This window comes from Mixophyes fleayi, chromosome 4, assembly GCF_038048845.1.
Source record: "Mixophyes fleayi isolate aMixFle1 chromosome 4, aMixFle1.hap1, whole genome shotgun sequence".
Taxonomy (NCBI): domain Eukaryota; kingdom Metazoa; phylum Chordata; class Amphibia; order Anura; family Limnodynastidae; genus Mixophyes; species Mixophyes fleayi.
In genome coordinates this window covers 202909401-203053579 of record NC_134405.1, presented here as the reverse complement: position 1 = coordinate 203053579, position 144179 = coordinate 202909401, and the positions used below count along the sequence as shown (strand labels likewise).

Here is a 144179-nt window from a genome sequence, read left to right as displayed (position 1 = left end):
TCCGGCCCTGGTTGCAGCATTTAAGAGATCTAAATAACACTCCTCTATCTAGCTTGAGAGTGGTAATTGGATAGAGTATCTTTGAAAGGGTATGAAGATTATTGTGGAGTTTAATAAGTTTGCCTTAAGAGGTGAGTTTTCAAGCAACACTTGAAGGTGGAGCTGAGATATTTTGAGAAAAGGGAAGAAATGTACAGTACTGTGCAAAAGTTTTAGGCAGGTATGGAAAAAATGCTGCAAAGCAAGAATGCTTTCAAAAATAGAAGTGTTAATAATTTATTTGTATCAATTACCTAGCTGAAATATGTTGCCCGTATTTAAATCTTTAAGTTATTAAGTTATCAATGAGTTGGATGTAACTGTCAACATTTTAAAAATAATTAGCAGTTATTACTAAATGTCCCTGGTCCTTCCTTTTAGGATCTCCACTGGAGGCTCTTGATAAATATGCAGAAAAGCTATCCACACAAATACTGAATGCAGCCAGATCCTAGTGGCTAAGAAATGGAACAAGTCAGAACCCCCATCTAGACAATATCTCATCAATAAAATATGGTTCCTCGTATCAATGGAAAAAATTGCAGTATACCTAAATCCCACAAATTCTCCTATTATAAGTATGGGGATGAAACCCTCTCTGGAACTTTAGAGGTGGTAGTTAATTTGAGTACTTTTCATTGAGGAAAAGGCTATTCTCCCTCCTAGAAAGCAGGGAACACCCCGGTAAATGCCTCATTTATATAATCCTATCCCACAAGATGAAATTTTATTTCTGTAGTTCAGTGCGAAACTAGGCATTTCTGCTCCTAATTCACCCTCATCAAAGAACACTGTTGATCTTCTAAACTCATCCAATTGACCAATGCAAACTTGTGCATCAGCACAGACGTAAAAATGTTAGGCCACATATGTAGGTTGTGACATCACAACAGCCACCAGACATTTGTCCTCCAAGCTATGGTCCTATCAGACCTTCCACTTTAAGTATTTCAGCCTAGTGGTATATTATCTCCATGTGCAGGTACAGAACAGCATTAGGGTAAATAAATGACCATTTAAAATGCAGACTTTTGTCCCTAGAACTTTAATGGTGTCAGACTTTGCACAAAGTACGTATAATTTTTTATTTGTAAGGTTTGATATTTACAGGGAATGTCTAACTGGTGCATAATACAGCCTGCCCCCCTTTGCAGCATATAGGTGAGGTTGCAGTTCTCATCAGCACAGCTCTATAGAGCTCTATAAAAGAGACTGGATGGATCAAGTCATCCAGTGACGTGATCATTCTGATTTAGGTAAAGATGTTTCTTATTTGCCACATGTGTTGGCAAGTTATTTGGAAGGAGGAGGATTCCAAAAGTGGACAACCCTTTAAATTTAACTTGGGCTTGGTACAAGGCATGCACCTTGAAGCTCTTAGCTGAGCATGCTCCAATCTCCTATACCCCTGTGCTTATTCCAATAGCCTTACTGGACTTGGAACAAGGGGGAAAGGGAAAAATATATTTTTGGCACCGTCGGGCTGACCTAGCTTACCGTGTTCCGTTATATATATATATATAAATAGTGTGTGTGTAAAAAAAAATATATGTATGTAAAAAAAAACGTGATTATATATATATATATAATCACTTTTTTTTTACATATATATATATATTATTATTATTATTATCGTTTATTTGTTAGGCGCCACAAGGTATCCGCAGCGCCGTACATGGTACAAACAGTAGACTATACAGGGTAAAACAATACAGAACAGTAAACACAAAGTACCAGAACTTCAGAAACTCCAGGCAGGCAAATACTGTAAAGACGGAGCGGAAGAACAGGTCTGGAGACAGGAGGGGAGAGGGGCCCTGCTCATACGAGCTTACATCCTAAGGCAGGGTAGACAAAATCAGGCACAAGAGGGAGCCAGTGAAGCAAAGGGGAGAGAAAAAGGAGCCAGTGAGAAACAGAAGAGGTGAGAGGTTAAGTGGATGGTAGGTAGGCCTTAAGGAACAGGTGAGTTTTAAGTGCCCGCTTGAAGGAGCACAGATTGGGTGAGAGACGGATGGAGCGAGGGAGGTCGTTCCAGTGAAGGGGGGCAGCTCGGGAGAAGTCTTGTATTCTAGAGTGGGAAGAAGTATTCAGAGTGGAGGAGAGGCGGCGATCATTGCCTGAGCGCAGGGAGCGGGCGGGAGTGTGGATGGAGAGGAGGTTAGAGATATAAGGGGCAGTAGACTGGGAGAGAGCCTTGTAGGTGGTGGTGAAGAGTTTGAAAAGGATTCTGTAGGGGAAGGGGAGCCAGTGTAAGGCAAGACAGAGAGGGGAGGCAGAGGAGGAGCGGCGTGTGAGGAAGATGAGTCTCGCAGCCGCATTAAGTATAAAACGGAGGGGGGCGAGGTGGGAGCAGGGGAGGTCAGTAAGGAGGAGATTGCAGTAGTCGAGGCGGGAGATGATGAGAGCATGGATGACAGTTTTGGTGGCATCTTGAGAGAGGAAAGGACGGATGCGGGCAATGTTACAGAGTTGGAAGCGTCAGGCTTGGGCAAGGGATTGAATGTGGGGGGCAAAAGAGAGAGAGGAGTCAAGAGTGACTCCTAGGCAGCGGAGTTGGGTGACAGAGGAGATAGTGGAGTTGTTAACAGTTATAGAGAGGTCATGGTGGGAAGGGCGTCTGGGTGGGGGAAAGACAATGAGTTCAGTTTTGGAGATGTTAATTTCAAGAAAGCGTGAAGACATCCAGGAGGAGATTGCTGAGAGGCAGTCAGTTACACGAGAGAGGAGGGAGGGGGAAAGATCAGGAGAAGAGAAGTGGAGTTGGATATCATCAGCATATAGGTGATACTGAAGACCGAACGAAGAGATGAGAGCTCCAAGGGAGGAAGTATAGAGCGAAAAGAGTAGAGGGCCGAGAACAGAGCCCTGAGGGACTCCAACAGGGAGAGGGGAGGGGGTGGAGGAAGAACCAGACGTGGATACAGAGAAGGAGCGGTTAGCAAGGTATGAGGTGAACCAGGCATGAACAGAGCCAGAGAGGCAGAGAGAGAGAAGAGTATGCAGCAGGAGGGGGTGGTCCACGGTGTCGAAGGCCGCGGAGAGGTCGAGGAGGATGAGTATGGAGTAGTGACCCTTGGATTTGGCTGATAGGAGATCATTAGTAACTTTAGCCAGGGCTGTTTCGGTGGAGTGGAGGGGGCGGTAGCCGGATTGGAGAGGGTCAAGGAGGGAGTTGTCAGAGAGGTGTCTGGTGAGGCGGCTGCAGACAATCCGCTCAAGTAATTTGGAGGCATAAGGGAGAAGAGAGATAGGGCGGTAGTTAGGAAGAGAGGTGGGGTCAAGATTGGGTTTCTTGAGGATAGGCGAGATAAGAGCGTGTTTGAATCAGGATGGGACAACGCCAGAGGAGAGTGATAGGTTGAAGAGGTCAACAAGGTAAGAGCAGGCAGTCGGAGAGAGAGAGCGAAGGAGGTGGGAGGGGATGGGATCCAGAGGACAGGTAGAGGGTGGAGAGGAAAGAATAAGGGAGCGAACTTCTTCACCTGAAGTGGGGATGAAGGATGACCACAGCTGGTTAATGGCGGGAGGTGACATGGTGAGGGGGGCGGGAGGGCAGTGGGAGGAGGAGATGTTCCGTCTGATGGCTTCAATTTTGGAAGAGAAAAAGGAGGCAAAGTCAGAGGCAGAGAGGGAGGGTGGGACAGTGGGAGGGGGGGTAGAGGAGTGAGTTGAATGTGGCAAAGAGGCGGCGGGGATTAGAGGACTGAGAAGAGATAAGGGACTTAAAGAAGGATTGTTTAGCGAGGGACAGGGCAGAGCAGAAAGAGGAGAGGATGAATTTGAAGTGAAGGAAGTCAGCCAGGGAGCGAGATTTCCTCCAGAGGCGTTCAGCTGTGCGGGAGCACTTTTGGAGGGAGCTGGTGAGTTTGGAGTGCAATGGTTGGGGAATAAGGCGACGACGGCGGATAGAAGAGGCCGGGGCAACGGTGTCCAGGGCGGTAGCGCGAGATAGGTTGTAGAGAGAGGACGCCTGATCAGGGCAGGCCAGAGAGAGAAGGGGTGATAGCAGAGTATCCAGAGAGGAGGAGAAGGAGTTGGGGTCGATGGCGTCGAGGTTGCGCCTGGTGAGGGTGGCTATAGGCGGGGTGGGAGCAGGGGCGGAGGATAGAGTGAAGGAGAGGAGATGGTGGTCAGAGAGTGGGAAGGGAGAGTTGGAGAAGTCAGAGAGATCACAGAGGTGAGAGAAGACGAGGTCGAGGGAGTGACCAAGACAGTGGGTGGGGGAGGAGGTCCACTGTGTGAGGCCAAGGGAGGAGGAAAGAGTGAGAAGTTTTATGGTGGCGGGGTCAGAACGGTTGTCAATAGGGATGTTAAAGTCACCCAGTATGATGGAGGGCAGGTCAGAGGAAAGATAGTGGGGGAACCAGGCGGCGAAGTTGTCAAGAAAAAGAGAGGTAGGGCCAGGGGGACGGTAGATGACGGAGATGCGGAGGTGGATGGGGGAGAAGAGCCGAATGGAGTGGACTTCAAAGGAGGAGAAGGAGAGGGAAGGTAAATTGGGTATGACCCGAAAAGGGGAAGTTAGGAGATAGGAGGAGGCCCACTCCCCCACCTGGCCGCTCGTCTGGCCTGGTGGAGTGGGTGAAAGAGAGGCCGCCATAGGAGAGAGCGGCAGGGGAGGCAGTGTCAGAAGAAGTGAGCCAGGTTTCGGTTAAGGCAAGAAGATTAAGAGAGTTAGAGATGAAGAGGTCATGAATGGAGGACAGTTTGTTGCGGACAGACCTGGAGTTCCAGAGGGCACACGAAAAAGGGAGAGATGGAGAAGCGGAGATATGGATCAGATTGTCAGGGTTGGCGGAGTGAGGGGGGGTTGAGAGATGGTACTGAGAGATTTGGGCCCTTGGTGGGGGCAGGGGGAGAGGATGGGTATAGGAAAGGAGCGAGGCGGCATGATGAGAGGTAGGAGAGTAAGAGAACGGCCGGGGAGGTGGAAGGGAGGAGCACAGTCGGGAGGGCGGTGGTAGGGAGCCGAGGTGGAACAAAGCAAATTAGAGGCAGGGACAAAGCAGTGTAACCAATGTAGACAATGTAAATGGAGAGCAGTTGCAAAGCAATAAAACAATGTAAAGTAGAGGAGAATGAAATCACAATCTAAGCAATGTAGACAATGTACAGTGGGGAACAATACAATAAAGGTGGAGTAAATAAAATAAATAGATTAAATTAAACAGTATGGTGGTATGGTGAAATGAATGAAGTCACGATCTTAGCAATGAAGACCGTGTGCAGTGGGGAACAATAAAATAAAATAAGAGGTGGAATAAATAAGATAAATAGATTATAAATAAAATAAAATAAATAAATAAAATAAATAGATAAATTAAATAAATGGATAGATGGTATGGTGGAATTGAGCACAAGAAAAGGCAGTGAGGGCTGCAGGTACCGGGAGAGTTCAGGAGAGGTCCAGGTATTCACAGGAGCAGTTCAAGGGGACCAGCGTTCAGGAGCAGGAGGGTCCAGGAGTAGTTCGTGAAAGACCAGCGTTCAGGAGCAGGAGGGTCCAGGCAAAACGGATCGGAGATCAGTCCACAGGAGCAGCAGTGGGTGAATGGATGCACCAAGCAGAAAGGAGAGATCCAAGTCAGGGAGGAGCACGTGGAGGACGGTCAGCGACAGGCAGGCCATGCGGGGTCCGGACAAGGAGAGCAGGCCAGGCGGTAACAGGAGGCTGAGGTGGTAGCAGCGGGGAAGCGTCAAGCAGGAAACTGCGGGCACCAGGGATGCATCAGGAGCCAGGGGCAGGCGACAGGAAGCTTGATCGGAGCTTGGTCAGAGACAGCAGGAAACAGGAAGCAGCTGAGAGGTAGGCCCAAGCCGCGGCCTAGAGTGGGTGAAAGTGGTAGCGGCGGCCGGGAGTCAGGACGAGAGGCAAAGCGGCAAAACCCAAGATCCAGGAAGGAGCGGTGGAAGCAGCTGGGCTGGAGCCGGACGGTGAGCCAGGTAGGAGCAGCGGGCCGGAGCCGGGGGCTCGATTTGGAGGCACCGCGGGAGGCAGCCGTTCTGAGAATCGCCAACCTCGCTGGAGCAGGCTGGAGGCAGGAGTGAGTGGAGGTAAGTGAGGCGGGTGGAGGAGGGAATGACAACGGAGAGGCGCCGGTCGCGGGATTAAGGAGCCAGGTGTAAGACCCCAGGGAGAGCATGCGCGGCACGTCCGTCCTCCTCCACAGCCGGAAGTGACACTCCACAGCCGGAAGTGACACTATCATATATATATATATATATATATATATATATATAGGGGCCCCCTTAACTTACCCTAAGTCCGATCCTCTTCTTTTTTCCGCGCCGCTGAGTCTCTTCTGCCCTCTTCCGTGCTGTGGTTGCAGCATTCACTGTGAGCACAGCACGGAAGAGGGGACCAGGGAGGGCGCCGGATCACCGCTGATGTGACCGCAAGGCCCGTCCGAATTTTTGGATTCGGACGGGCCCCCCTTGCCTGCAGGGCCCCCGGGCACCTACCCATCGTGCCCAATGGAAGAGACGGCCCTGTTGTACATAAATGTGAGAAATAGTTCAATCCTTACCATTGCGATAAGGATTGAAAACTACTTTTCACATTATGTGAATATTGATAAATGTGCCCCTTAGAGAGGTGAAACAGGAAAAGTACTGGCTGATCCTAGCAAAGTAAGGGAACGTTCATACTCTTACATTCTATGCCGAAGTGGAAGTAGCCACAGATAGGACTGTTGCGGTACTTTTCCCTGGTGCAATATCAACGTTGATAATGATCATCATCAGCATGGAACTTGCTGTAGTAAAAGATAATAATTTTGCTTTTGTTTTGTTTGGTACCAACCCAAGTGCAGCCAGCCTGGCACTATGGCAGGAACCCCCGCAGCTTGGGATCTCCCCTGCCATAATGTCACACCAGCAATTCGCTGATCATTAGGGGGATTGGACTGGCAAAAAAATGCCCCCATCCTCCCCCTTAGGGTTAGCCAGCTTCATGCTGAAAGCACTAGGGTTCTTCCCACACCCCTGGTGTAGTGGGTGTGGGGTAATATTAAATAAACGTATAAATTTATTTTGTCCCTTGTGCACTAGATGTACCAGCATGCCCAAATGGCACTTGGGGAACCACAATTGCAGCATGCCCTGGCACCCAGGGCCCACTAGGACCTGTAGTGCACCAAAAGAAAAATGTAACTAAAACATACACACACAAGTTTAAAAATAATTTTATTTGAAATAAAGCTCACTGCTTTCACCTATATTGATGGTTGCTGCAGTAAGAAATAAAATAATGTCTGCCAGGACTAGATAACCTTCATATAAATAAAGGACACTAAGGGACATATTGCCAGAAACAGAAGAATAGTAAGTCCTGAACATTCACATACTGAACTTGTAATCTTTTTATATGTTTATTGTTTTGTTACAAATTTTCTAAGAATAAGGTGGTTATCTCATTCTTTTTTTGCTGGTTGGCGCTCCTTTGTTTCCTTTACGTGTATAAGTGGCATACTGCCACCCACATGTAACAACTGAGATTTCTTTTTACAGGATGAGATTTTTAAATGAGGTAAATGAGTGGAAAGGGCTCATTTAGAGGGAGTTCCCTGTTTTGCTGGAGGGAGCCTTTTATCCCTAAGAAATGACTTCGATTTTCTACCACCTCTCAGTTTGTGGAGAATGGGTCTTGTACTATATGTTTAACCGGACATAGTTTGAAACTTTCAATTGCACTTTTGTGGAAGTCAATGTGAATGGACATTCCACCTGGCAGTCACTGATAAGATAAATGTGATATAATACCCCATTCATACTGCACCAAAATCCCGGGTTTTTGCCGGGGCGAGCTCAAACGACCCGGGTCTTGGTGCAGTATGAATGGTCTAAAATCCCGGGTCTAAAAACCCGGGTCTTCAACCCGGGATTTATCGAGGGGTAATTCCCGGGTCGGACCCGGGTTGCCTGCACTATGAATGGTGCAACCCGGGTTTTTCAACCCGGGTTGCACAGAAAACAAGCTGATTGGCTGTCTGCCTGTCTTTTTGGACAACAAACTGGACAAGGTCACCTAATGGACAATGTGGCAGAAATTACTAAAATATGTATATCTTAAAAGAAAAAGAAATAAGAAAATATTGAGCTTTATAGAAGCTTTTGTTAGTTTATAGGCCTATACAGATGTCAGGTTTCTGATTAAACCAACCCAAAATATTTGTATAAATATAACAAAAATATTTCTATTGGATGCATTTTTTTTACCAATTAAAACTTGTTAGGACAGAAAATTAAATATGTTACCATTTTTCAGCAAATGAAAACTGCTCTGGTGATGACTCCCACAAATTGCCAGGGCACAGACTTGTGCAGTATGAATGGGGTCAACCCGGGAAATTCCCGGGTCCGAGGTGCAGTATGAATGGTGTTTCTGAGCTGGGACGCTCCGAGCCCCGGCAAAAACCCAGCTTCAAGCCCCGGGAAAAACCCGGGATATTGCCGGGGCGGCAGTATGAAAGCGGTATTAGTAAGGTATTAGCATGGTAAGTTTATTCACATTTCTGCACTTAAGGAAGGAGGTTACTGGGAAAACCTATGTCCTAAGCTGCTGTTTGTAAATAAATTTGAGTTTAATTAGTCTATGCTGAACTTTGCCAGTGCTCTTGTTTTTCAGTGGCTGTTTTTGCACGTCTGTGAAAAAGCATATTTCTAGACACGCTTCAATCAATGTATTAAAAACATTCACACACAGAAAAGTGACACATTCTACCGCTTGTCCATGTCCTGTGGCTGTCATTGTGGCACTGGAGAATCTTATATATTGTCATTTTCTTATCAAGGTTGACTTCTAAAATAAAAGCCATATTGCTGTCAAAAACGGTAATGAGTCTTATTTTTACTTTGCCCTATATATCAGGATTATCACTGGCAATAAAGATGTTATACCAAAGCTGGGGGAAACGCAGGATTTGTAGAGGGGGGTTTCCACACCTCACCGCCAGTGGGTGTGTCCAGCGTGCATGGGGGCGTGGCTATAATTTTAGATGCTCTCCAACTCTTCCTATCCCCATAATAAACATGGGCAATGCTGCGTGCACTACTGTTAGGTGCATGCAGCTCTCTCTTTTCAAACAGAGCCGTGTGAAGCGGGGGCAGGGTCCAGCCACCTCAATTATACAGTGTCCTAGGCTTGGAGTGGGTTTCCAGGTACTAGGAAACACGCCTCGATTTACCTATGCGAAGGTAAGTCCGAGCCAACAAAGGATTCCCCATGGGGCAGCCAATTTATATTTGTGTGTACCTCTGTAATACCTAGTCTGTTAATGCCATCTATGACTGGCATATCAGATAGAGAAACTTAAAAAAAATGAATGCAATATATTGGTAGACACAACGTTCATATTATATCTGCCTTAATGTTTTATATCTAAAAGTTTTGTTTCTTTAAAAAGGAAGCTTTTATTTGAAAAAAATTTTTGTTTAAAAAGTGGACCAGGAAGCTCAAACTGAACATCCAGTTCCACATATGCCCCAGGGCCCCATGCATGTATAGTATATTTGCTCACTCTTCCGGAAGACTCCCGAATTCCAGATAGGTCTTCCAGACTTCCGGGAGATTAGGACATTCTCCTGCATGCTGCCTAATTTCTAGTGAAGTGGGCAGGCCGGGAGCCTCCATAATGCGATACGTGGTTAATTGCGCCTTTTTCCCCCCACCCCCATGGCAAAATGATGCTTACGCGTCATTATGACCTGCCCCCCTTCATCCACACACTTCACCTTCCCACCAGGATCTCCTACAGGAAGAGATTAAAAAGAGTAAAAATTTGGTAAATATGATGTAGAGCTGAACATGGGCATCCAGAGTGATGAGTAATATATTAACGGATATAAGCAGTGGTGGGATTCAGCCGGTTCTCGTAGTTTCACCACAACCGATACCTAATTTTAGGCTCGGATTGGCGAATCGGTGACTACAGGCTGAGTCCACCATCTTTGTTGGTGGGGGGAGCAGGCCCTTTAAAAAAAAATAAAAAAAATACTCAACTGTCCGCGGCGTCGGCACTCCTCCTCCCTGCTCCGGCCGCAGTGAATGTGTGGGGTGACGTCATCATGCCCGACATTCAGTGAGGAGCGGCGCAGAGAGGAGTTGGCAGCAAGCAAGAAGAGAAGAAAAGAAAGAAGCCAACAGAAAAGGTAAGTGAAGGAACGGAAGCAAGGGGGGGGGGGGCAAAGGCAGCATGGCAGAGTGTGAAGGGGAGCAAAAGCAGCATGGCAGAGTGTTGTGAGGGGCAAAGACAGCATAACAGAGTGTGAAGGGGGGCAAAGGCAACATGGTCGAGTGTGAAGGGGGGCAAAGGAAGCATGGTCGAGTGTGAAGGGGGCAAAGGAAGCATGGCAGAGTGTGAAGGAGCAAAAGCAGCATGGCAAAGTGTGATGAAGATTACTGTGGCATAATATGAACTAGAGATGAGCGGGCTCGGATTGCGCTAATCCGAGCCCACCCGAACAGTGCGGATCCGACGGGATCCGAGCACTGTTCGGGTGTTTCCGGCGCCCAAAAAAATGGAAGTGAGGCTCTGACGTCCAAGTCTCACGTCGGATCTCGTGAGACTCGGATTGCATAAATTCCCCGCTCGCGGCCGGCATCTTCAGGTGGGCTCAGATCATTGAAGAGGGAGGTTGTAGTTTTAGTGATGCTGTGTCCTGTCACTCTGTCCTGCTTAATATCTAGTAGTTACTTGGTCCTGTGCTCTGTCCTGCTGATCAGTCCAGTGGTTCTTTTTTCCAGTGCTCTGTCCTGCTGAGTCCAGTGGTGCTGTGTCCTGTGCTCTGTTCTGCTAAGGCCAATGTTGTTTTAAAATTATTTGAAAATTATAAAAAAATAAAAAAAAAATTATACAAAAATAATTTAAAAAAAATTCTAAAAGAAGTATACAAAACTAATTAAAAAAAATAAAAAAAAAGTATAAAAAAAGTATAAAAAAATTTCTACTGCAATATATAAAAATATGTTCACTGTTCCTGCAGTCAAGAAATATTAGTACTGCAATATATAAAAATACATTCACGGTTCCTGCAGTCAAGAAATATTAGTACTGCAATATAAAAATACGTTCACTGTTCCTGCTGTCAAGAAATATTAGTACTGCAATATATAAAAATACGTTCACTGTTCCTGCAGTCCAGAAATATTAGTACCAGAGATTAAACTATAATGGAGTACAAAAATTTGGAGGATAAAGTAGGGAAAGATCAAGAACCACTTCCTTCTAATGCTGAAGCTGCTGCCACTAGTCATGACATAGACGATGAAATGCCATCAACGTCGTCTGCCAAGGGCGATGCCCAATCTCCTAGTAGAGGGCATGTAAAATCCAAAAAGCCAAAGTTAACTAAAATTAGCAAAAAAATAAAATTGAAATCATCTGAGGAGAAACGTAAACTTGCCAATATGTCATTTACGACACGGAGTGGCAAGGAACGGCTTAGGCCCTGGCCCGCGTTCATGACTAGTGGTTAAGCTTCACCCAAGGATCTAAGCCCTCCTCCTCCCCCCCTCTAAAAAATTTAAGAGAGTTAAGCTGTCATCAACAACACAGCAAACAACTCTGCCTTCTAAAGAGATGTCATCACAAATCCCCAAGGCGAGTCCAAGGGTGTTGGTGGTTGCGAAGCCTGACCTTCCCATCACTGTACGGGAAGAGGTGGCTCCTTCCACCATTTGCAGCATGCCCTCTGCATATACTGGAAGGATCACCCACAGTCCAGTTACAGATTTGGCTAATGAAGGTGTCAATGTTGTACACCGGGAGGAGGATATTGATGTAGCTGTCGCTGAGGAGCAACTTGACGAGGAGGATGCTGATGTGGTTATCTTAAATGAGGCACCAGGGGGGGAAACAGTTGTTGTCCATGGGATGAAAAAGCCCATCGTCATGCCTGGCCAGAAGACCAAAAAATCCACCTCTTCGGTCTGGAGTTATTTTTATCCCAATCCGGACAACAAATGGCCATATGTACCTTATGTAAAGCTCAAATAAGCAGGGGTAAGGATCTTGGCCACCTAGGGACATCCTCCCTCATACATCACCTGAAGAACCTTCATAATTCAGTGTTTAGTTCAGGACCTGTGGCTAGGACCGTCAGCAGTCCAGGGACACCTAAATCCCTTGGTCCTGTTGTATCAACACCAGCACCACCCTCCTCGTCAATTTCCTCCCCGATCTTGATCAGAGGTAGTCCTGCAGTCCAGAAATATTAGTACCAGAGATTAAACTACGTTGACTGTTCCTGCAGTCCAGAAATATTAGTACCAGAGATTAAACTACGTTGACTGTTCCTGCAGTCCAGAAATATAAGTACCAGAGATTAAACTACGTTCACTCTTCCTGCAGTCCAGAAATATTAGTACCAGAGATTAAACTACGTTCACTGTTCCTGCAGTCCAGAAATATTAGTACCAGAGATTAACCTACGTTCACTGTTCCTGATTGGTTTGTTAAAGTGCGAATGTACTATTTCAACAACATCAGGGTGGGTGGGAGGGCCCAAGGACAATTCCATCTTGCACCTCTAGCAAACTCTTGCAAACTGCCATCCTGTCTGCCACTGCAGTGCCACTCCTAGATGGGCCACGTGTTTGTGCCGCCCACTTGTGTCGCTTAGCTTAGACATCCAGCTACCTCGGTGCAACCTTTTGGACTAAAAACAATATTGTGAGGTGTGAGGTGTTCAGAATAGACTGGAAATTAGTGGAAATGAATGTTATTGAGGTTAATAATAGTGTAGGAGTGAAAAAAAAATCAAAAAATATGGATTTTAGCACTTTTTATGCTTTTTTAAAAAAAAATCAGAACCCAAAACCCAAAATCAGAACCAAAACCTTTAGTGGGGTGTTTTGGCAAAACCAATCAGAACCCAAAACCCAAAACACGAAAAGTGGCCGGTGCACACCCCTAATATGAACTGGGGGCATTACTGTGGCTTAATTTGAAATGGGGGCACTACTGTGTGGCATAACATGACTCATTATTATGATTATCTCGATATTAGCAGCATAAAATAAGAAATATTTGATACACACACGCACACCTGCTTTTGACTAGATAATTGCCTCTTGATATTGATATCTTTTTGTATACTTAAAACGGTCATTAGGGCAGAGAACCGGTTGTTAATTTATTTGAATCCCGCCACTGGATATAAGCAATGTTTATTGCGGTGGCAGCTGATAATTATTTATGACTTATTATTATTAAACAAATTGGATTATAAAATAAAATGTAGTAGGTGCATTTCACATGCTTTGAATAAGCTCTTGAATGTTTCCTCATTAAAGTTAATGATGTGTAATAACTTTTCACCACCTTTTGGAGGTGCAAACCTCCAGAGGTGTTTTAGGGAATTTATCACCAATGCACACATGATAACTTCACAGGTTTTAGATATTAAATTGGACTTTATGCTCCAGCCTATACATTTGTATAGGGAAAAAAATGGTGAAATGTGTGAATTGAATCCTGCAAGGGAAAAACACACATTAGCATTTCCACAGGCAAAAATGGCTAATTGAATTGACCCCCCAAGAAAGATAAGTTGTAGGGGTCAAAAATAAAAGGTCAAATGCTTAATACTCTTGTGATTCAGCTGGGCGGAAACACTAACAAAGAAAACAAAGTAACTGCATAGTACTGTATCAGCACTGGTCCTGCTGTCAGTGATATGTGTGGGATAATTTCTATATAAATGCCTATTAGCAGAATAAGACATGACGGTAATGAAAGGCTAAATGCACACAGTGAATCTAAAGTAGGCTTCCAATTGAGGGACATGTCATGGTGTATTTCTCACAATGCTCCATTTAATTAGCATGACTTGCAATAAGGTGACGATTGCCTTTTAAAACATGTCTTGTTAATTACACAGGAGAAATAAATTCATACACTGTGCATAACAATAACCAGTAACACTGCATCTTATTCTATCCTTCCCATTCACACCTTTCATGATCATCTTAGCCAATACACTATTTACTAATCTAATGTATTGTTCAGCAGAACTATAATTGTATTTTCACATTCCTTTTATGCATCATTGCTGTACTTTTCAGAAATGTAATGAAATAAGCATAATCCAGAATCTATTAAGAAAAATGATATTTAAAAAAATTCAGAGTCAGTAATATCTAGAAAAAATATTCCAAAATATGATTTTAAAAGTTCCCATACCATTTACAATACAGTTTTGCTGTCTACACACAGACCAATCCTGTCTGTTAGCCAGATGCTGTGTTACAGATTCCATTTGCAATTTGACCAAATGAGTTTTGTACAATTTGATTTATGAAGTAGAAATAGCCAATTTGGACAAAGCACTGAGTGGCCAAACTGTAACTGAGGGTATCAGATAACTACCTGAACAGGCAGAACCTTCTTTTGTAAATGTTCTTTAAATTCAGGGCCAACATGAGTTTCTACATGTTATCTGTTCACAAGTTGGACAGATCTTGCAGTCAGGTTTCTGTATGAAACGAGGAAGTAATTTTAATGGGTGGTTTCATAACCTCCGTTTATTCAAGGTGGGACCAAGGAACACTGGTACGTTGATATTATCTGGGCAACTAAGGGCAAACCCGCTTGTTTTACAGGTTGTACCACCTAGTCTGATGTTGGCAGTAAAACACTTCTTTTATTTCCATTATTGACAGAGCTTCTATTTCTGGCAGGCTTACCTGAAATGTACATTTCAGTAACAAATTAAAAAAGGAGTTGTATCCAAAAGTCTAAAATAAAATGCTAAAAAAATTAACAGCCCCATTTATATCATCAAAAAAATCAATTCTTAGGGGCATATTCAATTGTTCCGAATTCCCGCTGCGTTAAAACTATTACCTTTATTACGGTAATAGTAAGCTGGATTTCAGCTCGCGGCTCAGGGAGCTGCGAGCTGAAATCCAGCGAGAAAACTACCGTAATAATGGTATTTACGCATTACCGTAATGACGGTAATAGTGCGCGGAGCGCGCAATTTTTGGCGTTTCCACCAGCAATTGAATATGCCCCTCAGTGGTTCTCCATACTTACGTGTAAAATAGCTATCGTTAGATCATGGGACATATTTCCAAAAATTGCAGGTTTGAAAAAATGGAGCTGTTTCCTATAGCAACCAAATCAGATTATAGCTGTCATTTTGTAGAATGCACTAAATACATGAAAGCTAGAATCTGATTAGTTGCTATAGGCAATGTAGGACGAAGAGAAAGAGTGTATCAAAGGGGCACTCCGGGGTATGGAGTGTAAAAAATTTATATTTTATTAGTAATTATTAAAAATTGGAGTATCTTGATACAACTAGCGAAATATAAGAATAAAAACAAAGTGAGGGAAGTGAGGGTAAAATTGCAGTTTCTACTGCAAATCGCCTGTAATCTCACTACTAATATTAAATTGATAAATCTTGATATAAGAATATTGGCTGCTGTTATGATAATTAATCATTCAGTAAAGAGTTCAAATACATTGAAGTTGTTATTTTAACAATATTTCACAGATATAATTTGGCTATGGGTTGTATAATTGATTGTATGGATTACAAATAATAGTCCATGCCTAAATGATATCTGTGATCCTATATACTCCTAAGATCATGACAGGTAGTAACTCCTATGCTGGCAATACAATGGTCTAAGGTGAATTTCAGGATGAAGCTTGCTCCGCCCTCCTAATCAGTCTTAGTGGCCATAGGGAGCTGTATAGTAAAGTCACTGTGTTAACAGCCGTGTATACTAGGATATGATAATCAGTGATTTTAACGACACTCTATATAACAAGATTATCTTAACAGCATACAAGCGAAACTAGGTATTGTTTAACAGCAGCGTGTGAGATACAAAGCGAACGCCGATGCGCGTTTCGCTTGTATGCTTTTTCTTTGCCTTGAAAAAGCATACAAGCGAAACGCGCGTCGGCGTTCGCTTTGTATCTCACACGCTGCTGTTAAACAATACCTAGTTTACTCTAAGAAATAAATATCATACCCGCACATCCTAGCAAACTATGGGGCAATATAACCGCTATACAATGGGCTGAGAAAAACATCTAATAATCTTCAGATAGCATAGATATTAGCAAGCTTATTGCGCTTTATCTCCTATCAGATAGTATCTGTTAAGATAATCTTGTTATATAGAGTGCCGTTAAAATCACTGATTATCATATCCTAGTATACACGGCTGTTAACACAGTGACTTTACTATACAGCTCCCTATGGCCACTAAGACTGATTAGGAGGGCGGAGCAAGCTTCATCCTGAAATTCACCTTAGACCATTGTATTGCCAGCATAGGAGTTACTACCTGTCATGATCTTAGGAGTATATAGGATCACAGATATCATTTAGGCATGGACTATTATTTGTAATCCATACAATCAATTATACAACCCATAGCCAAATTATATCTGTGAAATATTGTTAAAATAACAACTTCAATGTATTTGAACTCTTTACTGAATGATTAATTATCATAACAGCAGCCAATATTCTTATATCAAGATTTATCAATTTAATATTAGTAGTGAGATTACAGGCGATTTGCAGTAGAAACTGCAATTTTACCCTCACTTCCCTCACTTTGTTTTTATTCTTATATTTCGCTAGTTGTATCAAGATACTCCAATTTTTAATAATTACTAATAAAATATAAATTTTTTACACTCCATACCCCGGAGTGCCCCTTTGATACACTCTTTCTCTTCGTCCTACATTTCCTAAAATCCAGTGTAAGGGTGCACCCTCTATGTATATTAGATTTATTTAGGAACTAATTAATGTTCAATTATATAGGGGTTATTGACTATAAGATATTATATATTAACTTAGTGCGGTGATCTCTGTTACACATAGTTGCTATAGGCAACAACTCCACTCTTTCAAACCCGTAGTTTAGTAAATATACCCCCATGTGTGCATAGGAGACACATCTATGTGTGCCAACTCATTATTGAATATTGCCACAGTCACGTAGCCTGTGTGTTACGTTATCCACCTTATGCAGTTCAAGAATGAACATGCCTCTCCCTGTTCATCTCCAAAATGTACGTTTGTAATAAATACTTCTTCTAACAGAGACTCATTAAAATACAAAATCATTTTCAGGTTACATAGTATTGTACAGAGAGTAATTAAAAAAAACATAACTTGCCTTAACATGTTTCTATGATGAAAGCCTGCTTTGCATGATCTGTATAAGTCAGCCTTTGTGTGATGAGATTTTACTTATGCTAATCAACCTTTACTTCGGTAAAAATAAATTCAGTAAGTTGATTATTAATTTACCTGTGTTTTACAACAAGACGATCATTTAAAGAGTTATTTTACATATATCCCAATATCATCTATTTCACTTAGAACATAATGTTAATTTTCCATTTTTATCACCAATTTCCCAAATTAATTAACGAGGACTAAATTTATTAATTAATGTGACAGCAATTAGTGTAGACTGTAGTATATATTATGTATTGCTGATGTCAGTGTTTGAAAAACTTTGTTACTGAAATAAATATTAAAGACTGCTTGGAATATATACAGAATGTTTACATGGCATATATTGTTAGCTAATTTATGAATCTAGTGTGTAGCATACACATAATAAACACCGGTCATAAGTAACTTTCTTTGTCACAAAATCTCAAGTCCACTCTGATCAATTGCGATTGAAACTGTAGCTAATGGGACTATGCAGTCTAAATCATCAGGGGCAAACACAGGATTTCTAGAGGTAATATTCCATGCTTCGCTGGCAGAGTGAGCATGACCAGCATGACCAGGAGCATGCTACCCTCCAACCACTTTCCATCCACTTCAAATATACGTACAATGCAAAATACCATGAAGAATACCAGGAAGACCAGAAGGACTTATGGAGAAGAGAGAATTAGACCTGGAATGGAAGCCAAAATTACAAAAGAATGGAGACATGTGAGTGGAAGAATGACAGGAGTTATTATAAGCAAATTCAGCTCAGGGAAATTGTTCCAAGGATTGGTTAACCCTTTCTGTCTGACTGTTATACTGTAGATGGCATGCAAATGATAGGCTGATGTTAATCCCAAGGCGCGATGCTGAATGACCTCCAAAAATGGGGATGAATTGGAAGCCACAGTCAGAGGCATCTTCAGGAAGGCCATGGAGATGAAAGATATGCTGGATAAACAATTGTGCTAAGGTTTGGGCATTAGGTGGTGTTGCCAAGGGAACGAAGTGAGCCATTTCGCTAAGCTGATCCACTACTACCCAGATGATGTTATGACCAGATAATCATGGCAGGTCTACAATAAAGTCCATTGAGAGGTGTGTCCAGGGTTTAACTGGAGTTGGTAAAGTCATCAACTGGCCCAAAGGACTATTTCTGGAGGGTTTGCCTCTGGCACATTCTTCTCAAGAAAGCACAAAATCCCTAACATCAGAGGATAGAGTGGGCCACCAGATAGAATGTGAGAGAATCTGAACAGTTTTAGAGATCCCTGGATATCCAGCAACCTTACTCTCATGGGATTCAGCCAGGACTGCCTACCGAAAATGAACTGGAACAAATAATCTATTCATAGGGGTCTCCAGAGGAGCAATTGAGTGGAAGAGTTGCCCCCAGATCTTGAGTCAAAGCGGCATGTATGGATAAGGGCAGAGGTTCAGCAGGTGGAGAATGACTAGAGATAATGCTTCGTGAGAGTTCATCAGCTTTATCATTCTTGGAATCAGGTCTATAGGTAATAATAAACCTAAAGCAGGTGAAAAACAATGCCCAAAATGCTTGTCTGGAGTTGAGGTTCTTGGGGTCATTAATAACAGAGATAACATGAATAATGACATGAATAGCTCCCTCCAGCCAGTGGTACCACTGTTCAAAAGCACATTTTATGGCTAACAGTTGGCAATTGCCTACATCATAGGTAGCTTCAGCAGAAGAGAATTTTCAGGGAAAAATATGCATAGGCATTCTGTAATCCCGGGATCTTTCTGAGATAATACAACCCCAGCACATACGTTGGCAGTGTAACAGATTCTGGATACTATATTACTAATCTTGATTAGCGCTGGCTTACCTGAGGTGCGGAGTCTAACGATCTCCCCGGTGTTCACCAAGAACCGCCGCAAGGCGGGGTGGGCTTCGCTGCCAGGAGTCGCAGGTCGCGGTCCCCAGGTTCGCCTCAAGATGTAGTACAGCGGAGTGAAGCGGTGGTAGCGGAGTCAACAAGCCGGTTCGGTACACAGGACTGGAGTCAGGCAGAATCAGAAGGCAACTCGGAGTCAACAAGCCAGGTTCGGTACACGGGTCACAAGAATAGGAGAATGGTCAGCAAGCCGGGTCGGTACACAGGGATTAGAGAGCCAGGGAAGTCAAACAGGCAGAGATCAGCACACAGGAGACACTGGAAACAGGAAGACACTGCAATCTACGAAGAGCAGGAGCCAGGAACAGGTAAGTGTTGCTCTGACACTCAGCGAGTGTCAGAGTGAGGTTTTTATACAGACGGGGATTCAAAATCCCCGCCTCTAGGTTGTGGTCATGTGACCGCCTCCGGGTGCGGTCACATGGTCCTGAATGCGGAAGTGCGGCTGGACGGAGCGGCGGGGATAAGGTAAGTCCGTAACAGTACCCCCTGCAATAAAGGTGGACTCCGAACACCTAATAGGGTTTCAAAGGAAATTTTTTATGGAAGGATCTAAGTAGACGGGGAGCATGTAGGTCAATGGCTCTTACCCATGAGCGCTCCTCAGGACCGTAACCCTTCCAATCCACCAAGAACTGTATGGCACCTTGAACTTTACGAGAATCTAGGATAGTTTTAATCTCGTATTCAACTTGATCCCGATCCACAGCAGGGGGAGGAGTTCTGGATGAGGTGGAGAATCTGTTGGTTACCATCGGTTTTAACAAGGAGACATGGAAGACATTGGGTATGCGTAAGGAGGGAGGCAGACTCAATCTAAAGGCTACGGGATTAATAATCTCAGATATAGCAAATGGGCCAATAAACTTGGGAGCAAATTTTTTACTGGGAACCTTTAAACGAATGTTCTGGGTGGATAGCCATACCCTGTCACCAACTGCAAAACTTGGAGTCATTCTTCTCCTTTTATCGTAGAATTTTTTGGAACGAGTAGTTGCTTGTTTTAAGTTTGTCTTGGTTTGTTCCCAAATATCAGAGAAGTTACGAACCAGAGAGTCCACTGCTGGAACTTCAGAAGATGAGACTTGAGAGAAGGTGGGTAGTCTAGGATGGCAGCCATACAGAACAAAAAAGGGGGAGTTAGAGATGGCCTCATGAAAATGGTTGTTATGGGCGAACTCGGCCCAAGGGAGAAGGTCCACCCAGTTGTCTTGGTTACTAGAGATAAATATTCTTAGAAACTTCTCTAATTCTTGGTTGGTTCTCTCAGTAGCCCCATTGGACTGGGGATGATATGCGGAAGAGAAGTCAAGCTTAATCCCGGATTTATTGCAAAAAGACCGCCAAAATTTTGATATGAATTGTGATCCCCGATCGGACACAATATGTTGAGGACAGCCATGGAGGCGAAATATTTCTTTAATAAAAATATCGGCTAAGGAGGAGGAAGAAGGAAGGCCTTTGAGAGCAATAAAGTGAGCTGTTTTAGAGAAGCGATCCGTGACCACAAGCACTACAGTACAGGATTTGGAAGGGGGAAGGTCCGTGATAAAATCCATGGAGATCTGTGACCAAGGGTAATCAGGAATGGGTAATGGGAGCAAGCATCCATAAGGCTTCTTCCTAGAGGTCTTGTGTTGAGCACATTTGGAACAAGCAGCAACAAATTTCTTCACATCCTCCAGCAAGGAAGGCCACCAGTAGCTTCGGGACAATAAGTCCCAGGTCTTGCGAATGCCGGCATGCCCAGAGAAGAGTGAGTGATGAGCCCAGTGAAGGAGCCGGGTGCGTAGATGTGGCAAGATGAATGTTTTGCCTGGAGGGCAGCCCTTTTTCAGGTGTGTAGCTGCCAATACTTGACATGGATTTACAATGAATTTCTTATCCTCCGAGGATTCCATGTCAGCTGGATCAAAAGAGCGAGATAAGGCGTCTGCCTTCGTGTTCTTAGATCCTGAGTGAAAAGTGATGTTGAAATCAAAGCGTGAGAAGAATAAGGACCACCTTGCTTGTCGAGGATTTAGACATCGGGCAGAGCGTAAGTACAGCAAATTCTTATGGTCGGTATATATGGTGATAGGGAATTGTGCTCCTTCTAGTAAATGTCTCCATTCGGAGAGAGCCAATTTGATGGCCAGGAGCTCTTTGTCGCCAATCCCATAATTCCTCTCAGCAGGTAAAAAGCGACGGGAAAAGAATCCGCAGGGATGAAGTTTTCCAGAAGGACCTCGCTGTGATAGTACGGCTCCTGTGCCAACAGAAGAGGCATCTACCTCCAGGACAAAGGGACGAGAACAATCTGGCTGTTGAAGAATGGGTGCGGATGAAAAGAGAGACTTTAATAATATAAAGGCTTGGATAGCCTCAGAGGACCAAATACCAGCGTCAGCAGATTTGCGGGTCAATGCTGTGATGGGAGCCACGAGAGAGGAGTACCCCTTGATAAATTGACGATAATAGTTGGAGAATCCTAGGAAGCGTTGAGTGGCTTTAAGGCCTGAAGGTTGGGGCCAGTCAAGTATGGCTTTCAATTTTGTGGGATCCATCTGTAGACCGGTGCCCGAAATAATATATCCCAGGAAGGGAATTTGTCTCTGCTCGAAGGTGCATTTCTCCAATTTGCAAAATAACTGATTTTTTCGGATACGAGAGAGGACCTCCAATACATGAGTACGATGAGATGCTAGATCTTGAGAAAAGATGAGAATGTCGTCCAAGTAGATGACTACAGATTGGTACAAGAGGTCTTGAAACAGCTCATTCATAAAGCTCTGAAATATGGCTGGGGCATTGCATAGCCCGAAAGGCATGACTAGATATTCAAAGTGGCCGTCTCGGGTGTTAAACGCCGTCTTCCATTCATCCCCCTCCTTAATGCGTATAAGGTTATACGCTCCTCTGAGGTCAAGTTTAGAAAAGATGGTGGCACCCTTGATCCGGTCAAATAGTTCAGAAATCAGTGGCAGTGGATACCGATTTTTAACGGTAATGGCATTCAGGCCTCTGTAATCAATGCAAGGGCGGAGGCCCCCATCTTTCTTTTTTACGAAGAAGAAGCCAGCCCCAGCTGGGGAGGCAGACTTGCGGATGAAGCCCCTGCTTAGATTTTCTTGGATGTACTCCTCCATAGCCTTAGATTCCGGGAGGGAAAGGGGGTAAACACGGCCCCTGGGAATGGGTTTACCAGGTATCAGATCAATGCCACAGTCCCAGATTCTGTGAGGAGGAAGTCTAGTGGCCTCTTGTTGACAGAAAACATCAGAGAAGGTTTGGTATGGCTCAGGCAGGAGAGTCACAGGAAATTCTTGGGTACGTCTGGGACTATTCGGGGGAACCACTCTCTGTAGGCAGCGAGAGAAGCAGGACTGTCCCCAGGACAATATGTGACCAGATTTCCAGTCCAAGGTGGGAGAGTGGGCACGAAACCAAGGAAGTCCTAGGATGACTGGGTTGGTAGATCTCTGTATTACTAGAAAAGAAATCTTCTCCCGATGAAGTGCTCCTATCTGAAGTAGAAGAGGAATAGTGCGTACCAAGATGGACCCCTCAGGGATTCTTCCCCCATCAATGGCCATCAGAGAGATGGGTTGTTCCAAGGCTTGTGTGGGAATAGCGAATTGTTTAACTACTGTGGCAGAAATGAAATTTCCTACGGCCCCGGAATCTAGAAGAGCCGACTGCGGGAAGGTCTTTTGTCCTAACTGAAGGGAAATGGGAATAGACAGGCAATCATTACTATTGGGAACTGACTGACACTGAGAAAAGAGGCCCAACGACACAGCTCCAGAACTCGTTAGGCCCTGTCGTTTCCCGAGCGTTTGGGACAAGAACTCAGAAGATGGCCACTCTCTCCACAATATAAACACAACTTGTTCCGAAATCTCCTCTCCCTCTCTTAGGCTGATAGGCGGGTCCTCCCAAGTTGCATGGGCTCTTCAGGGGGAAGAACAGGGGTTTGGAAGTTGGGGGCCAAGCGAATCATGCTACGCCGCGACTGTTCCTTCTCGGAATTACGTTCCTTGAAACGCAAATCAACTTTGACACAGAGGGAGATAATGTCGTCCAAAGATGTAGGGAGTTCCTGGGATACCAACTCGTCTTTGATTCGGTCTGAAAGGCCCTGCCAGAATGTAGCTACTAGAGCCTCATCATTCCAGCGAAGTTCAGAGGCCATGGTTCTGAAGTGGACCGCATACTGCCCCACAGACTGGTTTCCCTGGCGGAGTCGTAGTAAGCCGGAAGCGGCATTGGACACCCTTCCTGGCTCATCAAATATTTTCTTGAAGGTGGACAAGAAGAGGTTGAAGTTATGTAGAATGGGGTCGTCCCTCTCCCATAAGGGGGAAGCCCATGCTAAAGCTTGACCGGACAATAACGAAATCACATAGGCCACTTTCGTTTTTCCGGAGGGGAAGTTCCCAGGTAGAAGCTCGAATTGTATAGAGCATTGATTTAAAAATCCTCTGCAATTTTTAGGGTCTCCATCGAACTTAGGTGGGTTAGGTAACCGTAGCTGCGAGGAAGAAGCTGCTGCTGCTGCCTGAGGTACAGGGGCCACTGCCGGCCCAGGTGATCCACCAGCCACTAGGGTGTTCTGGACAACATCCAAGCGAGTGGATAGACTATTGAGGAATTTTAAAAGTTGCTCTTGGTTAGCTTCTTGTTTATCCATCCTTCCTACTAAATGCTCCAACAGATCTTTAGCTGTGGTATCCATGGTCAGAGCAAACTGTAACAGATTCTGGATACTATATTACTAATCTTGATTAGCGCTGGCTTACCTGAGGTGCGGAGTCTAACGATCTCCCCGGTGTTCACCAAGAACCGCCGCAAGGCGGGGTGGGCTTCGCTGCCAGGAGTCGCAGGTCGCGGTCCCCAGGTTCGCCTCAAGATGTAGTACAGCGGAGTGAAGCGGTGGTAGCGGAGTCAACAAGCCGGTTCGGTACACAGGACTGGAGTCAGGCAGAATCAGAAGGCAACTCGGAGTCAACAAGCCAGGTTCGGTACACGGGTCACAAGAATAGGAGAATGGTCAGCAAGCCGGGTCGGTACACAGGGATTAGAGAGCCAGGGAAGTCAAACAGGCAGAGATCAGCACACAGGAGACACTGGAAACAGGAAGACACTGCAATCTACGAAGAGCAGGAGCCAGGAACAGGTAAGTGTTGCTCTGACACTCAGCGAGTGTCAGAGTGAGGTTTTTATACAGACGGGGATTCAAAATCCCCTCCTCTAGGTTGTGGTCATGTGACCGCCTCCGGGTGCGGTCACATGGTCCTGAATGCGGAAGTGCGGCTGGACGGAGCGGCGGGGATAAGGTAAGTCCGTAACAGGCAGCAACAACTTCCACCACAAACAGCAAGTCTGGATTAGGGAGTCTCAGAATGGGGCGGAGATGAATTACAATTTAAGAGCCTGGAAGGAGACTGCAGCATCTGTCCAAATGGAATTATAGGCTCCTTTGAGAGTCAGGGCCTTTATTTGGGCCATCTAATCAGAGAAGGCATGTATAAATCTTTAGTAGCAATTAGCGAGCCCCAGAAATCTTTGGATGGCCTTCAGATTAGTTGGGCGCTCCCAATCCAAAAGAGGTTGGACCTTAATGGGATCCATAGAGAATCCAGTGGATGACATTACATACCTAAGAAAGGAGACTTTCTGAACCTTAAATTCACACTTTTTCAGTTAAGCAAAGAGTTGATTCTCCCAAAGTTTCATGAGTACCTGTTTGCAGGGCGGTGCTAGGGTCCACGGCGCCCTAGGCATTTTTAAAAAAGTGCCCCCCTCCCCCGCAAAAATTTCCGCCCCCCCCCCCGCAAAAATCGTCGCCCCCCCGCAAAAATTGCCGCCCTCCTCCCTCCTCTCCTTACCTTGTCTCACCACCACCGCCTCTCTGCTCCGTCTCCTCCCCTCCACTCACTGACACTAGTAAGTGGAGGGGAGGAGACAGAGCAGAGAGGCGGCGGTGGTGACAAAATAGCCTCTTCCCCCCTCCCCGTGCATCTGATGCTGTGCGGCGGCTGTGACAGGTATGGTCAGCGGTCACGCACAGTTTTAAAGTATTTTATTATTCTGTGGCGCCCTCCAGGCGCCCTCCAGAGCCCGGCGCCCTAGGCAAGTGCCTAACCTTGCCTAATGGGAGCGTCGGGCCTGCCTGTTTGACATGGAGCCGGTGCTGAATGAGAGACTAAGAATAGATCAAATTGTCAGTCAGGTACATTATAACGAATCAGGTCAAAAAAATGAGGAAACCCATGATTAGTTAAATCCTGAAATGCAGCGGGCGCATTACAAAGACCAAGGGTCATGATCAGGTATTTGTAATGGTCTGACTGAGTGTTAAAAGCGGTCTTCCATTCATCACACTCTATAATGCAAATGAGATTATATGTATAGATTAGGGGTGTGCACCGGGCACTTTTAGTATTTTGGGTTTTGGGTTCTGATTAGCTTGAGGTTTTGGGTTCTGATTTGTTTTGCCAAAACACCTGACGAAAGGTTTTGGTTCTGATTTAGGGTTTTGGGTTCTGATTTATTTTTAAAAAAGCATAAAAAGCACTAAAATCCTTTTTTTTGTTTTTTTTTTACACTCCTACGCTATTATTAACCTCAATAACATTCAATAACAATCATTTCCACTAATTTCCAGTCTATTCTGAACACCTCACACCTCACAATATTGTTTTTAGTCCAAAACGTTGCACCGAGGTAGCTTTCTGGACTGCATAGTGGAGTGGCCCCGGTACCCAATTTGGTACCTGGGCCACAATACCTCCTCCAAATGGTCTCAATTCCACTGCACATATGGCTGCTCCTACATCCTCTGCAGCATATAGAGGGTGTAGTTCGAGCGCGTCACTACCTCTTGTTTTCGACGATGACAGGTCATTTTCATAAAATTTTGATTTGGCAGCAACAGTCAACGTATTTTAATATATGATACGCATCTATCTGGACTGCGTAGTGGAGTGGCCCCGGTACCCAATTTGGTACCGGGGCCACAATACCTCCTCCAACTGGTCTCAATTCCACTGAACATATGGCTGCTCCTCCATCCTCTGCAGCATATAGAGGGTGGAGTTCTAGCGCGTCAATACCTTTTGTTTTCGATCATGACAGTGCATTTTAATTATTTTTGGATTTGGCCCCAACACTGAATGTAGTTTAATATCTGATACGCAGCTATCTGGACTGCGTAGGGGAGTGGCCCCGGTACCCAATTTGGTACCGGGGCCACAAAACCTCCTACAACTGGTCTAAATTCCACTGCACAGATGGCTGCTCCTACCTCCTCCAACTGGTCTGAATTCCACTGCACAGATGGCAGACACTGGATGCACGTCTATCACCAACATAGCTGTTAAGGCTGCAGTTATCCGCTTTGCCATAGGATGACTACTGTCGTACTTTGTGCTCATGGCAAACGACTGTTGGATGGTCACATAATGCCAAAAAAAGAGGTGCAAGATGGAATTGTCCTTGGGCCCTCCCACCCACCCTTATGTTGTTGAAATAGGACATGAACACTTTAACAAACCAATCATTTCAGCGAAAGGGCCTACCAAACAACTGTGGCTGAAATGATTAGTTTGTTTGGGCCCCCACACCAAAAAAGCTATTCATCTCTCCCTGTACAAACTAAACTGGCTCTACTGAGGCAAGATGTCGTCCTCATCATCATCCTCTGATTCCTCTCCCCCTTCAGTGTGTACTTCCTCATCCTCACACATTATCAATTCGTCCCCGCTGGACTCCACAACCACAGGTCCCTCTGTAGTATCTGGAGGCCAGTGCTGTACTTGATTGAGGAATTGATAATTCATTTTTATGAACATCATTTTTTCAACGTTCTGCGGAAGCAACCTCCTTCACCGCTCACTGACCAGGTTCTCCGCTGCACTAAAAACTCTTTCGGAGTAAACACTGGAGGGGGGACAACTCAGGTAACTTTGGACTGCACAAACAATGAACGTGGTAATAGAAATGGCAGTTCCTCTTTTTTGGGACTGCACAAACAATGAACGTAGTAATAGAAATGGCAGTTCCTCTTTTTTGGGACTGCACAAACAATGAACGTAGTAATAGAAATGGCAGTTCCTCTTTTTTGGGACTGCACAAACAATGAACGTAGTAATAGAAATGGCAATTCCTCTTTTTTGGGACTGCAAGAATATATTGCTCTATAATATTTTTTATACTTTTTCAAGTTTTTTTTTATATTTCTTTAAAAAACTATTTTGGGTATTTTTTTGGTATTTTTTAAAAATGTTTTAAAGATTTTTGGCTAATTAACAAATTGCTATGGACTTATCAGAAACAAATACAGGACAAAAGCACCACTGGACTCAGCAGCACAGACACTGGCCAAAGCCCCACTGGAATCAGCAGGACAGAGCACTGGAAAAAGTACTACTGGACTCAGCAGGACAAAGCACCACTTGACTAAAGTAATCAGCAGGACAGAACACTGGACAAAGTACTAATGGACTCAGCAGGACAAAGCACCACTTGACTAAAGTAATCACTCAGCAGGACAGAGCACATCAACCTCCCTCTTCAGTAACCACAGGGAGAATAAACATGGCGGCCGCGAGCGGGGCATTTATGAGATCTGAGTCTCGCGAGATCCGACGCGAGACTTGGATGTCATAGCCTCGTTTTGCATTCCTTGGGTGGCCGGAAGTACCCGAACAGTGCTCGGATCCCGTCGGATCCGCACTGTTCGGGTGGGCTCGGATTACCGAAATCCGAGCCCGCTCATCTCTAGTATAGATCAATCTTGGTGAATACTGTATTGAAAACAAAAGAGAGAACTGCGCACTAACCAAAATCTAAAATCTGTGAAGCAGGTAAATTTAAGTGGCAAGGTGATCTCACCTGCCTTGGATATATAAAATTTAGAGATAGAAAACTAGCACTAAACACAGATACATAAAATGATGTATAGATGGTGGTGATCTCGAGTAATGAAAAAACATTATTTATTCTATATAATGCAAATATGCAAGCAAAAGTGCAAAATGCCACAAACAGCAAATTTGACAGTTTAAAGATTCATAGAGCAAATCCAAAATTGGAAGCCTATAGCAACCAATCAGATTCTAGCTTTCCTTTATTTAGTGCATTCTACAAAATGACAGTTAGACTCTGATTGGTTGCTATAGGCAACATCTCCACTTTTTCAAACCCACAGTTTAGTAAATATATCCCTAGGTCTCTATTATTGTGTCAATCACTTAATGCTCTGGTTTATGCGATGGTGAGGTTGCAATGTCTATAATCCTTCTGACTACTAATCTTATCAATATCGTGCATTATCATCTTCTCAAAGGTTTGTATTAATGTACTTTTGAGATGGCATGGATTGAATTTTGACGGTGGAGATAGGTGTATTGAAATGCCGATCTGTGGGGGTGTTTTTCTGCCGTCATATTTCAAATGTATATCCATTCGATTGAAGGACAATTAAATTACAATCAATATGAGTCAAAGATAATGAACTAGACGACCAATCAATTTGCCTTATGGGCTATAAAAGACAGGATTCCCATTACATCACTCAAGACATCCCCTGAAAAAGTCAATAATGTGACATAACAGGTCGGGACCTCAGCTTACTTTGAAACAGGAAACAGGAAGTAACGTGCGTTCCAAGGTGGAATGCACACCATCCATACATTGGAATAGACTCTTCCCCATGCACTGTCCACCGTGGCCAAATCATTCTACCAATTAGTATTGGATTTAGAGGGCTTCAGGCCTACAACTAAACACAAGTGAAGTGGCTGACAGTGCGCCCAGCTATTTCCATATTGGTCAATCAATATATATATCTATTCAAGACCTTTTTTCCTCTTTTTATTCTATACCTGGCATGCGCAGGCATTTTTTAGTTTAGACACAATTAACCCTCAAAATTTTTGTTTTGAGGCAATTTTGGACTGTACATCTGCAATTGTTTTGTACTCATTTATTATTATGTATTTTTATGTGGTTTGATTTATATTTTTATTTTATTTTTCCTTTTGTTCGGATTTGCTCTATGAATCTTTAAACAGTCAAATTTGCTGTTTGTGGCATTTTGCGCTTTTGCTTGCATATTTGCATTATATAGAATAAATATTGTTTTTACATTACTCGAGATCACCACCATCAATACATCATTTTATGTATCTGTGTTAAAATGCATATGGCTAATGTCCTTTCCTTCACGCACCTTACCAACCTTCATACCTTATAAGAGTAACTTAAACTATTGAAATAAAGACACAGACACGTATAGCTACTTTGGCAAAAGGTCGCAGTTTTTTATTAATTATAAACCAATTAAATGTATTCACCTGGTGGTGGCAAGAGCAAACTGCAGTCAACTAAACAACTAATCATCTAACCAAATACTGCAATGCCCATTGGCATTCAAACTAACCAAGGAATACTCCCTTACCATTGGCCGGTGTTAAACAGGCGTCAACATGACTGCTCCCTTCTGGACTCAACATTGACGGCCACGCAAAGCACGCCAAGGGATCCTCCACTCAGAAGGATCAAGAGTAATGTTACTTGAAAGGGGCAGTGACGTGCGGCCAAATATCCTAACCACCGTTGTGACTAGTCGTTGACTGCATTGCTCTCCCACCAACTGCGCCTCCTCTGTAAAAAAGATTTGTTAGAATCAAACAAATAACTAGCTGGACAGGCGGGGAGGCATCCATGAAAGTGCGGGAAGGAAAGATCTAGAAATCCATGGGAGTTCATACTGAGGTGACTAAACCACTCCCCATGGATTCTATTGGCTGGGAATGAAACAACTTTAACCCCGAATGGGTAAGGGCCTGAGAAACATAATCCATGCGCTTTAAGTGCCCTCAGCTAAAATGGCTTCGCTTAACATTAGCGCTAGTTTTCTATCTCTAAATTTGGTGAATACTGTGGTGCCCCTAAACATTGTGCAAATTGCATTTGAAGTCTGGTGCAAGGTTAAGACAAATGCAGCAATCAAGCTCACAGCTGAAATCCAGGTCACATACATACATTGGATGAACAGTGATCAAAGTTCAGAACTGGAGTTAAATATTTAGAAAACAAATAAATAAGTTGTGGACTCATAGCTAAAGTCCAGATTTTGAATAGTGAGTAGCAAGTGGTCAGCCTTGCAGCCAGTCTCCGGTTCACATGCACAATAAAATAGAGGTCAGAATAAAAAGCCAGGGTCTGGTACCCAGGAGACACAGCAATAGTAGAACTTCCAGCAAAAGTCCGGTACTTAAAGCAAAAAGTAGGCAGCAGTTAAACTCACTACTCCTACATGGGTACAATTAAGTAGCAGTCAAAGTTCACATAATTAGAAGTAGCCAAGCTCATCGCCAAAGTCCAGTATTTAAGCGATGAATATTTGATTCACAGATAGCAATATAGCAGTGGTCAGATTCCCAGATGGTAATACAGCAGCGGTTAGAGTTTAATACCAAAATCTCTAAACATCATACAATAAAGCATAGTCAAGTTCACAGCCAAGGTCTGATACACAATTGTAGGGAAACTACAAATGATGGCAACTTATGCTTGCTGTTGACAGATACTTATAGACAGAAGCAGTGGTCAAAATGGAAATTTAGAAGTAGTCGTATGCAAATTGTATGGAATTGTAAGTAATGGAATTTGATAATTTTACAATGAAGGCAGTAGGTGATGTACCAGTATGACACAGTTAACTTCAACTATAGGACACAGGTGAATATCCACCATCTGGAATTATGTCACTGTTATCCTGTTCCAACCTGGAAGCTAGTGTAGCAAAAGTATAAGATTTATACCTCTTTGACAACTTTCTATCCAGACTGTTCTTAACAATATAAGTGTCCTATGCTGTTGTACATGCACAGGCACTACTGCTGCCATTGTTTGCAACAGAGGGCATAAGGGAAGGGTTATAACTATATTATTAAATTAATCTCTGCCACCCGTTCTAACTGTAGGAGGAAGTCAGGAACAAACGTGTAAGTAGTACTGTAGTTCAGACTGAAAGAAAGGATAATGTTATATGCTATCTATTCTTTTATATGAAAACCTGCAAGCAAAATATAGGCATCAGCAAACGTGATGGTTCACTATGTGAAAAATCTGAAATTTCAGCCAAGAAGAGACTTTTACAGACGAGGTAATAGTTATGGAATAAGCGCCATTAAAACTCCGCAGTAATAGCTTATCCTCTTTAGAATTTCTTCCACATATTATTAGAAGAAATCTGAAGATCCCTTTAAAAGATCAACTTAAATCAGTGAGTCTCCTTGTTATCTATGTTAGCATTTAGACTGCATATTGCGTGGGAATAAATTGGCGTTTTATGTCAGTTGAGCTATTCCACATAGCACGGCACCCTGATGTTTCCTTAAGGCTGCATCACAACCACATTTAAGAAAAATGTTATTCTATCTCTTATGTGAGATAGAAATCTATGAGCCAGGGAGATTTATGCCACATAAGACCTGGAAGATTTATTGATGCATTTTAAAGGTGAAGGGAAAGTAATGCCCCGCGATGCGGAACCTTGTATATCCATACTGAATAAAAACTTTCATAGAGACGTAGCAATAAAATAGGGATTTCTCCGTCTTTTATAGATGGTAAATGTTTTTCAGTTGCAAGGCATAGATATTGCATGTTTTTCTGTAAATTGATATGGATCCCCCTAATAAATCAGAATTGATAACAAGTATTTAAAATGATGGTTGCACACCTGCTATTGAGATTTTGTTAACGCATTCAATTCCTTAATATGAACACTGGCCACAATTCTGTTCCATATCTGGTGTCTCCAAAGCATTTGGTGCCGAATAACCTGCATTCAGTCCATCCTAAATGGAACAATGTTAAGTCCGTTCATGAAGTATACATGTAGATAATACATTTCACAGCTACCTGTTATGCCAATCTGTGGCATCTAGAACCAGCCCAATATTATATCAGACATAGAATTAAGAACGAAAAGTACAATTTTGCCGCTTTATAAAGCTTCTTAACTAAGCAGTACAATTTTGGGCACCAATTTGGAAAATGATTTTCTACAAGTGGCAATAGTGCCGAAAATGGCAGCGAAATTCATAAAAAGAGCTAGACTTATTTTTTGGTAGAGAAGAGACATGGCCTGTACAGTACACTTCCTGGACAATGTTCAGTGTCTGACCTCCCTAGGAGACACAGAGTTCCTCTATGTGTTTGCAAGACAAAAAATGTTTAGGGGCATATTTATGAAAGGGTGAGAAGGCCTAATGCCAGCGAAAATAGGATTTTTTTCAGGCGACAGGCCTTATTTTTTCTTTGCTCAATACAGAAAAGGGGATACTGCAGGTAACAACATGGAAGAATATCGCAGCTGTATTTGCACTGTTAAGGGATTTTTACAGTAATAGCTGTGAAACTATAGAATGCACTGTCAAAGGATCTGGAAACTCACATTGGAATAATTAACCCCTACATAATTAATCCCTAGGGAGAGACAGATTAAGCAAAATTATCAAAATAAATTATGGAATATTAATGGAGAAAAGTAATGCAATTACTGCTTTCTCTCAACTATGTTCCTTCATCTATTTAGTTAAAAAATGTGTACAGATGTATTGAATGTCACCACAAGAATCAATAGTTCATATGCAACCTCCCATACACCATGCATCCAAAAATGGAATGGGATATTAGAGGATCAAAACCACCTTCTCTCACTCTTTATTCCACTGTCAGTGTGTGTGTGTGTGTGTGTATATATATATATATATATATATATATATATATATATATATATATACATATATATATAAAGGCCAAAAGTGGGTACTCATGGGTCCACTTAGTCCTTAAACTCAATAGCATCAATTCTCAAGTTCTCAAGATCATTTTTTAGAAAACAATGCAGATGGCACAGTTATATATTGCTTATTAGGAATTAATAATATCAAGTTTGATATTACTTTCAATTATCATTTATTTATAATTATTTCAGACCTGATTATGGATCATCTTTGATGTTATATAGCTGTGAACAGTACTCAGTCAATGCATCAGCAATATATTTGGGCTTATTTGCGCACCAAATAGTAGATGCGTTAACGCCAGACTGTTATTTAAATTATAAAAGTGTTTTTTAACTCTTCTGATTGTTGTAAATGGTTTTGCAGATTATAAAGGCATTCTGGCTTATTGGAGGGTAATTTCAAGGATGAGATGATTTTCTGGAGGAACCATTATTCAAAACGAATGAGGTCTATTTTGGAGTAGGGGAATGTGCTAAAGAGATATGTAGAGTAAAGCATTATTTAAATGTTTCTGTTCTACTTTGGTAACACCATCCTCAAACAGATTGAAGGGGTATTGCTATAACCCTAGTTGGAAGAGCATATTTATCAACCATTGTGGTCAAATTCCATGTTCTAGTTACACCATCTTCAGATGTTCTGGAACTGACAGCCAAAACAGGGATTCACTGCGCCGATCCGCGCACATTCTTAGAAGAATATGGCGAAGGCCTCTGTAGTAGATGGACCAGCGTCGCTTGACCACCAGGCCCCATAGCCACCTGCAACAGCTATAGTTTTGCCCTTGTTAGTGTCCAAGTTTGTGTGTATTCATGAGCATCAGCCATGACCATCTTATTAACTCAATAGGGAACTGCACTGCTGCACTTTTATTAGGGAGAGAAAAGGCAGATATATGAGAAAGATTAAAACTGACTAATAAATAAGTTGCCTAAGCTCACAGTATGTTAAAGTGGATCTGTTTACAATGTGTCCTGTTATGGCTGTGAATAAAACGTTTGAATTTGTGTATTTTACATGTGTATCTGATGCAATCCTTGTGTCTTCTGCAGTTTCCATGGCCCTCTCTTTTAATCTTTTTTTTCCATCAAACTCCAATAGGGGTATGTTCAAACACAAAAAATAAATCACTTAACCTAAAGAAAGATATAGAGAACTAATATTACCTATCACCTTCTAGAAAGATATTTTTGTGTTCGTGAAAAAGGTTATATTTAATTGCACCTGTATTGTTTGTATATAATATATATATACTGTATGTTTGTTTATACCTGTTGCAATATCGTTATACTGGTTTTAGTGGTTTTAGGCAACCATTGTACTCTTGCCAATTGCTTGTTAAGGTGTGGCAGAGCACATCTTGTGTCAGTAAAATGGTCTATGTATGAATCATACCCAAAGAAGGTCACTCACCAGATTCATTGTAACATTTCATCAGATGCTTTTATGCCTTGATGTACACAACAACAATGGTGCAATGAGATATAGGGTACATAGGACTCCCATGTGTCCCAGTTATCCAGGACAGTGCCCATTTTTACACCAAATTTGTTAACTCGCAATAAACTGCATATTATTGATGCCTCCTTTCCACTGCAAAATCTTCCTCCAACATGTTTTAACTTAATACTGTAGATTGCAAATAAAGACTCTGACACATTTGTAAGTTTGGCAAAATTAGGTCAGTTCTATTTATCAAAAATTGGTGGTGGAGAAAGCACAATGCGAGACAGCTAAATAAACTGAATACTGAACCAAACGAGTGGATGGCCAAATGCCCCAGAATCCACTAAACCAAGGAGTACCTCTGTTACTGAATGGCCTAAATCTGGCGTCATAGTGACTACACCACTTCTAGACTCACAATGACATGCTTACAGAAAGCAGGTCAAGGGGTCTGCCATACAAAAGGATCAAGAGCTACCTTTACCTCAGAAGGGGCAGCGAACTGCGACCAATCAATAGCGCCGTATGTATCAGTGGATGATTGCAGTGCTTTCCTGCCACACTATGCCTGCTCTGTATGAGCGAGAGAAAAGTTAATAACACGCAAAGTACATAAAGACATCAGACTACAATGCAGGAGAAAAGGGGTCGAGGTGGAATTTTTTGCAGAAAATGAGGCAGAACAGCAGCCAGAGAGGGTTTTTATCTGTGAAACCCGAGAACCGATGGATGGATGCCATTGGTTAGAAGGGGCCTATAGAAAATATTTAACCATTGATCGGTAAGTGTTTGTGTATGTGGGCCCAAACTGCATGATTTAAGTGCTTTCGACTTTAGGGCCTCTCTTGTTATACTTATCTTCCCATAATTGAAACTCCTGCTGGGGCTAAATTAAGAGGATAATTAAATAGGGAATAGATTAAAACTGTTTTACCTTATGTGTAACCTAAAAGGAAACATAGGGTAGATGTTATAGATGTTCTATATTTTTATTTCAAAAAGATGGGACCCCAATGATACTGAGTGATCCCATAGATATATCACCATAATGCAATTCTTTTACATGGTGTCACCCTATAGATGTTAAATGCTAGTACTAGCCTCGCTGCTTATGGTGACTTATTTAATAAACAATGCCTGAGCTATGCATAAGGTGAAGGTGTAGTTCTTTAGAAAAAGGTATATGTATCTGTTTGCGGCTAAGTTTTAGGAAAGCATGCCATGAAGTTCTGAGTGAATCATGTTAATTTCTACTAGTGTGCTTGGTGGCATCAAACAGGAACAATCACATTAAATTTGGGTCTGGTAGCTGGGATGAACTATAGGGACAACCTCACTAAAACAATGATACATTTCCTCCACTTCCTGAAGACGATTTGCAAAATTAAAATAGTCTCTTGGGTAACTTGAAATTACTGGCCCCAAGTGGCTAGTGCACTGTTCAGTTCTACTTTGCTGCAAACAACACCATTTTGCACAATGACAACTGCTTCTGTGATAGGCAGAAGAGTTTCAAGCAGACTTACTACATGCACAGCTATACATAACTGTACAGCATCAATTCCATTCTCCTTCAACACTCACACAAACGCATACCTGTAACTCATCTAAAGCATAGTGTCAATATTATCTTCTATAGAAGATAATCATTTCCTCCCAGATGGATTAAAAGCCATTCGGCTGCACGGTCTATCTTTGTTACTTATTGGTACCACAGCAGTACATTTCATGCTCCATATGCCTAGCCATCTTGCTATTGACTTTCCTATTGCCTATTTCGACTGTCTCCTGCCTGTTCTGACCTCTCCTCAACATTCCACCGAAAATATGTAAGAGTGCCGTATAATCCACAACAAGCATTGAATTGGATCTGAGATGTAAACAAACAGAACATACCCTACATGGCCAAAAGTATCTTGACACCAAAACATTACATTCATATGTGCTTGTTGAACCTCTCATTCCAAAATTATGTGTATTAATATGGAGTTGGTCCCCCTTTTGCTGCTATAGCAGTCTTCAATAGATTTTGGAACATGGCTGTGGAGATTTGCATCCATTTATGCAAGAGCAGGGATCATCATCATCATCATTTATTTATATAGCGCCACTGATTCCGCAGCGCTGTACAGAGAACTCATTCACATCAGTCCCTGCCCCATTGGAGCTTACAGTCTAAATTTCCTAATATACACACACACAGGATGTTAGAGCACTGTTCAGGCCAGTAAAGTTCTTCCACACCAAACACAGGAAACCATTTTGCAATGGACCTTGCTTTGTGCTGAAACAGAAAAGTTTCTGTTACCACAAAGCTGGATGCACACAATTCTCTAGAATGTCATTGTATACTGTAGCATTAAGATTTTCCTTCACTGGAACTAAGAGGCCCATGTAAAACAATAAAAAAAACAGCCCTAGACCATTATTCCTCCTCACCAAACGTAACAGTTCTCTTGGCATCCGAAAAACCCACTGTCACTCCAGAGAATATATTTCCACTGCTCCAGGATCCAATCGAAGTGCGCTTTACACCAATCTAGCTGACATTTGGCATTATGCAAAGTGATCTGAGGCTTGTATCTGGCTGCCTGGCCATGGAAACCCAATATGAATGGTAACTGTGATGATTATGTAGTAGAGATGAGCAGGCTCGGATTATCGCAATCCAAGCCCACCCGAACAGTGCTGATCCGACGGCGATCCGAGCACTGTTCGGGTATTTCCGGCGGGGAGAATCAGTGAAACCGAGGCTGAGACTCCAAATCCCGCCGTCGGATTCTCGCGAGACTCAGATTGTATAAATTCTCTCGCTTGCCGCCACCATCTTCAGTCGGGCTCAGATCAGGGAAGAGGGAGGTTGGATTTTTTAGTGGTGCTGTCTGTGTCCTGTCACTCTGTCCTGCTGAATCCAGTGGCTACTTTGTCCTGTGCTCTGTCCTGCTGAGTCCAGTGGTTACTTTGTCCTGTGCTCTGTCCTGCTGAGTCCAGTGGTGCTTTGTCCAGTGCTCTTTCCTGCTGAGTCCAGTGGTGCTGTGTCCTGTGCTCTGTCCTGCTGAGTCCGGTGGTGCTGTGTCCTGTGCTCTGTCCTGCTGAGTCCAGTGGTGCTGTGTCCTGTGCTCTGTTCTGCTAAGTCCATTGTTATTTTAAAATTATTAAAAAAAAATTAAAAAAAAAAAAAATTATATAAAAATAATTAAAAAAAATTATATAAAAATAATTTAAAAAAATATAAAAAAATTATAAAAAAGTATAAAAAATCTCTACTGCAATATATAAATACGTTCACTGTTCCTACAGTCCAGAAATATTAGTACTGCAATATTTAACTACGTTCACTGTTCCTGCAGTCCAGAAATATTAGTACTGCAATATATAAATACGTTCACTGTTCCTGCAGTCCAGAAATATTAGTACTGCAATATTTAACTACGTTCACTGTTCCTGCAGTCCAGAAATATTAGTACTGCAATATATAAATACATTCACTGTTCCTGCAGTCCAGAAATATTAGTACTGCAATATTTAACTACGTTCACTGTTCCTGCAGTCCAGAAATATTAGTACTGCAATATATAAATACATTCACTGTTCCTGCAGTCCAGAAATATTAGTACCAGAGATTAAACTACGTTGACTGTTCCTGCAGTCCAGAAATATTAGTACCAGAGATTAAACTACGTTGACTGTTCCTGCAGTCCAGAAATATTAGAACCAGAGATTAAACTACGTTCACTGTTCCTGCAGTCCAGAAATATTAGTACCAGAGATTAAACTACGTTCACTGTTCCTGCAGTCCAGAAATATTAGTACCAGAGATTAAACTACGTTCACTGTTCCTGCAGTCCAGAAATATTAGTACGAGAGACTAAACTACGTTCACTGTTCCTGATTGGTTTGTTAAAGTGCGAATGTCCTATTTCAACAACATCAGGGTGGGTGGGAGGGCCCAAGGACAATTCCATCTTGCACCTCTAGCAAACTTTTGCAAACTGCCATCCTGTCTGCCACTGCAGTGCCACTCCTAGATTGGCCACGTGTTTGTGCCACCCACTTGTGTCGCTTAGCTTAGACATCCAGCTACCTCGGTGCAACCTTTTGGACTAAAAACAATATTGTGAGGTGTTCAGAATAGACTGGAAATTAGTGGAAATGAATGTTATTGAGGTTAATAATAGTGTAGGAGTGAAAAGAAACAAAAAATATGGATTTTAGCACTTTTTATGCTTTTTAAAAAAAAAATCAGAACCCAAAACCCAAAATCAGAACCAAAACCTTTAGTGGGGTGTTTTGGCAAAACCAATCAGAACCCAAAACCCGAAAAGTGGCCGGTGCACACCCCTATTATGTAGTATATCTAATGACTGATTGTAATTCTCTGTTGAATTCATGTATGACCATGTGAATATTTTATGCTTTGCTGACTGACCTAGGTGACCTTTGCAATTATTATTATTATTATTATCATTAATTTTTTAGGCGCCACAAGGTATCCGTAGCGCCGTACACAGTACAAACAGTGGACTATACAGGGTGAAACAGTACAGAACAATAAACAAAAATACCAATACTTCAGAAGCTCCACACAGGCTAATACAATAAGCATGGAGCAGAAGAACAGGTGAGGAGACAGGAGGGAAGACGGCCCTGCTCTTGTGAGCTTACATCCTAAGGGAGGTTAGACAGAACAGGCACAAGTGGAGCTAGAAGAGGCAAAGGGAGAGAAGGAAGAGCGAGTGGAGGAGGTGAGGTGGTTAAGTAGATGGTTGGTAGGCTTTGCGGAAGAGGTTAGTTTTCAGTGCACGTTTGAAGGAGCACAAAGTAGGAGAGAGACGGATGAAACGAGGGAGGTCATTCCAGTGAAGGGGGGCTGCCCGGGAAAAGTCCTGGATTCTGGAGTGGGAAGAGGTGATGAGAGTGGAGGAGAGGCGGCGATCATTGGCTGAGTGCAGGGAGCGGGCAGGAGTGTGAATGGAGAGGAGGTTAGAGATGTAGGGGGTGGTAGAGTGGGAGAGAGCCTTGTAAGTGGTGGTGAGGAGCTTGAAAAGGATTCTATAGGGGAAGGGATGCCAGTGTAAGGCAAGGCAGAGAGGGGAGGTAGAGGAGGAGCAGCATGAGAGGAAGATGAGTCTAGCGGCCGCATTGAGTATAGAGTGGAGGGGGGAGAGACGGGAGTGGGGAAGGCTAGTGAGGAGGAGGTTACAATAATTGAGGCGGGAGATGATGAGTGCGTGGATGATAGTTTTGGTGGCATCCTGTGAGAGAAAGGGACGGATGCAGGCGATGTTGCGTAGATGGAAGCGACAGGTTTAGGCAAGGGAATGTATGTGGGGAGCAAAAGAGAGAGAGGAGTCGAGGGTGACACCCAGGCAGTGGAGTTGGGTGACAGAGGAGATGGTGGTATTATTGACGACAATAGAGAGGTCATGGTGGGATGGGAGTCTGTGTGGAGGAAAGACAATAAGTTCCGTTTTAGAGATATTCATTTTTTTTAACTTCAATAGTATTTTTATTATTAATTTTTCAAAAATTATGGGGTACAGAAAGAAGAAAGGGATGGGGGGTAAGGAAAGGACACAAAATAAAAAGGGGAAGGATTGAAGGGGTACATAGTGGGGGGAACACATTAAACAATTCTGCTGTTAAACCATATTGAACACATGAGGGAGGGAACCTAATAGGATCCCTTCCAATTCGTGAAAGTTACACTGGTCGAATGGTCACCATGGAACTACTAATAGGGACATTGGGGAACTTCGCTAAGTGTAGGAGATGCAGGTAGTAAATCAGAGTCTATTCGGTCTGTACGCGCTCCCTCTCCGTCCGTAACAAACACATGCCAGCTGAACCACTTCATTATCGGGGACGGGGTGGCAGTGGAGTAGGGCATCCCCTCTGTCTCCATTTCAAAGCTGAATTGCACTTTGGCCACTACTTTCGATATCAAGGGTATCTGTGGTGACTTCCAACCTTGAGCTAAGGACGCTCTTGCGGCAATCAGAATATGACTAAAGACATATTTAGCATATGATGGAAACTGGGGGGGGTAATGCTGCAGTAACGCAACATCCGGGGTAGGAGAGAGATTTTGTCTAGTAACCTTATTGGCTAGCTGGAAGATTTGTACCCAGAACGACTGTATATGGGGACAATTCCAGAATATATGCATCAAATCCCCCGGAATATTGCATTGCCGCCAGCAAAGTTTAGACTGGGAAGGCCACATTTTATGAAGTCTAGTTGGGGTAAGATACAATCTATTAATTAATTTTATCATCATTTCTGTGTGATTTATACATTTGGACATTCGGAACGAGTTTGTGAAAATGGCTTCCCAATCTTCACTTTCCAACTCTAGTTGAAGGTCAGATTCCCACTGCAGTTGTATTTTGGTTTTATTTTCTGATGTAGAGGGGAGGGTATAGCGGTACCAGAAGGTAATACTGGCTCTATTATCTCCTTTTGTTAATTTAGTGAACAACAAGGGCGGTGGTGTTGTAATAGGTAGACCTAGTCTGGGAAGGGAATTAAACCAGTGTCTGAGCTGCAGGTATTTATAAAATTCCTGAGAAGGGAGGTGAAATTTTTCCTTTATTTGTGTAAAAGATAGTAAACTCTGATCGTCTAGTAATTGAGAGAATGAGGTTATTCCGTTTGATACCCATAGGCTGAGATTTAAATTAGGAATTAATTTAGCCACTGCAGCTAAGGAGATATTTTTGGTCGGGACCAGAGTCATAGAATTGGCCTTTAACATTTTGTCCCACACCAACAGGGAGTCCCTAGTTGTCTTTGGTAGAGATATTAATTTTGAGAAAGCGAGCAGACATCCATGAGGAGATGGGGGAGAGGCAGTCAGATACCCGAGAGAGGATGGTGGAAGAAAGATCAGGAGAAGAGATGTAGAGCTGAATGTCATCAGCACAAAGGTGATACTGAAGATCGAAGGAGGAGATGAGAGCACCAAGGGAGGAGGTATAGAGCAAGAAGAGTAACGGGTCGAGAACAGAGCCTTGCGGGACTCCTACAGGGAGAGGGTAGGGGGAGGAGGAAGAACCAGACGTGGATACAGAGAAGGAGCAGTTGGTGAGGTATGAGGTGAACCAGGCATGGACAGAACCAGAGAGACTGAGAGAGAGAAGAGTTTGCAGCATCAGCAATTAACAAAGAGTCTTTTGAAACTAGCCAGATAAATAAGGATCTCAGGGGAGTTTAAAGCCCAAAGTTGTAAACCATCTAGCCACTCAGATCAGAGGTGAGAGATTCTCTGAGGTGCCCAACCATATATCTTAGCGACAGATAATTTACTTTGGAAAGCCCTGTGTCATTTTTGGCATCCATCTAAAGCTGGGTACACACTACAGAAATTTCAACCAACTTTTTATGCCGATCGATTTTACATGCGATCGATGTTCCGATCGCTCGGTCCATGGACTGCATACACACTAGCCTTGTTTAGGACGATAAAGGGAAGAGCGGACGTCCCTTTAGCGACTTTTTACAGCCATGTTGTCGTGAGCAATGACTGTAATTTCGTACTCACTGTTGTTGATCGGTCGGAAGTTTATACACACTACACAACGGAAACGAGATTGGAACGAAAATATTAAACGGTACGACCAACCAAATGAGGCGACAATTGTCCATTTGAGCAGACTTTCGAGCATCGTGTCACTGCACACACTGACCCGACTTTTGAACGAGCGGTCGTATGTCGGCTGATTTAGTCGATTATTGGATGAAAACTGTGTAGTGTGTACCCAGCTTAACTTAGGTGAAAATAAAATTCCTAAGGTGGGGGGTGAAGAGCCAACACGAAATGGTTTAAAAATCCCTTGTATCAGTAGTACAGTGTACATTGTTATGAGGGAGTCTATCAAGACTGAAATATCCCATTTTCCTCAATTGTGTTTGTGTATCAAGGTCCGATTTTTTTCAGCTAGTTAAAATCGCGTCAAATCACGGGTGATAATCCGCAAATTTAGTCCCCAAGGTGCCAGATGTATTAAACTGCAATTTTTTATTCTGATCTTAAAAATCTCTGGTCATCTCTGGTGATTTGCTGTGCTGTCAAACACTCCCGTGTTTAGCTAACTCTCCTGTGTTTAGCTAACTCTCCTGTGTTTCCTAGCTGCGAGATTAGTTAACACATCACTGTTACACTGCCCTGCCTATAGAGCCGGAGGTCCAGCAGCTGTCAAAAGTTTAAAAATAGATTAAAGTTTTAAAAAAATAACGTGGGGTCCCCAAACCTGACCACTATTAACCCTAGTGCTGCCAGCCTACTGCTATTTCATGAAAATCAGGGAAATATTTGCATGGGTTCCCCCCTGATTTTCACGCAACCAGCACTAGGCAAACCAGCCCAAGGTGGGTGGCACTATAGCAGGGGGACACGCGGCAGGGGTCCCCCTGCCATAATGACAGCCAACCCCAGGCTGTTCAGCGCCGGGCTGGATTTCCTAGGGAGTGGGGTCCGCCAAAAAAAAATAGTGGGCCCCCCTCTAGGAATAACCAGCCCAGTGCTGAAAGCACTAGGGCTCTTCCTAACCCCGTGGGCTGTGGGTAGTAGGGTAATAATGGCGAAAATTGTGTAAAACCTCAGGAGAGTTTGCTTAATTGCAGCTTCATACATTTGAGACTTGTATAGCTAGAGTGGCGAACATTCGGGACTTTGATCTCTATCGATTTTGTAAATAGCGATTTTGACAGAAACACATCTCTGGCGATTTAACAGCAAATCTCACGTTAATACATCTGCAAGATGAAACACCAGAGAGAAAATCGCTGGATTTTCAAAATCGGACCTTGATACATTTATCCCCAGGTCTTAACTAGAAATTTGTAGTTCTGATTTTATTTCCTATTTTATTTTTTGAAACTCATTTGTGTAACATATTGTATGTCTTGTTATTAATTTTTGCAAATTAACCTTGGAAACATTTTTCAGATCAAATCAATTTAATCTAGTGTATTCTCCGTGATTCTTTGTGAAGTTACGAAGCCCAGGGAGGCTCATGCTACATGTGTATGTGATTTAAGTGTGTAACATTAATAAGTGGTTCTGGTGAACATAAGAACACTATAATAAATCCTTTGTGGTGGCAGAAAATGTGTATTCATTGCCAAGTGACTAAGGTGACGCCAGTCACGGCCAGCTGTTCAGATTGCTGTATCTGGGACAGGCTGGAGTGTTCGTGACAGTAACCTGTGCAGCTCTTAGTGGGCACACTACATTCCGAAACCCTATTTTTTTTCTTGATCTCCTGCCTTTCTGTTCCTTTGATTCTTGGCCATCCCTGGCTCCAGCACCATCATCTCCATAATGATTGGGGGAAAGGGGAGATCATTCATTGAAGTGTGGCCTGCTCCACTACCTGTTTCACCTTACCCCTTAGAGCTCTTCATGTCATGGCAATAGGGTTTCTGGGATCCGTCTTGGGACCCTTGGGACTAGCTGTGGCAGGGATGAACTGGAATCTAGGAGGCCGGATGAATGTCTTGCTCGTGGAGGGTGAGCTCTACTCCTGTACATCGGATCTTAAGAGGGGGAATGCTGAACTCGACTCCGTACTGAAACAAACGACTGTAATTTTGACCTGGTGGACTGGAACCTTGATGCAGGAATAAAGGGACTGAACCCACGGTTAGAGACTCAGTACCTCCAAGGATCCAGAAACTCAGATGAATATAATGCCAAGACTAGGACAACGTGCAAATCAAAGGAATGGATAGAATATCGAATCATCTTGGAATAGCAAAGGTCATTATAAATGTTAACTGCCACCTAATAAACCAAAACAAAACAAACAAAATAATGGCAAGAAATGAGTAAAATCTAGCCAGTAGGAATAGTCAAGTACACAAATAGTCATTTGCAAACATTTGACCAAATTTGTTTGTGTGCTTTGTGTGTTAATATATTAAAATAGGGCACTTGCATATAGCAGTGGAATTTATTGCGAACTAACGCGCAGCTATCTCGGCCCTCAATTCAGCGAGGAGGTCCTCCTCAAATCACTTCATCTGCGCTGCAACTGCACTATAGAGCAATTATTGCCAAAGACGCCTGCGAAGGGCCCTATAAGCAATCACTGTCTGCTCATCATTTACATACTGAGCTGTGGGTTAAAGCAATGGTCAAGTGTTGCTGTCAGCATCCATCATCATCATCATCATCATCATTTATTTATATAGCGCCACTAATTCCGCAGCGCTGTACAGAGAACTCATTCACATCAGTCCCTGCCCCATTGAAGCTTACAGTCTAAATTTCCTACTATAGGCACACACTCACACACAGACAGAGGGAGGGAGAGACTAGGGTCAATTTTTTTTTGATTGCAGCAAATGAACCTACCAGTATGTTTTTGGAGTGTGGGAGGAAACCGGAGCACCCGGAGGAAACCCACGCAAACACAGGGAGAACATACAAACTCCACACAGATAAGGCCATGGTCCACAGCTCAGTACGCCAAGTGACTGAGATATTTCAACATCCTACACAGCTATTGGTTCTCATTGCACGTAGGTGCGTCTGCACCTCACTTGCTGAACAGTTCAATGCTATTACCAAGATGGCTGACTAAAATGTCAATTAAATTAAGTATGCAAGCAATGGGGGGGGGATTTGGCATAGCCTACTGATGCTCACACAGGAGAACGCATCGGTACCCGCTATAGAACTGCAACTGCATACATTGTTCAGCCCTGACAATTAGTGCATGGCCATAAGGTTTGTGCTGTTGAGGGGGAGGATTTTTCCTGGTGATTTTGTGGTAAGTAATATGGCCCTATGAGTGACCCTTTACATAGCATGTAAGGAGAAGGACTAATTGAGCTTTCTTATATTTTCTATAGCTTGCTCTTGACAACCGCATGTATGCTCAAGGGACAGGGGGTGGTCCCCGGCCGATCTAGACCTCAGTCGCCTTGAGACCACGGCATTGATCTGTTTAGATGAGATGGTGCAAGGGGTGAGTCGCATTGACATCGGACGTAGCCCACCTTTCACGGAACCTATCACACCACCAGGTACATTTCAATTATATTGCGTTATTGTTTTGCGTTATTGTTTTTTCTTCCTTAACTAACAAAAGCTAAAGTCATACATTTATGCTGGTTGATACAGTCAGAAGCAATGAAGGTAGATTTTTAACCACACATACACACACGCACACACACACACACACACACACTTGTTTTTATTGCATTGTGAGGACCCATGTCTGGAACATGGCATAGAGGGACACCCCTTTCCTAATGTCCTGTTGACAGAACAATTATAAGAGTATGTGTAGGACCGGAATGTCACCAGAATTACCACATGAGATTTACACTTTAAATTTGCATAAAGTACTGACACAGACTGCAACATGGGGAAAGTGTCATGTATTTTGACTGTCTGAGGACAGCCACATTCCCGCATACATAAATTAATAAATAATAACAATCGTAGGAAAAGTTTGGTGTATCCTGGCCGTCTGAGGACATCCGTATGCCCATTTTTACCGACACCTAGCCATGGAGGTTATAGCCCTGTTCAACCATTGCGCATCATTTCAACAAGTTTGATCCCTCTTTAAAGCTGTTATGCGGTTCTTTATGTAGAATTTCACCCCCGACCCGTTCTGATCTATCACTATGGATGGTTCAGCCATGGGGCATGCAACACAGTCACACTTTCCGGGCACCCGGCATGTCTGTATAAACCGCATCAGGTGTTTCTCCACAGCCTGGACTTCCTCTCTGTCCCAGGATTTCCTCCCCACTCCAGACAGTGTGTGGGGATGCTTGGCCCTACACTCTCGCGCAAACAGTCGTATGCAATCGGAGCCTCTGAAGTTTGACAAGGCAGCTGGTCTGGCGAATATGTAGACATTTTGGCTATCCACTCCACATTTGTCACGCTTTTCTGCAAGAACTTCCATTGCAGCTTGCATGGCTGGTGTCAGTAGGATGGGGACATTTCTTCCTCATTTTCCTCAGATTTCAATGCGGAAAGTGCTAGGGACACATCTTCGTGGAGATCCGAAGTATCTCTTCAGGAAAAGGTAGTCAGCAACATTTTTGGAACTTCCCCTTCCCTTCTTCGACTGAACAAGATCATCTGTGCCAGGTTGACTTTTGCAACTAGTGCCTGGTGATTAACCGTAGGCTCAGTGGATAGACCACTGCGGTAGGCTTGCTGCTTCTCATCGAGGTTCAATTGCATCTTTTTCACATCTGCCTTGAAAGGTAAGAGCTGAGGCATGTTCCACTTGGACTCCTTAAGAGTTTTCAAGGCAGCCGATGAGATCAACTCGTTCCATCTCGCCTCATCAGGGCCATCTTAACAACATTATGGGCCCCGGGGCAAACCAGTGCACCGGGGCCCCTACCTATATATATATATATATATATATAGAGAGAGAGAGAGAGAGAGAGATACAGATATATAGAGATACAGATATAGATATAGATATAGATATAGATATATAGAGATAGAGATAGATAGATGTACTTGCTCAGTGACCCTTGAAGGTTTTTTTTGCAGGTTTTTTTTTTTCAGGATTATTTATTCTAATTAAGAGCCCTGCCTATGGGGCCCCCTTGTCCGTGGGGCCCCCGGGCACCTGCCCATCGTGCCCAATGGAAAAGATGGCCCTGCGCCTCATCTATCAATCTTGAGTGCCAACGAGTGCGTCTTAAATGTACCTGTCTCCTCGTCATAGCCTGCTACCAGCTTAACAGCGTCTACTAAATGCAGAAAGTTTGATGGGGTGGTAAAGTCTTCCATCCTCTCCAAAGGGGTAGCTCTTCTGGCCTGTAGCAGTAGCCTGCCCATTTCTCTAAGCTTCTGATGGATGTACTCGTGCCTGCCAACATCTGATCCAACCAGGTTGAAGAGATGCTGCCCCATCTGCATGATGCATCGGTCATTTTTGATTGCGAGTAAAACTTCATCCTGGGTCATGTCACTCAAGAGCTTCCAAAAGCCACCACTGATGTCAGGTGGAACAGGCTGAGCAAAGGCGCATAGTTACTGGACTCTGTTCTTGCCAGGTGTGAGCTTGTTGCCCTTTCGGCTTAGCTTACATCTGTTCATGTGTTGCCACAGGGATTCTTGTAAACAAGCCCTGGTAGGCTACACAGTGCATGAAGACTTCGGCATCCATCTCTTTGTCTGGAAGATTGCACGGAACTAGTATGCCATGGCCTGTCCTAATTTTCTCAGCGTTGTGTGCAAAGTTGCCCCTATTGCGAAGATGTGCTATTTCCATGCACCTTTTTTTCGAGTGCTTGGGGAATTTTAGGGCTCAGGTGTTAGTAGTAACTTCCTGCTGGCATCCCGGCCGTCGCTATGACGACCGGGACGTCACTTCCGGTTTCGTCATCCCGGTTGCCTGGGCAACAACTGGTACACTTGGGACCCTCTGCCGCCGCACCCGGCCAGCTGGCTAACAGCCGGGTGCGCGCGTGCAGGTTGCATTATGTTTAGCCAATCATGGCTATTTAGTTACTAGCGCTACCTATGGCTGTTTAGGGCACATTAGTATGTATTATGCAGTTGAGCACTGCATTCCTATTGGCCACTTGCACTACTGCCATTAGGCAGAACCTGTGATTACTCGAAAGACCTAGGGCCTGATTCATTAAGGATCTAAACTGAAGAAACTTCTTATTTCAGTCTCCTGGACAAAACCATGTTACAATGCAAGGGGTGCAAATTAGCATTCTGTTTTGCACATAAGTTAAATACTTATTGTTTTTTCATGTAGCACTCAAATATCAACTTTAAATTTCAGTGTACAAATAAGCTATCAAGTATTTGTGTACTACATGGAAAAACAGTCAGTATTTAACTTATGTGCAAAACAGAATGCTAATTTGCACCCCTTGCATTGTAACATGGTTTTGTCCAGGAGACTGAAAGAAATTTGTTCAGTTAAGATCCTTAATGAATCAGGCCCCTAGTCCTGATCGGTTCCTAGTACTATTTAAGGCAGTGAGGTCTGAGCCTCACTGCCGGTTATAGCGTCCTGTTTCCAGTATTGCTGCCTGCTCTTGTGCTATTGTTTGGTATTGAACCTTAGATTGATTGCCTGTGTATGATTTTTGCCTGTCCCTGGATTCTGAACCTTGCCTGTGACCCTGACCTATTGCCTGTACCCTGATTCTGAACCTTTGCCTGTGACCCTGACCTATTGCCTGTACCAGGATTCTGAACCATTGCCTGTGACCCTGACCTATTGCCTGTACCCGGATTCTGAACCTTTGCCGGTGACCCTGCTGGTACCTAACATCTCCTACGGTGCTCCATCCAGTACGCAGATCTCTGGCCTGCCTCCACTCCGTGGGCTACCTCCTCTACCTGTACGTGGCCGTGTGAGTATAAACTTATACTACTTTGAGTTTAAGTCATGGGGGCATCTGAGTACCTGTGAGCATAACCAGTCTCTACGGGAAAGGCAACTGCTGAAGGTGAAGACATCTGCTACTAGTTCTATAAGTTTATGCCGCACTTGTTGCCGTAACACCAGGCTACTTCAGTCTCATTGCGGTGAACATGCTTCATGTGCCGGGCATTTTTTAAGAGGGGTTTCTCACAGTCCAGGCAGTACTGCATTTTATTATACGCCATGGAGCCATCACTGTTTCTGGATAGCGTTTGGACAGACACCGCTTCGTCTCTCCAACCCTCTGTGTTTAAAACACAGCTGCCAGAAGGTTGAGAATGGTCATACATAGAACTTATCTCTGGGTACCTGCACTCTGCTGCACTGGTGGGCAACAGGGAATCACCGCTGGCGTCTGAACTGCTATCCTCTAAAGTGTCAGGGGCATACTCCTCTCCACTGCTCTCCGGGCTATAGCCGGAGCTGCCGGTGGGTTCTGTCATGCTTCACTCTCGCTTTACCTTCAGCAGCAGATGGATGCGACTGTGTCTTTACCCGCTTGGTGTATAAAGTGCCGGCAGGCTGCAGTCACTTTCTCATCCTGCTCCTGCTATACATTTGGACAGTATACTGGCCTCTGGCGTCGGGATGCTCACACACTCTCCCCTCCACATTGGACACACGCTTTTGTTCCGACAAATGTGACTCACGGGGACATGCCAGATTTTTATGCTGAGCATATCAGCAAGGTCCCCTGCATTGATTAGCCTTAGGAAGCTCTGTGGGGACCTCCATTTTTGTCCTCACTATGACTCAGTTCCCCACAGTATTGGTGTGTAAACAGGTCATTGTCCCCACAAGCATATGAATGCAAGCACACACACGCACACACAGCAAGCAGAAGTCAGTGGCCGTGAATCACTGCACGGCTGCTATCAGAATATTATGGAAACCAATGCCACCATTTCGACGAACACTACTGAAATTTTCCAAACCCTCACCCATATGGAGCAAAATGTCCACAGTCCACTCACCTCAATCAACAATACCCTCACACATCTCACTGACTTTATTTCACTATGCATCACTAGCACAATTTTCCCAGGTATCCTCTCCTTCCTCTTTCTCTCCAACTGTCAGTCCTATCAATCAACCATACTTCACCATACCTGATTATTGGTCCAAAAGACAACACCCTTACCTTCACCCATGTTCACATCCTGCACCACACCGCTCTTCAGGTCCAATTCATATTATGCCTCATATTTGTGCTCACAATTCATAGCATGCCTCATAGTAGAGCCCCAGTTAATATTATGCCAAATAGTTGTGCCGCTAATTCAAATTATTCCTCATAGTTGTGCCCACAATTCATATCATGCCTCATAGTAGAGCACCAGTCAATAATATGTTAAATAGTTGTGTCCACAATTCATATCATGCCTCATAGTAGAGCCCTAGTTAATATTATGCCAAATAGTTGTTCCCACAATTCATAACATACCACATAGTAGAGCCCGCAGTTGGCAGTCAGGCCTGGAAGCTGCTTAACTAAAGAAGCCAAAGATGTCCAAAACGGAGCTTCTGCGCAGAAGCTCCATTTCAGACATATATGGCTGCTTTAGTGAAGCAGCTGCAGAGCTCCAGCACGCCCTCCCAGCAACAAGCGCCCGATTCATTTGCTCCGCACATGCTGGGCCCTTGACCGGAAATACCTAGTCCAGGGGGCCCCAGGGTGAGGGGAGCCCAGGGCATGTGCCTCCTATGCCTCATCCCCCTTTTAATCCTGGTATGGATGTCATCCTTGCAGTGTTCTACATGCCACTCCTCTTCTGTCTCCCCCCTCTACCATGCCCTTCACTGGCTCCCCATCCCCTACAGAATCCTGTTCAAGCTCATCATACTCACATTCAAGGCCCTCACAAACTCCACTGCTCCCTACATCTCCAACCTCATCTCTATTCACGCTCCATCCCGCCCTCTGCGATCGGCCAGTGACCGTCGCCTCTCTTCCCCCCCTGGTTACCTCCTCCCACGCACGTATCCAAGACTTCTCCCACGCTGCCTCCCTCCACTGGAACCAGCTCCCCCACTCCATCAGAATATCCCCCAATTTGTCCAACTTCAAACAGGCTTTAAAAACCTACCTTTTCTTAAAAGCCTTCCAGTCTCCCACTTAACTACCCACCTTGTCGTACTCCTCTCCCCCCCTCTTCACCATTCCCTGACTTAGCCTCTGTTCTCCCCCTCTCTTCCTCTCACCCTTGTGTCTCTGTCTGTCCACCCCTCCCCTTAGATTGTACGCTCCTTCGAGCAGGGCCACCTCTCCTCCTGTTCTCCACCACTTATAACTCTGCTACTTAGTCTCCTCCTTGAGGACCTTCTGGCCTTCGACCCCTCTTTCTACTCTCTTCACCCCTCTGTGACTCTCACCTGTCATCTGCGCCCTCCCTCTTGGGCTCAGTCTACCAACGTATGCAGATCATCCCTTTCCCCCACCCCCTCTAGCTGCACTTTGAGCTTCCTGAGTTACTGTGCTTCTTATTAACTGTACCGTGCTGTCTCACCCTGTACTGTGATACTGTCTGTCCCTGTACACTGCTACGGATACCTTGTGGCGCCCTATAAATTAAAAAAACTAATAATAATAATAATAATAAATGCAGTGCTATTATCTGTTTGATTTTAAATAGGCATACTGTGGACTTAGAAATTACAACCTTAAGGAACAGTTTTCACCTCTTAGCAAATCACTTACTGAATTAACATTTCCAGAGTTTTTCCCACTTGAATCATTCATTCATTTGATTAAGACTACCGGTCCACTTCCAGTGAAAGGCACGGAAAAAGTAAACATTACGGAATGAGATAAATGTCTTTGGGAAGATAGTGTATAGAAACAGGTGAGTTTTCCCTTTGTCCAAAATTATCAACGTTTGTGGTGAGAAATGTTCACAAACCACAATTTGAGGCAGTCATGCTAGGTACACACTACAGAAAATTTCTCCTAATGCGACATCTTTAACAATTTTATAAACAACAGGGAAACAAAATCCAGATCAAAATGCAGATTCATGCGACCACTTTATACAAGTTTTACACGATTTACCTTCAGATTTCTACTCTTCATCTGTCATAGTCATCGGCTGAAAAGATCCTGACTCTGCACACTCCATAAAGAACTATGGACACTGCCGGTCCTGAGTGCGTACACACTGCAGAATTGGAACGACATCATCCCATTGTTGAACGACATTTTTTGTACGGTTTAAAAATCAAATGGAACAATATGATGAGCTTTGGATTGATAATCGTTCATCGGTGCAGCACACACACTAATGTATTATCGGGCCAAATGGTCGTTTATCATCTAATTGGCATGTTAATCAGCTGAAAACCCTGTAGTGTGTACCCAGCCTAATACTACTGCCAGAACCCTCTCCTGTCTGAGTACAGGGAAATGTTATCATAGTATAACAATGCGATTGTTTATTGGAATCTGTAGATAACCAAACATGCTCATTGTCAAGACTCTGTAATTGGAGGTGTGGGAAAAGAAAAAAATCTTTGAAAAAGAGGACAAGAATTGATTATATTGATTAAATTGATTACAAATAAACATTGGCACCAGACTCAACTTTGTGCTGCTAACTAGAAAGAGCCACTCATCTTCTTGAAAATGCTGAGATGATCCCACCATTAGAAAAAGATAATACAACCTTAGATCTGGAGGAGGAATACATTAATGCACCAAAACATTCTACACCAAAAATGAAAGTCACAGTGAAAAGTGATGCAAGTTGCACACCTCCTTGGACTATAGAAGAAATAGCGTGTGAAAGAAATTGCTGAATACCATGGACCAGGATATTCTGAAGATGTTGGACCTTGGTAAATGGCTTTGTGATGAAGTTATAGAATAAGCTATTTTTAACTTCATAGGCCAGAAAAGTTTGAATGAACAAATATTGGCGTGCACAATTTATATATATCAGAGTTTTGTAAGAGGATGCACTGATCTATCCTATAGACACCTAGAACAAAACAGTGCTTTAAACATGGACTTTCTCCTAGTCCCTTTCAACACTGATGCCTGGGGACATGGTCAGCATTGGTGTTGTGGTGTCATCAGTTTTAGAACCAGGGAAGTCATCATAGTAGATTCCAAGATGCAAAAAAACAGAGTCAAGGAACATGGTGAGATTCTTTTGCAGCGGCCTGTCATCAATTGGCACATGTATTGTTTATCCAAGAAGAAAGGAATGTCTATGTGAAGATGCTATTCAGCAAAATAATTCCTATGACTGTGGTGTATACACAGTGTTAAATGCTTATTGTATTATTTCTGGAGAGGAATGCATAGAAATACATAGAAAGTCAGCACGTTAGAAGATGAATAGAGAAAAGTGTAGTTCAGCATAAACAGTGCAGCTGTAAGAGAAAATTATGCAAGTACTGATACAGTAACATGCACATCGAACTGATTACAATTAACATGGCTGTAAAGGTAGACGAAAGACCACTGGTCAAGTACTTAGCATCACTCATTAACAAGGATAGCAGTCAGCAGTCCACATGTGCAGAAAGTGCATGCCCAGGAAAATAATCACCAAACAATTGTATGATTCTCTGTTGTCACTGCCGAAATTGGTATCATTCACCTTCAAAATATTCTCCGCACTAAAAAGTCATAAAACTTTATTATCCACAGATAATAGATCTTGCTACATGCAAGGATCTAATATCAACATTCCATTTTACTGTTAATCTATTTTTGTGGTTCTGTAGGGTGCTCCCTCAGTACTATATTTGAAATTGCTAAAAGAAAGAAAGAAACACTACTCATGAGAGGCACTCTTACTCTGCTGAGTGTGTAACTATGTGAATCAATAACTGAATGAACTAGATAAGTCCAAACGCTTTATAAAGGAAAGATCAGGCTGACTAGCTATTCCCATTGTGACTGTAACAACCTGTTTGGTAGCTTTCTCTAGCTAACTCCTCTAACGAATGTTTCGCTTGTGCTGCATCTTAGAGGCAACCAGTTCCTTAAACTATTTAATTACTTATTATGCAATGGCATGGAAAGAATGTATGAAATATTTATCACATTTGTGCACTAACAGCAAGTTCCACATATATATCCCCTGTTCAGGGCCATCTTGACAATATTATGGGCCCCCAGGCAAAGCAGTGCACCAGGGCCCCTATATATAAATATATATGTGTATATATATATAGTAGAGAGAACAAACAAGATATCTACAGATGGCGCTTACCCAATATATGGAAGATAACACAAATACAGAATTGCATATGCGTGTATAAGGCAATAAATAAATAAATAGATGAATAGTAAAAGCAACACCTCCACAATGTGCGTGTGGCAGCCAACCTTAAAAGCGGATGGTTAGTCCGATAACATAGTAGGATATAGATGGTAAAGGGCGGCGCCTTCAGGTGTATACAGTGTATATAAACATATAAGCACAAATATACGCAGAAATAGTCCAGAGGAGTTAGAACAGAACGGTGTCTGTATCTGCACCGCAGGTAACTAAAAATCACTGTAGTACAGGATAAATATATTCAAAAGTTGATCGTGCAGAATATATAGAAGTGGTGTGCGTACCAGATATATAAAATCAAACCGCTTATCTGTATAGTAGCTCCTTAGAAATCCCGGAGTATGATCTGCAACCAATTCTCCTTAACGATGGATAAAATGTATGTTCTAAAACAACCGCGACACCAAACTTATCCGGTCTCACGGTGACTATCGGCTCCTCTCGTCGGTATCTGCTGCCTACGACGCAGTTAACTGCCGCGCCGCCCTTTACCATCTATATCCTACTGTGTACATATATATATATATATAAATATATATATATATATATATATGTATATATATATATATATATATATATATAAAAATATATATATATATGTATATATTAGTGTGTGTGTAAGACAAATAAGTGATTTTGTATATATGTAAAAAAAAGTGATTTTATAAATATATATATATATATATATATATATATATATATATATCACTTTTTTGTACATATATATATATATATGTGAATATATAGGGCCCCCCTTAACTTACCTTTCCATCGCCTTGTTCTCCAAGTACGATGCCCTTCTCTTCTTTTTTCCTCGCTGAGTCTCTGTTCTGCGCTCTGGACATCTACACTTGATTGCATTGGATCTATTGTCACCCTCATGATCGGATTGTAACGTTTCTGGCCAAGTTAAAAGTTCCTCAAGGTGGAAAAACACGACTGCTAAAGGCAGAGATGACATAGCAATGGCGATGTGGCACTTCAATTAGCTTTCAGTGACAGAGCTGTAACATATATGGCAATGACAGATCCAGTCAATGTCGGGCATGATGTCACGTCCGACATTCACTGCGAGCACAGCACGGAAGAGGGGACCAGGGAGGGAGCCGGATCGCCACCTGACCACCTGATCTGAATGGTCAGGTGACCACAAAAAGTAATGGGTTTTTTTTTTGGTTGGTTTTTTTTATAGGATTTTTTTTTTTACAGCAGTCCTGCCTTGGGCCCCCTTTCCCCCTGGGCCCACGGGCACCTGCCCATCGTGCCCCTGTTTGAGAACTGCATTGGTATGTATTTCTCATCATTAATAATTTACACTTACCAATGGAATACTGGCCTTGAGACGGGCAGATAACAAAGAAAATGCAAGGTTGATATTAAATGTGGAAAATGAATCAGTCCCAACAAAATACATATGATTAAATTGAAGCTCACAACAAAATATACAAGGAGTGACTATTGCCCAGAGTTTACTTTTTTTAATCTTTAATATTTTGCATTTTCAATTATTTTAGCGATATTCAATAAAGTTATATTTTATAATTGTGTCTGTTATTTTTTATATTTATTTTTTTTTATATTCTAAACGCGTTGGAAGGATAAGTGTAAGCGGGATTTCGTTACATTTTTGAACTGATATCGTGGAGGAAATTTTCATGCGAATATCCTGAATCTATCTGGTATGAGTATACACATTACCATTTTGGGATATCCTTGATGTCATGTTTTATATGTACAGGTCTCTGTTTGGAGATAATACATTTTTATTAAATGGTGTTTTATGATAATGCACCAGATTGGTTTTTTTTTCTTTTTTTCTGGCATATCATGCTAATACTCTGTGGAGGAACTTGAAAGCGGTACACAGGAAGGATTACTAGAGATGCTTTATTAAAGCCAACATCTTGTAAGCATATACCTTTGGGGCAGATGGTGTAAAAAGTCACAAGAATTAAGGTGGTATTCCTTCGTTTTCATCACGAGGTTGAAGCATATTAACCTATCCAGCCATTCTGAAGCAGGTATTAAAACTGTCCTGTGCTGTCTTTTGAATGGCGGTTTCATCCAAACCGTCGGCGGTTTAGCTTTTTCAAACCACCATCCATTGCCAGCCATTTTAAATAGAAGCCTCAAACCGCCCTATAGTAAATGCAGCGGTTTGGACGTTTTGGATCAATAAACCGCCAGCGATGGGTGGCGGTTTAAAACCGCCACCAAATCCGATTCTTAGTAAATTTAGCCCTTAGTGTTTGTAAAAGGGGATCTGGGAGAAATATGGGTGTCTCTATGATATAAATGCAAATTTTACTGACATTTCTGCATTAACATGGCGTATAAAACAGCTGTCATTCCATAGTAATCAGCAGTCATTCCACAATATGACACCTGTGTAGTGGGGTACTGTTTCTGATGCAAGCAATAAGGACTGACACACAATCTGCTAGGTAATTGTAGCTTTGTTAAAACAGGAACAGAACACAAATACATCCAGGTCCAAGGTAAAGCCTGGCAATATTAACCAATAATATTGCACCTCAGGGCGGGGCCAGACATAAGCATAACATCTGTAACAGGTACTTGAATCGGGGAGCGCATATTCACAGGATTTATTGTGTGGATTAGGGGATCTGAGAGAAATAGGTTGTTTACCATGCAACAGCATTAGTTTTATTTACATTTCTGCATTGACGTGGGATGTAAAACAGCTGTCATTCCATAGTAGTCAGCCATCATTACATGTAATTCCACATGTAAAACATGACCAAGCATCCTAGCAATAAGTGTGTGGAAGACATAATACATAAGTGTAAGATGTTTTAATCTATGCATGAAAGTTCACTTTGCCATCATTATAGTCAGTTGGCATTCCTTTAGGAGACTGGAGCTGTCATTCCTTCGTACCTCTCAAAGCAACGCAATGACACAATTAGCTTCATCATATTCTTTGTTCCGCCCAATGGATGGCGCAAATGGCCTCATGAAGTCATACATACCTCTCCTTGGGGCCTATTTATCAAAGGTTTTCCCCCTGTAAAATCCCAGAAAACAACAGTTTTCAGGGATTAAACACTAAATTGCTCTTTAGGATTGTTGCATCTCCTATCGTTTAACTGAGCACTCCCCATAACAGTGTATGGGGAGTGCTCAGTAACGCTATTTAACAATAAATGAAATTTACTTTTCAAACATGTTAATGTACGTGAGCTGAAGCTGCAGTACGTTATCATAAATGAAAAGTTTCAGTGCTGTCAGCTCTGCTCTGTTAGAGTGCAATTGTATGATTATTGATTTAATATCTATCATGTGCTAAGCTTTAGATGCTAATATGTGATGCTATGACTTTAAGGGAAATTAAGCAGATATTATTTTTAGTTTAAAAAGACAAATTATTCAAGGTTGGCCACGCAGCGCCATGTTCCCATCAACGAAAGATTCCAAGAACATGTAGCAACGTTCTTGATAAGATAAAACCCAAGGACTCAAAGATGGGGGCAGCACAAGGATATTGGCGAAAAGCCTGGAAAGAGATAACACACAAAGAAGAAAGAGTTGTTTGATCTTTGATGTAAAACTGAACTATATATTGTTAATTGATTTTCTCTCATTATTTTACTGTCTTATAATTGGTTGTTCAGAATCTATACCCCTAGACTTACATGTATAAAAATAAGCGCTGAAGTGGTCTCAAATTGGAACAGAATAAAGCTGCTCAGCATTATATCATACAGGTGTTGAGTATTTTCTGTTCACCAGTCGACTGAAAACAAAGAAAGATCTGACTGACATTGAAGGTGCTTGATAGAAGTATCGGTGAACCCCGATACCCCAAACATTTCTGGGGGCTAGATCCGGGATGCTCCAATATCTCCACACCTGACGCCACACTCCATTGATGTCCAGAGAACTGCTGAACTAAATCCGGTGAGTAAGACAAAGTGTAGATTTCTACCATCTTACTCTGTTCAGTATTTCTTTGTATATCTAAGGAAAGTCAGTTGAGGTGATTAGAGGGTATTTCATGAACCCAATGTTCAGTCAGAGGAAAGGATAATGAAATGATAAATGTATGGATACTGTAGATTATGATGGATGTAGACAATTTGAGTTAGAAGATAATAAGAGAGTTGAATGTAAGAATTGTACCTGCTGCATTGTTCTGAGAAAATATTCAGGTTGCAAGGGACCTAGACTAAAGGGTGTTACAACTACAAATGCATATTACGGTTTTGTAAGTAATGAAAAAGAACTATATTTTACGTTAGGGTGCATTTGAATGAAGAAATACTACATACTGGCCACAAAATCATATGTTACCAGATTATAAACCTATATGCCCATACACTGATTTGAGGGGAAGAATCGGATCAGCCATAAATGCCAGCCTTTTAATCTACAGCCAATAAACCTTACATCTGGTGTTCCTAGGGCAGACTAGGAGGTAAAGGATTAAAGATACTTATAGTCTGTACAAAGGGGAAAATTGTATTGCCTTATCCCACTTATAAGACATTGTATCCCAGATACTGACAGTACTGTGACCAGTAACCCAGTAAATGGGGGCACAGAACAGTAAGATGCCTACTATAGGCAAGCCTATGGATATAATGAAAAAGAGAGAAGGTAGTAAAGCTCTTAAAAGAATTCATAAAGTACTCAAGAGAGCAGGATTTCCCCCAGAAGGGACATTAGACTTACAGAAATGGTATGGGTTTTATTTGAATAATAAAGAATGGATAAAAAGGCTTGGCTATGAAGATCAGGTCAATGTGTGGATATGCTAAATGTATGTTTGATCCTGCGCAGCTGAATGAGTGAGATGTGCCCCTCCCTTATTCTGTGTAAAAGATTTCAGTGTGTTGAGATAAGAAGCACTCTGTTTTTTGTTATCTGACAATGTATGTAATGCTGATAAAATATGTCCGGAGTGCTGAGTGATAATAACATGTTGAGGCTAACTTGTATTTAGTCTAATGCTGGGACTTGTAGTTCCACAGCAGTAGGCTGGAAGGTATCAGCTGATTTTTCTTTCTCTGTATGTGAGTTTTGTCTCCGTCTTACTTCGTGTGAGGGAGATCTGTGTTTGTCTGTCTTGTCTGTTTTTTGCTTTTTTTTACAAAAGACATGTTTCAAGGTTAAAGAAGTTGTACATTTGTAAATAATATAATGCCTGCCTGCTTAATTCTAAGCTTTTAAAGAGATGCATAACAAGTGTTGAAATGTTTTGGTCCGTCATTACACGATTCAGTGGACGGACAAGTTGGCTGGGGTCCAACAAGCCGTTTCTGTATTTGAACAAAATAATTTTGTTTCTGAAATTTAAGAAAAATAGCTTTCTCTTTAATGAAGTTGAGAATTGTGGGAATGAGCCTTTACATGAAGATATATATTACAAGCTGTTTTTATCTGTGTGAAAATGGTGCTGATGAATGTTCTCAGAAATAAGGAGGGTTTGTTATGCCCATAAAGAAATGTTACGAGATAAAATGTCGTCTGTGAGCGAGAATTGTGAATAAATATTTGTACTTTAAACATGGAAATCACAGAATCTGGAAATATGTGTGAATATTTGGTTTACAAAGAGATGATGAGAAAGGAGTGGCTTTGAACACTCGCCCAGGTCTCGTCACTTTGACATTCCCTGTTTGTGAGATTAGGGACTGCCCCTTTGAGGAAATCAGTTTTTCATTGCATGGAACGCATAGCGTCACAGTTAAGCTACAAAGAGAAACTTTTAAACAAGTGTCGTATTAGCAGCAGTTCAATGTGAATTAATAACAGTTACTGTAATTCCTAGTGAATAAATGTTAATCTCTATGCAAAAGTTTTTTTCTTCACAGAAGCTCTCCAGCTACAAAGCACCCTTTCAATCCAGATTGAATTTATCCAACTTCCAATGAATAGAAGTTTGCAATGTTTTGATCCACAGCTACAACAAACATAAGTAGAAACTAATCAAGAATTTAAAAACCGTAGACTCTGCTGAGTAATGATTACCTTGTTTTGGAAAGAGATATTAGAGTTTATGTGCTATTCGCATAGCAAATGCATGAACCAGATGGTTTTTCTGTATGTGCAGAAAGCAAAAGGTTTTTATTTTTATCCTCATAAGAATTTTGAGTCAATCAGTGTTGTAAACGCATTCACTGCAATTATTTACTGTGCTATAATAGTAGTATACTGCAAGTCCTTCTTTGTATCGTGGGTATGGTAATGTATTGATGGGAATTCAATATTTGTACGGAAATGAAAATGATTTAAGACTTTATGAGCTATTATCTGTGTTTTTGCATTAGCATTTCTGGGTGATAGTAAGACATTTACACTCTCTGCTGAGCAAAACCAAATGTTTAACCAATTTTAAGCTAAAGCAACTTCAGCACCAGCACTGGCTTTGCCAGATTGTGACAGAGCTACTCAAGTACACGAAGTTGAAGGCTTCACTCAAGATAATGCCCAACATCGCAGACTGTTTAAGACCAGATTCCTCAATGGCCTTTCTGAAATATATCGTCAACAATTGTTCCTTATAAGACCAGAAGCAGTAACAATGGAAATGCAATACATGCTCCAAGTTCTGGAAGATATAGAAGACCGGGAAAAGGAGAAGCAAAGGAAAGCCAAAGACAAATCTCAAACTCAGAAAATTACCATTCATGTGGTCCAAGAGAATCAAGACTGGAAGGTTCGTACAGACACAAGAGGTGCACCAAAGCAACAAATAAAGGAAAAAGAAAACATGACTCTGGAAGAAATGAAAAAGCAAGGCGTTTGTTTCTTTTGCAAACAGAGAGGGCACATGAAAAGAGATTGCATTAAGCATAAGAAATGGCTGGAAAGAAGAAATCAACAAGCTACAGACCAACAACTGGCATAGGAAATTGGCACTCCAACGTACCTCCGGCTCACATATAACCAAACTCTGAAAGATGACTTAACTAAAGGCCTAATGAATATCATATTACCCAATGGTCAAGAACGTGAGTGTCTAATTGATACTGGAGCAAGCCACACTGTATTAAGAAAACAGGAGGTACCTCAACAACTATTAACAGAAATTTATTTACCTGTTACAGGCCTAGCAGGAAAAGAAGTAAAACTAACAGAAAGTAAACCAGTTACACTTTTAGTAGGTGAAGAGACAATTGAAGTACCAATACAATTTCTCAGTTCCTCATCTTGTCCCTATAATCTGTTGGGAGCAGATGTACTTTCAAAGATACAAGTCAGTATCAAATACACCCCAACTGGAGTAAAACTCACAAGTCAACTCCCATCTCCAGTCCAAGAAGAGCTTACAGCAGCAATCTACATGCTGGAGCAGATGAGCACATGTCACAAGGATAAGACTGTTAATCTACCAGATTGGCTGAACATAGTACCAGACAAGTTATGGTCCAAAGGAAAACACGATGTGGGCACACTTAAAGTAAATCCTGTAAAACTGACACTAAAGCCAGGAACACATCCTGTCTCAATTAAACAGTACCCACTTGCTGCAGCTCAAACCAAAGCGATATCAGAACAAATACAAGAATATCTACAAATAGGGGTGTTAAGAAAATGTCGCTCTCCTTATTCTACAACCCTATTCCCAGTAAAGAAACAAGATGTTGGACAAGGGGGTGCAATACTGGATGGTTTATGACCTAAGAGAGGTCAACAAAAGACTTCTGATCAACACTCCCATTGTACCCAACCCCCACACTTTGCTTAATCAGATACCGCCAAATGCAAAATGGTTTTCAGTAATTGACTTGGCAAATGCTTTCTTCTCAGTCCCAATCACAGAAGATAGTCAACTCCTTCTAGCCTTCACCCATGATGGAAACCAATATTGTTGGACAAGACTCTCTCAAGGAGGAGCCACAAGCCTATCAGAATTTTCAGAAGCAATGGCACTAATTCTCCAAGGATGGAGGCCTATCAATCCAACTACTCAACTTATTCAATATGTAGATGATCTCATGGTGGCTGCGGAAGCTGAAGAAGAATGCAAAGCAGAAACACTGTCATTACTTTGTTTTCTGGCCGAACAAGACTGCAGAATATCACAAAGCAAGTTGCAACTAGTACAGGAAAAAGTAATATTCTTAGCACATTGTATCTCTGCAGGAACCAGACATCTTACAACTGAAAGAGTTAAAGTTATACGAGACATGAAGACACCAAAAACAGTCAAAGAAATCAGAGCCTTTTTGGGACTCCTCAGATATTGCAGAGAGTGGATTCCCTCAGCTTCAATTCTTATGCAACCACTGTATGAATGCTTGAGGAAACAACAGGGAACAGAACCACTCAATATAACTGAAATAGAGAATGCAGTGCAAGCCCTGAAACATGCTATCTCTACTGCACCAGCACTTGGACTACCAGACTATCTGAAGCCTTTCACATTGTTCTGCCATGAGCAGTCAGGACATGCTCTTGGAGTCCTCACACAGAAACATGGAATGAAGCAAAGGCCACTGGCCTATTATTCTGCACAACTCGATCCAGTTATAAGAGGTTCTCCATCATGTATACAAGCAGTAGCAGCAGCAATACTGAAAGAAAAGGTAGCAGATATGGTATTGGACCATGCACTTATTATTCAAGTTCCACATGCAGTCACAGAAATTCTTAATCAAGCAAAAACAAGACATTTGTCTGCAGCTAGACTAACTAAATATCAGGTAGCCTTGCTCAGCGCCTCACATGTAACAATTACCAATTGCACAGTCCTCAATCCAGTAACCCTGCTCCCCATTGATGATTCAGAAGAGAGGAGTAAGGGGAGTCGCAAAGAAGATGAATCATCAGACAGGGGATATGAGGACCTGAGTGAAGTGTCTGAAGAAGAAACTGAAGAAATACACACACAAAAATTTTCACATGATTGTTTGGAACTTATGAAATTAGAAACTTGAGCTTTGCATAATGTTACTGACACACCACTCTCAGATGCAACCCTAACTCTTTATGTAGATGGATCTAGATACTATGTGGATGGAGTTCCATATACAGGTTATGCCATCACAACTGAGGAAGAGGTGCTTGACTCAGGAACACTGTCTAATGGAGCATCAGCACAAGAAGCAGAATTGATAGCTCTAACTAAAGCTGGTGTATATGCAGAAGGACAAAAAGCCAATATATATACAGATTCACGTTATGCCTGGGGAGTGGCGCATGACTTCGGTCCCATTTGGAAAAGCAGAGATTTCCAAGGATCAAATGGAAAACCCATCAAACATGCAAACTTGATTAATGAACTGTTTAGAGCATTGGAACTCCCTAAACAAGTGGGAATTATAAAGGTTCAAGCTCACACTAGAGAACAAACTCCAGAAGCAAGAGGAAATAACTTTGCAGATCAAGCAGCAAAAAAGGCAGTCCTCCAACCAAAGAATACTACATTTCTTGTAGACTCAACAGAAGGTGACACAGACAAATTTCAATTCCCAGACCTACAAAGCCTTAAAGACTTTCAGAAACAAGCAACAAAGGAAGAAAAGAATAAGTGGGAAAAAGAAGGTGCACAGCTTGATGAGCAAGGAATATGGTCAAAAGAAAATAAATGGTGCCTACCAAGAGCCTTATACCCAGTAATGACTCAGATTGCACATGGACAAGTACATCATTCCAAAGAGGCAATGACTAATAGGGTATGGAAAAATTGGATTGCCCCTGGATTTAACTGTGCGGACACAAACTGTGTGGCAGCTTGCTGGATATGTGGAATACACAATTTAGGGCAAAGAGTAAAGACCCCAAAGGCTTTCTATCCCTTTCAGAGACTTCAGATCGACTATATACAACTTCCTAAATGTGGTACCTACGAGTATGTGTTAGAAGGAAAAGCTACTGCTAAAAATACAGCAAAGAAATTAATCTCAGAAGTCATCTATAGATATGGCATACCTGAAGTTATTGAATCAGATAGAGGTACAACCTTTACAGAAGAGATAATGAAGCATGTAATGAAGAACTTGGGAGTATCACAAGCTTTTCACACTCCTTATAGGCCACCAGCAGGTGGGAGGGTAGAAAGGCTTAATAGTGACATTATATTAAAACTACAGAAAATGATGCAAGAAACCAAAAAGACTTGGTTAGAATATTTACCAATAGTTCTGTTTAACATTAGAACTACACTTATGAAGAGACACAGGTTTAGCACCAAATAAGATACTGTTTGGCACAGCACACAGAACAGGCTGTTATTTTCCATAGCAACTACAGCATGTACGTGGTGATTTGTTGAACTATGTTGCTTTATTACAGAAACAACTAACTGAAATACATGGTCAAATGTTCTCCTTCATTCCAGACCCTAATTTTGATACAGGTACCCATAAACTGCTATCTGGTGACTGGGTGGTCATAAGAAAGCACATCAGGAGATGTCTTGAACCCAGATATAAGGGTCCTTATCAAGTCCTGTTGATGACTCCCATGGCAGTGAAAGTACAGGAAAAAGACACCTGGATTCACGCATCACACTGCAAAGTCTTCAAATCAGGGGAGTCTTGCTCTGATAAATAGAAATGACTGTCTTATGGTATTGATATGTCTTACCAGAATATTTGTGCCTGAAGTAGGACAGACAGTAGGACAGACAGATAAGTGACAAATTGCCTATGTCACTGTGAGAAACAGAAGGGGAAGGAGTGCTCAACAATTTGCACTCATAGGAGAATAAACTTTGAAAATGCCTTTGTGAATACATAACCTCATTGGCAAAGTTGTCAGCAATGATTCATTTTGAATATTGGAAATATTGCCATTAGTAGCAAAGGGTTTGGCAATCCAGCTCATTGTATATGTGGTAGAGAAAATTGTTATATGGCTGATTAAGAAATCACTGACACTTGATTGTTGTTCCTGCAGGAAAAATAATGAGCTTCCAGAACCAGTAATGATCACAGAAATTTCTACAAGTTTAATGTCTGAGACAAACAGTGAACATTATGAACAATGGTCAACAATCAAACCAAAAACCTGCACAGTCTGCAACAAGAGATTGACAGTGACCATCGAGAAACCAGAATGAAAATTGATGTCCTATTCATTAGTGGAACATATTTGTTAATGAATCTTATTCCATATAGAAAGCAATGAATATCTTGATTCATCCATTGATACTAATTCTTCTTGTACTAACTATAATGATTATATGGAACTGCTACTTAACATGTAATACAAGAAAGCTTTTGAATAGATATCAGCAAAGTATTCCCCTCTATGCACCGAGATAAAACATTAAGTAGGGAAAGAAAAGTTATGGTGATAAAGTACCAGAGATATGTGCTTAATGAATTCTTGTTCTAATCATATGGGGTCCTTATGATACCATATGTTTAAATGTAGGTACTAACTGTCTTCTGCTGAGTATCGCCATGACTGATAGGTAGAGGTTAATAGTTGATATTTAATCAAAGAGGGGAATGTTAGAGTGCAATTGTATGATTATTGATTTAATATCTATCATGTGCTAAGCTTTAGATGCTAATATGTGATGCTATGACTTTAAGGGAAATTAAGCAGATATTATTTTTAGTTTAAAAAGACAAATTATTCAAGGTTGGCCACGCAGCGCCATGTTCCCATCAACGAAAGATTCCAAGAACATGTAGCAACGTTCTTGATAAGATAAAACCCAAGGACTCAAAGATGGGGGCAGCACAAGGATATTGGCGAAAAGCCTGGAAAGAGATAACACACAAAGAAGAAAGAGTTGTTTGATCTTTGATGTAAAACTGAACTATATATTGTTAATTGATTTTCTCTCATTATTTTACTGTCTTATAATTGGTTGTTCAGAATCTATACCCCTAGACTTACATGTATAAAAATAAGCGCTGAAGTGGTCTCAAATTGGAACAGAATAAAGCTGCTCAGCATTATATCATACAGGTGTTGAGTATTTTCTGTTCACCAGTCGACTGAAAACAAAGAAAGATCTGACTGACATTGAAGGTGCTTGATAGAAGTATCGGTGAACCCCGATACCCCAACAGCTCCGAAGAGGGTTTCACTCGGCGCATGCGCACTGGTGTCAGAAGAGGATCCCCGTTCATCGCATGCTGCTTCGGGAACAAAGATGGAGTGGTAAGTATGTTTTCCACTTCACAGGAACAGCAGTTTTTCTGAAGTTTTTTTAATAAATATGAGAAATAGTTCAATCCTTATCAATGCGATAAGGATTTAAAACTATTTTTCATATTTTGCCAGTCTTGATAAATGTGCCCCCTTGTGCTTTAATGCATCTGGGCAGCAGCAGTTAAATGCTCATGGAAACTATTATAAAATGTTTATAACTGCTATATGTGTTAATGCATTTACAGTAATAGATCATTGTGTAATTGTGTGGTGTAATAATGCAATTCCCATAGTCTAGAGCAATTACTGTGCTGCTTATATCTATAAATTTATGTTTGCAGTTCCTTATTATTTGGGTTGGTTCCTGTTTTTGGCTCCAGGAGTAGGAGAGGCACATTACAGTGTTGGGGGAGGAGTAACATATTGTAATTCAAGGGAGGAAGAATGGGTGTGTGATAGTGTTAAATAAAGGCAAGAGATTTTGGTAGTGCATTTCTTCATTAGACTGCACTGTAGGTATGTATCATATGTTTTCACTGCCAGAGGTTTTTTTTTATCTTTAAAGGTTTTGTGTGACAGATGCTTTAAAAGAAGCTTTAGATTTATTACTTACCTCCTAAGCACTGCTCCTTCATGGATAGCATAGTTGCTACAGTGCTCTTCATGTTATGTTTACTGAATGTGATAATGCTGATAATATTTTTTTTAAAATTAAAATACTCATTTTCAATAAATATCGACTCATAAACCCAGAAAATAAGAAATATTCAGTAAGAATTTCATCTGACATCCTGCACTTGCCTCTTTGTTGTCTTCTAAGTACACGTACCTGTAAATATTTAAATGTGAAAATATAAATTTCATGATGAGCATAGTTACAGCAAAAGAATCTTCAAGTTTTGGTTTCGCTTTGCTATTCTGCAGAATGACATATTTTCTGGAGCAGCTTTTAAAATTCCACTATTTTTAGGTGTCTTTCCGGTGCATTCAATAAAATAGCTGCATTGGGCACTGGTGTTTCAGTATGCATTTTTGCTTTTTATAGTCATCAAGACACAGAACATCTGAATCTGAGTGAAAATATCAGAGGACTAGCGTGTAGGATTTGGAGGCAGTTTTTAGTAGTGTGTGGGAAATGTGACAGCGTAGTGGTGTGTATTGTAAGAACCTATGTTCTGTGCCAATGTTTGCCACTAATCTGTAACATGCAATGCTTATTTTTATACACAGACTCCAAGGGGTATATTTACTAAACTGCATGTTTGAAAAAGTGGAGATGTTGCCTATAGCAGCCAATCTGATTCTAGCTTTCATTTATTTAGTGCATTCTACAAAATGACAGCTATAATCTGGTTGGTTGCTATAGGCAACATCTCCATTTTTTTCAAATCCGCAGTTTAGTAAATATACACCCAAATGTATCTGTATTATAAGGAAATAGGTTTATATAGCTATTTTACACATTTGGCAAACAAGGATCGCAAATATAGACTGACCACAATTTACGGCACATATTTGTACCAGTTCTTTCATTCAGAAATATGTAACTTTTTTTCTACTCAAATCCTTGTAACACTTTCCTTTTTTTGGTTTTGTCCTATAGACATGTCTGGATAAAAATTAGCTAACAAACGTTTGTCTGGCTTTAAAAGGTCTAACATTCCCCTATCCTTTGTTTTTGCTGATAATAAATTGTGTTTGATGGTGATTTGCATTTGAAGTCTGCCATGTACAGATGTTTGTGAACAAAAGAAAAAATATCAAGGCTTAAGTGTCCCTCTTTGGCTATTTGAAATGTCAGACTGTATGAAATGATGGGAGTCCTGTCAGTATCTAGGTATGCTCTGAAGGTCTAATGGAAGTACATAGGCTGGCATGGCATGCAAATACTTGTAGTTTTGACGAGCTGGAGATATACAGGTTACTAGTCTCTGGTGTATGACATAATGTGTGTTTACTAGAAAATACTATATACTATATAGAAAAAATTGTATACTGAATTCAGGGTTCAGTTTGCTGAACCCTGATTTCACTGCTAATTAGTGACATTGCTGAGGGATGAGGCACAAGGAGCCCCATACCTCACTAGTGACATACATCACGGAGGCATTTTGTGCCTCATGGCTCAGTGATGTCTCTAGCTCCTAGTAAAGTGACCCACATAAAGGCTGAGGTGTTTGGCTGGTTTTGCTGTTAGAAATTTGTGATACACAGGAGGTAGATTGAAGTTACTCATTATAAATTAACTGCTCATCGCCTGTGGACACTTTTGTGGCTCCTAATATGTAAACAGTCATTTTTCATAAATAACCATTAGCCATATGCCATACTTGCCAACTTCTTGTAGTTGGCGTCTGGGAGCTGCCGGGGGGGAGGTGGGCATGTGGGGAGCGGGGACCCGAAAATTTTGGACTCGCCCCGTGACAAAAATGACGCAAACGCATCATTTTACAGTGGGGGGCAGGGCCAAATGCCACGATTCCCGGAGAATCGCTAGGAAGTGGGCAGATGTGGGAGTTTGCCATACACTCCTGGGAGTCCAGGAGACCCACCCTGAACCCGGGAGTCTCCCGGACATTCCGGGAGAGTTGGCAAGTATGCCATATGCACTACATAGGAATCTGTATGAGTCAGATGACTTCCGAAATCTGGGCAATTGCATCCACCAAGTGTGTGATCAAACTGATAATTCATCCAATTGTTTGATGATCAGGTTGAATGACTGGATCTGCTAATTTGTGACTAGCATTACTTTTTGACACTAAATATGTATATGGTTCCCATAACGAAAATACATGAGGCCTATATAATTTATATATATAACCTGTATGTAAAGGCCATAAAATCCACCACATACTTCCTTTTAGATTCTGAATAAGTTTAAACAGTGAAATAAATTCAGTACCACTTATCAAATTAATTTGGGTTTACTGCGTGCCTGAATGTTGTGAAAATAAGCATTTTGTTATGTAAATATATTAGGTGGAACAAAGTGGATAGTCCTAGGAAAACCGAGATATATGGGAGCCAATTATGCCCTTTTCCAATATGTGGTCAAGCTTTTAGTTCTTTGTTAGGCTAGGTACACACTGAAGGTTTTTCAGCCAATAATAGGGCCAATCAACCGAAAAACGACCGCTTGGCCACTTATGGCGTTATTGTCTATACATACACGCTGAACGACAGTCATTCCAAAGTGCCGATTGTTGTTTCATTTAGTTGGTCGTACTGTTTACTAATCTCGTTCCAATACCTTTTGATCCTGCTGTGTGCATGCACTCATGCTCACGGTCTCCATAGAGTTTACAGAGTCATGTTTTTTTCAGCCGATGCCGGCAATAAACATGTCCTGGTAACTAAATGTAGAGAGTGCTATAGACGGAATTAGTAATTTCTTTGTTCTGAAACTGAATATTTTGTTTCAAAGTAGCAGAAGCTAACAATTGTTATAACATGTGGACAGCTATAACAAAGCTGTTAATCAGTGTGACAGGAATGAATGGATGAAAGCATTTTGTGCTGTCGTTCTCTAATCGACTATAGGACCAGATGAAGAGCACAGATCTGAAGGTAAATCGTGTCTAGTGAAGGCCTGACCGGTTGGACCTTCAGTCGTAGGTACAATCGTTGTAGAAAACAGATTGGTCAGAAAATTCTCCAGTGTGTACCTAGCCTTACATCAGGGCCGTCTTTCCCATTGGGCACAATGGGCAGGTGCCTGGGGGCCCTGCAGCCCAGGGGGGCCCATCGGAGACAGCACAAAAAAAAACCTGAAAAAAAAGAAGAAAATACTAACCTTGCGGTCAGCTGGCGATCCAGCTCCCTCCCTGGTTTCCTCCTCCGTGCGGCGCTCGCAGTGCATGTCGGGCGTGACGTCATAACGCCCGCCCGACATCCATTGCGGAGCGCGACGGAGGAGGAGACCAGGGAGGGAGCCAGATCGGCTGCTGACCGCAAGGTAAGTATTTTCTTCCGACGGGCCCCCCTGGGCAGCAGGGCCCATATATATAGTCACTTTTTTTTTTTATATGTATATGTATATATAGGGGCCCCGGTGCACTGCTTTGCCCGGGGGCCCAAAATGTTGTTAAGAGGGCCCTGCCTTACTTCAGGGTTTTTCATTAGTGTTTATGCAAATACAGCAGTTTAACATATACCCTTTTATAGCTCCTTCCATGCACAGAACAAAGTGAACATATGATTTATAAGACTAGCCCTACTCAGGGTTTGGTAATCATGTGCTATTCAGTGTTGACACTTCATGTTTACATAATTTGTTGCATTGCCAATGTCTCTTTCCTGTTTCCTCCATTCTTTTTTTTTCTCCTCATACAGTGCTGTTCTTTCTATTAGTTAAAATCAAGATATGGAGAAACCAGGAGCAGGTTCTGCAGGGCATGTGCAGCAAGCCACCAGGGAAGAGGTGAGAACATTGTCAGCAGTTGTCACTGTGTTCAGAAATAAGCAGCTTGTTACTGGGCATAGCTGTAGAGTAACATTTATGTTGACCCTCATACTGCTTTCATTTTTGGTCATAAACCAGAAATGGGACATTAGCTCTGGCTATGTAGGAGAGACAGGGCTGAGCAAGAACCAGGCCTGGATTTCTGAAAAGACTACATAGGTCCATGCCTAAGGAGGAAACATTGAAACGTGAGGAAGACTTTCTGGGTCTGATCAAGACCTCAATATTACTATCAAAGTGAATATTTTGATTAATTCATATTTTTCATAGCAACGAAGAGATTAATAGTGTTTTAAACGAAAACAATTTTAAATTGATATATAAGCTGGAGCACCCATCTCTGTTATATATTATTACTTATGGTAAAAAATGTATATGTCATATTGTGTACACAGGTACAATATAAGGGAACTTGGGTATATTTTTTTTATTCCCATGCATTTATTTTGTAGATGCTTGTGCTCTGTAGAATGTAGAATGTGTTGCTGGACCTTTCCTGTCAGTTTGTCTTCAAATATCCTCCTGATAAGATCTTAGTTCTAATATTTATAGTATGTTTACATTTAGCTTATTGGCCCATTGTATTCAGATCAGGAAATCTAGCTCTTTATATTATAAACTAATCATCCTGGACTTTGGTATAGAATTTATAGAATTTAATCACTACTGCTGTTCAGGCCTCAAGCAAGGACAATGGGCCTTATTAAGGTTGAACAGCTCTAGTTAGCTGAGTTATACCACTTTTATACCACTGCCGCCCTGGCAATATCCCGGGTTCATAAAACTGGCGGGTGACAGTGAACGAAACCCCGGCAAATACCCAGGTAGACAGTGTTCACACTGAACACGGGTCTGCCTGGGTCTCTCTGGCAACATCACAAGAGGAGCTTTGATTGGCCAGCCTTTTTTTTTTTTTTTAACTTTCGGTGAGATCCGGGTTGAAAAACCCGGGTTTCACCATTCTCTCTGGAGGCTACCCGGACCTGGGAATAACCCTGCAAAGGACCTGGGTCTAATTCCCGGGTCATCCGACCCGGGAATTAGAACTGGACCCGTTCACTATGAGTCGTCTGGGCATGCCCCGGCAATAAATCCATTTTTGAGGCAGTGTGAACGGGGTATAACTGAGTATATTATTTCTTTGTCCTTAATTTACCACCCAGAAAGCTGAGATATATGATTTTTTTTTATTTTGTAAATGGAAAAATATATATTGTTAGTTGTGTATAGTCATCATATACAGTATAATTTTGTACTTTTGCAAGCTGACATGTTTGAGGGTATACTGAGAACTTGTCTCTACAATTGACAGTCCAGACCAGTCAGGTGTTGTTGTCATCTTTGTGCATATATTGCAACTTATTTTCCAGACTAGTATTAGGTTAATAGTAATGCATACATATGATACTTGGAGAGCACTAGAGAAAGGAAAATGGCATATCGAAAAGGGAACTTTTTTTTTTATTAAACAATTAAATAAAGTAAGATGCACTCATGCCAGGAAATAAGCAAGCAGATGACCAATACCTAGTAGGCCTTAGATACATATTGCCATGTATTTTATTGCTGAATTACCACCAACTAATGATGTTAATACCGTTTGCATAGTAGTGGTTCGATATAGCAACATGACTCATTTTGTGTCCCTTCCTGCATTACCCTTGCTGTGACTCTGGCTTCATTTTTTGTTCAACGCATAGTTAGATTACATGGGATTCTAGATAATATTGTTTGTGATAAATGCTCCCAAATCATTTCCAGGTTTTGGAGAGCATTCTGTTCTATTTTTGGGGTCAATCTTTAATTTTTATCTGCATATCGTCCACAGACTAATGGTCAAACTGAACTGGTCAATTAAATCCTAGAACAGTATTTAAGGTATTATGTTTCTGAATTGCTGAATTTTTATCCAACCATTCTGTTCTGGCTATGGAGCCCACCATACATCATGCTCATTTTTAAATACGGAATATAACGTTGTGGCAAACCTAGGGTACATTAGGGCCTAAATATACAGGACCTTAGAAGATCTTTAAGAAAATAAATCTGGTTTTATTTAGTTGGATTTATATAATTTTCATTGAGGATTCCCATGACCTGGTTTTCCTGTCAAGATGTTTGGAAAGGGATCTTCCAGGCCACCTCCAGTTCTAGTTGATGGTCAACCCAAGTATATAATTGTGAAGATTTTTGATTCCAAGTGGCTTAAAGGTCACCTTTCTTACTTGGTTCATTGGAACGGATATAGTCCTAAGCTCCCACTATTAATGTTTATTCTGAAAAATGTAAAAATATTATTTCCAGAGAAACCCTAATTTAGAGGTTCCCTCAAAAGGTGGGTACTGTAAGAAGCAGTGGATGCAGATACGGTCTGCTGTGATCCTTTTCCATTTTTCCCTCTTGGTTGCTATGGACTGCTTAGGATTCGGGCAGGCAGTGCAGTATGATCATGTGACCGCACTGCAGCAAATTACCACTAAGGAGGCTCGACTCACTAGGAGCCTTCTGATCTTTATATTGCAGGGAGCTTAGCAGCTCCTTGCCAATTGTAGGTTCATCCACGCTGTCCCTTTGATAAGCCTGCTAGTAAATTCTGTCTAGCTTTTTGGTTCTGACTAATTTCTTACATACTGACTACTCTTTTGGCCACTGCCTGCCCTGACCCCAGCCTTGGATACTGACTACTCTTTAGACCATTCCCTGCCCGTCTTGGTTATTGAATACTCTCTAGACAACAGCCTGTACTTATCTCATCTGTGGACCCAGAGTACTCTCACCGTTTCCTGCTTAGATCATTATTGGATTTGGACCCTGCTGTGGAGATTGTCAGATTGCCACACAGATTCTGCACAAAACCTTTGTGAGTACTCATGTTTATCATCCAGTGCCCTATACATTACCGAAGTCTCCAATATACAAATCTAGTGCTAGAGTATCTCCTACTTATACACAATTAAGACCTGGTGGCAATCGAGTACCAGAGAGCACTCTCCGATCTAAGGGAAGGGTGTTTGGTAAAGGTGAACACGGTTATAGGGGTTTTTGGTCCTAGAATTTTGATAGGTAGCCTCACAGTTAGGCCATGGTGGTGTAATGGGCCAAAGGGATACAGGGAGGCAATAGTGGGTCTCTTTTTCCAAAGATACTGGTTGCCTCAAAACACAGGTGTTTTCTGTACTTGCCAATAGTTTCATTACCTACCTATGTATATAAATAGATGAAAGTGTGTATCACACAGAAACGCATCAAGGCTTTGAAGTTCTTTATGAAAAGACTACTAACAAGAGGAATTTATTGTGGACAGATAATCCATAAAAGAAAGTGTTTTGTGCTGTGCATTATTATTATTAATGCACCTGGACATTTGACATGCATACCGGAGAACACTGATGTTTGAATGAAAGATTCAGAAACCCGTCAGCGCTCTGATTAGAGCTGATATACACATACCTAATTAAGAATGCTCCTGTGTTCCTAGCCATTGCTCTAAGGATGAGCTCAATATCTCTCAAACAATAAAGTTCTGGAGTTTATCTACGATCTTTAACTATACTAAAAGAGCAGCGCTGATCTGCAGTCCGCATGCTTGCTAACAAACCTCTCAGTGTATATTCCCTACAGAGGGGTTTGATAATTTAACCTTCTGTTATAATCAAAGTGAGCCAAGGAAATACTTAAACTTGAAAAGTTTATATGCATATGCTTACAACAAACAATTTCAGTGGTCATCAAACAATATTATACAATGAAGTAATATTAAATCTTATTGGTTAAATAAACAAAAGAGAGATCCTGGATGCTGTACCAGAGTACTATATGGCAATCTTGGTAACTTGGTGTCCTTTCCAGAGAAATGATCACTGGTGATAAACAAGTGGTATTCGTTGTGTGAGGTTGTGATTATACACTTAAAAGTGTCCTTCATTTGTACATGCAGGTACTGCAGGTTGTAGCTGATTAGGATACGATCAATTAGTAAAATTCTGTGGGGTCCACACATAAAAGTACTCCAAACCAGAGTGAAATTGTATTCAGTGGAGCAAATAAAGGAGACTTTTAAGTGTGTAATCACAGCCTCTCACAATGAATACCACGTGTCTATTCCCAGTGGTCAATTCTCTAGAATGGACATTAGATACTAAGATTGCCATATAGTAGTACTCATCACAGAGAGTACGTTTTCAGCGTTCATGATCTCTCAGTTTATTTTAAACAATTAGATTTAATACTATTTCATTGTATATCATTGTTTGATGACCATTGAAATTGTGTGTTTTAAGTATATGCATATAAGGTTCAAGTATCTTTTTTTAGCTCACTTTGATGTTGAAAGATTGTTGAATTATCACACCCTTTGTAGGGAATATCTTTGTACCTACATAGAAACTGTCAAAACAAGTCAAATTTAAGGGCATTTTCCTATTTGTTCATAGTTTCCATTACATGTGTCATCTTCACAAGTGTCTAAGTATTACGCATTATACCAGAGAAATCTCTGTCACTAAATACTTTCCTCTTTTCAATCAGCCTCTGTGAGAGAGACACACTGACCGAAGTGTAGTGTTTGACTGTACTGATTGTCTGTGGCTTATGGTGCTTTGTGTGAGTCCCGTTATATGACACACTATACAGATCTTAGCATACTGACCTCCTATCATGTAGATGCAATTTATTCAAAACATTTATTACCTGCACCTTGGGATTTAAGTGGAAAGTTTACTTTATAATATAGCAAATTATATCAATAATTCAATATCAAATTATGCCATGGCTGCCAATTTTCCACCACCTACAGCCTTACAATAAGGGCCAATCCAAGAAATAAAAGCTATGCATCATGTAAAAGGTTAGACACCATTGCAAACCGAAATCATCATCAGAACTGAGATGGCAAGAAGGCAGTATTATTATTTTTGCAGGGATTATTTGTACATTTTCTGCTGCTTTACCTGCATATAGCAGGTAGTGTAAACATTACAGCATTCAGAGCTTATCAGACCTATGGCTCAGTGCCATCTTTTCCATTGGGCACGATGGGCAGCTGCCCGGGGGCCCCACGGGCAAGGGGGCCCCATAGGCAGGGCTCTTAATGAGAATAAATAATCCTGCAAAAGAAAAAAAACCTGGAAAAAAAAAACTACAAGGGTCACTGAGCAAGAACATCTCTCTATCTCTATCTCTATATATCTACATCTGTATCTGTATCTGTATACATCTATATATATATATATATATATATATATATATATATATATATATATATATATGTATATCTAGGGGCCCCGGTGCACTGCTTTGCCCGGGGGCCTATAATGTTGTTAAGTTGGCCCTGCTATGGCTAGATATACTAAAGGGCGGTTTGTTGAAACCTCAGGATTCACTCAAGGTCAAACCACCAGTTAAAAAACTGAAAACCGCAGTTTAACACGCCACCACTTTACAGATCACCATCCTGATTTTTAACATGATCAAAATACAAACAGACATATTTACTAAGCTACTTTTTCACAAACCACCGGAAAAAACGCCAGAAAAACAGCCAGAAAAAACGTGGTTGTGAGAGGCGAGATAATATTGCCCCCTCCATAAGGTAATTATAACAGCATGTTTAAGGTATCAGAAACAGGCATTAAAAAAATCTGTCTTATTTCTGCGTCCTGGATCATGAAACAAGGTTGGCCAAGGGGAGAACTTGCCTGCTCTAAAGTAGGTCCCCAGATCCCCAATCATTTACCTGCTGTTCCGTACTCTTCTGCTCGGTGGGGACAAGTAGTGATGTTATGTCATACTGGCACATACCACCTCACTTCGAGCTCTGCATCTTAGCCTGAAATCACCTTATAGTAAATGCGGCGCTTTGTAGTACTAAACCGTCGGCGATGTGTGGTGCTTTAAAATCCCACCTAACACTATCGTTAGTAAATCTACCCCCTAGTGTGAAAGAATTCAGTGTTTACACTATTTTGAAAGGAGCTAAACATACACAGATTCCTATAGCTAATACACAGTAGACGGACGCACACAGCTTCAGTGTCTCTCCACCCTAACTAAATATGTCCATCATTCTCTCTTTCACCCCTTGGCAGTATGTAGATATGTTAGAATGGAGCATCTTCTTGATTTGAACTAGAGATGTGTGGGCTCGGATTGCGCTAATCCCAGCCCACCCGAACAGTGCGGATCCGACGGGATCCGAGCACTGTTCGGGTATTTCCGGCGGCCAAAAGAAATGAAAACGAGGCTATGACGTCCAAGTCTCGCGTCTGATCTCGCGAGACTTGGATTGCATAAATTCCCCGCTTGTGGCCGCCATCTTCAGTCGGGCTCAGATCATTGAAGAGGGAGGTTGTAGTTTGGTGCGCCTGTGTCCTGTGTCCTGTGTCCTGTCACTCTGTCCTGCTTAATCCAGTGGTTACTTAGTCCTGTGCTCTGTCCTGCTGATCAGTCCAGTGGTGCTTTGTCCAGTGCTCTGTCCTGCTGAGTCCAGTGGTGCTGTGTCCTGTGCTCTGTCCTGCTGAGTCCAGTGGTGCTGTGTGTGTCCTGTGCTCTGTTCTGTTAAGGCCATTGTTATTTAAAAATTATTAAAAAGTTATAAAAAAATTATAAAAAAATGATACTAAAATAATTTTAAAAAATTATAAAAAAAGTATACAGAAATAATTAATAAAAAAATCTAAAAAAATTATAAAAAAGTACATAAAAATTTCTACTGCAATATATAAATACGTTCACTGTTCCTGCAGTCAAGAAATATTAGTACTGCAATATATAAATATGTTCACTGTTCCTGCAGTCAAGAAATATTAGTACTGCAATAAATAAATACGTTCACTGTTCCTGCAGTCAAGAAATATTACTACTGCAATATATAAATATGTTCACTGTTCCTGCAGTCAAGAAATATTAGTACTGCAATATATAAATACGTTCACTGTTCCTGCAGTCAAGAAATATTAGTACTGCAATATATAAATACGTTCACTGTTCCTGCAGTCAAGAAATATTAGTACTGGAATATATAAATACGTTCACTGTTCCTGCAGTCAAGAAATATTAGTACTGCAATATATAAATACGTTCACTGTTCCTGCAGTCCAGAAATATTAGTACCAGAGATTAAACTACGTTCACTGTTCCTGCAGTCCAGAAATATTAGTACCAGAGATTAAACTATAATGGAGTACAAAAATTTGGAGGATAAAGTAGGGAAAGATCAAGAACCACTTCCTCCTAATGCTGAAGCTGCTGCCACTAGTCATGACATAGACGATGAAATGCCATCAACGTCGTCTGCCAAGGGCGATGCCCAATCTCCTAGTAGAGGGCATGTAAAATCCAAAAAGCCAAAGTTCACTAAAATTAGCAAAAAAAGAAAATTGAAATCATCTGAGGAGAAACGTAAACTTGCCAATATGCCATTTACGACACGGAGTGGCAAGGAACGGCTTAGGCCCTGGCCCATGTTCATGACTAGTGGTTCAGCTTCACCCAAGGCTCTAAGCCTCCTCCCCCCCCTCTAAAAAATTTAAGAGAGTTAAGCTGTCATCAACAACACAGCAAACAACTCTGCCTTCTAAAGAGATGGCATCACAAATCCTCAAGGCGAGTCCAAGGGTGTTGGTGGTTGCGAAGCCTGACCTTCCCATCACTGTACGGGAAGAGGTGGCTCCTTCCACCATTTGCAGCACGCCCTCTGCATATGCTGGAAGGATCACCCACAATCCAGTTACAGATTTGGCTAATGAAGGTGTGAATGTTGTACACCGGGAGGAGGATATTGATGTAGTTGGCGCTGAGGAGGAACTTGACGAGGAGGATGCTGATGTGGTTATCTTAAATAAGGCACCAGGGGGGGAAACAGTTGTTGTCCATGGGAAGAAAAAGCCCATCATCATGCCTGGCCAGAAGACCAAGAAATCCACCTCTTCGGTCTGGAATTATTTCTATCCCAATCCGGACAACAAATGTATGGCCATATGTACCTTATGTAAAGCTCAAATAAGCAGGGGTAAGGATCTTGGCCACCTAGAGACATCCTCCCTTATACATCACCTGAAGAACCTTAATAATTCAGTGTTTAGTTCAGGACCTGTGGCTAGGACCGTCAGCAGTCCAGGGACACCTAAATCCCTTGGTCCTGTTGTATCCACACCAGCAACACTCTCCTCGTCAATTTCCTCCACGATCTCGATCAGAGATAGTCCTGCAGGCTAGAAATATTAGTACCAGAGATTAAACTACGTTCACTCTTCCTGCAGTCCAGAAGTATTAGTACCAGAGATTAAACTACGTTCACTGTTCCTGCAGTCCAAAAATATTAGTACCAGAGATTAAACTACGTTCACTGTTCCTGCAGTCCAGAAATATTAGTACGAGAGACTAAACTACGTTCACTGTTCCTGATTGGTTTGTTAAAGTGCGAATGTCCTATTTCAACAACATCAGGGTGGGTGGGAGGGCCCAAGGACAATTCCATCTTGCACCTCTAGCAGACTTTTGCAAACTGCCATCCTGTCTGCCACTGCAGTGCCACTCCTAGATGGGCCACGTGTTTGTGCCGCCCACTTGTGTCGCTTAGCTTAGACATCCAGCTACCTCGGTGCAACCTTTTGGACTAAAAACAATATTGTGAGGTGTGAGGTGTTCAGAATAGACTGGAAATTAGTGGAAATGAATGTTATTGAGGTTAATAATAGTGTAGGAGTGAAAGAAAACCAAACATATGGATTTTAGCACTTTTTTTGCTTTTTTAAAAAAAAAATCAGAACCCAAAACCCAAAATCAGAACCAAAACTGTCACGGGCACTAGGAGTCTTTACCCAGTATCACCCGTTGATGGTCTTATCAGAGCAGTTGAGTTGGTATATGATACTCTGATGGCAGGGTGATAATGGAACTGGAAACAGCAGATGGTTAGAGAATGCTCAGAAAGTCTATGACTAGCAGCACTGGTAAACAATAGGTAACTGAACAAGAGGATCTGGATGGACAAGGACACGTGAGGGTAGTTAGTGGTCTGCGCACGGCAAGTTGTACCACTGCTATAGTGAGAAGAATGTCCAGGAGTAATAAGGAGGTGGAAGTCAGCTGTCTGCGTATAGCAAGTTGTACCGCTGTCTGTAGTGAAGGAATGGAATCCAGGTGAAGGTAACGGGGAAGTCAGTGGTTTGCGTGTAGCAAGTTGTACCACTGCTTAAATGAGAGGATATATGCAACTGGTGACACAGGGAAACAGGAATCAGTGGTCTGCCTCTAGCAAGTTGTACCACTGAATATATATGTGAGGAAGGACACGAGGAGATAAATGCAATGCAGAGTCTACACGGGTACACTGAACTTGATCCCACGTTGAACTGCACACAATAATAATAATGAATGAACAGCACTGCACAGATAAGCAAAGTCACTAGAATAGTCCAGCAAAAGGAAACACAGTTAATAATAGCAATAGTCTCAGAGGATGGAAACTCCGGAGGAGAACAACTCAGTCCAGATGGATATGCAATACACCAGCACAGTCAATGAGAAGTATGCATACCGTGGTTCAGATGAGCAGGCTGTTAGAGATAGCTGCAGGGATACCTGAGTGGCAGGGAACAGACGAGATGAGAAGTCCTTGCAGAATGGAAGCGGCAGGTAGGTGCAGCGCACTGTAGATAGGCCAGCAAGGACAACAAATACTCAGGAAGCAGTAGTATATCGAATTGAACAGCAGGAGACCACGGGAGAGTTGAAGCGATGTAGCAGAGCTGGAAGCCGTGGAGCGTAGACTCGATGCTAACAGGCAAGTTGACACAAATGGACACACTGTAGAAGCAGTAAGCAGCGGGTTAGCTGACGGCAGGTAGAATGCAGACTGGAGCGCTGAGACGAGCAGGACTCTGTAGACACGCCGAAGTAGCTAACAGGAATCAGCTGGAACAGTAGCGATGTAACACAGGAGAGTTTGAAGTAATCTGTAACTGTAGATACACGGAGGCAGCGGATAGGAATCAGCTGCTGGAGTCACGATGAAACACAGGAGAGTTTGCAGTAATCTGTAACTGTAGATATACGGAGGCAGCTGATAGGAATCAGCTGCTGAAGACACTAGGAACACGAGGAATAGAAGTGGTCTGGAAACCACAAACGGCAAACAGGAATCAGCATCAGCTGAACACACGAGCAGGCACTGGAACACCTTCAGAGACTCATGAGGAATGAGACTCCAAGATCAGGCAACGTGGTATTGACCACCGGTGCTTAATATAGGGAGTGTTGCCTGATCAGCCAATTAAGTTAAAGGAACAGAACTGAAGGTTAGAAGGGACTGCACATGCGCAGTACCTCATTATAATGGACGGACACGGTTCCTAGCTACCTTACAAGTAGCACTCACAGTCCGGTGAGTGACAAACAAATCAGAATCCAAAACCTCAAGCTAATCAGAACCCAAAACACCAAAAGTGGCTGGTGCACACCCCTAATTTGAACCTGCAGAGTGTAAGTTATAGGATCTGTTTGGGTTGGTGAATTTATACTCATTACCTGGGTTCAGTGATGTTATCAGCTTTTTGACATGCATCAGATACCATTAGACACTGTCCAAAAGATTTAGGAGCTGGTCTCAGCAGTCCATGATGGAGAGAGGAAGGATTAATTTCATTATAAATAGAGTTACTGTGGAATGTCAGAGTAGCACTGAACAAAATATTGTATCTTGCTTGATATTTTAAAATTTTCATTGCGGGGTTTATTGCTCCTGTGAGGCATTTCACATTGCAGCTGATTTCAATTAACTATATTCTGAAACCCACCATAAATATCTAAAATCTATCATTTATTTAGTACTTTCTACAGAATGAAAGTTAGAATGCGATTGGTTGCTATAGGCAACATCTCCACTTTTCAAGCCCGCCGGAAAACTGTCAGCTTGATACATTTACCCCTTGGGGTCTATTTATGAAACGTGATTTATTTTTCTGTTTTGACTTAATATTTCATTACATAATAATTGTGGAAGCATTGCTATTAGCACTAGACAATCTAGTTTGGTTGCAGTGTCACAACGGCCCACCGGATACCAGTGAAATCTCTGCTGAGCCCTACAGGATCTCCCCACAAATTCACAATTTCCCCTGACTTCCTGTGCTGCATTAGGACTGAATCTGGACAGCTGCCTAACCAACCACTGGTACATCAGGGGTGAGGGTGGTTGGAGGTTGCAATGGGTGGTTAAGGGCGGACCACATTGCCTACATGGTCTGGTCACCTCCCCCAACTGTGCACTATTTGTAGTGCCCCTCCTTTTTCCTATGTGCCTCTCTTACCCCAGCCTGAGTGTTTGGTTGTACCTGTATTTAGCATTAAAAATGGAAATTTTAGGAGACACAGGGTAGAAGTGAAGTAATATTGTAAATAGGTTAACACAAATGTTTGTTTGGTTGAAAATAAAGGAATAAGAACAAAGCGTATATATCAATTAAGTACTTTGTTTATTATGTAAGGCACATGTTTATAAATAAATACAACACCATTTTACAATACAACATTTTGCTGTTATAATGCAAAAGGGTAGTATAAGTTGAATGTATAAACTGCAGTAAATACAGGTTTTTACCAAATACTAGGGGCTTCTAACAAGATTCTCGAGCCAAATCTGAATTTTGATTTCATTTTCATTTTAGTATGCAGTAGTTGGGAAAGAGTTATTGCTTCCAGCAGCTGAAAGTACAGATATGAGTTTGTCATTTAAGCCTCTTCTGCTATATATATATTTCATCTATGCCTTTATTTATTACATTGTATTTATTTACTTATTTATTTATTTATTTATCTGGACAAAACAAAAACGTTTTCCATGTGGCAACATATTGGACATTTAGAAAATTAATTTACAGCAAATGTAAGTATATTGCATAGGAATAAAAAGCAAAACATATGGAACAAAGTTCACTTGTCCATCTAAGTTTTTATGCAGTTCTGGTAACTGCAGAATGTTACCCTAAATTGTAATACACTACTTTTTATGGATGTATACGGTGTGTGTGTGTGTGTGTGTGTGTGTGTGTGTGTGTATATATCTTTAAAGATAGATGGATATATATATATATATATATATATATATATATATATACTTGTACCGATTAGCCGCAATATTAAATCCACCAACAAGTGAAGTGAAAAATATTGATCATCTCATTACAATGGCACCTCTCAAGGGCTGGGCTATATTAGGCAGCAAGTGAACAGTCAGTTCTTGAAGTTAATGTGTTTCAAGCAGGTAAAATGGGAAAGCGTAAGGATCTCAACAGCTTTGACAAGGGACAAACTGTGATGTCTAGATGACTTGGTCAGAGCAACTCCAAAACGGCTGGTCTAGTGGGGTGATCCCGGTATGTAGTGGCTAGTACCTACCAAGAGTGGTTCAAGAAAGGACAACCGGTGAACTGGCGACAGGGTCATGGGTGCCCAAGGCTGAAGGTGTGGGGAGCAAAGGCTATCCCGTTTGGTCCAATCTCACAAAAGAGCTACTGTAGCACAAATTGCTGAAAAAGTTATGATAGAAAGGTGTCAGGACACACAGTGCTTTGCATCTTGCTGAGTATCTGCAGACTGGTCAAAGGGCCCATGCTGACTCCTGTCCATTGCTGAAAGCGCCTACAATGGGTACATGAGAGCCAGAACTGGACCATGGAGCAGTGGAAGTAGGTGGCCTAGTCTGATGAATCACATTTTCAATTTATGTGGCCGGCCGGGTGCGTATTGTAGTTTACCTTGGGAAGAGATGGCACCAGGATGTACTATAGGAAGAAGACAAGCCAGCTGAGGCAGTGTTATACTCTGGGCAATGTTCTGCTGGGAATCCTTGGGTCCTGTCATTCATGTGGTTGTTACTTTGAAACATTTCACCCGCCTAAACGTTGTTGCAGACCAAGTACACCTCTTCATGGCAACGGTATTCCCTGATGGAAGTGGCCTCTTTCAGCAGCCCTGCCACACTGCAAAAATTGTTCAGGAATGGTATGAGGAACATGACAAAGAGTTCAAGGTGTTGACTTGACCTCCAAATTCTCCAGATCTTAATCTGATCGAGCATTTGTGGGAAAAAAACAAATCAGAGCCACGTAGGCCCGACCTCGTAATTAACAGGACTTAAAGGATCTGCTGCTAACGTCTTGGTGCCAGATACCACAGGACATCTTCAGAAGTTGCCTCAACGGATCACAGCTGTGTTGGTGGCACGAAGGGGACCTACACAATATTAGTCAGGTGGCTTTAATGTTGTGGGTGATCGGTGTGTGTGTGTATATACAAATATATATATATATATTATAAGGACAAGGATCAAGGTCATACATTTTCCCATTTTACTTTTTATTCGTGCCAGGCTGATGAGTCATACACAGTACAACATTTATAGCCTGACTTTGACAAATCCCTTCTTATTTCTGATGATATAATCAGTCAACCTGCAAATAATTGTAACTGATATGCCATCTAATATTTGGGCAAGGTTAAACCCCGGAAAAGTGTAGGAGCGCCCATCTGCCATCCGTGCATTCTGCAAACATCATATTGCGGTAAACGATTAAAACATGTACTTTAGCAATACTAAATAATAGGTAGATAAAAACTTCCAGGGTGCATTTTACTGTATTTGTAATATAGTATATTACATTAATGTTTGTTACATTGCAGCAAATACTATTGCTCCTTTTTACTTTAATGTGTTTTCTCAAAGCAAGCTTAAACTCAGTATTGATGTTATCAGGGCTCCACTGGCAAGCTCCAAGCCTAAGTGGGCATTCCTGACATTAATAAAGATTGTTACTATTTCCTAGATCACACAAAATGACTTTATGTAGCTGGAAATGACTTATTACTTATGCAGTTTGTGCTTCTCCTTTTAGTGTGGACTGCTCAGTCACATGCTCTGAAAAACTAATGTCATATCATTGTTAGAGCTATCTGTTCCAATATTTGAGAGACTTTGGTATTTTGCTAAGCATTGCATTATTTGTCTGTAGTAGTTAAGTTAGTTTTCTCTGAACACAATCTTCTAAATATACTGAAATATATATATATATATATATATATATATATATATATATATATATATATATATATATATATTATATATTCTAAAAATACTGCAGTATATAGGGCAGTATACAATTAAAACTATATGCTGCTATAATGAATGTTAACCAGTCTAAATAATAATATAGGGAGAACGAGAGAGATTGCACTGAACATATGTTATTAGTATGATGTGGTTGCTGCAAGCTACTAGTTCTGCTGGCATCTAATAACATTTCATAGGACAGTGCCACCTGCTGACTAACATTTCTTGACTGATGTTTTCTGATATGAATTACATCACTATGCAGTGACTTAAAATAATTTGTATATCTCTAGCACATAGGATTACACTATGTCATTATTCACATAATTGTACTGTAGAATCCAAGTATAATGTTGCAGAATGATATGTTCATAAAAGTTCAGTTTCACTTCTTTCATCTCCATGCATGTAACCCATGAATTCATTGGTGCTAAAAAAAACTAATGATTCCTATAGTGGTAAGTTGCCACTTACTGATGCTCCCTAATCGTTTCTGTATAATAATATTTCACATGTAAATACGCTCTTTAAAATAAAAAAACATCACTTTTGCATGGAGCAATAAGGTCACAGTTTTTTATTTAAGGAACATCGTGGAACCAAAAACCTCTCTGCTAGGTATAAACATAAAATAGTAACAAATTAGTGTTTCTAACATGGTGTGGTACTGGAATGCTCCATACAATAATTAGATTAGGCTAAATACTAAATCAATATGACATGTTTCTGCTTGTTAACTTCATCAACTGAAGATCATTTCTATTAAGATCTTCAATCTGAACGTTGCTTTCACAGAATTCCATGTTCAGGGTGGTATTAATTCTGACACTTTACCTTTACGTAGTCCACTTTCCGCACTTACAGTTCATTTGTATAATTTCATGCATCATGAGCTGTGATTTATTCTGGTTGCAAAAACATTCCAGTAATTCCAGAAATTCCAGTAAGTGTGTAGTGTGTGTATGTATATATATATATATATATCTAATATATAAATGCTTAGTGGCGTCTGTCTGTCTGTGTGTGTGTGTGGAAAAAAAAAACCAAGTTGCAGCGCCACCTGCTGGGCAGAGTTATACACTGACCTACTAAATTCTTAGTGTTTGTGGGAAAAAAAATTCAAAAAGGGCTGAAATTTGGTAGGGCTCAAACTCATTTTCGTGAGGTAATTTTACCTCATGAACACACATGTGTAGAGGCATGCGTTAGTGTGTGTGTGTGTGTGTGTGTGTATGTGTGGAAAAAACTATTTTCTCAGAAAGGGCTCATCCAATTGACCTGAAATTTGGTATACTGACATTATTTGACAAAAAAAATTAGAATAGTCAAGTCAGTTAACTTCCATCATCCCCCCTTCCCCCCGTGGGAGGGGTAGTAAAGGCTACATTTACGAGTTGAGGGGTCAAACTCATTTTCGTGAGGTAATTTTACCTCATGAACACATATTAAAAAGGGCGCTTGCGTCGGGAAGTAACGATCTTCCCCTGAGGAGGCCTGGGCTAGGCCCAAATGCATGACAAGAACCTTTTTAAGACCTTAAGTATCTTGATTTGACTAGAATGCATGAGTATCATGCACGGGTTAACTTGTATATATATATATATATATATATATATATATATATGCACATATATACATAGCGATCAGCAACAACATTAAAACCACCTGCCTAATATTGTGTAGGTCCCCTTCATACCGCCCAAACAGCTGTGACCCGTTGAGGCATGGACTTCACAAGACCTCTGAAGGTGTTCTGTGGTATTTGGCACAATGAAGTTAGCAGAAGATCCTTTAAGTCCTGTAAGTTGTGTGGTGGGGCCTCCGTAGTTCTGACTTGTTTTTACATCACATTCCACAGATGTTCGATGTTTGAGATCTGGGGAGTTTGGAGGCCAAGTCAACACCTTGCACTCTTTGTCATGGTCCTCAAACCATACCTGAAAATTTTGCCGTGTGGAAGGGCGCATTATCCATCACCGGGCCATAATTCAATGTGTGTGTATGTGTGGAGGGGGGGGGGGGGTGATACTTGTCCATCCCCTAGAGGTCCGCTCTGCTCCTGTAGCATACAAAGCAAACACATTTATGTATTATAGAAAAAGTCCTGCGTCTTGAGTATGTTTAAATTTTCACCTCTTAGTATTTACATTAGGAAAATTAAAAGCAAAAAATAAAATATAGGGTATAGGTGCCCTTAATATGCCAACTTTAGAAATAACTGACTACAGATCTCTATTTAGCAATCTATATTGCAAGTTCCTTTACAGGAAATTGGCAAACAGGACTAGTGGGCCTGTTTATTAAAACAAATAATTATTGTCGTGATCCAACATAATATCATTGCTGTGGCAAGTGAATAATACTATATAAGGGATACTTTTGGTTCTGGTGCTGTGTTGTTCTATACCGAGCATGCATGGGGGATGAACTTGAAGCTCAGTTTGGGCTTTTAGTTCCACTGCTATTATATATATATATATATATACCGTATATACTCGTGTATAAGCCGAGTTTTTCAGCATACTTTTGTATGCTGAAAAAGGGCACTCGGCTTATACACGGGTGAACTTACCTGGTGTCCGGTCCCTGGCTGTCAACTTCTGCATATGCGTTCCAACAACAGGAAGTTCGGCATTTGGAACGCAAACTTGCGTTCCAAATGCCGAACTTCCTGTTGTTGGAACGCATATGCGTTCCACTGCCGGGTAGGTAACAAAAAATCTCACCCTACGTCCGCTTCCACCTGTAGTCAGGAATAACGGCATAGCGGCATCTTTTGGACACTGCCTTCTCCATTCATCTGTCTTGATCTCAGCAGCGGCAGCTCACTATACTGATGTTCCCTCCCGGCGGCTGACAGGTAAGCAGACATAGGTTTGGAGACACTAGATATTGCTATCATAGAACAACTGTATGCTGCTAAGATATTCTATAAAAACGCATCATATGCACAGTATGCATTGAAAGCCTCTCTCTCTCTCTCTCTCTCTCTCTCTCTCTCTTTATATCCCTACCCTTTTATTTAAGTTAGTTTGTACCCAATGATTTCATAATCATTTATGAATGTTCCTTGTCATCTAGCTAGAAATGATTTCATAGATTGAACCTATCATTTTCATTTAGGTTTTTAATTTAGCGCTCTTTTCCACCCTAGGCTTATACTCGAGTCAATAAGTTTTCCCAGTTTTATGTAGTAAAATTAGGTGCCTCGGCTTATATTCGGGTCGACTTATACTCGAGTATATACGGTATATACTTAAAAAACAAGTAAAAACAAATAAAATCTTTTATATATATACAAGTATAGCAAAAGTTATAATATATAAGTTATGCTATCTTACGGGGGGGGTAGTGCTATAGCCCCTTTCACTTCAAATTGCTTCCTCCTGGAAAATATTTAAGCAATAAACTATTTTTCTCATTCTTTCTGTTAACGACTGAGATAAATGTGCTCCCACATCGAATGGCATGGGGTAGGCTTCGCTGGCAGAATTAATGCTGGTTAATTTATTTCTGATAATAATTAAGTTCTCAACACAGTTAATCCCCAACATATGTAAAGGAAGTGAAAAAAGACTTTTATGGCCACCATATCATGGCAGTGCGCATGACCGACCAAAGGAAACTAACTGCTATGAAGTTAAGGGGACTATTTATTAAATAGAGAAAAGCCTTAAATCCGGCAAAAATGTGTGTTTTCACAGGCGTTAGGGCTTCTCCCTATTTAAGAAGCCCTCCCTCTGGATGATAGCTAGCTTTGTTTGGGGAAGCCTATTTAGCATGCTACTTGTACCAATGCTGTTCTCCTATTACTTTTGTCATCTTTTATCTTTTTTAAATAAAGCTATTATTTTTTCTATTTTTTGTTACATTTTATTATTATCTTTTCTTTAATCTGGAATTAGAAGGCCAAATCTGGGGTTCCAGTACACATATGCGTCTGGCACATGCGCAGTGGGACAGCTACGGCTGCCAGCCAGTATCACTGGGGAGCTGATCATCACCCTGGTAACCTCATAATGATAAAATGGACAAAAGAAGAATTTATGTCACTGTGATAGAAAATAATCAGAGAAGCAGAAATAGAAAATATTAAGTAATGAAGGGTCCTACATAGAAACATAGGATTTGATTTGATTTCGCTTGGCCCATCTAGTCTACCCATTGTTTTATTAACCTATGGTAACCTTAAACCTTATTTGGTCACTTGTTCTTTATAAGGATATTCTTATGTCTATCCCATGTTTAAACTGCTCTACTGTATTAGCCTCTACCACATCTGGTGGGAGATTATTCCACTTATCCATTGCCCTTTCTGTGAAGTAGTTTTTCCTCAAATTTGCTCTGAACCTACTTCCCTCCAGTTTCAGTGCATGTCCTCATGTTCTAGTAGTTCTCTTCTTTTGAAGAATGTTTCCCTCATGTACTTTGTTCAAACCCTTGATATATTTGAAAGTTTCTATCATGTCCCCCCTTTCCCTTCTCTGCTCCAAACTATACATATTAAGTTATTTTAGTCTTTCCGGGTAAGTTTTGTGCTGTAAGCCATGCACCATTTTAGTTGCCCTTCTTTGTACAGTCTCTAATGTATTTATATCCTTCTGGAGATATGGCCTCCAGAACTGAACACAGTATTCTAGATGAGGCCGTACCAATGACCTATACAGTGGTATTATTACTTCTTTCTTTCTGCTACTGATTCATCTCCCTATGCAACCAAGCATCTGACTTGCCTTCCTCATTGCTTGTTGCATTGCTTACCTGCCTTTAAGTCACCAACATATTGACTCCTAGATCCCTTTCCTTCTCAGTAGTTTCCATTATAGTGCCATTAATACTATATTTAGCCTTTGGGGTTTTGAGACCCAAGTGCACAATTTTGCATTTTTTGGCTTTAAACTGTAGTTGCCACTCTATTGACAATTTGTGTAGTCTACCTAGATCATCAATCATTTGTTTAACCCCTCCTGGTGTGTCTACCCTGTTGCATAGCTTTGTGTCATCTGCAAAAAGGCATACTTTCCCTTCAATACCATTTGCAATGTCTCCAATAAAGATATTAAAAAGCACTGGTCCAAGTACAGATCCTTGGGGTATTCCACTGGTAACCTTTCCCTCTTGTGAATTTACTAAATTTACTATAGCTCTCAGTTTTCTATTCTGCAACCAAGATCTTATCCATTCAACCATCTTAGAATCCAATCCCAAGCTTTCAAGGTTATTTAACAGTCTGCGATGTGGGGCAGTGTCAAAAGCCTTACTAAAATCTAGATAAGCTACATCTACAGCCCCTCCTTGTTCTATTACTTTAGTCACCCAGTCAAAGAAAGTCAGTAAGATGTGTTTGACATTATCTCCCCCCATTAAATCCATATTGTTTGGGATCCTGTAAGTTACTGGATTTGAGATATTCTAAAACTCTTTCTTTTAAGAGTGTTTCTATAAATGTTCCTACTACTGATGTAAGACTCACTGGTCTGTAGTTGCTCGCCTCTTCCTTGCTTCCACTTTTGTGCAGTGGGACTACAATCGCTCTTTTCCAGTCCTCTGGAATTACTCCTGTAGCCAGTGACTGACTGAATAATTCTGTTACCAACACCCCTTTAATCTCTTTTAGTATCCTTGGATATATCCCATCTGGCCCCATTGATTTATTCACTTTCAGTTTTGAGAGATCTGTTAGGACCTTCTGCTCTGTAAATGTACTTGTATCTACCTCATTTTTATACTTGCAACTTATCTTTGGCCCCTTCCTTGCTCTTTCTGTACAATGAGCAAAAATAATTATTAAGATGATCTGCTATTATCTTGTCTCCGTAAACAAGACTCTCACTCTCTGTCTTTAGTCTTATTATATCTCCTTTTATTTTTGTTCTTTCACTTATATACCGAAAAAAAGTTTTGCCCCCTTTACTTATTGACTGGGCCATATTCTCTTCAGCTTGTGCCTTTGCACATCTGATTACCTTTTTAGCCTCTTGTCTAGCAAGATACGCCTCTTTGTCTTCATTATTCTGAGTCTGCTTATATTTCCTAAAGACCATCTTTTTTTTCTTTCACAACTCTTGCTACTTCTTTTGCAAACCACACTGGCTCACATTTCCTTGTACTTTTCTTAACCTTTTTGATACAATGGTCTGTTGCTTTAAGTATTGCACTTTTTAATTTTTTCCCACCTCTCCTGCACTCCTTTCAAGTTCTTCCACTCTGCCAAAGAGTCACTTGCACATTTTCCCATCTCTACAAAGTCAGCCTTCCTAAAATCTAACACCTTTGTTTTTGTGTGGTAGGAGTTGGTCTCTGTCTTTATACTAAACCATATTGCTTGATGGTCGCTGGATCCTAGGTTCTAACCCACATTTACATCAGATATTCTGTCACCATTTGCTTTAGGGATGCTCCTTGCAAGGAATTCAGGATGTCCCTACTTCTAGTGGAACTTGCAGAAGCCTCCTCCCAGTTCACATCAGGTAGATTAAAGTCTCCCATGATTATTACCTCTCCTTTTAAAGCTATTTTATTGATGTCCTGCAGTAAGTTCCTGTCCAGTTCTTCTTCCTGACCTGGTGGTCTATAGATCACCCCAGTACGAAGAATAGCCTTGTCCCCCGATTCTATGGTCAACCACAGGGCCTCAGTTTGTTCTTCAATACTTTGTATTAAAGTAGTTTTTATGCTTTTTTTCACATACATTGCCTTGTAAATAGAGCTATTAGGGGGAGATTTAATCCAGCGCAATGTGTCTCCGGGACATTCACGGGAACACATTGCGCCGATGGCAGGAATCTCTGCTCATTTTTCCTTTCATCCCATAGAGGTGCGCCCAAAAATGAGTGGAGATTCCTACCATAATGGCTGTCAATGTGCACAAAGCTGCAAAGAGTTAATTCCTCTTAGGAAACTAGTGGTTATTTAAACTCTTCAGCTCAGTATAGGAATGTTTTATTATCTAATTTTACCATTACACTAAATACATTTACAAACACAGCAAGGCAGAACAAGCTAAGCATTATTCATTCAGTTTTCTTGCTGTTTATATTTATCTAGATGTGAAAGACAGTTATAAACCCCATTTGCAATGAACCAATGCCAGGTGCTATAATGTAATATACATTATTACTAAATAACTACTGAGTGAGAGTTGCTAAACCCCAATTATTCATATCTTCGATTTCAATCTCCTTACTTCAAGTTATAAAGTAGGTTTTGTGTGGAGGTTTCCTTATGTTTTATTTCTTATGAGTAGGGAATGATGCAAATTTCTTAGAGCTGATAAATTTGCTTCACTGGCTCAGAGGCAGTGAGAGAAAGGTCAATCTCATAAGTTGTGTACAATGCCGTGGAAACTCTCAGGGCTTGACTGCCACATTACATAGTGGAAGGCATCAGTTTAGCCGCTTTGGCAAAATACGACTGATGTCGCCATGCTACAAATATTAGCCGAGCGCATTTGTTCACTTATACATTTAAAACAGGATAATGTCTTAAAGAGCAAGTAGCATGAAATGTATAAAATGTCATGTAATACAGATAACAAGAATCTGAGTCTGCCCCTGAGTCTGTCCCTGCCAACTGTCAGATTTTAAAGGGACTTTAACGTCAAACCTTTTCTTTCTTAATTTCTGTTGCATGCAGGAAAGCGAATGTGAATATTCTATTGGGTCTATTTAAGACCCATTGCAAATTTTTCCCATTAGATAACATCTCTTGTTGCCACTATTCACAGCAATAACATATGTAGTAAAGGAGCAATTTACCAATTAACTGAAACCGGGACAGCTGCTCCCATAAACAGCTGGCCCTGCGAATGGTAAAAAGCACTCTCTAGTCACTGATCGCAAAGGAGAAAGAGTGTATATCTGGGTTTTGCCTCGGTCTGCTCTCTGAGCATTGCAACAAATGTTGAAATGGCGGGAAGGAGAGGAGGAGCACAGCCTGGCTCTGTCTAGGCTGTTGCTATAGGGGAAGAGCTGCTACCGACATCTGATAATGGCGTTAGCCAATAGAGACAAGCTCTGAAAAACTAAGCTAAATTAGTCAAGACCTCAGTTTCCATAGAGGATATGGGGACTACGATACTGAGAGATAATTTAGAGAACGCTGGAGATATCTCCGGCGTGACACTGTTGTTAAATAGAACCAATGCTTAAAATTGCCTAATCCTGCAGAATCAGCCATTCCCATAGGATTTAAGACAAAATAATGTTTAATAAATAGGCCCCTATATCTTTTTATCTTCTATATTTGGATAAAGAAATAAATTGCGGTGTGATACAGCGAATATATTTACACACAGCAGGCAGTGCTGATCAACAGTAAAGTTCAATTGCTCAGAGTCTATGTATAATATATAATTATAACTAACAATTCCTTTTGTTTGTTTTTTATAATTGAACATTTATTAATATTTTGTTTGTTAATGTGGGGTTTTGTGAAGCGTTAAATGCAAAATACTTTTTATTTATATGTAAATATTTTTGCATTTTCTCTTCAAAATGTTCAAAGAACAATCACTAGATTTGCTATAAAAAAAGAAACAACTATTGCTGTGGGCAGCGACCATGGCCTTATCTGTGTGGAGTTTGTATGTTCTCCCCATGTCTGTGGGTGCTTCTTCTGGGTGCTCCGGTTTCCTCCCACAATCCAAAAACATTAGTAGGTTAGTTGTCTACTATTAAAATTGACCTTAGTCTCTCTTGGTCTCTGTGAATTTGTTAGGGAATTTAGACTGTAAGCTCCAATGGAGCAGGGATTAATGTGAGTGAGTTCTCTGTACAGCGCAGCGGAATTAGTGGCGCTACATAAATAGCTGCTGATGATGATTGCTTGTTATCGGTAATTATTGGTAATCCCAATTTAGGCAAGAGAGACCCAATTTAAGTGTACTGTCCCGACAGGTTGAACCTTTGTCCCAACTTCTAGTACAGGAATCTTTGGAGATGTTCCACTCACTGTCGCTCCGATGTGCACGATGGATGCCACATGATCTTGCTACTGGTGCCTGTAGCAATGTATGGGCCTTTACAGTGAGGGGAGGGGAGAAGCACTAGGCATGCCTTTTGTAACAGCGGCATACCCCCAACGTGATGATGCCACACCTCCAGCATAGTGTGAACAACCCTTTTTCTTCTCGATTTGAAAAGTTCCAAGTTGGGAGGTATGCTGTCATGAGCAGATCCATTCCTACCCTTGGGATCAAGTGTTAAGTGCAGGGGGTGCCATGAATCAGGCCATTTTCACCTTGCCCCATGGCAATGCCATGATCATGTCATTGTGGCACAGGGAACAAAATTCCGTGATTTGCATTTGGAATGCCATGTTGCTAAGTAAAATTAAATACAAGTTAAAGAACATTGTCATCCAGTGGACAAATTATCATTATATTTTTGTTTGCTGAATTTGCTGAACTTTGTAATTTGCATAAAAATTTTAGAAACTCTAAGGTTGTGTTTTTAATTTGATAAAATATCTAAAAACATTACGAGTACTGTATCTTCTGTTTCCTATTTGCTTGGAAAACAAAAACGGGAACTGAAGATAGCCTTTGTGGTTAATGAGGCAGCTTCTTTTTTCCCATGCTAGGATGTTGATAATCAGTGTTCAATACAATTTGTTACCAATTGAAAGTTTCTAGTGGAAAGCTACCAAATTCTCAGAATAATACATGCACCTGAGATTTCATGTAAATATGCCATCTTAATTTCTTTTATTTAGCGTATATATATTTCTGTGTGACTCTATTGAATAGCACTGCCAGTTCTGTTCTATGCAGTTACCACTTCATGTGGGGATATATTTTATATTTTTACTGTTGTCTCGACATATTTTAAAACATAAAATTGCCCCCGAGACAGTGCCAAATCAAAAAAGTATCTTTTCATAAGAATAAACATTTGTTCACAAGGAGCAAGCAAATTAACACATCTATAAATGTATGTCTGGTTTTACTTCCTATCATTTGTCTTCCTGTTTCACTCACTAAACTTTGAACCAAAAAATATGGAGCATAATCATTTTATTCTGCGCTCTGTGCGATCTTTTGTATGTCCTGCATGGTGGAAGAAGCAGAAAGGTCACTTGGAAGTCCACCCTACTTTCAGCTTAGGGCCACCCTCTTCATTACGTTCACTAGTTCCATTTTGCTCCTAAGATACTATTAAGTTCAGCCTTATGTGTTAAATTAATTATAACAGTGATAGTACATTGGGATGCTGTCTTTATTACACTTCACTTTTATGTGTTTGATTTTTTTATTACATAAATTTCAATTTGTCTACAATTGTACTTTCCAATATAAAGTGATAAAGGCATCCTAGTAAAATTATAAGCCAGTACCTGGTTCAACAAACCATGGAATGCTATATGCGTTTTTTCCACCCTTTGAATCACATCTAAATAATCTGAACCTGCACATTTTCATTTTTGGATTCCTCCGCTCAGTCAGCAAAGCTTTGTTCTGCCTGTCAGAGGATGCAATATTTTGCACCCCTGTAGACACCGCTATCCTGGCCTCAAATCTATGCGCTTCCCCACAGGGCCGGATTAACCATAGGGCTAACTGGGCTACAGCTCAGGGGCCTATGGCATCAGGGGGCCCTTGAAAGTGCTCAGCAGCAGTATTGATCGGTCGGGGGCGCCCGCGGCGCGATCAGTGCTGCTGAGCACTTTCACTGCGGTCCTTCTCCAGCAAGCTGTAGTCTCCTTACTGAGGAGATCTCGTGACTCTCACTCTCACGAGATCTCCTCAGTAAAGACCGTACAGCGCGCCGGAGAAGGAGGTAAGTGACGAGGGGGCGGGCAGCTCGGATCACGGGGGGGGGGGCCCTCACGGGGGAATGGAGGCCCCCTTAGCCCAGGGGCCTCCATTCCCTTAATCCGGCCCTGCTTCCCCATAATAAATAGGTGCAATACAAAAAAATAAACTGAAACATAAGAGAGTAGGAGACAATCCTTAAAAACAAAGCACATTTTGAAGTTTGAGCAGGAAGAAAGGGATAATAGAAAGAAATAAGCCATGCAGATATTTATTTAAAAAAAATAGTATCCAAAAAAGATCATCTCTTATGTCAGTGGTTATTGCTTTTCATCTGCATGTCATGTGCTTTATTTTATTGCCAAGAATCCCACATTTAGTGTGTTAGTTTACAGACTTTGGGGCACATTTATCAACAGCCGCATAAAATGAAAAAAAGTTTTCAATCCTTTTCACATTGATAAGGATTGAACTATTTCTCATATTTATTAAAAAGCTCCACAGGAGCAGCAGTCACGAAAAAAGTTAAACACTTACCTGTTCACTGCCTCTTCGTTCCCCAAGCTGCTGTGCGATCCACAGAAGCCTTGTGCCTATGGGGACTGCTATGTATTACGAAAAAAAGTGCAAAGATCTGCTGCGATGCACTGTTGATAGATGAGGCATATACTTCAATTGGCGTCTCTTCCCCCAAAACAGCAGTTTTCGGGGAATTGACATGAAAATTAGGTTTAATAAATAGGTCCCTTTATGTGATATTTTTTTTTTCTTTTGTGCAGGTTCAGAGATGTCTGCAGCCATTTTTCCTGTCCCCAGCGCAGCTGAAGACGGTGAGAGATCTGATGTCAGACAATATGGAAAGGGGACTAATGACAAACCCAGAGAGACCATCAACATTAAAAATGCTTCCTACGTATGTCCGCTCAACTCCAGATGGCACTGGTAAGTTGTTTCTTTTTCTTGTACTGTGATCTGTTCACAGCAATAATACAACAGTGCGCTCTCTCTTAGTGTTCAGTTATTCAAGGCAATATCTTTTCTATCAATATATGGTGATCATTTAAATTGTAAGCTCTCTTAAGCAAGTCTTTGTACCTCCATTTTTCACTATGAAAGTTTATTATCCTTTTACTTCTTTACAGTACTATGTACAATGTTTGCACTTTATTTTTCATTACTGTGTAATAATAATTATCATTTATTTTACTGTATCTTGTGCTTTATATGGTTGTCTCTTTCACCAAGTCATGGGCAATCCTTTAATCGATTTACAGTTTACTGATAAGAGATTTGCTCAAAAATGAAATACAGTACATAATAAGTAATAATAATGTCACACCCTTCCCAACTTTTCATATACTGCTTCCCAGGGCCGGTACTAGGGTCCATGGTGCCCTAGGCATTTTTAAAAAAACGGCGCAATCCTCCCCCCACCCGCAAAAATTGTCGCCACCCCCCCCCCCGCAAAAATCGGCGCCCTTCTCACCCCGTCTTTCCTTACCTTGTCACACCACCGCCGCCTCTCTGCTCCGTCTCCTCCCCTCCACTCACTGACACTAGTGAGTGGAGGGGAGGAGACGGAGCAGAGAGGCGGCGGTGGTGAGCAATAGCCTCTCCCCCCTCCCCCGTGCATCTGAATGCTGTGCGGTGGCCGTGACAGGTATGGTCAGCGGTCGCCGCACAGTTTTAAAGTAATTTACATTCTTGTGGCGCCCTCCAGGCGCCCTCCAGAGCCCGGCGCCCTAGGCAAGTGCCTAACCTTGCCTAATAAGAGCGCCGGGCCTGCTGCTTCCTAAAAATGTCATGTGACAAATAGGATGTGTCAGTGATATCACATACTTCATGTCACTCACCGGACTGTGAGTGCTTCTTCCCGGACATTTAGGAACCGTGGCCGTCCGCCATCCTGAGGGTCTGCGCATGCGCAGCCCTTTCTAACCCTTCAGTGTATGTTCCTTTAACTTAATTGGCAGATCAGGCAACACTCCCTATATTAAGCACCTGTGGTCAATACCACGTTGCCTGATCTAGGAGTCTCATTCCCCATGAGCCTCTGAAGGTGTTCCTGTGTTTCCTCGTGTATTCAGCGCTGCTGATTCCTGTGGTTTCCAAACCACTTCTACCTCTGTGGTTTCCAAACCACTTCTACTACTGTGGTTCCCATACCACTTCTACCTTCCTGTGTATCATCGTGACTGTTAGCTGATTCCTATCCGCTGCCTCCGTGCACTACAGTCTTCAAGCCACTTCATCTCTATCATATATCATTGTGACTGTTAGCTGATTCCTATCCGCTGCCTCCGTGCACTACAGTCTTCAATCTACATCTACTCACCTGTGCATCATCGTGACTGTTAGCTGATTCCTATCCGCTGCCTCCGTGCACTACAGTCTTCAACCTGCAACTCGTCTGTGTTCCATCAGGACTGTTAGCTGATTCCTATCCGCTGCCTCCGTGCACTACAGTCTACAACCTGCAACTCGTCTGTGTTTTATCGTGACTGTTGGCTGATTCCTATCCGCTGCCTCTGTGCGCTTCAGTCTTCAGCTCATCTCAACTCTCCCGTGTTTCCTCGAGACTGCCACTACTATTGCTATCCGCTACTCTCCGTGATCATCAGTACCAGCTCAACTCTGCTCTCCCGTGTGCCATCGTTACTGCACCTGCTGGTTGCTATTGGCTACCTCTGTGTGTCCGCAGAGTCCTGCTGCCGCTTCTCCTCATCTCTACTCGTCCTTCAACTGCTGATCCACTCTCCATGCTTTCCTGTGTTCCCGCTGGTCTCTACCCGCCTGTCAGCATTGGATTCGTGTCTCACTACTTACCTTCCAGCTAGACCATCGCTATTCTTCAGGGTCCTCCAGGAGTCCAGTTCCACACTCTACTGATTCCTGTGTATTCGTTTCCCTGCTGGTCTACCTACCTGTGCGCTGCACCTACTTGACTACCGCTTCACCCATCCAGGGACTTCGCTTCCTGCCGGCCTCCTGCCGTTCAGGTATCTCTGCACTCCTGTCTGACAGCCTGCTTCTGAACCACGGTATACATACTTCTCATTGACTGTGCTGGTGTATTGCATATCTTGCTGGACTGTGTTGGTTCTTCTCTGGAGTTGTTATCCGCTGAGTCTACTGCCATCATTGACTGTGTTATCTTGTGCCGGATTACCTCAAGAGACTTTCTATTATTACAGTGCTGTTCAGTCATTTATATATTGTGCATATTATTGTGGATCAAGTTTAAGGTGCCCGTGTATCTCCTGTGTTGCAGTCTCTCCCCGTGCTCCTCCTCACATATATATTCAGTGGTACAACTTGCTAGAGGCAGACCACTGATCCCTGTTTCCCGAGTCAACTGTTTCTAGTATCCTTTCACATAGCAGTGGTACAACTTGCTAACGCAGACCACTGACTTCCCGGATACCTCCACCTGGATTCCATTTCTTCACATAGACAGCGGTACAACTTGCTAAACGCAGACCGCTGACTCTCATCACCTCCTCGTTGCTGCTGGACATTCCTCCTCACTATAGCAGTGGTACAACTTGCTAACGCAGACCACTGACTACCCTCACGTTTCCTTTGTCCATTCAGTTCCTCGTGTACTACTATCTGTATATTACCAGTGCTGCTATTCATAGACTTTCCGGAGCATCTCATCATCTGCTATTTTCTGTTCCGTGATCACCCCGCTACCAGAGTACCATAATACCACCTATATTGCTCTGGTAAGCTTATCACCTGGTGATCCCTGGGTAAAGACTCCTAGTGCCCGTGACACTTCACTTTTTCACTGTAAAAAAATCCAGTGATTAAAGAGGATGCAGAAAAACCCTTTATTGTATACATTGGTAAACCATTTGTAGTATCCATCAAATAGTTTCTCAGATATAAGAAATTGTCTTGAATACACCATCATGAAAGATGAATTGTTTCTTGTTTATAGTATAAAGCAACTGGAGTAAAACTGGGATAAAGATATTTAAGAATTAGATTGGATATCCCTGGGGGCGATAGGTACTTATTTGTGAGATGAAAACAGTGTGATGCTACCAAGACAATGCCTTGGTCAAACCATCACTCCAAAGTCATTTGCTGGGGGTTAATGAAAATGCGGAGGGAGGTCAGTGTAAGGGCTATGACAAACAATTATAGAGGTCTCTGGCTGAAGCTATGGGGAAATGCTGACAGTTCCACAATGAGATGATTAGGAAAACATGACTTGTATGGGAGGGTGACATCAAGGAAGCCAGGGGTGCAGGAAAGACATGTGGTGGTGATGATTTGCTTTTCAGCTTGGCAATAATTATAAGCATACAGCAAATCTTATAATGGAGTAGCTCAACAAGTGGAACTTGATCATCCTTGACTGGCCCAGTTAAAGTCCACACCATAGAAAACAGAAAATGAGCCCTAACAAAAGTGTGGATTTTTCCAAAAAGAATGGGAAAAACATACACTATCCCACAGGGTGTATTATTGTGTGTGCATCCCACAGGGCAGTCTTGATAGATATATTTAAAGGACTCAATTTTACTATAGCTCTTTCATGTTGAACGTATGATGTATGTTGCACATATCACTGTGAAACAAAAACTTACTTTAATGGCTTTTAAATTACATTTTTAGGCAGATGTTATCAGTAATTATGAATAGGAAACCGCCCAACATCTTGGTGGAGCCTACAGGAGATACAGAACAAAGGAGTGGTAGATAATGACAAAAGGGAAAAGCATCGTTTTCTAGAAATGTAGAAAAGTTCAATTATTGATAGTAGAGTGTCACGGATCGGGAGGCGGGATCCTATGGTTTGCCTAGATTTGCACTACTCCAGTAAGGGGCGGAGTCTAACGTGGAGACGATATTCACCAGGGAACAGCCGCAAGTTGGTTTGGTCTTTGCTGCGTCTATCTCGCAGGCCGCGGCCCTTACTAGGAGTACCAGGCGAAACCCCTTAGAGGAACATGCAAAGATGGTCAGCAATGGCAGACAATACGTGGAGAAGAGTAGAAGGGGCAGATACCACTGGAACGAAGGATGAAGTGCAGAATAGAGTGTCAGCTCTGCAGACGACAGATTACCACTGGGATGGCGGCAGGAACACTTAGGAAGTGTCAGTTCTGAAGTTAGCAGTGTAAAAGAAGCCACGTCTAGCACCAAGGAGGTAACTAAAAGAACAGGCACCAAACATACAGGGGAGGTGCCTTTTAAACTTCGGAGTCAAAACCTTTAACCAATAGGAGAGGGTCAGAGAAAATGAATAGAACGACGGCCGCGGCCAGGACGGAGCAGGTGGACGGCTGAGACAGGTGAGGGTGCTGGGTATTGGGTGTGAAGCCCGATTGCCCGTTGTGTGACAGTACCCCTTCCCCCTGTTAAGGTGAGCACTGCACACCTACTGCTGGGTTTCATGGGAAACTACACGGCCTCAGAGAGCCATCCTTTTTCTTCACAAAGAAGAAATCCACTCCGGCAGGCAAGGAGGAAGGTCTGATAAAGCCCCGTTGAAGATTTTCCTTGATGCACTCGGACATGGACCGGGTCTCGGGTAAAGACAGGGGGTATACACGACCTCTGGGAGTTGTCTTCCCTGGCTGAAGCTCAATGGGGCAGTCCCACGGCCAATGAGGAGGCAAATGCTCCGAAAGGACTTTATCAAACACGTCTAAAAACTAAAAGTACTGTTTGGGCAAGTTTGTGGGCTTAGGTTCTGGTAAAGTGGAGATAGCTCTGAGAGGTTGAACTCGGGTAAGATATCTCTGAAAACAAGCAGAACCCGGTTGCCATTGCAATGCACTTGTCCCACATTTTCTATCGGAGACTAAGGGCTAGATTTACTAAACTGCGGATTTGGAAAAGTGGAGATGTCGCCTATAGAATAAGATTCCAGTTATCATTTATGTAGTACATTCTACAAAATGACGGCTAGAATCTGATTGGCTGGTATAGGCAACATCTCCACTTTTTCATACCTGCAGTTTAGTAAATATACCCCTATGAGTGGTTAAACAATTCTTCAGGGCCCCAGCAAGCAAGGATTTATTTATTTTAATGTGCACACAAACACTTCTTATTTTACAAACAACATTACAATATATTTACAAAAGCCGCCTAGCCATTGCCTGCATCAATTGACAGATATTACAAACAAGCACAGTTTCTGCAGAAGAAAGAGAAAAGAAAATGTGTACATGATTTTTCTGGCATGTTAGACTGATCAGCAATCTATACTTCTGCTTATATGAACAGCAGAGCCACGCAGGCAGAGGGATCAATGATCCTGATGCTTGCACAATTGTCAGAGCGGTTTGTCTATGTCGTGTTTCATGTGGAAAACGGCAAGAGCAAATTCCTTAGAGCAAAAGCTTATCATATTAAACCCTATATGATTGAGGTCACAGGTAGAGAGTTCTCCCCTCCTAATCCAATACAACCCATTCCGCCCTGTAGAAAACGCTCTGCTCCGTAACTTCCCACTTTATTTACTATTGGAGCTACCTGAGCATAATGAATGATATTAACAAAAAAATCCCCCTTTTTATTAATTACTGTACAGAATGGTACCTAGTTAGGTGATTGGTTGGTGCTTTTAGTGTACTTGCTGGGTTACTACCTACCGGAATATATACACACACACACAAAACAGGTTTACTCTATTTTATTAATAAATATGTTAATATATGCATGTTTTTTTCACTCTTGCTGTAAAGGGAGTATACTTGTATGTTCTGCAGGACAGGTCACCTCTGCAGGGATGAGTTAGATTTCTCTGAAATATATTGTTAATATAAACCATCTGGGGTGGATTAACAGGTCTGAACAAGCTGTTACTCTCCAGGTGTTGTGAAACTACAAGTCCTAGCATACCCTACCAGCTGTCAGCTGGCACAGCATGCTGACAGTCCTGGATTAGGGAGTATTATTACAGTTTGGCGAGTGCAGGGTTAAACATCAAGTGCATCACATTCAGTAATTAAATGGGGCTATTCAGGGCTGACATGAGAACTATGTGTACTCCCCTTTTTATGTTTGTGCTCTGTAAGATACCTGACGCTTCTAAAGCTTACATTCTTTATTGGAGTAATAGTTATTCTATGGGATGATTCTCTTTATCAGTCAGATAATTTATCTCACAGCTTCATAATTGTTTGTGTAACTACCAGTGGGTTTAAGGAAGTGTGGCAAGATATTACCAGAGTTTTTATTTCCTCTTTTCTTGTATTGCACGACAAACTGTAATAAATAGCATATCTGATAATGATTGTTATACTGCTGAGTGATGGTGACCACACACACACCTTTATCTGCCTATTATCATTCCGCATACTGTAAAACTAAAAGTACAATAGAATGTTTTCATGATTAAGATCAGTGTTCAGAACAATATGGGTGATGTAGTCACTAGTCACATGTCTGCCTGTCTATCTGATGTGACATGCAAAGAAACACCTACCCAAAGTAAATTATTTTTTTTTATAGAGAAAGCAAAGGCTGTGACCAACTGACAAAATTCTACATATATGATGTGAAAAAATAAACATTATGGATTGTAAAGAGCTATGCAATATGATGGCAGTATGTAAATATAGGATGATAATATTCTGACCCATGTGGGGTCACAGATCATCATGCCAATAATTGATTGAACTGCTTTATTAGCAATATTTGCTACAACGGCCTTATAAATATGTAATTGGCCAGAGCAATCTCCATCTGCTGTGTGTCTGGGTTGTGAACAATTTTGAAGTGGGTGGGGATAGAACAAACAACCTGTTGCAATTATTGGACTACTCACAGCAGCACAGTATTTCAGGAAATGAGTCTTACGGTTCTGTGGGAGGTTATGGGTTGTTAGTGGCTGTGACAGAGGAATAATTGCATGATGTGAGGAAGGAAATGGAAGCAATCAGGAAACCACAAAGTGAGGGATGGTGATTTAATATGGTTGCTTAATAACACTGATAACTTATGTCTGTTGCAGGAAGGTTGTGGTGCAAATGCACTGCTAAGTGAAGTATAGTTTATCTTGTGTATGAATCTGAGATGGGGCTTAAGTTGTCTTGGGTTTTGCCTGTGTAAATGTTGGGAGTTGTGATCTGTCCATTTTTGCTTGTAGATAGTCGTTTTCATAAAGTTGGCTGTTTTTAAGCAGTGGTTGGGTGAGATGGTATGAGGGGTTTGATACTATGGACCGCTATACCAACTTAGAAAATGCATTAGAACTTGAAATATTGCTAAGAAAAAATAAATGTATCTTAAATAGCCCTTATTTACATGTACTAGAACTGGGTCTTTGTGGCCGATCTCTGCAAATAGATACAGGGATTAAAGGGTAAATGAAATATCATAGTATGCATGCAGGTAAATACTATAATGATGTAAGGGTCAATTCATGTTGATTAAGGAATTATTTTGTTGTCTGTTAAGTAAGCTTCATGTTTACCTTCTTATACCCGATTTGTTTCCTGTCATGGTTCTTTTACAGAATGTGGTGATTTCTTGGCTCTTGATATTGGTGGAGCTCATTTCCGTATTCTCAAGGTGAAGTTAGACGGCTCTAGAGGAGTAGAGATGGGCAGTGAAGAATATAGCATTCCTGAGGAAGTAATGATTGGGACAGGAGAACAGGTAAATCCAAGTAGAGCATTTTCAGTGTGATAGTAATGCTATGCTCTGTTTTTTTTCTTGCTTGTGTTACAGTAATGTGTTTGCTTAATGTTAAAAGTTCTGAATTTTTTTTTTTTAATTAAAAAGGTATTCACTCTTTGCCAATATAGGTAAATATTTGTACCTGTATAGCTGGTGTTTCCGGAGCTGATCATGATGTGTGTGTGTAAATGCTGAACACCACTTCCTTATTAATATACTGTATGCAATGGTGGTAGTATTGCATTAACATATCAAGTTCATTGTATGGTAACTGGGAGACCATGCAGTTGCATAATGTTTGAAGCCAGATACTTTGGGTGCAGTCATGCAGTGCCAATAGCTCTGAGCTCCACCTTTGCATTCCCTTCCACAAGCATCTGTCCTCCAGGGTTCATGACAACCTTGCTGTCTGTCCCTATGCTCTTGACTGGAGAGTGGTGATCTTACATTGCTGTTCACTAATGGTCCCCATTGGACCACCAGGGGAGTGCTTTCTATTAAATACATCTCAAAGATTAAATCATATATTATGTTATAAATTAATATATGCATTTATTGTGAGCACTGAAATGCAATAAAACACTTCTTTGATACAAAACAATGATCTGAAATATGATGTACCTTGTAATCTAAAGCAATGGTCTGTTTCTTTTATTCCCCACTTACTACCCAACTGTAATAATGTGGAATGAATTAAAGGCTTTGTGTTTAAGAGGTTCTCCAGTTTATGGTAGTCATTGTCCCTCCCTCCTACTCGTATATGACATTGTAAACAAATGTCCCTATTTTCCAGGAACAGTCTCAGGTTTTGGAGACTGATCCCTGAAAATGTCCCTATTTTTCAGAATTGGCTACTATATGGTAACATATCTGGTTAGATGCTGTTCAAGCTAACATTTCTTAAATACATGTTTATAGTGTCCACTAATTTGAGTCTAACAATCACTCTTATGAGGGTTGCAGTGTGAAGCCTAATTATCAGGGATCTCAGGATGGTGCTAGCAGAAGAAAATGAATACAAAAAAAGCCTTATATTTTCATTTTGCAAATCTTTAATATATTTTATCTATTAACTTTTATTTTTTGTCACATAGTGGAGCTGAAAGCTCAAGTCTGGGTTGCACATGGACTGCAGATTACAATGACTTTTCAGAAATATAACATTTTGGCCTATTTCTCTTTGTCTCTGCAGTTATTTGATTATGTTGCTGAATGTCTCGGCCGTTTCCTTGAACAACATAAGCTGAAGCAAAAAGTTCTTCCACTTGGCTTTACCTTCTCATTCCCCTGTGTGCAAAGTCAATTAGACAAGGTAAAATCATTTTTAAATGATGGACTTGGAGAAGTTTTTATGGAAATCTGGTTGGAGTGTTTCTGAACCAGAAGGTCTGCTAGCAATCTGCTTTTTGATGAACTGAACCTCATTAGAAAGAGGTAGAATCGTGTGTTCCTTAGGCACCAGGTGGCTGAGGGAACTACTCTTATCTAGGCTCCATTACTAGAGTGATTAATGTTTGGGTCCAGGGTAAATGCCCTTTTCTTGAAATGATCCTGACCCAACCTCTTCGGCAGGAACCAGATCTTTATTCTGATCAACTGGTCATTGGCATAAATTGCTGTTCACAACTGTAGATATTTCACAACGTCAACACCTGTGGGGCACATACAGTGTTTGAGTCTTCTGGTGGGTATCAGAATAGGCTTTTAAGTCCAGCACTGTCAAACAAAGTGTGCGGACATTGATGGTTAAAATACACTTTACATGATGACCAAAATAGACTGGACAGTGCACTGTATTTATAATTGTATATCTGTGTTCGGTATGCACTTTTATTCATTTGGAAATGTCACATCCACTCTTCACTTGTTTGTGGCTGAACCAGGTAACTTGAGAACAGGGTTGGACTTATGGTGGTTGTTACCCACTGCCATCATTGGGCTCCTCTCTACTCTCTACAGGTCCATATCTGGCTGACTTTTTCATACATTTTTGAATTTGAAACGCAGGTGGATATTAAATACAATCAACACTTGAATATTATTGGAACTAAGTTTATTTTAGAAGGTTTATAAATGACACTTGTAACCTTCCACTACTCTCACCAGGTATTTTTTTTTTTTTTTTATGACCATGTCTTGCAATTTATCACTCTTTTATTGTTTGAAATTATTCTATAAAAGCCATTAAACCTGAAGACTGATGATAAAATCTAGGCTTACTACTTGTAAAGTCTCAGTAGTGCATATGTATAAAGGGTAATACATTGATTACTGTAGGTGCTCGTAAAGCATGCTTTCCTTGTCCTGACATGGGTACTGCATATGTAGCTGATGTCAGGGTGGTATAGATTTATACTAAAATAGGTTTATTCTCTTCAAAAAAATGATAGGAACTTAACAAGCAAGAATGAAAAGCATCCATAGCTAGTACAGAAATTTTAGTTATTTCTGGGTGCAGACTGGAAATTCAGGCTTTAGTAGAATTATTTAATTAAATTTGAGTAACATGATTGCAAAATAATATACTGCCTGTGTTCTGGCAGTCCACCCGAACTAGTAGGTCCCATATGTTTGCAACAGTCATTATACACTGATTAGCCACAACATTAAAACCACCTGCCTATTGTGTAGGTCCCCCTTGTGCTGCCAAAACAACTGGCCCATTGAGGCATGGACTCCGCAAGGCTTCTGAAGGTGTTCTGTGGTATCTGGCCAAGACATTGGCAACAGCAGCTCTTCTATAAGTGTTGTAAGTTGTGAAATTGTACCTCCATGGCTCGGACTTGTTTTTCCAGCACATTCCATAGGTGCTTGAGATCTGGGGAATTTGGAGGCCAAGTCAACACCTTGAACTCTGTTATGTTCCGCAAACCATTCCTGCACAACATTTGCAGTGTGGCAGGGCCCATTATCCTGCTGAAAGAGGCCACTGACATCAGGGAATATGGTTGCCATGATTGCCTAGATCTAAGGTTCCCCAGCAGACCATTGCCCAGAGCATAGTACGGCCTCCATCGGCTTGCTTTCTTCCCATAGTGCATGCTGGTGCCATCTCTTACCCAGATAAATGACAGTCGTCCACATGACTCATGAGACTTGCCCATTGTAGATGCAGTGGACAGGGGAGAGCATGGGTACTCTGACCGGCCTGTGACCACACAGCCCCATATGCAGCAAGTTGCAATGCACTGAGTGTTGTGACACCTTTCCATCAAAAAGAAACAAAAAAGAAGGAAATGTGTATAAAGGGCACTCTTGTGGTTTTAAATTTGCATCCCATTAATGTGTACATAAAAAATGCATTAAAGCTTTATTGATATACATTAAAATGGAGAACCATAACAATTTAATGAGATGCAAATTTAAAACCACAAGAGTGCCCTTTATACACATTTCCTTTTTCTTCCTTTTCTATAGTGGAGAATTTATCTGTGTGGGTGAACCTCCCTTGCAATATGGAATATATACCATAAATACGATCAAAGATTTTTAAGGGGTTTAGTGGTTTCCCAGTGCGGTGTGAAATTCTTTTGACCTTTCTATAAAAGCCAACAACTTTTTCAGCAGTTTGTGTCATTAAACCCGATGGGCTAGGCTTCACTTCACACGTGTATCAATGAACCTTAGGTGCCCATAACCCCATTGTGGGTTTACCGGTTGTCCTTCCTTGGACCACTTTTGGTAGGTACTAACCACTGCATACCGGGAACACCCCACAAAACCTAACGTTTGGGCAATGCTCTGACCCAGTCATCTAGCTATCACACTTTGGCCATTGTTAAAGTCACTCAGATCCTTACACTTGCCCATTTTGTTTTTTCTGCTTCCAACACATAAACTTCAAGAACAGACTGTTCACTTGCTGCCCAGTATATCCCACCCCTTGACACAGGTGTCATTTTGATGAGATAGTCAATGTTGTTCACTTGCCAGTGACTTTAATTTTGTAGTTGATTGGTGTAGGCTATTTAAATGAAAGCGCTGCTTTGAAAGGGGGTGGGAGAGCAATCTCAGGCAGTGGCACATGTCTGGGGACTCCTCATTCCAGCTAAAGCAGCATGTTTGTCAATCGACAACAGGTTGTTGGCAGCCTTACCTGACTGCGGCAGATGTAGAGGGTATAGGAGGATTGTTGAAACATGGGTAATATTTTGGGTTTGTTTGTTCCTCCCAAGCCAGGATTTTTTTTTTTTTTATATAATTATTATTATTAATAATAATAATATTTTTATCCCTTTCTATTTCAGATATAGTGAGAACTGTTAACCTGCACAAGAGTGTTGTGAATAGATGTCTGTGTTTGAAAAAACTGTTTCTCTGCAATGCCAGAACAAACTTAATGTTTTATCCTTCTACTATATTACTTGCACACTAATATTTTATTTGTCATTGTTTTTTTTGCTTGCTAGGGGCACTAACACCTCTAATTGTGTCATTTTTCTTTAAGCCATTAAACACATTTGAAGAAATATTTGATTTAGGATTATAGGGTGGTGTTGACGTAACCCTGTCAATAATTTTCTCCCCACAGAGTGTACTTATCTCTTGGACTAAGGGGTTTCGCTGCTCCGGTGTAGAGGGACATGATGTGGTTCAGTTGTTGAAAGATGCCATTCAAAGACGTGAGGTGAATTGGGGGCATTTTTACTAGACATTGATTTCTTGTTATACAGAAGTTACCTGATCTTGCGGCATCTGATGAGCTCCTGAATTACAATGGCAGAATATTTTTTTATTTCTACAGGATTATGAAGTTGATGTTCTTGCCATTGTCAATGACACTGTTGGGACAATGATGAGTTGTGGCTACAAGGATCACAGCTGTGAGGTTGGCTTTATTATTGGTGAGTTGTATGGGTTGTCCTTGAAGCCATTTTAGTAACACTTGACCCATTGTACTAAGTTGTCATGCTGTCTATTCCCAGGTACTGGTACCAATGCCTGTTATATGGAAGAAATGGGTAATGTGGAGTCTGTAGAAGAAGATGAAGGTACAATGTGCATTAGCGTGGAGTGGGGAGCACTTGGAGATGACGGAGCATTAAGTAACCTTGAGACAGAGTATGACTGTCGGGTAGACCAGGCATCCAGTTTACCTGGAAAGCAGCGGTAGGTGGAACCTAAACTATATGTCCATTTATTACCCACTATTATTTCAGTTCAGAAGGCTATGATTTTCAGACAGGACATTGATAATCACGTTATACATAAGTTATGGCATTCCATTTTATTATGCATGTAAGCCAGAGATGGTTACAGTGGAAGAGTCAGTTGGCTGGTAGGAGACATGGTTTGTCCTATAATTTAAAAGCCGGGAAAACATAGGTTGCTTAATTATGCTCCACATCCTGGTTCTTTCCCCTGCCTGGTCAACTCGTTCCAAAGAGAACTGCAAGGTGTTTTAAATTGGGAAACCTGTATCTTCAAATGAAGAACATAAAACACCATATAGTGTTTGAACATCTAAGAACTAATTATAACCATGCTGATATTTTATACCTATGCTGATCTCCAATTAGCTAAAGCAAAATGATCTAAGTACTGCAAAACTTCAGTGTGTGCAAACTTTACCATTATGGAGTATCTCTGTTTTAACCTCAAAAGCGAATGTAATTATGCCAGTGGGCAACCAAAGAAACAAAGTATTGGACACGACCATCTATTTAATCATTTAAAGTCAGGGTTTCTACCTAACATAAGAAATGCTTTTAGCTACAATTTAAAAAAAAAATGCCCTTTCTTCAATAAAATAAGTTAATAGCTAGCTCTACAAAGATATGAAATAACCATGGGGAAAAAGGAGGTAATTTAATGCAATTGCATAAGATTAAAAGAATTAAGATTAGTTTTGTCTGAACTAAGCCCAGAAAATGCAAACTGAAATATATATATATATATATATATGGTTTATTTATGGCGCTAGTAATTGTAAATGTGTATTAAGTCTGTACTGTAACCCACTTTTCCCTACAGCTTTGAAAAGATGACTAGTGCAATGTACATGGGAGAAATTGTGCGTAATGTGCTCCTGAAATTGACCAATGATGGACTACTGTTTGGTGGTGTCAAGACACTGCAGCTTGATGCCAAAGGGTCAATTGGGACAAAGGATGTGTTAGAAATTGAGACGTGAGTGTCTACCATATCTTGCACTCTTGTTTATTTTATTATTATTTAAAAAAGCTAATTGACCTTTTCCTCTTGTCCAGGGACATGTCTGGTTTGAATACTGCTAAAAGAATGTTAACTGACTTGGGACTAAATCCAAGTGAACAGGACTGCGTGCAGGTGAAGTGTGTGTGCAATGCAGTGTCCATGAGGTCTGCCAAGCTGTGTGCTGCTGGACTTGCTGCCATTGCCAACCGCATTAAAAACAATCGCCAAGACCCGTTGTGCAGAGTCACAGTAGGAGTAGATGGCTCTGTGTACAAAGCAAACCCCAAGTAAGATGCTGGACCCTTGGATTTGTGTTACTTTTTCCTGCATAGATTTAGTAGACTGCTCAATGCAGTCGGTGGGCCGGATTCATCAAGGCACACATACTGTGGATAATGTACGTTTGTTTTAAAACACTGCAGGACATGTCCAGTGCCTGTGTGGAATATACATTCTCAAATGAATGCACAGAAAAAACAACTATTTAACTAATGTCACCTATTAATAATATAAATGTTAATGAGGAAAAATAATCCCATTAAATATATTTATTAAGATCTTAATGTCTACTGTACATAAAATATTTACAGTTGCTCCTGATTGCACACATGGTTATAGCATACATATTAGACTGTCATCACTACTAGCCTTATAGCTGGCAGAAAAACAAGTAACTTTGAGATGCCCTAAGCTTGATTTGGATATGGTTGCGTGCGCTCGAGTTTAGCACGCCCTTCCTGTACATGGACTACGGGCGTACACCCCTTCCCTGCCCCGTTCACTCCCTGAAATCGTCGGCTGTAGCAAATGTCCTATGCATACAAAGATGAATTGAGCGTTGCTGTTTTTAGTTGCGCATGCCCTGAACCGGACTATACGCACATACATTTTGCATACGATATGCACAAAATCGGCAGATATGCTCCTTGATGAATTGGGCCCAATGTGTATACAGTCACATGTCCTGATCATAACTATATGCATATATGCCTCCTGTAGACCAGTATACTTGGGTTCTAAAGAGCTGTAGTATTCTTTCTTGGAATGTTTATAATTGTATAGTAAAGCAAAGTGTTTATTAAATAATGTTACATGACCATGAAATCTGGTACACATTACTACATACTGACTTAAGCTACCCTAGTATGAATTTCTCCTTTTCAATTCATCACTGGTGGGTGAAAGTGGTCGCACAATGTAGGCAGATCGAAAATACTTGTTTTACAGAGAAAAGAAAATCCTAATTCTTTGATTATTCCACTCTAAAAAGCTGTAAAAGGGGGCGTGGCTTGACGGAGCATGGAGTAGACTGTGCTGACTGAAGCTCTCCAGCCTAAATATCCTGTAGCGATATCCTGCTGTGTTACCGGCTCCTTCTAACGGGGATAATTTGGTGTAAGAACTGCCCCTGCCTGTCCTGGTCCAGCTGGTGTCTCTGTTGGAGGTTCGGGAGAGATACAGTCAGTGTTGGTGTCCGGAGCGTGGATGAGCCTGAGCGCGCTGGCGGGGAAGGAGTTCCTGGGTCGGTGAAGGCGCTGTGAGTCATTAATTACCTGCCCTGTGTGAGCGAGCCGTGTGGAGGGAGGTCATCTGGCTGCTGGGGTAAAGTGTGGAGTGTCGGTCCCCGGGTGTTCCCGCCGGGAAGAGAGGTGCGGCGCCATCTTGAAAGGTAGTGTCGGGGGAGAACAGAACATATGCAGTTACTCTGTATTGGAGGCATAGCGGTCACATTCCTGTTCTACAGTGGTGCCTGTTAAAAGCATTGAGATTTTTATCTGTGGCACAGTAAGGAGATTATATACAGTGTCATCTGAAGCTGCCTGGTGACTTTTTTCCCTCTGTGAATTATCTGCGTGCAGGTGGTGTCTTTATTGAGCATTCACTACAGTGGACTTGTATAATACATCATAACAGTGTATCTGTAGCAATCTGTGTGTAGCAGGTGCTAATATGGGTAAGCACTCTACAAGTAATACTGCTGCTAGCAGGCTGGAGAAATATGCTCGTTCTAATCCTGCTACAAACACAGGGGGAGCTCCTGCATCTGAGTTGCAAGTACCCCAGTCTTCTAAAGATGCAGACACACCTGCTGATTCTACTCTTCAGGAGGTCCTGAAAGCCATCGCTGCCTCTGAAAAGAAGGTAATGGATAAAATTGGAGAGGTGCAGGTTGATTTGTCATTGATGCGGCAGGATTTTCAGAAAATTCGAGAGTGAGTGTCGGAGACGGAGGCCCGCATCTCTATACTTGAAGATACTACAGTCCCTTTGCCACAGAAAATTGCTTGTTTGGAGGCTCAGATGGTGTCGGTTAAACAGAAGATGTCAGATATGGAGGGCCGCCTCAGACGCAGTAATATTCGACTGGTAGGTCTCCCTGAAAAGGCAGAGGGAGGTGCTCCGGAGACATTCTTGGAGAATTGGATGATCCAGCTGTTCGGCAGAGAGGAGTTCACGGCCCAGTTTGCGGTGGAAAGGGCGCACCGGATTCCGACTCAAAGACCGCCTCCTGGTGCACAGCCGCGCACATTTATTGCCAAGATGTTGCATTCTAAGGATCGGGATGCTATTCTGCGCCTGGCTCGGATTAAGGGCCCACTGATGTACCAAAATCAGAGAGTTGCTGTATATCCTGATTTCTCGGTGGATGTACAAAAAAAGCAGAGCTCAATTTATTCAGGTGAAGCGTCGTCTTCGTGAAATGCAACTGCCATATGCTATGCTTTTCCCGGCAAGATTAAGAGTGATTGCGGATGGAACTACCCTTTTCTTTGGATCTTCATCTGAGGGGACTCACTGGTTGGATAGGAGAGCTCCAAGTGGTCTTCGTCCGGACTGAAGATACTCTTGGTGATGTATTGGTCTCCTGAACTGAGATGATATCAAGACTGTGTCCCTTTGATAGTCATAATGTTTGAGATATGCTCTGTCAATATATATCACTTTGATTTCTGACTATATATGACTGAAATACTTTGGTTAATATTGTAGTTATTTTGATCCTTTTGAAAATGTCAGTTATGGGGTGATATTGTTTGAGATTGTTGGATCCTACAGTAGGTGCTAAGGGTCTGGGTGGGTATGGAGGGTTGGAGGAGTATTAGGGTGAACTTGTGGGCTGGGGGGCTTCCCTTGCTTAAAGGGTCGCGACCTCCCTCCCTTTTTTTCGGTGCATACGGGTATTTCCATAAGTACGTGGAGATAGTTGTGTGTGCTGTTTAAGGGGATGCGGGATAGTTATAAGGGGATCCAGGTATGTCTAAGTTGGGGATGGATATACGGGGAGGGGGGCGTTTTGAATAGGGTAGGGAGGGGTAGGGTTTTTCAATGCAGTGACAGGTTTGGTATTTTATCTTTATGCAAATATTTTCAGATGATGAGACTGACTATTTTGGTATATGCTAATATGGTTGACTGGTGGCTGGGTGTCTGCCTGGGCTGGAGGGGGTTGATTCTTATGCAGAAATGTCTTATGTGTGTTCCCTTGTGTTATGGCGACTGGAAAAATGAATAGGGGGTCTATTAAAATCCTGACTTGGAATGTTCGTGGCCTAAATGATAAAATTAAACGGTCTTTGGTCATATCCCAATTAAAAAAGTATGAAGCGGATGTTATATGTCTAACTGAAACACATTTAGTGGGATGTAAAGTGTTGGCCCTTAAAAAACCGTGGGTTGGATGGGTATATCATGCTACTCATACGGGTCATTCTAGAGGGGTATCTCTCCTTATACGTAAAAAAGTAAACTTTATTTTGGAAATGGTGGAGTCGGACCCATTAGGTAGATATGTTTTTGTAAGGGGCATTTTTGATTCCAAGCGTATAAACTTATTGTCAGTCTATGTCTCCCCCCCCCCCCCCCCCCGCCCCGTATAGTAGTGAGGTTTTAAAAAAATGTAGTGATTTTGTCTCTCTCTCTCCGGACACTCCTGTTATTTGCTGTGGGGATTTCAATAATGTGTTGGATTCCAATGTTGATAGGTGGAGGGAGGTGGGGGATACTACACATGCTAAAAAAAACAAATTCGCTGATCTGTTGGAAGAGATGGGTTTGGTGGATGTGTGGCGTCTGAGACATCCGGGGGAGGTCTGTTTCTCCTGCTATTCCACTTCATATAATGCTTTCTCCCGAATTGATTTGGGCTGTCTCGGATGCTGCATATTTACCAAGGGGGATTTCAGATCATTCTCCGTTGGTATTGACAGTCAAACTTAATGTTTCTAGAGGTCAAGCATTTTGGAGACTTAATCCCTTTTGGTTGACATTGTTGCAGGATGGAAATACCTCGGAATCCCAATGGGAAGAGTATTTTGCTACCAATGTGGACACAGCAGCCACACCTTTTGTCTGGGATTCATTCAAGGCTTTTTTAAGAGGTTCCTTAATTAGAAGTATTAATTGTTTCAAAAGAGAGTCTAGGTTGAGAGGTGATAAATTAGAAAAAGAGGTTGTGCGGTTAGAGGAGGTGTATCTCTCTCCTCGTGTGGCTTCTGATAGGATGGCTTGGCTAGCGGTACAGAGAGAATGGTCGGATTATTTGTTAGATAAATCAAGGCATAAGCTGTTATTTGCTAAACATACTCAATACTTTGAAGCGGATAAATGTAGTAGGTTTTTAGCGTATTTAGCAAGGTCAGAAAGGGCGGCGGCTGTAGTGGCGGGGATTACAGATACTTTGGGTGTTGTGCATACCTTGACCGAAGAGATCAGTGATGTTTTCTATGTATATTTTAAAGATGCTTATGTGTCAAGAGCTGAGTACTCAGACTTTGATTTAGACACGTATCTGGCGGCTGTTTCTTTACCTAAACTGAGCGCAGATGGTAGAGAAAGTTTGGACCTGTCAATTACTGATGAGGAGATTGTAGCTGCGATGGCCTCGTTTCCAAATGGCAGGGCTCCGGGCATAGATGGGATACCCATAGAGTTGTATGAGAAGCAGCTGGGGTTCTTTGTGCCTCGCTTGAAAGATATGTTTACAAGCTTTAGAGATCAGGGATGTGTGTCTCCGTCTATGTCTGAAGCCATTATAGTTCTTATCCCTAAATCGGGAAAGGATCCCTTGTTTCCAGAATCATACAGACCTATATCGCTATTGACAACAGATATTAAGATTTTGGCAAAAATTTTGGCGACACGTTTAAATCGGGTAATTAGTGAGATTGTACATCCTGACCAAACTGGTTTTATGCCGGGGAAATCTACGGCTATAAATCTGCGTAGGCTTTTTTGCCATTTGCAGTTGCCCCACCCGGTGGAGGAGGAGGCGGTGGTGGTGTCGTTAGATGCTGCTAGGGCCTTTGACTCTGTGGAGTGGAGGTATCTGTGGGCGGTGCTGTTGAAATTTGGGTTTGGTCCGGTTTTTATTCAATGGGTTCGACTGCTATACTCCTCCCCTACAGCTAGAGTCTGTGTAAATGGCTTTGTGTCCCGTCAATTTGTTATGGGCAGAGGTACCAGACAGGGGTGCCCTTTGTCCCCCACTCTATTTGCCTTGGCCATAGAGCCATTGGCATGTATGATTAGAATGCAGTCAGATATTACTGGATTGAGGATGGGCTGCAGGACGGACAAGATTGCCCTTTATGCAGATGATATGCTGCTCTTTTTGTCATATCCTGATAAATCGCTGCCAACTTTACTCAGTGTGGTCTCAGTGTTTGGCAGGTACTCGGGGCTTTTGATTAATTGGGACAAATCTAGTGTAACTCCGATTAAGGGTGCTTGCCCTATGGGTCAAGTTTTGCAGACTCCTCTTAAATGGATCCCAGTATTTAAATATCTTGGTATCTGGATATCTAGTGATATGGGTCAATATATCCAGCGTAATGTCCAACCTCAGATTGACTATCTTAGGAGCCGGATTGGGGTATGGAAGCAGCTGCCACTGTCGGTCACAGGTAGAATTAACCTGGTCAAAATGATAATCCAACCAAAGTTTTTGTACGTTTTGCAGCAGTCACCGGTGTATATTCCTCATAGCACATTTCGATACATTGAACGTCTCATGGCTTCTTTGGTGTGGGCAGGCAGGAGAGCAAGAGTTAAGCTTACTACTTTATATCGTTCTCGAGGGTCGGGGGGTTTGGCTTTGCCAAATCTACGGCTTTATTATTTTGCTTCCCAGTTAACGCATATTGAGGTATGGTTCCGGTCGCGGTTGGGTTTAGATTTGCATGACTTTTTAGTCTCTGAGACAGGATCTAATCATACACGTGTGCAGTTTCTTCTGGCTGGAAGAAAGGTTGGGAGGGACCCCCCCTTGTTAATTCAGGCCATGAAGGTTTGGCGACTGTCAGCCCAGATTGGGGGTGGATTGGATTTAGATCCGTGCACTCCACTCTGGGATAACTTGGATTTTGGAGAAATGATTAGGATGGAGGGAGCTGGAGCCTGGCGAATCTACAATATAATACAGATTGGGCAACTGTATGAAAATGGGGTATTATATTCATTTGAGCAACTTCAGAGGTTATATGAGCTACCTAGGGGTTACTTTTATAGATACTTGCAGTTAAGACATGCTTTGGCCTCGCAGTTCCGGGGAGCTGCCCCAAGCTTTAGTGCAGACTCCTTAAGAGTGCAACTGTCAAGGTTGGGCCAAAGACGGCAAATCTCTTTTTTGTATTCAATATTGGTGGAAGGATCTGGTGAAGGGGGCTTGCCGGAGCTGCGATGCAGGTGGGAGGAGGATTTGGGGAGACTTAGTGACAAGGCATGGGATATGGTGTTGTGTAGCCCGAAAGAGGTCACTGCATCAGTCAGATTTCGCCAGGTCCAGTTTTTTCTGTTACACAGAGCGTATCTCACCCCTCTTCGGCTTTCTAAGTTTAGTGGGGATCAGAGGGTGTTGTGTCCCAAGTGTAAGAGTGAAAAAGGAGATTTTTGGCATATGCTCTGGGAATGTCCGCTGGTTTCATCCTTTTGGGGAAAGGTGGAGGATTGTATTAAAAGACTGGAGGTGGGAGTGGTGGCCTTGACTCCAAAACTCTCTATATTCGGTTTGGGCTTAAACAAAAAAACCCGTAGACTTATTAGACTGCTTATCAACACGTTACTTATGTTGGCAAAGGTGGTGATAGCTAGAAAATGGATGGCACCTGAAGGCCCGACTTTGAGTAGCTGGATTGACCTTGTTAACGATACAGTCGGCCATGAAAGGTTCATGTACACCAGCAGGAAACTAGTGGATAAGTATGAAAGAATATGGTATAGGTGGAGGATATCCCCATATGTTACAGAAGGGTTGAGGGAGGTGGAGCTCTCCTATTGAATGCTCGGGGCAGACATCCAGCCGCCTATTGTTGAGTCATTAACGTCAACGATTATATTCTGTATTATCAAAACTGTAATATTATTTCATTGCATCTTGAAATGGTGGGAGGTGTGCATACCTTGGCTTGTATATCTGAATGTCAATGTTTTTTCTTTTGTGATACTATTATGTATGGTTACTTGATAATACCTGTAACACTGTGTGGGTTATAATTGGGGATTAAGCCCAATGTTATGGGCTTTTTTGTTGTTTAAAATGTTCTAAAAAAAAAAAAGGAAAATGCAATAAAATTTTACCTGATTTAAAAAAAAAAAATAGCTGTAAAAGATTACTTACGTGAGCCCTTTTAATCTTCCAGTTTTGGTGTGCATCTCAGCAAGGCACTGGAAGAGCTGGCCCCAAGCTGCCAAGTTAAATTTCTAGTGTCCGAGGATGGAAGTGGAAAGGGCACTGCTATAGTAACAGCTGTAGCTCAACGACTTGCAGCCCAAAGATGTTGCATCGATGAAATCCTAGCCCCGTTTATTATGTCGGAGGCCAAGCTAAAATCTGTACAATGCCGCATGCGTAAAGAAATGGAGATTGGGCTACAAAGGGGGAATGTGGCTACTGTGAAGATGCTGCCCACCTATGTCTGTGCTACACCTGATGGGACAGGTAATTAAATAAATAAATTGTTAGATCTCCAAACATGGTAAAGTTATATACAATATATTCGCCTTATTTGTTCTACATTTATTTACTTTTGTCACTGTAGTTACTAATCCAGTGGTCTTATTATGCGATCTATATCAGTTAACAGTTGGTCATATTTTGATAAGGCAGGGTCATAAACGCCATCTATTTGTTATGCTGTCCTTGCTAAAAGATGGGGCCCGCCTCCACTAAACGCCACAACACAAACTTTGACACTTTGCTCTATTAAGTTTATTTTTTTACTTTTTCCATACAGAACGAGGGGAATTCTTAGCTCTAGACTTGGGAGGGACCAACTTTCGAGTCTTGTATACCCGCGTGGGCATAAGAAATGAGGGAGGGATACAAATGGTGAGCAAGACATTCACCTTGTTACTGCGTGTGATCCAAGGAACAGGCGAAGAGGTATGTGTTCTCTCACTACTGCTTACATTGTGTCTTTGCTGTATGTGGTGCTTTATCCGCTTCTTCAGGTATTATTGCAAAATTTAAATATTTAATAAAAATTAACTATAAGGGTGGTTTCCCCGTGTCTTTGCTGTACTATTGAAATAAATGGGATGTTAGAAGTGCTTAAAAAGCTGCAAGCCGTGTTTACCGCCAACAGCAAAAAAAAACAGCTCCCTCAAAGACCAGGCTGATTTTCCTCTACATTAAATGTGGTTTTTAAATGGCTGCTGGAAACAACTTGGACACTGTAGAACTTTTCTGGCAGTTCTAGCAGGAAAAACAATCTGAGCTCCTATTCTTAGTTGTGGTGGATTTTTGTTTTTGTTTTTTTTGCCTGCGTGAACAGCTTCTGTGTGACAACCACTCAAACTCCGGCTAGCAGCCCTTTTTCTAAAAACCAAAAGTCATTATATTGTGCTTTATTAAGGCGATACTGCCATTCAAAAGCTTAATGATTTAGGTGGAACTAAAAGCCGAAGGATGTTGGTCATTGACAAAGTCAGAATAAAGGTTTGCATTGGGTGTTTTTGTTTGATGACCAACCAAGAAAGGTGTAACACTAGTATTACTGTACATATCGGAACAATTGGAGAAGAGTGTGGCTTTTGATTCAGATGGTGCAGCCAAAATAGGGATGTTTTAGGGGAAAAAAAACATAATTTTTATTTTTTTGCCAAATGGTTTGCTTACAGTAATTAAATGGCGGTGTTTTCTATTATTGGGGTGTCCTAATTGTAAGTTTGGGCAGTTTCTGTTGCATCAGTTTAGAAATAAGTATATACAGGTATGTTGCATTATGTTCTGCCAGTAGGCTAGTGTATATTATATTTTGTTTTTGCGGGCGGGGTTGCATCTGTCCATTATACAATGGAGCTAGGCATTCCGTTCACCATGATTAAGTGACATGACTAAGGCATGCGGGACAATGTGCTTAATACCCGAGTGATGTTTCTCTTGAATTGAAGGGCTGCATTTTTATGAATTTGGGTTTAGCCCGTAAGTTGTCCTCCTCCTTTTATTTTGTGCAGGTGACGGGTATGCTTTAAAGAAGTTAATCTGCATAATGACAGTCTCCTGTGTGTGCTGCTTTTCCAAAAGTACATTTTATCATGGATATGAAGTTGTCTGATACAATTGCAATGTTGTGTGATCTTCTCTGTCCAGCTCTTTGACCACATTGTGGACTGCATCACAGAATTTCAAAAAGAAAATGGACTTGAAGGGAAGAGATTGCCCCTGGGCTTCACGTTCTCCTTTCCCTGTAAGCAGACTAGCCTGGACAAGGTAAAGAGCTGGAATGATGATGTCCATATTTCAACACTCCATATGCTGGTATTACACACTTGTTTTTCCATCTTGCCCAGGGCATCCTGATTTCCTGGACAAAGGGGTTTAGTGCCTCTGGATGTGTGGGTGAAGATGTGGTCAGGCTTCTCAGAGAGGCAGCTGTTCGAAAAAAGGTATTGTATGCTTTTATTGTTGCATTGGTGATCCAGCACTGTGACTAGTGGTCAGGGTTGTCTGCCTAACCATTTTATAAATTACTTATGACTAACATTTTTCAAGTGATCTAGTATCCAATCTGTCCAGAACTGATAGTAGAAGCAGTGTCTACCACAAATTGAGGGTCAGGAATGGTTAGTATTTGGAATTCTACATGCTTCATTTTGACAGCGTGTTTCTTTGTTTTTTTTTGTTTTTTTTAACCTTGCTGACTGATGAAAGTTTAGCTGCTCTATTGAGGGTTAGCAACTCTGCTAGCTGTGCACTTTAATTTTTCAGAACTCTGATTTCCATGTGGTAGCACTGGTAAATGATACAGTTGGAACAATGATGTCCTGTGGATATGATGACACAGCATGTGAGATTGGACTGATCGTAGGTGAGACATACATATGTTTCAGCATCCTAATGTATAAGATTTGTATTATGTAGTTGTCCAATGTTGCAAACGGCTAATGCTGGAATTTGAACCGGGGTCCCCAGGCAACCTATTGTCAGTTGCTCAGGAAGTGTATTCTATCAGTTTAGATGGGGCATGATACGTTCTGTCTAGATCTCTAATCTACATATTCTCGTTCTTGCAGGGACGGGAACAAATGCTTGTTATATGGAGGAGATGAGGAATGTGAAGGTTCTGGAGGGGGATGATGGACAGATGTGCATTAATATGGAGTGGGGGGCATTTGGAGACAATGGATGCCTGGATGATATCATCACGTCCTTTGACTATGACGTAGACAACTTCTCAATTAATCCTGGAAAACAGAGGTTTGTAATAGTTAACATACCTTTTGGGTGTCTTTCTCTGAAACTTCAGGTACCTATTGGTGGTATACAGAAGCAGTTGTGTCGGTTAGAAGAATAGGGGGGGATATTGAATTGTAGGAATTACTTTAAAATGTTCAAAGCTTTGTGGCTGCACAGAAAAATGCTTTCCATGCTAACTCTATAAAACTGATTTATGTGATCGCAGTCCCTACATTCATACCCTCTGGACATATTATGGTTATTCCTACCTGTGTATGGACAGGTTGATACCCTAAAAGTAGTCGTGTCCGATGTTCAGGGCCGGATTTACCGCTAGGCAACCTAGGCACCTGCCTAGGGCCTAGCGGCTCTCGGGGGGGCACAGCTGGGGGGGGGGACAGGTTCAATTTTTAAAAAAAAAACGGCACCCGCCCCTCCCCCCCCCCCCTCCCCCCGGGGAGTGAGTCGGGGTAGGGGGGGGGATCGGTTGTCGCGAATCGGGTCCCGGCAGCCTCTTCTCCTCTCAGTGTCTCAGTGATGGAGGAGGAGAGGCTGCCGGCACCCGACAAGCGATCACGTGACTCTCCCCTTTTTTTTTTTTTTAACATCTGGACTGACGGAGGAGGAGCAGCGCACAATAGAAAGGTAAGTAAAACAAGGGACAGAAGTGGTGATGGTGAAGGGGCACAGAAGTGGTGATGGTGAAGGGGCACAGAGGTGGTGATGGTGAAGAGGCACAGAGGTGGTGATGGTGATTGGCACAGAAGTGGTGATGGTGAAGGGCACAGAGGTGGTGATGGGCACAAAGGTGATGGTGAAAGGGCACATGTGATATTGTGAAGGGGCAAAAGTGACAAGAGCACATACTTGGATTTATGCGTATTATTTTTGCAAACACCTTAAGTATTTCTGCCCTGACTTCAATATTTATTATGTTGTTTTGACCCAACTACTTAAAAAAACGGGACTGCTTGGTAATTATTTAGGGGTGCCTTTTTCTGCAGCAGAGTGGCCTTGCTCTTTTCACATGTTAGGTACGCCCCCAAAGATGCAAGCCACGCCCTCACCTCCTCTGGCGGCGGCACATGCTTTCATATCTACGTAACTATAGGGGTATATGGTAGGCATGCGGCGGCACATGCTTTCACTTCTACGTAACTATAGGGGTATATGGTAGGCATGCGGCGGCACATACTTTCACTTCTACGTAACTATAGGGGTATATGGTAGGCTGCAAAAATATAGTGCTATGGATTGTTTCAAGGAGGGGGCCCAAAAACAGTATCCTGCCTAGGGCCCTATGAGGTCTAAATCCGGCTCTGCCGATGTTGGCCATGACCGATTGACGTCTGCGAAAAGCAGTTGGGAAATCTAACCGAAAACTGGTATGCGGAAGGTAAATAGAAGCCTAGATCTCCTTTTTGTTTTGTGTTTTGTAATGGCAGCATCTCTTCTGTGAATAAAGCACAGTGATTGCTACTAGGCTCCATCTATTTACCATGCAGGATTACCAGATCATCCATGTAAATGCAGACACACAGATGTTGCCTGACTGCACTATAGTTAGCTGATGTCTGCCCTTCAGATTTCCATACCAGCAGCACTTTAATCATTGTTCCTCCTTTAAAATCAGTCCAATGTTGCAGCTCTCTCTAAACATACCCTAACAAACACCCCTCTGTGGCAATTGCACTCTGTCCTGGTAACTAATAGTAGATTTAAAAAAAGAGGAGTGTTAAATCCACATAAATAAACTTAAAGGAAAAAGAGCTGCATAGGGGCCTCTACTTACATTGTGTCAATGTATACCATGTCTAATCTAGTCTATTAACTGAACTATGAACCCATTAAAGTAATGAATCCAGCAAATTTAGTTCAAATGGAGGACTATGCTATGGTGCCAAGGAGTGTGCCCCCATTGAGAGAGCCAGGAGATCCCCACCAGTAGTCTAACAGCAATTTAGTGAACCAGTCTGCAAATTGGCTGTCTAAGAGGACTATATTTGTAGATTTGCATTTGAAATTGTAATCTCATATGCTGTCTCAGCAGCCTACATTGTAATATAACAATGTATGCTATAACTCTGACAAAACATGAGCTGATCACACACTAAGCAGCAGGATCAGTTCCCGGGTTTGTGATGGACATTTGTCGCCAGATGCAATTCAGGCATCATTCATGCAGTCAAAAGATGGTTGCACACCATAAAGTTAATCTTCTGTCCACATTCACCAACCGTAATGAGTAATTATTGGGCATCTTGGCAGCTTTTGGGAAGAAACTTATCAATTGCCCAACTTCCTTACGCACACACATTGTTTGTCAATATTATATTGAATTGTGTTCTGTCAGCACTGCATGCCTACTATAATTCGTAATGTCTTCTCGTACTATTTTTCTGTGCGTGAGAAATTATTATGGAGCAGCTTTTTGGTTCTGACCTGTGGCGGTTCCTTACATGAGAATGTTTGCCTCCATACATTGTCCTGGGTAAACAACTTTTTTTTAAAGTTTTTCATTAAACCAAAGCATATTGAATACTTTGGTGCTTGGCTTTTGTTTCTATTCTAGCTTGTGCGGCCCCCCCCCCCCCCCCAACCACCCCTTTATTTTTTTGGTACAACACAGTTAATTAGCTTTTAGCTTGGATTATATGTCCTCGTTTTGTTTTGGAAATGTTTAACAGATGGCCAACTTCTGTTGTCTTTTGGCTGCTTATGTACTGGTGATTGATTTGTAAACAACGTCGTCATTGACTGGTGGTGATCTTGGTGCACTTCAGTGTTTTATACTTGTAGACTTTTTTTTATTTTTTTTAACTCTTGGCGCAGTCTTGTTGGGCAAAGTATTGCTCTGAATCAAAGTTTATGAAATGCATTCTTGGGAATGGTAATCTTGTGCATTCTAGAAAGCCCTTGCACTGTTGTATGAGAATCCTCTATGTTCAAGAAAGTATTTCTATTTTGGCCTCTAAAGAATTGACATTGCTAGTTGAAACCCTCCTCAAAACAAAAGCGAAGTCCAAATATTAAGACTTGGGATGCACCTACATGCAACTGCTTTGTCTTTGGCACCGAAAAAAAAGGCAAATGTCTTGTAAAGATTTCCCTAAATAGGGCAACCATAAATGTTAAGGTTATTTAAGATTGTTCCCAGATATAGCCTACAAAGCTCAAATACGTCACATCATAGTATTTTTGTTGCTTAACATGCAGGCCTCTGCTTTAACAGCATTATGTTTTCATAAACGTCACTCACTGTGCGATCTGCTGCACTAGATTCCCAAGAATAAGGTACAGTCTGTCAATTAGATTTGCAGTGGTCAGTTGCCTTGTACACTTCACAAAAGTGAATGACATTTTAATTGCAACCGGTGTACAGTTAACTGTACACCGGTTGTCCTAAAGATCCACATCCTTCTGGGTTGGCTGCTGAGGGCATCGGCTGATTTTTTTTTTTTTTTTTTTTTTTATAACTTTTATTAATTTAATTTTCCTTCTTCAATACCATTCTAAGCCTGAATCAGATGTTCATCTGTAACAATGAAAGCGCACGCAGAGCATTGGTCTGCCAACTTGTCAAAAAATGACTGAATTAGCCAATCAGATTTACAGAAGTGAAAACCTTGTTAATCTTGCAACTACAGTTGAATACTTTACTATTTGACAATTTATAATTATGAACATGCCCTTTTTCTTCCAGGTATGAGAAGCTGATCAGTGGAATGTACTTGGGAGAGATTGTACGTCAAGTTCTAATCGTCCTCACTCAACGTGGAATATTGTTTGGTGGCAAAATATCTGAGAAGTTAAATACGAGAGGCCTATTCCCTACCAAGTTTTTATCAGACATTGAAAGGTAGGGGATTTTTATATTTTGCATTAATTTGGCCTATGCTAGGTTTTACCATAGTTTGGTTTAGCTATAGGTAAGTAACTATTTGAAAGAAATTCCTTATTTCTTGGCCTGTATATGCTAGTCAATGTGCCAAGCTGTGCTACATCTTAAATACAGGGCCAGAGACACCCAGGAAATGACTGCTGTGATTGGCCATGGTCAATGAAGGTTTGAAGCACTTGCTACTTAAGTTGGCCTTGTTTTGTAGTGTTTCTTTAATTCAGCTTGTCTTGCCTAATTATGTGCTAAACAACCTATGGGCAGCTAGCCCTCCCTATCCTCAATGTTATTCCATAAATGTATATGCATGGGAAATGCTCTTAACCCTTAAAATTGGTCTCTTCATGTTCAAATCCTACAAAGATTTGAATAGGCACACATGTCTGTTTGATTGGGGTGTGTTTTTTGTTTTGGTTTTTGTGTTTAGGTCGTGGTCAGAGAATTCAAATTAAATTACTCCCACCACAAACAGGCCTGAAGAGCTAGATTGAAAACTGCACCCACTGTAGAGTGAGAGAGGAACCTAGCTTCCTAAAATATACTGATGTTCCTTTAGCTAACAAACTCTTATAGTTCTAACAGATCGCCCCATATTACATTGCTGTAAGAGCAATTCCAATACTGTTGCCCTAGAAGTATGGTGTTGCTTATTAGCTTTTGATTTTGATTAAGAATATACTATTGGGAATAAAGCTGTTGAAAACCAGCATTTATTTATTTTTCTCCCTCCACCCTACAAGGGATACTCTTGGTCTACTGGAGGTTCGGGCCATCCTGACTGGTTTAGGTCTGAAAAGCACATGTGATGATACCGTTGTGGTTAAGGAAGTTTGCACTATAGTGTCGAGGAGAGCGGGTCAGCTGTGTGCTGCCAGCATTGCTGCAGTGGTGGAGAAGATGAGAGAAAATCGTGGCCTTGACGAGCTCAAAATCACCATCGGGGTAGATGGAACTTTATACAAACTGCATCCCCAGTAAGTTTACGATCAGTAATATTGATATTCTCTTATTGGCATACATGCATTAATATGTCTTGTCATTGTTGCAAGTAAATTGATGTAATATTCCATTTTAGTAATTAACAGTTTATATACACTGCTTTGTAGAAGTACCTGCCTTGGGCTATATTTTTGACATATTCTTTTAATCCCTTCCCCCTCCAGTTAATAGAACTGTGGGCACCACATTTCTTGAAATTCCTCCTATTTGAAAAAGTAGCTGAAATCCATATTTGGTCATGTGACATTAGCTGCAGTACCCAATGAACAATGTGATGGTGGATACCTTTCTTTCTTTCTATTCATTTTAGTAGTCCATCGGTATGAAAATAAAATCTAGTACCTCAGAGGATGTGAGAAATGTTGTAGTAAAATGCTATGAATGGAAACTATTTGTTCTTGTACATTTTAATACTTCCCCCAGTGTCCCCCTTTTTGTTTGTAAAAATCCATATTTACATGCAAGGGACCATAATCTGATGTCTAGACAACGTCCAAATCCATTTACTCCGAAACAGAGGGCAGAGACTATGAAAGTGATTCTTTGTAGCCGATTCAATTAAGTGCAAGTTGTTAATCTGTGCTGTCCCAGCAATTACTGTACAGAAAGTTTTGTTTGCATCTCTGAAGGCAAGAAAAATAAGCAAATCACTTAACATCCCGCAAGGCTTCTACGGGGCTTCACAACTAATTGAATATCCCCCTATTTTATGAAAGAGGAGTAAATTATTTACAAATTCTTTCTTGGTTATAAAGCAGTTTCTCAATACTTTCTAAAACTACCTCCAACAGGCCAGGATTTCTAAAGATTTTCTAATGCTGGCTATACATGAGCATATCCTACCCATCATAAAGTTTCGGGACAAGGGGCCAGATTTGTTCCAAATGCCACTTGAACCTGGTCTTGCTCACACACAAGCGATTAGCAGTGATCTTTGGAGCACATCTTTAATTATTAATTTGTATTGCCTTAATATAAAGCATTGTGATGGTTTGGGGGCCAAGTTACATGAGTGCTGAGAAATCTGCTTTATTTATAATCTAAACACTGGCCCAAATGTCTCCTGCACCAGTCAACATTGTATTTATTTCTAGAAACATATTCTATGTAGAATATGCATGTGCAGCCTTGTCTGCCTCCCTTACTTTGTCAACAACTATAGCGTTCATGAAATGTCTACCTGGTAGGTAATCAATGCAGTCATATGTGGTGATCTAATAAATCTTAGTAACAATGTTCACTGAGGGTGGTTTGACCCTGTTGTAATATAACCTTCTCTGCAATTACTTATTTATATTGCAGCCATTAGCCATGGTGTAAGACTAACCTTTATATTGCTGTGTATGCAGCATAGATGGATTGAGAAACTTTGGCTTTACTTTACACTTCATGTGAATGTCCCACTGTCTTCATGTGATATACATCCCTTTTCATATTGTAATTATGTGGTGACAACTACGGCTGTCTGCGATTACTAGATATAGATATTCAGATAGCATATATATCTATCTGAATAATATATTTTTTTTTTTTTTATTTATCATATAATGTCTTGTTATATCTAATCTCTCCTACTTTACTCCTGAAAATATGCTTTTTCTGGTACTGTCCAATACAGCCATTCATAATAATTACTCATTTTCAACTGGGAACTACCCCTTTTTGGTTTATTTATGGCACTCTGAGAGGAATAAGTTAATCTATATGACGGCCAATGCGGTCCTAAATTTACAAATGGCACTGCATGAAGAGGCTGCACAAAAATTGTACAGCTATGCCCATCATTTGCAACATGCATACTGTATGTCTTTTACTATAGTATGTACTTTATTTTTATGTATTAATCTCCATAATGATCCTATAGAGTGTCACATGACCTCTGAACTTACCTGTACTGTGAAGATCTGGCTCATGCTGGTCAGTAGGGAGCAGTGTCTGCCTTACAGATGCAGTAATCCAAGTTTTGTTTAAAAGTCCACCTGTTTAGATTGCAGTACAAAGTGGTTTACATTCTGCTGTAATATCTCTATTGTAGCTTTGCTGGAGTGGTTCAGAACACTGTGAAGGTCCTGGCTCCTCAGTGTGAGATCTCCTTTCACATCTCTGAAGACGGCTCTGGTAAAGGGGCAGCTCTGATTACTGCCGTTGCCTGTCGTGTCGCTGGCGCTGAGGCCCGTGCTGCTTAAAGGAATCTCCATGTTGGAATGTAGTTTGTGGATTTTTTTTTTTCCCCTTCTGCCAAATAAGTAATGTTAAAAGGGTTTTATAAATGTTCTATTTATATGTAATACTTTTACTTGCTGTGCAATATGTACAAATTAAATATTTTTGCATTGAGATGTTTTGTGTCTGTCCAATATTACACTAACTGTTACAGACTGGTTAGACAGGAGTATTTATTTTTATTTAATTAGCCTTTCATATCTACAGGACAGACTCCAAATGACTGTGCTTTTTTTTTTTAACAGTCTGGTTGTCAGACTAGCTTAAGTGTCTCTCCAGTGGTAGACTGATGCTGTCATTATCCCTAAAGGTAATGGGGACATGGTAGGCTGGAGAGATAGGCCCCAACAGTGTAACAGACCGATGATAACTAAACTTAACAATCAGTAGCCACACTATAATCGTTATACGTGCCATGCATGCTTTTTCAATTTATTCAAATGGCACAGTGACACTTAACATTGTTGCAAAAGACATGCTTTAGTTTGTGGTTTTATAGCAATCACCTGTCACTTGGGTGGTTACCAGTGACAACTCACTACTAACCTAATAACACCTGCCGAATTTGTTGCCTTACTTTAATGAAGTAAGTGGAAATCTCACCACTTTTTTCCTGCAGAGCATGGAGGGAGACAATGTGGTGCAGACTACATGTCCATTCCTCGCTCAGATGTGTTACATGCACTGCATGACTTCCCTGCGTCATGCACAGAATGTCACCTGATTCAAAAGTTGGCTGATTCAGGCAAAGAGGTTGCTAAAGATCAGTCTTATCTTCTTTTATCCACCAATCTTCACCCACAGCCCCAGCTCTTTTTAGAGCTTGGGCCATGAATGAAGTTTGGCAGGTCAGAAGAGGAGACCTAAAGCAAGACAGAGCTCGGGCTGAGACCGGTCAGTGGGCCGCCTATTGCACATCACTGCCTTTTCTGTTCAAAAAGGGATAATGTTCATATAACCCCATACAGTGTAAAGTATATGTACAAGGTTGCATGGCACAAATACCCATCGAGTGTGTAATAGTCCATTTTTTATTTTTGACAGCCAAAGGAGGGTTGTTTTTTTTTTTTATAGAACTACAGTATGTACATGAGGAGAATTTAATCACACCAGTAGCTGCATGTGATACCTGTAACTTGCATGCTTGCCCATCTGCTTTTCACCTTCCTTTAGTTTCGTTGCTAGTGTCTCTGCTCCTGTCCACTGCAAACATTTGTGGCTTATTTCAGTATTCACATTCCAGGGTAAGTGCTGTAACTGAGTGCTTGTGCGTGACGTACTGAACTCTTACAAAGAGTATCTGCTGAGCTCCACAAAACCTTAGTTTTACAGTGGTGCCCATCTGTGATCTGCCCAGAACACTCAGATGCCCTCGGTAATAGACACTTCAAATAAAAATGTGCCTTTTTACATGCAAAGCCAGAAAGTGGTGCACTGTGTAAACATCCCGCCAAAGTACTGCCTCCTCCTTCCATCAGCACTACCGCTTTCAATGAAAAACTGTTTCATTGAATGCGTGAGTGAAGGGAGGATACCCGGACTGGATTTATTAACACTAGGATGTTCAAATAAAGTAATGAGAGCATTTATTGTGCACCTAAAATGTGCTTTCAGAGAAGTGTAACTGGGAGGTGCTAATGTGTCCCAATAAAATATAGAATTACGACTTTGCTACCCTGGATGTTTCAATAAAATTAGAGATGGAAGGGTCCGGTTCCCCGAGAACCGAACCCACCCGAACTTTGGGTATCCGAGTACCAAGCTGAGTAGCTCTGTACTCTCCCGTCCGCTCTGAATCCAAATCGGGGCCGAACGTCAGAGCAGGGTGTAGTCACAGGCTGATTAGAGCAGGGACAGAGAATCCAATATTCTTATTCCAATTGTTGTAACAAAAATCGCTAGAGAGGAGGATAGAGGTTTTTTTTTCTTTTCAAAATTTCGCACTCCCCGTCCCCAGTGCTTTTGAGGTGTCCCCCATAATTGTGCATAAATATTTCTGGCTGTCAAAATTACTATCTGTCAGCAGTATCTTACCAAATATTTTTTAGCACTACAAGTGCTTTGGGCTGAGAAGGGATTTAAAGCAGTCCACATATGAGCAGAACGAGCAACCAGGTTCTGTCACCAGTCCTGATGTTAATGTTCCCAGTACGTCATCTGGGCAAGGCAATGTCAAACTACAGTGTTTTGAAATCCGTCCAAAAAACCCCAAAAATTTTTTTACTGTGTTGAAGCGAAAAAGTGTTACTGAGCAAAAGTTGGGTGCCGATAAAAAAACAAATTGCCAACATGCCATTCTACACACACAGTGGCAAAGAGAGAATGAGGCCTTCGCCTGTCTCTATTAGTGGCAGATCCAAAAATGTTACCGAGCCTACAAGTGGTGCACAACTACTGTTACGCGTCAAAGCCGAGCTGCAAGATAACAGTAAGGCATTAGAGGATAATGTTTGCTCTGAATCAGAAATGACACCAATCCCTGTGGAGAGTCCATCCAACAGTGGGATGTCTAATCGTGAGCATTCTGTTAGTGTACCCATAAAGAAGGGCTCTTTCAGCAGTTCTGCTGATGTGTGCCTGTACAGCCCGAGTGTAGCCGGTGATGCACCAAGTGAGGATGACACTTTGTCTTTAGAAGAGGATGTGGGGGAGATTTGGGTATCCGACGATGAGGATGTGGTTGAACGTGTAAGTCCTGCAGCAGTGTGGCACCAGTGGGAGCAGTTCTGGCACGTGAGGTTCTGGCACCAATATGCACTTTCCAAACACAAGCAGGGATGACGCAGGGGGCAGAGCACAACAGATTAACATCTGGGCTGGTTTGAAAGATTTTTTTTTAAAAAATGTGTGACCTTGGCCATAACTCCAACCAATCCTACTATTAACATGCAAAGGATGGTGGAGGGCCTATCAGGGATTATACTGTATTTTTACTAATTTACAGTCAAGGTTTGGATGTAAGATACACCCAAAGACGAGTGCTCAATTGCTAAGAGTCATTGATGAAAAGGAAGACAAGCAGGCTTGTCTATAGAACTTGAATTCCAAAAGTGGTACACAACTACTGTTACGTGTGAAAACCGAGCTGCAAGAAAACACTAAGGCCAATCCCTGTGGAGAGTCCATCCAGCAGTAGTATGTCTAATCGTGAGCGTTCTGATAATGTACCCATAAAGAAGGGTCCTTTCAGCAGTTCTGCTGATGTGTGCCTGTACAGCCCGAGTGTAGCCGGTGATACACAAATTGAGGATGCCACTTTGGAATTAGAAGAGGCTGAGGGGGAGATTTGTGTAGTCGACGAGGGCGCTAATGATGTGGATGATTAGGATGCAGACAGATACCAAACTGCCTTTGTCCATTTATATTTTATATTGTTCAGTCTATCCAGGCTGCTTTTTTTCTATTCAACTACAAGTGGAGGGCAGGGGGGGGGGCCCTATAGAGACAGAAACCTTTTTCCATTTCTTTACATATTTAACTATAAGTGTAGGGTGTAATATACACCCAAAGACGATGGCTGCATTGCCAATATGCATAGATGGCGAGGAAGACAATCTGCTTTGTGTGTAGAATAAATGAAGGACTACCTACCAGGAATTAAACTGTTTTTTGGATAATTTATTAGCTTTACAATTACATATCTTATCCAAGAAACAGGTGGAGCACTAAATTTGGTTATTTTATGCCCAAAAACATTGACTTTCCAACAAAATAGCAAAACAAAACCAAAACACGCAATGGCGGTTTTGCAAAACCAAAACGCGACGGTAATCCAGATCCAAAACTGAATACAAAACCAAAACACGGGGGTCAGTGTCAATCTCTAAATAAAATGGACAGGAATCCCGGCGACCTATGTCCATTAGGAAAAAATTGAAAGTTAAAATAATATTCCCCAAAGTCTTGTTCACAAATGTAATACATTATTTTTTGTCTTTTCCTGATGTCCCAAAGGGAGGAAAAACCTCAATGTCAATTTAAATTTTTTTTTATAATACACACCCACACATTACTGCCTACTGATACTCTGATCAACTTGTGCTGGTCAGCAATATTGGGGTTTGTTGTGAAGTCTTTTTCTTCAATTTAAACAGTGCAGTATGCACAGAAGCTGTCTTTTTAGTACAGGAGCCAACTATTTTATTAATTTTTATTTATAGGGCGCCACAAAGTATCCGTAGCGCTGTACAAGGACAAACAATGGCACAGTACAAGTAACAGTAAGCACTATAACTCTGGGGGCTCAGGCACAGCATGAAAGAGAGGGAGGGAGGGGAAAAGTGAGTATAGGCAGGTAACTATGGCCCAAGAGGGTGGGCACGGATGACAGGTTGAGAGTCACTGAGGGGAGCGGAGAGAAGCGAGAGGAGACAGAGGGCAGAGGGACAGAGAGGAGGTGAGCTTAGTAGCTGGAGAGCGCAGTTAAAAGTGATGGAAACAGAAGGTAGGAGAGCCCTGCTTAAGGGAGCGAACAATCTAAAGGGAGGGGAAGACAGACAGACACATGGATGAGACGGAGAGACGGGAGGAAGAGGGAGAAGGGATGAGAAAGAGAGGTAGCCAACCGGTGGGAGTTTAGGCATGAGACTGGAAGGCTTTAAAGTAAAGGTGGGTTTTTAATGTTCGTTTGCAGTGTTATTACGTTACTCAGAGTGTGCCAAAGTGCATAATGTAGGAGTAAAAACAAGTCTGGAGTTTCAAGTTTCTTTTTTACGGAGCGGGAGTTACATATCCCCCCCCCCCCCCCCACCCTCGCAAAATGAATTCTGGTTCCTGTGCTGCTCTGCAAATTTAGGTGCATCCACTCCGTACTTCTCTTGGAATGCCTTCCTTCTGTCCGATTCCTACCCTCTACCTGTGCAGGTAACCAAAGTGAGTCACAGAGAAGGTTCAAAACTGTGTTTGTGCATTGGAGCAGCCATTTTGTGCAGGCACGCTTGTACAGAAGACACCACTTACCTGTTTTACAGCTGACAGTACTACAATGGTGAACATTTCACATTTGGAGACTTGGGCTGTGTGGATTGAGTTTTTAAGATCGCAACTATAACTATATTACAATTAAGCAGGTCACACATTTGTATTTCTTGTTTCTGAATTAACCATTGATTTTATGTACAATCAATATACAATTTAAGCACACATTACATTCTGTCACTTAAGATGATCAGTTTTATCATAAATAAAACAAATAGTAATTTCTCTACATATTATATACAACTGAGCAGAACTACATTTGCTGGGCTAATTTTACCATCTACATTTGATTGGATCTCTTATCCACAAACTTGATAAGAAAATATAATGAATGATTAAATTATAATGTATAACCCACTTTAAGCACCATGTAACAATTTGTGCCACTGATTTTGTGAAATCATTTGTAATAATTAAAGGATGTACAGAGGAGCTCCTGGCCACTGGGATGTACATCTGCATGCGCCTACCTAAGGTGGAGGAACTGCTTGCACACACGGCCATTGAACCTGTTAAGAAGTGTGCTGTATATTTAATGAGAATGTTTTACAGAGCTTTGAAGAAAAGCAAATATTTGTCAAAGTGTTTATATAGGTTAATTTATTCTCACTTAATTGAAAAAGATTATCAATGCTAAAGTACATTTAGGGCCTGGATTTAAGGGCCTTTGCATGTATCTGGCACTATATTCTGGGCTAGTTACTCCTAAAGCAGCCCCCCATCATCAAGGTTGGAAAGCAGGCTATACCAGGACAGCCTCGTCAAACTATCAGGCAGTCCTGCAGCATCCCCCTGGCAATGTAAACCCAGCCTTAGCCCTAGTCAGCAATACATGTGCCCGTCTCCCCTCCATATCCCCCCACAGTGACATACCAGCCTTGTGCCGAATAGCACAGTGGTACTACGTGGCACATTGTGGGTGCCAGAGTTAGTGTCAAGTATAAAAATCATTTGGTACCTTGTGGAACTGCATGTCCCAGAAAACCTTGGTACCTATTACTTGCTAGGATATCCTGGAGCTTGTAGAATTACAAAAACAAATCCTTTGACAAGGACAGATGGGCTACATATCACGTTGGACACATATCTCCCAACACTACTGTCACCTTAACAAGCTTTATCCAAAATTCTTCTCAACTTGAGTAAACATAAACTAACAAACCTAATCCTGCTGAGCATAAATGTTTGGCAAAAAATTCAATTGCACTGGTTTTATTTTCACATTGTAGCTTTTAGCAAAACTACACTAACTCGTGAATGGAAGGATACAGAGCAAGGGGACACTGTAATTGATATTTAATAAAATGTGCAACAATCTAACATCTCTGCTTGTAATCAAACCATAAAGCCTTTTTAGCAATATATATATAATTTATTTACATTCAAGTCACCTAAAAGTACTATACACCTTCAGCGGAATGAACATAATATATACATAAGGCCAAGTGTAAATACTTGAATGCACTTTAATACAGAATGTAGAAAAAAAACACTGGTCATTACACATTTTTATTGTTCAAATGATATTTCTTCTCGTTTGAAAATAAAAAATAAATAAAACACTTGTGCGCACACTTCCACAATCAAACACACTCATTCATTCACTCCTGGAGCAGGGAGTGCTCTCATTTTGCATATACAGCTGGCTTGAGGGGTGAAAGGGCCAATAAACTATATTTGTTTGTATTTCTCCCTTGATGCTTGTGTAGAAAATGATCTCGGATGACCTTATGGCTATTACATAGGGTATTAGTGGGAATTCTTTTTCAAACATATTGCACCTTTCTCCACTTACCTGGATATGGGTGTTGGTAAAAACTGAACAACACAAAGACTGGGTGTCACTGTCGCACCTTCACTGACAAGGTAGCAATACAAGACACTTGGTTTAAAGAGAGAAGTAAAGTCTGTGGTGATTGGTGGGTTCATTCCCTGGGAGTGACGTGTGGTCATTTTTTTTTTTACTCCAGTGCATTTGGTACGGGATGGTGTTGGTGTTCTTGTAGAAGGGTCCACAATATGAAACAAAACAACTTTATAGACAATGGCTTTTTAATGCCTTTTTTTCAATGTGGAATCTTTCTTCGTTGTTCAAGTTTGATCTTACATTTAATATGTTTACGTGAGAGCAGCATTAATATGATGTATTTAGCTGCCTATGAAGGTGGCTACATCTCTGAAAATCCTGCTCTGCATAAAGGAGCTGAACATCTCTTTAACCCTTTCACTGGCAGGGGTTTTAAACCCATGAAAAGATGTGTTTGAAGCCCTCCACCCCCACAGTTGCCAGGGAGGGGGCATTTTAAAGAGTAAAGTCCACGGACCTGGTATCGGGAATGTTAGAGTCCTTTGGCCAAGCCTTGACATGGGACTTGCTGGAAATGTGCAGGTGACTGATACACTTTCAGCACTCTGCCTCTGACATCATGTACATGAGAGAGTCTTGTTTCCCAATCTCTGCCACAGCTGCTGCCAACCTCGCCAGGTTCCCACTGGGGAAGTTTTGTGCCTCCCAGAGATTAAGGAGGATGGCAGTAGGGCTTGACTTGGAGATGAAGAAACCTAAATGGCTGTAATAAGAAAGACAGAAGAGATTATGTCAAGTCACTTACTAATGGATAGCAGATATTCTCTAAACGAGGAATTGTGGATTATTCTTAGTCTTCACGTTATTTTCAGAAATGTACCGAAGTTCTGTATTGAGTTTGATGCCCAACCATGGCCTTACCTGTGTGGAGTTTGTATGTTCTCCCCATGTTTGCATGGGTTACCTCCAGGTGCTCCGGTTTTCTCCCACACTCCAATAACGTACTGGTAGGTTAAATTGGCTGCTGTTAAAAATAGACCTTAGCCTCTCTCTGTCTGTCTGTGTGTTTGGGAATTTAGACTGTAAGCTCCAATGGGGCAGGGACTGATGTGAGTGAGCTCTCTGTACAGCGCTGTAGCACTAGTGGCGCTATATAAATAGCTGATGATGATCATCATCCTACTTATTTGTAAAGACATCAGTTCTGCTTATGCTAAAGCTTCTATCAGCAGATGCAAATCGTATTAATGAGAATGTGACAAGTTAGATAGGATAGAGTAACATGTCGGCAGCAAAATTCTGAACACATATCAATAGTGTAATTTACTCTTAAATGAGAAAATAGGCAAAGTCTTTATTTGATAAAATTTGCATATCTCCAAAATATATCAATTATCACTCCTTGGCAAAAGTTTTAAACTTATGTAATATAAATCAAGTTCTGCCAAACAGCAGAGCAGATAATGAAGGCAGGGGGCATGTACCTCTCTCTTCATGTCCCGGTAAATCTATGTGCAATTGCTGCGTAAATGTATTTATTATCCCTTTTGTTTATTTATAAAGCACCACCATTTTACATAACGCTGCATAGAGAATACTTAGTTATTCACATCAGTACCTTCCCAATTAAAGCTTAAAGTCTTACTTCTCTAAAAAACCACACACACACTTATGTCAGCAGCCAGTTAAAGTGTCAGTATGTTTTTGGACTGTGTGAAAAAAACCTATGTAAACAGAGAACATACAAATGCCACACAATTCTTGTCTTTCCGGTAAGAATCGAATCCATGGCCCCAGACCTGTGACACACCTCCAATAGTCCTGATTATGAGGACTTTTGTCCTGATTTGGGGACAGTTGGAAGACATGTCCCACTGAGTGACGCCTCTTCAATGCCGCACTGTCCAAAAGCAGGTGTGTCCGGCCTTGAAAGGGTGTTTTAAGAGGAGGGAAGGTGGCTGGGGGCGGCTCAGCGGTTCCAAAGGGAGGACGTCCTGTCTATTGTGACCACTCCCCTTTTCATTTGCACTCACCACTTTACACACTATGTCCTAAATGTCAAATAAAAAATGTTGGGAGGTGACAGTGAGGATGCAATGCTAACCACTGTGCCACAGTGCTGATGATATGGTCAGTAGATAACCTACACTGTCAGTGCTAACTGCATTATAGAGTGATTGGAATAGATAATATCACACTCTATGAAGACAGGTAAGAAATTTTATCATCTGCCTTCAAATACTTAAATCATAAAAACACCCAACAACCCATGTATATTTGTTTAACATAACCTGATTCATAATGCTTCTGGAAGCACAGGGTTAAAGAATGAAACAGCTCAGCCAAATAGAGGTGCAAATATTGATTTATGGATCGAGGCATGTCTCAGATAAGCTTACATTCACATGAGCAATATTTCTTATGTTCCTCCTTGTACTCATCCACCTGCTTACCCAGCACAGCAAGACTTCAGGTTCATGCAAAGGCCATGAATGGTTTGTGACCGCGGCCCCTGTCAAATGGGTCTGTAACTGTATGGCGTGACAGTAACAGATTAGGCTATTGCACACTAGAAGGAAGCAGACTGGGGTGACTTGACTTGCACTCTGAGGTTTTGCTACTTTTAAAGAATAAAAAAAATTATAATTTGTACCTATTTGTGTATACTGTACAAATAACAATATTTATATAGAAAGTTATTAATATAAATCCCTGTTAGGAATCTAAAAATGTCTGTTTACCCCAGATGTATATGAGCTGGAAATTTCTAGATTGCAAGCTAAAGAATCCATTGCTTATTTAATGGGCAGTTGCAGTGGTGTCTACTTAAATGTAAATTATGGTCACAAAACGATTTGTGTACTTCAATGTGTGTTTTCATGTGTGACTCTTCTTGGTGAATAAAACAAGGGAACTTCAGCATCATGAGATTTTGCTTAATTATCTTGATTTGCAAAAGCAAGATTTTACATAGGGTCTACTGGGAAATGCCTAAAGGGTTGGAGAAATTTGTGACAGTTACATACATCTCCCCTCCTCTAGGCTTCTCAAGCATCCCTAACAGATCCTGTTTTGTGTATATCCTTAATTGTCATACCCACATAAATCAATGTGTTTGACAGGGTCAGTAATGATCCCACCAGTTCATCAAGCTACCCGAGGATCATAAACAACTCTGACAGCCATTGTCAATGTCAGACTGGGCACCAATCTGCCAGTAACCAGAGCTGCTCTCTCACTCTCTAGCCAATCAGTTTAGTTACTTGAGGATGGGCTCGCGGTCTGTCATTTGCATCGCTGCTCCTCTAGGATCAAGTCTTGTGTCCGCTATTATGATTTTTTTTTTTATTTATAACCAATGGAGCACTGAAGAAGAAGCAAAAACAAAAGTATATACCAAAGAAATAAGAAGTAAGATGAAGATACCATATTATTTGAATGAACAATAAATAACAAATACAACGAGGTATAGGCTATGCCTTTAGGGCATGCTGGTGCTTGTAGCTTGTAGATCTGGCAGAGCTTACAGGAACCAGTAATGCCACATACCAAAAATACTATTATTTAGGTATTTTTACCAAATTACCCAATGCTCTGGTAGCTGTCATGCTGGTGCTTGTAGTTCTACAAGTGTCAGCATGCCTAAGAAGACAATGGTGACTTGTAGGTCCACAACAGTGCTTAAAGATTTTTTATTTTTACATTATACTATTACCGCAGCCTAAAGTGTGCTAGCCAGAACCCTGGTGCTATTCATTTAAAGGGGGATGCATTTTTTTGGCAGACATGATTTCCCTATAGAATTCATCACTATGTCCCACTATGCCAAGTTTACCCAATGCTACAGTGATCCTTGTGGGACCGGCCCAGCCTATCATAGCTTGGTGCTGGTTGCGGAATTTGCGAAGGGACCCCATGCTGATCGTTCCCACATGTTAGCTATAAGCAGCCCAGGCTTTGAGTGCTAACGCTCAGTTCACTTTGGGTGGGGCGAGCTAGAAACTTTGTCAGGGTTTTTATTTATTTAATAATTAATACTGCAATGGTCCATACTGAAGGCCAGGGGTCAAACACTTCTAAGAGATGTGCCAGGGGTCAGGTGTCGAGCCCCTGAAGTAGATACACTGGCATTACTGGAGATGTAGACTACTCAGAACAGCATACATGTTCAGGAAGCATGCCATACTTGCATGTGTATGCCTTTTAGTATATATTGGCATATATAACTATACCCCCCAACATTTGTGATTGAGGTCATTACCTCAATCTATCCCTTCATTTTTGATCCACCCAGACCATGACAAGAAAATGAAACCGTGCTACCCAATTGCAAAGACTGATTTTTTTTTTTATTATTGTGGAGAATAGGACTGTTGGGGATATGTGTAATATAGATTGGTATAACGATAATAGGCATGCCTAGGTATATTTGCTGACCATTTTGCCTATATGATATTTAGTGCACCTTACATCAGCTTACAACATGACAGCCACCACCATAAAGTCACACCTAATTATTTACAAAACCACATCCTCAAAATTGCACACAGCTTTCCCATCGCCCCATATTTTATTTGATTAAGGGACCACCTTTGTCTAGTGTGTATAAATCTTTTTCTGATAAATAGAAATACAAGCGCCTTCATATATGTCACTGAAAGGTAGGTCCAATATAGAGGGAAACACATCACCAAAGGAAAAAGGGGATATAAAATTGTAACAATATAAACAGAAGGGATAAAATCAAACAATTATGCAACTAAAATACTTCATATGGAGCAATAGTTTCAAGCAATGAGTAATGGCCAAAGAGTGTAATGAAGGAGAGTACGTTGCAGCAGTCCAGGGTTGCCTGACACAAAGGAGTTTACCATGTTTTACTAGGTACTAACAACAAAGGTGGTAGACAATGAAGCTGTGGATTAATGTTTGGTATTTTTAGAAATATATGGGCTATCTACGTCCAAGTAAACTTAATTATTTCAGAGACCACTTTAACCATTTGGACATTTAGCATGATTTTGGAGTGTTTACTTGTAGGAGGGCATATATAAAGACAGAACTGTGGATGACAGTATATGATTATTTTACATGTATATGATGTCATACCATACTGAAGACTAGTACAGTGGGGCCATTCCTGAGATGTCTCCTGTTTACTAGCCAATTAGTTGTGTAATATGGTCCATGTAGCCCATTTAAATGGTATTTAGCATCGTCATCATCATCGTTTATTTATAAGATGCCACAGATTCTAGAATGACTTGTTGTGACAGCATCCTATTGGAATAAATGTGAATTCCAGTTAAGAGAGAGAATCCGTGGAATTGGCTGTTTCTGGAAGTTGGACAATGCTCCACACCTTCTGGCATCAAGAACACAGCTAATTGGCAGGAACTTTCCCTGAGTTATTTGTAACGTTTTTATAAATTCGTGTGCCAGACAACAATTACCAGGCAGCAGCCAAAAATTATTATTCTGTTGCATTAAACTTTTGGTGTGAAATGTTGGAAATTCTTTTCTGCTATGAAGGAAACAAAAAATAGAGAATACATAGAACATCTAATAATTGTGACATTTTCTTCTACAGTTTTTTTGTGTGTGAGGGTGCATAAAGGGGCAATGAAATGACTGGTTGCTATGGTTTTTGAGTTAGTGCTCTTATCTGTAGATTGTAAAAAGTGATATAGGCGAGAAGGACAAGCATTTCACAGCAGAGAAAAACATTACTTAAAATGTTGCTACATTAAAGTATAACCCAACAAAATCGGTATATGATACTGATTTTAGATAGGTACAGAGCCTGTTGAGAAATAAATGTCATTTTAATGCAGATTGATCACACCTGGCTACATTCTGACATGTATTATTAAGGAGTTCTCAAAGATAAGCAAGCAGGGACAGTTAATTTACTTGACTGCCAACCTCTATTAAAGTAGTTTGTGCAAAATACAAATACAAAATGTATCATAAGAATACAATAAAATACTTTTTTTTATTATTGTAAGAAAATATATCATATGTTATGCCTTTTTTGCTAATTACTTTTAAGAATAATTATCTAATTTCATGGGAGGCTAAACCACATTTCTTCCAGAGCAGAAAACAAAAATTGCAGGAAGCTCCATCAATTCACATGTACCTAACAAAAGAATGGAATAGAGTGCAGGAGTCTCCCTGTGTTATTGTTCTGAAGAGGTAGCACTCATGAGCTAGATCCTCTCTACCCTCCGTCTCATATCTGCAACCTCCTATGTACATTTTCTGTATTTCTGTATGATTTATTATTTTGTATGATCTGTTATACAGACTGTTCGGCACTGTACAGGTTCATGGTGCCATACAAATAAACAATGATGAGAGGAAAAATAAGAGCTAGAATAGAACAGCATTTTCATCTGAAGTTTTTTTAAGACTCAAGTCAAACACTGAAGGACTATAAAAAAAAAAAAAAAAGAACACTGGAAAAATTCATATCCTCCAGTGGATACCAATGATTTTTAAATTGTTATTAACTTTATATAACATGACTGGCAGCCGACAGAGCTGATACATCATTCTCATAAATGATCCGAAAAATGAATAGCAATGTTTTCAAGTCATCTTTTCATCAACTGAAGCATGAATATAAACAATTTGAATGGACATGTACTTTGGGGTGATGTTGCACAGGTGATTTAAACACTGCTGATTTTTCAGCTGGTGCAGCGTTTTAAAGTGCTCAACTTAGGGTAGGAGTATTCCCCCTTCCCCTCATTACATGAAAGTGATTAAGCTCAGAAAACATTGCATGGAGAACTTTCAGATGTTAAATTGCTTTCATGCGATGGGGAGCAACAGTCCTCCTTCACTTTAACCCATCACCATTGTAGTCAACGAGCACTTGTATATTGCGCTTTTCTAGCTGAAAAAGTGCCAGTGAGTAAAGTGCCTGCATAGCACTACCCTTATGGTGCCCACGTATGGCAGATCCAGCCGCTTGGCCAGAACACATAACAGCCTGATCTTTGTCCACGATTGGTATCTACACTTTAGAATCGATAAAACTCACCAAGTAAAGCCCTTGAGGTTTTTTTATCTGGGTCCAGTCATTTCTAGTTATGCCCCTGTATCCAGCCATTTACACATTGAGCTGTTTTATACTGCACTGTATTGCAGTATAAAATGCTCCACTAACTTACCTGTCCAAATTCAGCTTCTGAGCCAACACTCTCCATTCAGCTCCATGTGATGATGGTTCATCTAAGCTTGTTATGATCTTCTGTCTCATCAGGAAGGGGATCTTGAAGGCGCTGGGACCCACCAGAGCTGCTGCAGCATCCTTTTCTCCTTCATTCAGCAGTATCTCCAATGGGCGATTTTCCTGAACCAAACCATTCTTAGTCAGAACCTTTATGTGACAGAGGTATAAATTGTCACAGCAGAAAGATAAGTCTCGGGTACAGGAGAAGGGGTGACATGAAAATGAAGCACCTCACCTACTCTCCCTAACACTACAATCAGAAGTGACCTATTTTTATCTAGTGTGCAGCTATCCTCAGCTTTCCAGTTCTCATTGTGTAGTCCTTTACAAATTGCACAGAGCAAGAGAAATGGGTTACATGTTGATCAAAGAAGAACTTGCCCTATTTCCAAGAAAGTCAGGAGAGTCGCTGTCCTAATCCACTCTTCACATGGTCATTGAACTCTTCGGCTAAAAGCTACATACTTCAGTGTTTAATTAATCTTCACATTTGATATTAGTTGCACAAATCCTTATACAGTGCTGTTTATTCTTACTGTTCTAGATTATCACAAAATCAGGCATCCCATATATATTCATTACTTTCCATGGATGTAGTAATTATGTGAATAACTTTTATAATCATGCACTAAATAATTGTAATGGTACGTAAATTATTACTAGCAGTATGAATATCACTTTGACATAACACTGAATTATTGACTCCACTGATTGAGCCCCAAAGAGTTTTCAGTTCCAGGAATAGTTTCCTCACTGCAGACGCTGCCCTCAACATGCACGTAAATGTCTCTAATGTATAAGTTATTAGTTACACCACTTCCTCTTTTCTGACACAATCTATAGTTATAACTGGTCCTCTCTTCATCCTGGGACACCCACCACTGTACCCTTGGACTTTGTAATAACTCAATGAGCAATCACTGGGAAAATACCATGACATGAAAAACAAGGAAATTCACAAGAACTATTTCTGCTTTTCAACAGAACACTGCAAATAGCTCACAACTAATTATAAGGCATTTATGAGTCAGTAGTTTCATTTAAGTTTATAGTCTGGCAAATTATGTTTTTGACTTGCCTAGAAAAATAAGTATAGCCAAAAGCGTCTTTATTATGTTTTTAAATTTTAGCCAATTTTAGATAAACTTAATTATTACTATTTAACTATTAAGTTACTCAATTGTTAATACCTACAACATCTACTTTTTGAGTTTAGATTTTGTGTTATAATGAGGAACATTTTCATACACAGTGGATTTCCCTCACCTTGTTTAGATTGATGTTGATGTTGAAGCTCTGACCGTCACCTTCCACTTGCCACACCCAGACCCTGCAGGAGAGGTCACACGTGCTGAGACTGAAGCGCTCCAACGTGAAAGTGCAGTGAAGGTTGTCATGTACTCCATTCCAAATGTGATAGAATGGGATCTCCTGCACCAAGGACAGTAATGGATAAGAGATGAAGAGATCTCAGACAACATTACTTAGGACTATCTAAAACACTTTTATTAGGTGACCTGGTCACAAGCATGGACCTACAGAGAGAATAAGAAGTGACTAGGATAACCTCAGCAGATTTGTTGTCTGTCTGCCAAATAAGCATAGAGCTGAACGACAGGCTAAACACAATCTATTAAAATGGTAGAAAGCTGTGATGTGAGCTAAGGTACACTGAAAAAAAATGTGCTCTTAAAATCAAACCTTCTGTTTCCCAATTACTTAACATTTTTGGATGTTTGTAGTTGCCTTATGTCTTTCTGCTACTACACTACAGTTGTGACTGTGTAGATAGATCAGAGTATGTTAGTAGTTTACAGCCTTCTTTTTAAATACCCAGAATGCTGTAATAGTTCCACTGGTGCGGTTACAATCTTTTAACCATCCTGCTATACATCAGCTCGGGATCACATGGTTTTAGAACGATGCTGACCGCAGCTCAGATTCGGTTAGCGGTAGAGATAAAGGCACATGAATGCCGAGAAGTGTAAAGGTTTAAT

General features: G+C 41.3%; 2 protein-coding genes and 1 long non-coding RNA gene across 7 annotated transcripts in view; 2 read left to right on the top strand and 1 right to left on the bottom strand.

Moving 5' to 3' along the window:
- The first annotated feature begins 59541 nt into the window (after positions 1–59541).
- Positions 59542–66039, top strand: LOC142152471 (uncharacterized). The gene is made up of 2 exons (XR_012691340.1): positions 59542–60090; positions 64459–66039. It is a non-coding gene; the product is annotated as an uncharacterized LOC142152471 (long non-coding RNA).
- A 689-nt stretch (positions 66040–66728) lies between these two features.
- Positions 66729–128269, top strand: HK3 (hexokinase 3). 2 transcript variants are annotated; one of them, XM_075209145.1, is made up of 19 exons: positions 66729–66746; positions 70566–70653; positions 96335–96497; positions 104041–104183; positions 105397–105516; positions 108736–108831; positions 108949–109048; positions 109130–109313; positions 110178–110333; positions 110414–110647; positions 117998–118296; positions 118592–118740; positions 119950–120069; positions 120150–120245; positions 120568–120667; positions 120873–121056; positions 124739–124894; positions 125674–125907; positions 127968–128269. In XM_075209145.1, exons 2-19 carry the CDS (start codon positions 70597–70599, stop codon positions 128116–128118), a joined length of 2742 nt encoding a protein of 913 aa, XP_075065246.1. In that variant the 5' UTR covers positions 66729–66746; positions 70566–70596; the 3' UTR covers positions 128119–128269. The 2 variants fall into 2 exon arrangements, with proteins under 2 accessions (XP_075065246.1, XP_075065247.1); XM_075209146.1 differs by lacking the exon at positions 66729–66746 and adding an exon at positions 69782–69800.
- Positions 128270–134328: 6059 nt separating this feature from the next.
- UNC5A (unc-5 netrin receptor A) overlaps positions 134329–144179 on the bottom strand; it is a 281379-nt gene continuing 271528 nt past the window's right edge. For 3 of the 4 annotated variants that reach the window (XM_075209142.1, XM_075209141.1, XM_075209144.1), the window contains exons 14-16: positions 143449–143613; positions 142121–142329; positions 134329–135702 (exon numbers count right to left, since the gene is read on the bottom strand). In XM_075209142.1, coding sequence (XP_075065243.1) covers positions 135537–135702; positions 142121–142329; positions 143449–143613 — 540 coding nt within the window. In that variant the 3' untranslated portion in view covers positions 134329–135536. The remainder of the gene's footprint in view (positions 135703–142120; positions 142330–143448; positions 143614–144179) is intronic. The other variant, XM_075209143.1, reaches the window with a different exon arrangement.

Excerpts from the sequence above, each read along its gene's own strand:
- HK3 (XM_075209145.1), top strand. The coding sequence starts at position 70,597 with ATGGAGAAACCAGGAGCAGGTTCTGCAGGGCATGTGCAGCAAGCCACC. Across the intron at positions 118,297-118,591 it reads TGCTACACCTGATGGGACAG|AACGAGGGGAATTCTTAGCT; the intron begins GTAATTAAATAA and ends TTTTCCATACAG. Across the intron at positions 120,070-120,149 it reads AGCAGACTAGCCTGGACAAG|GGCATCCTGATTTCCTGGAC; the intron begins GTAAAGAGCTGG and ends CATCTTGCCCAG.